This window comes from Triturus cristatus, chromosome 5_1 (genome assembly GCF_964204655.1).
Source record: "Triturus cristatus chromosome 5_1, aTriCri1.1, whole genome shotgun sequence".
NCBI lineage: Eukaryota > Metazoa > Chordata > Amphibia > Caudata > Salamandridae > Triturus > Triturus cristatus.
The window spans coordinates 725,500,610-725,644,788 of record NC_140587.1 but is presented as its reverse complement, the minus strand read 5'-3'; positions in this window follow the sequence as shown (position 1 = coordinate 725,644,788).

The window sequence follows — 144,179 nt, the reverse complement described above, 5'->3', positions numbered from 1 at the left end:
AGAGACTATAGCTGAACCTTAGTCCCAGCATTTGGTGAATGGCAAACTAGGAAGAAGCGCCAAAACTTAACCTGAGAGCCCTGCCACTAATATTAACCTGACATATTGCCTTTTTTATGTGTCCAAGCTGAGTAGTCACAAGAGGCCTCAGACTTGATCCTGTGGAGGTCACCTTTTTTCGATAGTCAGCATGTGAGGAAATATGAAGGTTGTTTCGTCGCTGGGACACAGATAGTATGCTTATCTCTGGGTGTGATACAGGGACCGCTTGGACTGCTGGGCATGACACAGATGGTCCACTTGATCCCTGGGTATGATACAGGTTTGGGGTCTGACTGCTTGGACCGCTGGGCATTACACTGATGGTATGCAGCGGTTCTGAGTATGATTTACATGCCAGCATCTCAATATGAATTTTTTTTCGAAAGGAGTTTTCTTAGTGCAATCAGTTTCTTAACACTGGTGGTGTCTGACAGAAGTAAGAGGTGTTATTCAATTGGACCGCTGGGCATGACACAGTTGGTACTATAAGCCCCTGGGTGTGAAACAGGGTGCAGTTCAGTCATTAGGGACAAATTTGAACCTTCAGATTAATGTGTAGCTTGTGCTTGGCAAAGGAGGGCCCGTAGTTGTTGACTTATTCCTTCTTGTTGCTATCTTTGTCCCAGAGCTGATATTGACAGATTATTGGGCTCACTTAGTACCATGTACTGCGCAGAGCCTTTAGTCGTCATCGTGCAGCATGCCCTAGGAGTGGGCTAGGGGATTTTTTACAAAGTTATCATTTTTTCTTTCTGTCACTTTTTCTCCTTTATTTCCATTGTGGTTTCTCAACTGATGCATACTTTTGCTGTTGTGGTGCTAATAAATTATTGGAACTTTGTTCTGTGTAGAATGTTATGTCGGTTAACGATTCTATGTGCGCATTAAAAAGTCATAATTTGTTCACATTTCACTGTTCTGCTGCTAAAAAACAATTCATAATGTTTTGAAGTAACCATTGCACTTTCTTCCAGGTAGTTATTTTTAATTTGTTGTTTTATGTACTACGTTCGGTGCATTTTTCTCCTCAGCTGAGTTCATAGTAAAAGTAATTATTACCAGCATAAAACCCATGTACATAGTCTTTCCCCACAAACAGAGTAAGATTTAAGTTCAGTTTTTAAAAAAACAGTCTAAAAATGCACTAAGGGGTATATTCACAATAACGTGTGCTAAATATCACCAAAAAATGCTAACGCAACTTTACAAATCGCAGCCCATCGCAGGAAAATAACCCTGTGTTAAATTGGAATTCACAACACGGCAGTACAATGCGATAGTGCGCCGAAAACATGGCCAATGTCTGCGATACAACCACCCCGATGGAGATAAAAACACAAACCACAACACCAGAAAACTTGCGATGAGCCCATCCGCGATGAGAAAAGCAGGGATAAGCACCGCCAGGACAGCGAAACACACAGCAGGCGTGAATAAGCACAACAAAAGCCTGAAAAAGTAAGACAGATCAAACAGAAAACAACAGCTAACCACAATGGAGGCAACCCGAGCCAGCAGACAACCCCACCAAACCCATTGGCAACAAAACATTGTACATGGCAGGCCAACTTGGACAAGATAAATGCAGCCTGAAAGCAGAGGAGGACAATGGCACAAAACCAGAACTCCAGCTATGATGCGAAAGGCACAAATAAGCAGAAACAGGCCAACAACAAGAAGGCAGCAATGCACACCGGAGGTGGGAGTCCAGCTCCACACCAGGAGCTGGATGACATAGAGGAAATGGTCTCCACCACATCAGTGTGGAGAAGGTGGCAGGACTCGGGGACCGGAAACTGCACCAAACAACAGACACAACAGCAACAGAGAGAGGAACCAGCAGGGACTGGGGGACAGGGGGAGATGGGCACAATTGCATACATGCACAACTAAGCACAGCACAACTGCAGACAAACCATGCCCAAGAGTAACAACACTTACCAGGTGCACAAGTTACACAACCTGGCAATGTCACACCACTGAACAGACACAGAAGTGAATCACAAAACCGCCTGAAAGGGAGAAGTGTGAGCCAAATCAGAGCTGAAGGGACATCTCGCACACAATGCAGCACACACACATAGGAAGCAGAGCACCCCAACATCCAACACAATGTGGTACAAACAACAACGTGTGCACAACCAAACACAGGACACAAGTGCACCCGCCTGTGGCCGGTAAACGGCCATACGCATTTGGCAAAGCAAGAAACAGGGACATGATAATGCACAAGTACAAACACACAGTCCTGATAGGGTAGCAATGCATGGATGGCAGGGAGCCAGAGAGTCCGTGACACACATTGGCATTCAAATCAAGACACAACACAGTTGGAGACAAGTGAAAGTGCGGAAACAAGTGCGAGTCAGTACGGCCAAGAGAAGTGCCACGATATGCAGACAAATGCAGCAGCATGTCTGAATGAGGAACGTAGGAAAGCACCCATGTCCACCTCGGGGGAGTCCCTCACCAACACAAGTCAGAGGCAACCCTCGTTGGTTGTCCGCGCCTGGAACATGAGTCCTGGCCAATGCAGCCATGTCCACGGTCGTCTCGGGCCTTGTGACCATATCCACAACATGCAACCATGTGTTGTGACAAGTGCAAGGCTCACATCCAGTTGTGGCTGCAGGTACCTCGTTACTCGACCATGAACGCGAGTGCAGCTGCGTAGGCCAACATCTCCAATGAGCGATCGTCGTCCACCATATCTGACATGTCGTCAACGTAATCCATCAGCTGACCAGGACAGATGTGCTGACTCCAACCAGTGGACCTATTGTGCACCAAAGCCCAATTGGGTAGCGGCTCAATGTGCTCAATGCACATGACGACTCGTACAATCTCCCAGGTCCAGTTTCCAGCCTACATGCCGAACATCCATGCATGCCATAAGCAGGCATCCTGGTGACACTCCTGGTCGTGGTCCAACAGGGGGCGCACACCGATGTAGAAATCCAGGTCAGCTACTGTTACGTTGGAGAGGCAGACATCCATGGACCACTCAAAAATGCATGAGCGACAATGCAACACAGGCTGCACGCAGGTGATGTGGGCATGGCGGAAACCCACCCGGTAACTGATCCGCAGCACAGCCAATGGCAGTGCCCCCAGTACATGCAGCAGACGTGCACGGTACAGCTCCACGTGACTGGAGAAGACCATGTGTCCAGGATGGTCTGCCATTGCGTCAGTGGCTCTGCTTGAAGTGGCACTGGCTGGCCTGAGACAGTCCTGTGGATGAAAAGGCACAGCTCGGTGCAATGAGCAGTGTCTGTGTGCAACGGGTGCAGGCCTTGGATGGGGTGAGAGTACGTGTGAAAGCCATATCACGCACGCCAACTACGACCAAGGAACACTGCGTGTGAGATGTGTACACTAAGGGTGGGCGCAGTGCTCCGCTCTGCCCACGGAGTGTGCGTAGTACTGCCCACTTCACGCTTCGCAAAGTAGGCGTAGCAGGGGCAGACTTCGCACACCCCGTGGCAGAGCACAGTTGCCCACCGCCCGCCTCCCTCCCGCCCTCATTTTACTATTACTTAGAAACATTACATAAAGAAAATTACTTACCTGAGCTGCCTTGTCCCGGAGCTCCATCTTGCTGCTTCATGGATAGCTTCTTCCTCACGAATGCGCATGCGTGGGCGCCGGCGTGGTGAGAGGCTCCGCCCTGGCAGAGACGTTGGGCTTTCCAGAAGTGGACCACACCCACGGCTACGTGCTTTTTATTCACACCCCTATGCTGGCCTGGCGTATGCCGGGCCAGCCCACTCCGCTCACGCTTACGTGGGGGACGTACCAGGCAACATTTGCACGAACTCCCCCACTGGCCGGGGTGACATGGTTCCATCCAGTGTCCACTACACTCCATACACCAGAGGTGTATGTCGCCATGGATATGGGTATATTCTGCAAACTGCGGTCTGTCCAGCACATCTCCGCTACTCTTGGCATTGTGTGCTTTCCCAGTCATGGTTCTCTTGCCTCCTTCACACATGCCACTGCTCCCCAAATTGGGCTAGTGGGTGGCTGAGGTGCCATGCCATTGATGGCTCATGTTCACGGCTTGCCCAGGTTACCATTATGAGTTGTTCTGTCGTGTCTGGTGGGTGGGCATGTTGTTTGGCATGTTGGTTTTGATTTTGTGACGTGTGCATTGCCAGAGTTGTGAGTTGCATGGTTGTGGAGTTGTGGTGAGTGGGGTTTTCATTTGGAACTTGCCAAGGGGCTGTGCATTTCCCTTGGTGCCATCCTGGGGATGCTGGTTGCTGATGGACTGTCGGAGGATCGAGGAATTGTGCACAGTGGCTGGGAATTTGCAGGCGAAATTGGTGGAGGTTCCACAGTTTTCGGTTGTTGCATGCACATTGATGTGAGACGTGTGCTTTCTGTTGCGGTGATTGTGTGCTGTGTGGGCAGGGCGCACAGGTAGGACATGTGTGCTGTGGATTGCCCCGACACGTGCGTGCATCCAGCTATGGCGTATGGTCCTTGCTTGGTGTCCAGCAGATCCTGTGCATTGTGTTGGACGTATAGGGACTGGGGTGACAGGCTGATGGTGTTGTCCAGGTCAGGTGTAAGGGACTTGGATTTGGCTGGCTGTTTGACTCCTCCGACTGTGGTGGGTGTTGGTTGGGGGTACCAGGGGCCAACAGGTGCAGCACAGCCAGCAGCTTTGTGTGGGGTGGGATGTTCATTGTCCGCTGTGTTGGTGCTGTCGACCTCTTGGGCGTTGTTGGTCAGGATGCGTTGGATTTTTGTCCTTTTGAGCCTGTAGTGGGCAATGACATTATCAGGTGTTGGGTCTGTGTGGCTTTTGCGTTTCCTGGGGGTCCGCTGTCTTTGTCTGCGCTGCCTCTGTGGTGGTCTGGAGGGGGGGTTCCAGGTGGGTGTTGGGGTCCTGGGGTAGTGGCGGTGGGTGTTGTAGCCCTCTTGGGTGTCCGGCCTGCATGACCGGTGGCTCCATGGCATCTGTTGCCCTTTTGATGTGGCTGTGGGCTGGTCTCCCTTTTGTGATGCAGGCTGTGGTCCGACTTTGCACCAGGTCGGAGCAGGTTTATTTACCTGCTGCTAATGCACCTTATCGCCTGTTTTGTGTTCTTATCCCAGTTCGGGCTGGTAGTTGTGAATGTTGTGGAGTGGTGTTGTCGCGGATTTGGGCACGGAGACGCCTACTCTGCATCTCATTAGTGATAGTTGCTGGGGTCTCCTGTGGCGATGTTTTTTGCGGCTGCTATCGCGGGTAAACTGGTGCTGTGGGCTGTTAACATCAGCTTGTGAATGGGGCAATCAATTTATCGCGACTTTGGCTGCAATAAAGTGCTGTTATCTCGGCAATAGCTCCTTGTGAATATCCCCCTAAATCCCTTAAATATGTTTCCTATAAACCACATACAAACTAGAATTCCCATGCAGGTTAAAAAAAGAGATCAAGTTAACTGTGAATGGCACACACACATTAAGGCAGACGTTTTTGCCAGGCCAGAGGGGGCGAACTTTCAACACCAACATAATCAAACACAAGAGAATGCAAATTCAGACCAAATACGTAGGACAAAAACGACTAAACGAGAGGCACTGTTAGAATCTTTGAGGTGGCCCCAACCTACAATTCTGTCCATGAATACAAAAGCAAGGCATCCACACCTCCCCCACCATACACCTGCATGTAGGTGCTCTCTCTGATGCCAGCCATCACAGCTATTCCTGCACTGGGCTACACCAATCTGTCAGTTATGGGGTTAAGGGCCCCCCCTCTGGGCAGTGAGCCACTAGATATAGGGCTGGGAAGTTGCCAGATTAGCAAACCCAGGTGATTCCAGCCTCATCCCAATTCTGTGCTAGAATTCCCCCAAAGGACAACTCCTCATCCACCGCATTTATCCCACAAACATACACTCCATGAGTAACCCGGAAACTAATGGCGGGTATACACAAAAACACGACTAGCGATAGCAAGGAAAAAGACACCAGTCCCCCAGGATCCAACAGTGAGGGTGAGGATGCAGGAATAGTCACGCCAGAGACTGACAGGACATCCAAAGATACACACCCACTACTGCCTGCCCCAGGCTGCCCTGAGGAAGACCTAGTGGTCACAATGCTGATAAACGGGAGACCTTAACACATTCTGCTAGACACAGCGGCGACTAGGTCAGGCCTACAGTAGAGGCCAGTCCCCCTATCAACGAGCGCTGCAACCATACAAGGGTAAAGTGGTAGGGATCCCCTTCACAGAACCCCTCGAGCTGGAGATAGGGGGAAAAGGGAAAGGGAACAGTTGTACTTTCCCTGTTTCCTGACTAATATCTTGGGACGGGACCTAATTACCAAACTGAAAATGTCCATCCAGTTTGCTGAGAATAGGGCTATAGCCTGCTCCTCACCTGGTGTCCCCCCTAGTGCACCAACCAACAATTTTCAATTTTGCACATGAATGCCAGCCAGGGGGCCCCAGCCAGATGGACCCCCTTCATGGGGGCGATCCTTGAGTATATGGGAAATCTCCTATAGCTATGCGAATTATCTTGGTGGTGGGCATACCGCATGCACCACCTCTTAGTGGAAACCGTTAAAAAGAGGAAAATATTGTTAGCCAGTATGGTACACAAGGGGCAAGAGATCTGGGGCCCCAACTTGCACAAGTTTACTCAGTCCCCTGAGGCTAGGTGGGGAGCCTGTGCAAGGCTCATAGGGGCAATGGCGGTGAAAAACAGACCACACTTACCCTGGTGATTTCTAAGCTCAGCCTCTGTCTACCCTCTGGTACCTCCCCAAGTGCCTCAGACAAGGGTGTCCAGCACTATGCGGTGTGTGTCCCATGCCTGAAGCCCCTTACCTGCTGCCAAATACAGTGCCCAAATGACGGACCATGGAAGCAAACTGGGAATACCCAGTAAATTATACACCACCCCAGGGAAGTGCCTCCACAGGCACATGGGGAAAGTCCCAAAGCCGGAGCGAGGCAGGCCACCACACGCACATCCCCACACAATGTCCCATCAGAGAGGCCAAAATCAGGAGCAAGCCCAGAAAAACTCCAGTAAGCTGGGCCCCCACAAACTGAGTAAATCACCCCCCAGCGGGCTGCATTGTCCACAAGTGTACAGATTATATCGGTCTCAAAAGGGACTCCACTGTGGAAACCAAGAGGGTTCCAGACCAGTTTTGGCAGCAGAGGTCAGGAAGGCTGGTGGCAGCCAGGCCATAGAGAATGTTTCAACTGCCTCAGAATGGGCCACCTGGCCAACCTATGCTGCCTAATGACGCACCATTTGCAAAAATCAATAAGCCTGGGCCAGGACCTGCAAAATCCACTTCTACAAAACCAAGCCCAGATAAACCAGAGTGCACAGCACATTCAGCCACAAGTAAATCGGTCAGCAAACACATTACTGCAACAAGGACTAGGTGGTTGGACAAACACATGGCAACAGAAGCAGGCAGGAAAACCAGCCCAGCAAGGACCGGGGCCACAGCCACGGCAGGGAGGGGTGACTGTCTGGGGAGGCAATGCCTTTACACAATCAACCAAACCAAATGCACAGTAAGCCTAAAACTGCCAACACAACAAATCCACGTCATACTAACTTCAGAAAACTCACCCCAATAGTTAAGACTAGTCACACAACAATTTGAAGAAAAAAATGGATCCTTTACTTGCACTCTGGAAAACCTTCGGGCTGCCATTTGATGCGTTGACCAGGAATCCACCCCAGAATTTGCCGTTCGGATGCCTGCAGGGTCCTGGGCCCCACTTTGCCACTTGTTCCATGGGCGAGGTTGTCTGGCACGCCCCAGGGGGAGGGCAGTCGGACAAGGGGCAGTGCAACCCCAACCAGTGCATAAAAACAGGCACCCAGGTTCCCTCAGCTAAGTCCAATCAGATCGGGGTCCAATTACCAAATCAAAGGGATCCCATTATTTAACAACAGGCCTCCAACTAATGGAGGACCTCTTTTAGTTCCAAAGCGAGTCGAGATTCCAAGTGCCGGCAGCCAGGTTCTTCTCACAGGCGGGATGTCGAGATGCCATAGACCTTTATAGTCCATGCACGAATAAGCAACAATTTGGCACCAGGCCAGCAGTGAAATGTACCAGGGCAATCAGCCGTCCCAGCTTGTTAGCCGCAGTACCTGACCTGACTCCCATCCTAAGCAGGATATCTCACCTCTGTTCTCCTCTAATGCTTCCAAATATCAAAGTCTGCTCATCTGATGATGTCCCTCAAAAATAGTTAGAATAGCATGTCACCGGGTACAAAGTCCCTAATCCCCACCGAGGGTGGCAGATCCAAAGCATCCTGGATCAGAGGGAGAGAGAGGAGACAGAAGGGAAAGGGGTTCTGTAGAGAACCATTGCAGCCCCCACACAAGGTGCACAGATATTCATCACCACACCCAGATTGTTGAAGCACATAACACAGGGCCTCATTAACCCCTTCCCTGCGGGGGTAATTCCCCCGCGGTGCGTGGAGGGCCACGGCGCCGCTGTGCTTGTGACGAGCTCAGCTCGTCATGACTCACAGTGGAGCTGTGCTCATGACGAGCTGAGCTCGTCACAACCCCGCCCACTCATTAATTCTCCCGCACAGGCAGGGAATTAATCACGCGTGGGCGGGCCACGGCCGTTATGACGAGCTCAGCTCGTCATGAGCACAGCTCCACTGTGACTCAAGACCAGCTGAGCTCGTCATGAGCACTCAACGGGTTAACATTGTCCAAGGGAGCAATATGCCCCATCCCATTTATACATCTGAACAACACGGGGGCCACGGAGCAGCTTCTCAACCCCCACCGGTATGCCACAATAAATCATACCCTATATGAGACCTTAGGAAGGTTCCCAATGACCTGCAGGAAGCAGCCCAAAATAGCCCAAAAATGAAGCTTCCGGGAAAATGGTGTTGTCAAAACACCCAACTCCATTAGGGAAAATCTTGCGACACACCATGTGCAGGGACAAGAGGGGCATGCACATGTTCTCAGGACATGTCGCAATTAACCACAACCCCCAAATGCAACACACCCCGTTCCTTTTATGGCACGTCGCACATGTGTAGGTCAAAAGGTACCATCCGCATAAAAAATACACACACACACGTTAGGAAAGGGAATATGTCTCTTTACAATGCGAGTCATTACAATGCGCGCTTTTACAACACGGTCGTTACAACGACCGCGTTGTTACAACATAGTACCATTCCAATGCAAGTTGTTACAACGACTTGCTCTAGATGGCATGCTGGACTTAAGAATTTTTTTAATTTACTATTCCAAATCCAGTGTGTGCAACAGTAGGGAAGGTGTTGGAATTGTAAATTATACTATTCCTTAGTTTAGAGCGCCATCTAGAGCAAGTCGCTGTAATGATTTGCGTTGTAATGGTACTGTGTTTTAACAACGCAGTTGTTGTAACAACCACGTTGTAAAAGTATCCCGGTGTAATGACCTCGTTGTAAAGGTTGTTTCCCTAGGAGAGGTAGGGTGTTATAGGGCCAACAATGTTCATTAAAATGATAGATTAAAGGAATCATTCATAAACCCATGAAGATCACCCCATAAAAATACTCCCTTCTTCCATGGTGATAGGAAGGAACAAATGACCCACAAAATAAAACTCATGTGATCCATGACTTAATACTCACCATTCACTAAATAGCTGCCCCAACTGGGGCCACCTTCCGGTACCCCACTAAAAAGATGCTCAAAATGAATGTACAGAATATGCCCCTAAAAGGAAAGGCACAGGATTTTCCTGAGACCGAATAGTGATGTATATTTTCTCAAAAAAGCTAACCTACAAACCACAGATTTTATCTAACAGGTCTGTGATCAAAACATAAGAGCACCTCATTTACTGCAGCCCGCTACCCCTACAGTAGTAACCGCCGAAATCCCAACGAGGCCCAATTGTTCAAGCCAAAGACCGTAGACTATTTTGTATGGATCGTTTTTACAACAGACTCTTTACACAGTGCCAAGCAAAGATACCTTGGGATGCCAGAAAGCTGCAGGTGACCCCTCCAGACACCATCCCAAGACCTGCAATTTTACAAAAGTTAGGTATTATTGCACCTTTGTACACCATCTGCTTAGCATGGGTGTGGCCACATCCATCCGTAGCGCAAAATCTGCCTAGTCATATGGAGCCTAACTCAACATTTCTTCAGTTCTTGCATAGGGACCCCTCCCACCTCACTTACACAAAATCAAACACTAGTATTCCACACCCACTACACAGTGAATTCTTGCACAACACATGGTACCAGCACATGATCGCCATGGGCACCCAGATGTCTGGTCGGTCGGGCTATGTCTGCTCGCTGATATCCCTGGCCATGGGCACATACAGACTTTACTTATCCCAAGAAATAGCCCCTGATAAAGCAAAATGTCTCATCCACCTATACCTATGTAGGATTAGGGCCAAGACAGAGTAGAATCCCATACAGTAGTGATAAACATCACCCAGTATGAAACCATCCCACAGCGCTACATCTTTTTTATGAGCCTAGCGACATTCAAACTGAGCTAGACAGGATGCGCAGTTGAGGCACTATTGGGGAGGGCACTGTTTGGCCCTGAGAGTTGCCAGAGAAGAGGCTCTTGGAGGTAGCAAGGCAACCACACGGGAAACAGCCTTTACTACAATGTTTTTACATCGTAAAGACTGTTGGCACACAAGTCTTTACAATGCAGGACAAAACCATGCATTTGAGGATAATTAAAAAAGGGTGCTTTGGGGGTCCCCACCCAAAAAATATAATATGTTCAGATACTACCAAATGTGTAAACGACAAATGGAATAAAAAAATGTAGTAAAAGTTAATGTATACATTTTGAACAATAGGTGGCAGTGTTAAACTGTGATTAGGGGTGGGCGGAATTTGCGAAATCCACTTTCGCAAATTATCGCGAAAATGTTTAAAATTATCGCAAACAAGCGGAAATATCGCGAAGATGCGGAAGTTTTTTTCCCGCATGTTCGCAAGATTTTCTGCATGGTTGCGGATCGCCAACTTACCCATCTGGTTGCTCGCGGGCGCGGCCATCTTGTTTTGAGTTGTCTCGCGGTGCATAATCGCGAGAAGAAAGACGTGATCGCACGACGCATGACGTCACTGCGGGCGCGAACTGTCGCGAGACAGCGCAAATGGCTAAAAACAATACAACATCTCATGGAGAACGCGACCGGATAAAGAAAACTTGTCGGCGAACGCAGGGATTCAGGTAAGGCGATCGCGCGCGCGCGAGAATGTATTATTTTACAGCGCGAGCAAGAAACAAATTATCGCCAAGCTGCGGAAAGTGGAAATTTTGACATTTTCGCGCTCTCCGCGGAACACGAAAATGTCAAATTATTGCAATTTCCGCGAACGGAACGAAATTTTAGCCCAGGCCTAACTGTGATAGTGTTGTGTGCAGATTTAGATTCCATGTATAGGTTTCCCGACTTATGCCCTTATATAGGTACAATTCACATTGGCCTTATTTGGACATAGAAATCCGGCCCTTATTTAGACATTGTCCGTACAAACCAAATACAGCATGGCCACCTACATCAATCCATCCACGTCACAACTAATTCTTGGAAAACCAGACCCTTAAGCCTTTAGGAATTTCCCTCAGCTTGAATATTGATTTCTCCAAGAACTCATTAAGTATGCATGAACATCGGTTGGGCGTGGCTTACCGGTCTGCGGAATGGCTGCTCCTTGAGCAAGCTCTGCCGGCTGAGACACCATCCTGCACAGATCCGCGCATTAATCAGGGACGAATTTCTGCTCCCGATGCCCTCTTGACGTCGGAACACCTGTGGCCACAAGCGGTGTTATTTTGAGCCAAATCTGCGGTCCTGGGATGCTATCGGGCCCCGTAGAGTTGTGAGTGGGACACAGGGGAGCTCGCTGTGGAGCCGAGTCGCGGCCGCCCCAAGCACCCGAGGCCGTGGTCGCGTTTTGGGCCTGTGGACGCCTTAGGCTTGATTTGGCGGAGATGCTGCCGGATTTGCTCAGAAGCACAACATGGCTGAGAACTGCTGCCGAGGCATACAAGAAGGTGTGGGAGTTCTCCCGAGTCATGGAGAGAGGGCTTGGAGGGGACCCTTGCAGTTGAGGACACCATCTTGTCAGCAGGCGAGGAACAACTGCATGTACTTTCGGAGTGGCGCTCCATGGACGGTGAGGAGTACTTTTGTAGGGTGAGCCTGGTGTGTGAAGCCGCTGGACATTTGGGGAAGGTGTGTTTATTGCCTGCTCGGGGACCTCATGGCAGGCACACAGCGAAGAAATCGGGTGCTGGCCGGTCGCCATTACAAATGCGGAAGCGTGAGGCCCTATTGAAGCGTGCGTTGGCTTTTCACCTAAAAGCGATTGTTTTGGCAGCTATACACCGGATTGCATATGCGGCCACCATAAGACACTGCGAGGCGCTATACAGGTGCAGTTGATTATACATTGGTGGCTGCCTGTCTGGGACTTAAGTTGCTGGTGACTCACAAAGATTAGCGGCCTGGTGGCTGTTGCCTGACCCCATGAGCATTTGTGGAGGCTAGCATTAGGGGTGTCATAAACACACACCTGGGACACATGTGCATCAGCTTCGCGTGGACACAGAAAGAAGACGCAGTTGAGTAAGCCCATACTGCGGCGTCTGTAGTGTACCAGAATTGCCGAAACACCATGGGCAAACAGGATGCCAAGCAGCCCAAGATCAGCTTTGAGCAGCGACGGTTGACCAGGCAAATGGAGCCGGACGCTGAGTCGGCTTCTGGAGGGTCTGTGGAGGGGCAGCAGGAAGACATGCGCATCCTTATGTTAGAAATGCGCTCCAGCTTACGCACTATTGACGCGAAACTAGACACTCTGACAACCCAGATGGATTCCGTGAAAACCCAGGTTGGTGTGCACGAACACAGATTGGATGTTCTTGAAAATAAACAATCTGACCTCCACGACTTCCAGGTAGAGACTAAGGACCAGTTGTCGCAGATGGATAGACTCTTGGGTGTGATCAGGGCAAAGAATGAGGATTTGAAGGCTAGATTGCATCGAAACAACCTACGCATCACAGGGGTCCCGGAGATGACGGCGATCACGAAGATGAAAGTTTACGTAACTGACCTTTTGTGAGACCTGTTTGCTGCGCACTTATCACCTATGTTTGCTGTGGAAAGAGCCCATCATACTTTGGGACCTTGACCATCGGTTGGGGCTCCGCCACGTCCTATATTGGCAAGAATCTTAAATTATCAGGACTGAGATATGGTGATGCGCCAAGCTCGTATGTTGGGGACAACAACACAGCAAGGAAATCAAGTTGCCTTCTATCCAGACTTCACTCCGGCGGTCCGGGCTGCCAGAAGGGAATTTTTGCCAGCGAAACGGATCCTATTACAATCACAAATCCCCTACTCCTTTCTCTACCCAGCCAAACTAAAAGTGTCCTATGATGGATCTGCTCATTTCTTCACGGACGCCAAATCCGCCCTGAAATTTGCCAAGCATGTGGGAGGCAAGCTGAAGAAATCTGGCCTCGATCTGGCGATGCTTCTGAAAACCAGCTAAGTGATAATGACTGATATGTATGCTATGGCATTCCGCTTGCTACTCTCTTCTTGCCTATGCCCGCGCTCGGGGGCCTTACTGTTGTTAAGGTTTGGTTGTTGAAAAAAGACTCTGGACTGATATGAACACTGGTCTTTATATATCACGGTATTGCCTTTGTCAGCTGAGTTCAGCCAAATGCACAGTATGTATGTTTGACTTCATATGTTTTTAAATTATCGTATATGCAGTTGGTTTGCCGTTCTGGCCAAAGGAGGGAGGTGTTTGATCGTAACCGGAAGTGAAGGTGGAATGTGTTAATTCTGCTCAAGCCACGTGTTTGTTCCTACTAAGACACACTGCAAATTCTATCCCTTGCAGTTTCTTGGCCACCCCACTTCGGTAGGGGGTGTCGTTCGGTACTCACACGTCCCCATGGGAAATTTCCCAGGTGTTTTCTATTTGTTGTTATGTACGGGGGGATATGCTTCAAACTAGTTGAGGGTTGCTGTGGGTGGGGGGTGGGGTTGGGGACAGTTTCATATGGGGTTGGTGGTGTGTGGCCATGCTATGGTTGGTATGATGCACGGAACAAGGAGACGTTCAAATTAAAGGTGGGACACGGTGATGAAACATATGTGAATGCCCTGACATACACGAGACAACAATAACTTGTTTGACCTGGAACATACGCGGACTCAACGATAGTAGGAAATCCCGAATGGTTCATACATAGCTTGCGAGACACAGTATTGATTTATGCATGTTGCAGGAGACTCATCTCCGCTCCCCGACCTCTGCGAAACTCAGACACAAAAGATGGAGATCATCATACACCTCGGTATATTCCAACTACTCTGGGGGGTGGTTGTGCTGATACGACGGGGTCTAGATTGGAGGGAGTGGGAGGTGTACACGGATCCTGACGGCCAATACATTATCCTATTGGGATATCTAGGTGGCCCTTTGCTGACATTGGTGGTGCTATATGGCCCCAACGTAGGTTCACCTGTTTTTTTTCAGGAAGTGTGGGCCAATGTTAAAGCTACTGGTCACAACACGACCCTTTGGGGTGGGGACATCAATGCCATTCTTCATTACGACCTAGTTAGACAAGGAACAGCGAAAACACAACACCCCAGGGCCAGTAAGGTCCTCAATGCTTTGCTGGATGATGAAGATATGGTGGACATCTGGTGCCTTCAGAATCCCTACTAAGGAGGGTACATGCTTCTCGGAACACCGCCACGCTTGGTCTCACCTAGACTATTGGCTGATGATAAGGGATATGGCCAGTTGGGTGGCTGGGGTGAAACATTTGTTGAAAGCCATTTCGGACCATTCCCCATGTCTATTGACTCTATCCTTACCTAACACTACACGCAGGGAACTCACCTGGAGGCTCCCCCCATAGGCACTTTTGGACGAGGCATTCAAGGAGGAAATACGCACTGATATATCAGAGTACTTTATATTAAACACTGGGTCCGTGGATATGGAGGACTCGCTGTGGGAAGCTTTCAAAGTGGTCAGCAGGGGAAAGTGCATCTGTAGGCAAGCTGGAGTCCTCAAGGCCATTAGAACCTCTCTGGGTAACGTTGAGTCTCAGATAAAAGACCTGGAGACTCACATACATAATGGGGTGAATCTGCCCTGCTTGCAGAATTGAAGAGCAAATTGTTGGAATACGAGGAGGAAGCACAAAGGGAAGTTAAACTCCTAGGAAAATATGCAGAAGCGCGAAGATATGGGGAGGGGGACAGACCGGGGCGTACACTTGCAGGTATGCTTAGAGCCCCGCGATCCACGGCCTTTGTTCCCGAAATTATTGACAAATGGGGTAACACAATTAGAGGATCCCCAGCTATTTTAGATGAGTTCTCATCGTTTTATGCACATTTATATACAGCCACGCAAACAGACTGCCCAGATGGTATGCAGCAGTTTCTAGACTCCGTGGCGCTGGCATGGTTCAACGATAGACACAGAGAGTATATGCACCTGCCCATTACAGTTGAAGACATAACTAATGTCATCATGAGTTTGCCATTAGACAAGGCCCCTGGGTCAGACGGGCTGACGACTACATTTTATGAATCGTACGTTGAGGAGCTTGCACCTAGACTCTTGGCAGTGTATGGGGAAGCACACAAAACGGGTATATTACCTCAATCCATGCGTGAAGCTATTATTATTACGTTACTGAAGCCGGGAAAACCTGAAAATGAGCTGGACTCATACAGGCCATTGTCACTTATAAATGTAGATGTCAACATTTTGGCTAAGTTGGTAGCTAACAGGCTGCAGCCTATGCTCCCCATGATTGCCTTACCGGACCAATCGGGCTTTTTACCCAGCAGATCCACCTCCCATAACCTCCGTACGTTTTTTCAGTATTGCACTACCTCCACCCTGACGTGCAGGCTGCGGTGGTGTTTCTGAACGCTACAAAGGCCTTCGATTCGCTTGAATGGCCTTATTTGTTTAGAATTTTGGAAAGGATGAGATTTGGCCCGCTTTTTCTCCGGTGGCGAGTTAATAATCTTATTTCAGACCCCTTTCCGATTACGCGAGGCACACGACAGGCGTGCCCGTTGTCCCCATTGTTATTCGCCATAGCGATGGAACCCCTGGCTGCGAGCATTAGACAACACCACACTGACAATGGGATAGGGTTTAGCGCTCATAGTCTTTTAATATCGCTATACGCCGATGACGTTACTCTGTATATATTGAACCCGGAACGCAACCTAGATGTAGTATTGAGGGAGTTAATCAAATTTGTCGGGTTGTCGGGAATATCTATAAATTGGAACCAGTCGGTGATATTTCCCCTCACAGACAATACTCGGGCGGTAACCTCGGAATTCCAGTTGGAGTGGGAAAATGATACAGTGAAATATTTAGGTATATGGATTAGCCGAGATGTACAAGAACTCTGGAACCTAAACTATGGTAGGGCGGTTAATTAGCTGGAAGACAAGGTAGCTCTGTGGGGCAGGCTCCCATTGTCGTTGGCTGGTAAAATTGCATTGGCCAAAATGATAATTCTGCCTAAATTTTTATATCTGTTCGTGAACTTGCCACTCATACTCACTCAGTCCTTTTTTAAGACTTTGAGGTCATTACTGATCTCGCTGGTATGGGCGGGAGGCCAGGCCAGGGTTTCATGGGAACTGTTGTTTTTACCAACAAAGCAGGGCGGGTTAGGTACCCCGGACATGAAATTATATGCATTATGTGCGCAGGTGCAATTCCTACAATAATGGGTTCATCAGATGCCATTTCAACCACATGTAGCTGTGGAAAGGGATGCGGTGGTGCTTGTTCCGCTGCGAGTGGCAGTATATCAGAGCTTTAAACAGCCCACGGATGGTGTTGATACTACCAAAACGCTCAGATGGGCGTGGGAGGGACTGCGGAGAAGAGCGAGAATACCAATATTGTATGCTCCCTCGATCCCACTTGCGCAAAATCCTCTTCTACCTAATGTCAGAGACGAGATAAATAGCAAAGTTGCACAGGCGATTAAATTCCATACTTTTGCGGACTTATACCCAGGTGGGGAGTTCAGGGACTATCCGAAAGCGGTGGAAGGAGAGAGGGTACCTTTCGGGGAGGTATTTCTATTTCACAAACTTTGAGCTGCCTGCCGGAAGCTGCATACAGATTTCCCATCCCAGCCACCTATTCTAAATGCCCTAGAAAACTTATTGACGACACCGTCGCCGTGCAAATTGATTACCAGACTATACACACACATGCAGACTGATGCTCCTGTGGAAACCTCAAGTGCTCGCTTTAAATGGGACACCGAGTTACCCCTCTCCCTGACAGATGACCAGTGGTCATATTGTTGTGCTCAAATGACTAAACTTTCACCTAACTACAAACTTAGACTAATCCACTTCAAATTCTTACACCGTTATTATAGAACGCCAATTGGCCTACATAGGATAGGACTAAGGGACGATGACTTTTGCTGGTGCTGCGGGACAACTGCCGCCTCGTTCCTTCATATGGCATGGGAGTGTCCGGTCATTACTGTATATTGGTCTCAAATTTTCGAATCCATCAACCAGATCCTGGGTCTCGAGGTGCCCCCTTCCCTTCTTTTGGGCCTACTAGGATATGTCAAAAACACGCACATCAAAAAATGCAAATTACACGCATTGCTTTTGTTATTTGCCAGGCGACAGATAGTGATTGTCTGGGGTAAAAGAAGGAAACCCACAATTAAAGATTGGCTAAGGGAAGTCACGTATGGCCAAACTCAGCTAGCGATGTACTGGGAGCTCATGCCACCTTCCTCCAGGCCTAAGGAGATATGGGAGCCATTTATTGACTGGGTTCGGGCACAATCTGATGATTCCGTTAATGCTGGAGGAACCGAGGTTGCAGCAGTGCCGGTGGGGTCTCCAGGATGCACTATGTAACTGTATGATCAAGCTGGGGTTAAAAGAAAATAATAATTGCATATATTAGCACACTCCAGGTGGGGTTCCCTCACTATCGGACTTTCAAGTTGAGTAACGGTTCATTAGAATATCTATACAAAGTTGGTTGTTGTCACTGCAAATCTATAAGTCATCACTGACCTCACCGCACAAATGATTTGGACAAATGTATATGTCTCATGCTCTCGCTATGTATATGGTCAATTACACACCCCTGTATTGTTAGGTCTATTGAATTGTACTGTACTATCCTTTTTTAGAAAATCAATAAATAAAAGTTTTAAAAAAAAGTATGCATGAACATCTATTCCTTAGGGGTTCATTCATGACGTTCCTCTGCCCGACTTTTACGTCAATACTGGCATTCCAAGACACCTTCAAGGTATAAATATACCAGCACTTGCCCTGGCAAATTGTGGTTCCCGGAGGATTCAATCCAACCCAGACTACGTGGTTCGCCACGGCAAGTTCGGAAGGAGATCGAGTTCCAGCCTGATGCACTGACCTGACACTGCCATCCTCCTTGCAGATAATCCAGCTCCAGTAATCTCTGACTTCCCTTGCGGGGGGTTAGACTATCGAGCCCAGAAAAGAGATTCCAACCTCTCTCATTCTAAGGTATCGAGCTGACTAGAACTTAGAGAAACTTTTGGCAACTCTTGGCTAAACTAAACTATAGCTAGCTATACTTTAGAAATGGCACCTACTTCAAACCTCGTACTGCACTTAGGTTAGGTAGACTGGGGTAGAACAACTTAGAAGCATCAGATGAGTATCACATTTTAGCTTATGTTATTTATGTATGTATTTTGATTAATATATGTCATAGCTTCAAACCATGCTATTGCAGTATTATTTTATCTTACTGCTAACCTCGTACATATTGTACTTCGCAGTCTGCCTTACGATTGTAGCAATTCATATCTCTTGCATGAGAAATAAGACTGTTCAATAAACCCTTTTATTGAAACGCCCGTCTCTCTATTTCTGTGCAACTCTGTAGAAACGAAGCATGCACGATTAACTGAGCGAAACTGTTATCTATTGTTTCCACGATTCTGAGACTGTTCCGATTCTAAAGGGAAACAAAGTTGTCATGTTTATGCGGTTGTCAGAGACTAATCCCTTCTTGTATATTCGAGAAGTTTCTAGTGACCTCTGAGTTAGCTGCACACACAAGTAATTAAGTTTAATATACTCGATGGAGACATGCTGACCTTAGTCCTATGTCAAATCTATAGTGTATGTTATTCCAATGCGCAGAGCCTATCTGGGATATAGGAACTACACTACAATAGAATTTGTCAGAGACACTAAGCACGGTAAAAGTATTCGTGGTAATGGAACGCGTGATGAAGGTGTTTCTAATGTGAATGAAGGTAAATGCGTGGTAGTAGTATGCGTTGTGAAATGTGCAATGTAAAGACGTGCGTGGTGAAGGAAGGCATGGTAATATCATATAACCCCACCACACCAGTGCACAAATGTGTCTGCTCCCCCCTCTGTCTGCATTCCCAAGGTGGCCCTTAGCATATCTGGGGCAGTATTCTTTAATAACAAATGGACCCCAGATATGGAGCTCCAGTGCAGGGCCATCCACCTCGATGATACATGGAGAACCGAGGACCCGATTCACAGAACTAACTTAAGACAAAATCCTAAACTTGCTACCATTATGGTATTCACAGAAGGCACTTACTCATTTTGGTATTCACAGAAGTTAGGACTCCTAACTTTAGGACTCCTAAATGCTTTCTGTGAATACCGAAAGTCTTAAAGTTTGGATTTTTCTCAGTTTAGGAGTAGTAAAGTTAGGACTCCTAACTTTATGACTCCCAAATGCCTTCTGTGAATACCAAAAGTCTTAAAGTTAGGATTTTTCTCAGTTTAGGAGTAGTAAAGTTAGGACTACTAACTTTAGGACTCCTAAATGCCTTCTGTGAATACCGAAAGTCTTAAAGTTAGGATTTCTCTCAGTTTAGGAGTAGTAAAGTTAGGAGTCCTAACAAAGGCAAAGGAATGATACTGCTTGGCACAAATGAGAATTGTGAAGCAATACAGCATGTACCAGATATGCAATTGGGCACCTTCGTTTTTGATGGATACCTACCGGCAAAGTTGGGAGTTTGCCTACATCCAGCTCATCCCTGGATAGCGGGGCCTCTGCACCCTCATCATCTTACACATCCCAACCCTGGTCATCATTAGAGAAAATTTGTCTGAGTTGTTCCAGCATCCACTACAGAAAAAAACAACTCTATTGCATCAGGCTTGAAAAAAAAGAACTGATTACTTTGGCTGGGTTCAGTACTAGGACATTACACAAGAATTCAGCCTGTTTTCTGACACTCATTTAAACGCAGAGGGTCCATACCCTTCTTCACCTTGCAAACAAAGGTGAACGCCAGCTGGTTACAAATAACCATCTGGGAAATACTGAAGATGATCAACGATACTGAGCTTCGCCTAAACGCTATTAAGGAAGAACTAAGGGCCACATCTATATACCTTTTTTAAGGTCACACAATCGGGCCATTTTGCGACCAGAAAAAAGGCATACCCAATTTACCAAACCCTATTTTGCAATTCAGTAACCTATTACCGAATCGCAAAATGGGTTAGCGATTCGCTATTAGGGAGGGGCGTGTTTAGAGCGTTCCTTCCTAATACCGATTTGTATCAGTATGTTGGAATATTTTGTCGCCAAAACAGTCGCATTTTACCACCTACTTCAAGTAGGGGGTAACCCATTTGCAAATAGGAAGGGGTCCCCAAGGGACCCCTTCCCCTTTGTGAATGTATGCAAAAACATTTTTAGGAGCAGGCAGTGATCCCACGGACCACTGCCTACTCTTAAAAAATTCAAAGAAAACTTTTCATTTTTTTTTCTAAATGCAACTAATTTTCATTCAAGGAAAACAGGCAGCATTGAAAAAAAAGCTTGCTTTATTTAAAAGCAATCAAGGACATGGTGGATTCCTAGGGGTTCGCAAATTGTGACCTATCTTATTAATAATAAAGAAGTAGGTCGATTTGTAACCCCCTATGAATCGCTATATGAAACTCTTGGAGTTTCATACATTTGTTATAGCAATTACCCATTTGGGATTCACAGAAAATTGCAATTAGGAATTCGGTATTACAAATGGTGATACATGTGGCCCCAAGAGCCATCCGCCTTATGGTGATGCAACATTGGTATGTGTTAGACTTTATGCCCGAAATAGAGGGAGGGTTGTATGTCAAAAACGGGTGCATCCTGCTGTACTTTCATTCCCAGAAATGGGACACTAAGGGGCAGATTTACAAGAAAGTGACGCATCTGTACAGATGCGTCACATTCCCTGTGCCACCATTAGAAACCCTTGCGCCACCATAGATGCGCTGTATTTACAATACGGCGCACTATGGCGCAAGGATTGACAGATGCGTCAGAAATTCTGACGCATCTGTTGGCGGAAAAGTCACGCATTGCTGGAGTTGTGTTGCGAGCACGACACAACTCCAGCAATGCGTGTTGAGGCCTATTCCCACTACACTGCGTCACACCTTACGCCTGCTTGAAGCAGGCATAAGGTTTTGACACAGTGGCGTTCTAAAAGTGGCGCAGTGAAATCTTGTAGATTTTACTGAGTCACTATTACGAGCCCTTCCGGCATGGGAACGCCAACTCTGCATACATTATACCTGGCGCAAGTATAATGTGACGCAGGGCTTTACAACGTGACGGATCTCCCTAGATGCGTCACGTTGTAAATAGGCAGCATTGTTTGCGCCACTGTTGCGTCGAAAAAGTGACGCAACTGCAGCGCAAAAGTCACGCAAGGGGCTTGTAAATCTGCCCCTAACTTTTGACATCCACTAACTGCATTGTCTACAAGCCGACACGAAGTAGGAGGGAGGTGCCACTGAGCACAATTGGCATATAGTCCTATTTTCCTGCTCCCCCCTATGAGTGACTAGACTGTGCCTGTCATTGCTTCCAATTGCTCTTCTTGTACTATTTTTTGTGTGGTTTCCTATAAATAGAAGTTCCCTGATGTAAAAACGCAGTCCACAAGTTGGTTAGAATGCAAGTATATAGAGAATTAGTAATGGTGATTGACACAACAGAAACACGGCAAACCTCAAACAATGTGACTGCCGTGAAGCATGGGGTAAATAATGCAGTTGAAAATTGAACTACGGGGGGAATGTTAATATTGGAAAATACAGTATCAATGCACGTCACAATATAGGTATGTATAATAACGAACTTGCATCACTGTTATTGAATTCACCTGACATGACCTCCCCCTCAACTCCGATTCAAAAGTACAAGATCAGGCAAGCCCTGCAACCTAGGCCTGAAACAACTGATGGACAATCACAGGTGGGGTGACATGTAACCATTAGACAAACGTGGAAACAGAAAACCCCAGATCGATCCCACAGCTAGGCAGCGACACCACAATGGCCTTAGGAGATTGGCTCCAACAAAACATGTTTGGCTGGAGGGACATATGTTCCCAAAACACCTTAATGTTAGATGCACACTAAGTTAGGAACACTCAGCCAATCAGAACACAGTATGCACATTACACTCAGTGATCAGGCAAGCCCATCCCAGACATCTGGACACGTACCCACTTGCCCCACATTGTGTCTAGCAAGGTCAAGACCCCCCTGCGCTTTTTATCAAATGACCAGATTTATATTCCTGTGATTAGGCCCCAATTTGGAATGTACAAATTACTTTATGACGCTTCATGTAATATATAAAATTATGGCTGAAACCAATGTGCTTTGAGACAGTCTTCAGACATCAACTCTGTTGCCTGCTCTTCTGGCCGTTGCAGTTAATTAAACCAATTGTTCCTGTTTTGCCAAGCGCCTCTTGTCTTTTATTTTTTTAAGGTAAATTCACATTCGATCACCATTAAAGATGACTCTACAATGAGTCTGTGGTATTTCTTCCTTGTATGATTTTTTTTTAGAAAATGTGTGTCAAATGGTGCTGCTAGGCAACATTAAAATAGGTCTATCCAGTGGATGATATCACAATACATTTCAAATCCCAGCTGATTTCATCAAACAAAGCAGTATTCTAGGTGTCTACTTTAGGGGACTATTAGAGATGCATGACTGGGTAAAGAGAACTTAATTTGCTCTCCTCTATTTTCTCTTTTCTGGGTGGCCCCTTTCAGCAAGTAGCCATTTACAGGATGTTTTGGAATTTAAATACCACTTTACATGGGTGATTAGGAAAAAGAGACTTGCATAGAGAACAGATTAGACATAATCACTGTCGCATAACCCGAATTACGCCATAGCTCATAATCAAAAGGTGTTTTACTAGGCCACCTACCAAAAGAACATATTTCCTGTCAGTATGACTGTTTCTGACTTTTCAGTTTCAAATGCTCTAAAAGAAAAATAGTCCACATTGTATGTTTTTAAACAAAAGCTAAAGTGATGTCAAAACTGGAACTGCAATGTTTAACTTAATACTGCTTGCCACTTTTTTTTTTACTGACACAATCCTTGCTTGGTCCTACTAAACCAATAATCGTAGCATGCACAATTTCAGGACCTGCTGCACTCAGTCAGCATCAAATGGGAAAATGTAGCAAGTTGCAGCTGATAAAGTTTGAGTAGGACAAACTTTGAAATTTAAAGGAAGACACTGTTTGATCTGTGTGTAGGTAAAGTTGTGCTCAAGCTCTCCCTTCTACTGAGTGGGTGGGAGGCTGATATTGATTACTGTGTGGAGTCACCATTGCTCATGACATATCAAAGAAAACTGATGCTTATAACTATATCAGAATATTAATGCTCAACATTGTCTAAGATCATGAAGAAATGCTGTGTATCTACGGGCAACTCACATTCAAGTCTATCTAAAATGAAAAGAGAAGGATAGTCAAGTAAATATATGTCACATATGTACACTTTTGTAAATGTTGAGGCGCATATTTACCATTATTTCATGAAGGTACACCTTCCTGCACAAAAACAATCCTCTGAGGCGTTTTCCGCTTTCTATGTTTTGCTGCTGAATGCAGCACACATGGAATGAGGACAAAATGAGTAGAAGTAAAGATATTACAACTCCTTATGCCTCACCTGGGAGGTGTATCATTTTGATTCATTCCAAGGTCTACTGGTAATGGAAAATCTGTGAATGTGCCAAAATCCATGGATGGATGCAGGGAGCACACACACTCCACCCATGGAATGCCTCCCTGCGGCAGAATAATGCAACACAGTGATTTGGCTGCGTTGCCCTGCACAGCGTTGCATTACTCCAGATTTATAAAGCCATGCAGGGCCACACAAGGTGGCCTTGTGTGGATTATTAAATCTGACTTGCGTTTTGTGTCACCCCTGTGCCCCTTTGTGTGGCCCAAGGGTCACGCGAAACCCTAGATAAATGTGCCACTCACAGTCCTTGCAGATACAGAGGGTATGCAGAGAAGGTTAATCAAAGTCAAATAAGTTGCATTTTCAAAGGCTTAATATATAATACTATGATGCACTGAATGGAGGCTGTAACCCATTATCTGTTAAGAACAACTGCCACCAGATCCTATAGAATGTACAAGTGCAAATCTGCCAAATATTTCTATGTTGCATACACTGGAGTGTGCTAAAGCAATTCTGCACCAGTGTTTCTAAACTGTGATGGAGCGGTTTTTCCTTGGTCATCGTACAGGATTCTCTACTGGTTGTATGAACCTGTTAATTGTCGACAAAGCGGAGCAATACATTTCAAAACCAGTGAAACCAATTTGACTCCATAATAGCGACAGACACTTCATTCTGCCTCATGCAGAAGGCCCTACTCGCTACATGTCCATGGCCAAAATGTAATTAGGCAAGCTAAATCTCATGGTTCTCTGCAATGAACTAACTTTATTCTTACTAACAACAGTCCTTGATAAGGCATCTGCAGAGGAGAGAAAAACATGAAATTAGCATTGCTTTCATTAAAGAAATAACTGGAGTGACTGAGGCCAAGGCAAAAGTCATGTTATCCACAAGGGAAAAAGATGGCAACCAACTAATATGGGGCCTCATTAGGATGGCGGTGGGACCGCCATGTCAGGTCGTCGGTGGCGGTCCCACCGCCATCGGACACCGCTTGAACACCTGCCACATTACAATGGCGGGCAGATGGTAGGCGGTCGGGGAGACCGACCGCCACGGATCCGACGGGCTCAATGAGCCTGTCGGTCAATTGGATGGAACTTGCATCCCTACAACAGTGGAGGTGCCTGTTCAGGCACTGCTGTAGAGACTACAGTGACCCTTTCCGCCGGCTGTTTCAAGGCGGTTAGCCCGCCATGAAAAGGCAGGTGGAAAGGTACTTTGGGAGCCCCTAGCAGGCCCCCCTTGCCCTCTTGCTCTTGGCCTTGGGTTCTGCCTCCCTACAGTGCAGGGATATGCAAATTGTGTATTTTTTGTACTGCGACATGTTCTTGCAGCCCGCTGTACATGCCGCTATACAAAACATACACAATAGGACCTCCTTGAAGGCGGTTGCATTGTAATTTCTATGGTAGGACTGCCAACAGCTAGTCGGGTGGTCCCATCACCGATAGGTTGACAGTCAGATGAATGTCCGTCGCCATCATGAACTGGCTTATAGTTTGCATGAGATAATGTAATCATTATAATTCAGTTATATTTGTAGCTCCTTCTATGTGTAAATGCAGCCATATACTGTCAATTGATTAATACAATGCACACAGATTAACATTCTTATCGTATAACAAGCAAATAAGATGCTCAAGTGCATGAAACTAAATTGCAGTGCACCAATCTCCCCCCGCTGATAGCTAGATTAGCCATCACACAAAACAATCAACATTTCTGAGAAGAGCTTAAACAATGAGTTGTCTTCTGCTGCTTACATCTAGAATCCTCCAACTCTTTCATCACATTATAGAATATGATCTGCTCATCTTTCAAATTACCTTCTTCTCTTCTTCTCGTACTACCCCTCTCTTTCTCCACAGAGCTTTCCTTGGTCCTAATATATTTAAATCCCTTCAACATAGCAAATAGGCAGATCACACAAAATCAATGATCAAAATAAGCCTCAATTTAGCACCTTCAAAGTCCCCTATCAAAATTACCAAGCCAACTACCTACCGCAGGAAATCGCTTCCCGATTATTTCTCAAGCACCTGTAGCTTCTAACTCCTTCAATACTGTAGACACTTCAGTAAAATATTAACAACCTTCCTAATCTCTTTGCTCTTGTCTGGCATGTAAATGCAGCTTTGCAGAGCTTTTAGCATCTGACATACTCCACCCTCTTTTGCCAGCAAGATGTCTAATGCACGGCGATTCTTCAAGACCATGGTACTAATAGTTATCAGCTCACTATTTTCTTTTAGGTATCCGGATTCGCGCTTCTCTGCTCCCCTCACTTGCACCATAATCGTGCCCCTCACCGCCGTTTGGCGGGCTGGTTCTGGGGAGGCGGACATCTTGGTTTGGGGTGGTGAGGATTGGTCCGACAGCGCTCATTGCGCATGCGCCAGCGGGGGAACGCATACTTAAAGCGAGTCCCCGCCTTTCCCTCCCCTTGACAAGGAGCGTACTGCTGGCAGGAGCGTTACGGCGCTTGCTGTGCAACTTTTAAACTCACCTGTTATTTTCTTTTAGGTATCCGGATTCGCGCTTCTCTGCTCCCCTCACTTGCACCATAATCGTGCCCCTCACCGCCGTTTGGCGGGCTGGTTCTGGGGAGGCGGACATCTTGGTTTGGTGTGGTGAGGATTGGTCCGACAGCGCTCATTGCGCATGCGCCAGCGGGGGAACGCATACTTAAAGCGAGTCCCCGCCTTTCCCTCCCCTTGACAAGGAGCGTACTGCTGGCAGGAGCGTTACGGCGCTTGCTGTGCAACTTTTAAACTCACCTGTTATTTTCTTTTAGGTATCCGGATTCGCGCTTCTCTGCTCCCCTCACTTGCACCATAATCGTGCCCCTCACCGCCGTTTGGCGGGCTGGTTCTGGGGAGGCGGACATCTTGGTTTGGGGTGGTGAGGATTGGTCCGACAGCGCTCATTGCGCATGCGCCAGCGGGGGAACGCATACTTAAAGCGAGTCCCCGCCTTTCCCTCCCCTTGACAAGGAGCGTACTGCTGGCAGGAGCGTTACGGCGCTTGCTGTGCAACTTTTAAACTCACCTGTTATTTTCTTTTAGGTATCCGGATTCGCGCTTCTCTGCTCCCCTCACTTGCACCATAATCGTGCCCCTCACCGCCGTTTGGCGGGCTGGTTCTGGGGAGGCGGACATCTTGGTTTGGGGTGGTGAGGATTGGTCCGACAGCGCTCATTGCGCATGCGCCAGCGGGGGAACGCATACTTAATGCTCCTCCCCTAGCGCAGCGGGATCGCGCAGCGGGCGTGTCTTCGCGTGGCCGGAGTCGTGCCAGAGTCCTGCCCGTCTGCGCCCGTCCGCGCTAAGGCCGTGCAGGACGTGGCGGGCTCTGGATCGTGATAGCCATAACTACTGGTTGGTACCATGCCGACATATTCTAGGGAGAGCCTGATGTCCATCAACCAGGTGAGCCGCTGCTGTGCACTCCCGCCTGTCCACCCTCTCTGTGGTCCGTATCGTTGTCCTTGCAATGGTCTGATACTTGACCCCCCATTGCCTCTCCCTCAGAAATTTCCCTCTGTTGTCCATCATAGCAGGGTTTCCTCTCCCTCTCTGCGGATAATGAACCTAAATGTGAGGTCGATCTTGAAACATCAGCAGAATCTGTACGATCTCATTGAGGATGAAGCTCCGGATATCCTTGCTATAACTGAAACATGGCTTCAGGAAGCTGACACTGCCATTTTCAATCTGGCATGCCCCTCTGACTATTCGATGCACACCTTGAATAGAGCATCTAGAGGGGGTGGAATAGCGCTGATAGTTAGGTCTTGTTTCCCCTGTGTGTGGAACAGCCTTAAGATCGCTGGTTGTGAAAGCGCCTCTTTTAAAGTCTCTGTCAACCCAGAGTTTACACTCTCTGGGATGGTGGTATATCGTCCGCCGGGCAGTGACGTGCTGTTTAGAAATGCTTTTTCGGATACTGTCGGCACTTTGATCACTGACTGCGCCAATTTTTCGATACTGGGCGATTTAAATCTGCATTTCGATACACTGTCCAGTTTGACAGCTCGTGCCATCTCTTTGGACTTAGTGGCTTTTCAATTGTTCCAGCTGGTTTCCCAACCTACGCACATTGGGGGACATACTTTGGACCCTTTCTTCACCAACTTGACTGAGGCCAAAGTCACTGCGATTACCCCAGTAGAATGGTCTGACCATTTCCTGGTGTCTATCCAGTGTCCCGTATCAGTGACTACTCCCACTTCTTCAGCTAGACGGGTACTCAGGAGATCTTGGAACAAACTCAGGCTGGAAGACTTTCACCATCTTTTGTTGGTGGAGCCCTTGGGCCCATTGAACAATTTTGATGAAGGGTATGACCTCTTCTGCTCCTGGCTTACTAGGGCTCTGGACGCTCTGATACCTATTGTATCGACTAAGATCAATCCTCGCGAATCGAGTCCCTGGTATGACGGGGCCTTACGCGCCTTGAAGGGAGCCAGTAGACGGGCGGAGAGGGCCTGGCGGAAGACATATGGGGCTGATTTAAAAGCCGCATATGCCGCGTCAGTTAAGCTCTATCATCGGGCCATATGTCGTGCTCGTGCGGCCTTCTATGCTGAAGAATTCCGGAACAGCACCAACCCGTCGAAGGCCATCTTCAAGGCGGTTAAAGATCTTATGGCCAAACGGACTGTCTCTTTAGCCGAGAGCTCTGTCGCCCACTGTGAATCCCTCGCTTCCTATTTTTTGGGAAAGGTCCAAGCCATTTATCGGACTTTCCCTAGCATTGGGGTTCCGCTGGGAAGTTCCAATGTGACACCACGTCAGATCACCCTGCCTTCATTTCCCCCTCTCACCCCGGACGGGTTTGACAAACTTGCTTTGCAAGTTAAATCTGGATCTCCATCTGATCCAGTAAGGCCTGCTCTCTTTCGAGACCAGACCTTTTTGGGGCGCCCTGTTGTGCGTTCCCTCGTCAACCTCTCCCTGGAGTCGGGGGTAGTTCCAACTAAATGGAAGCAGGCGGTAGTGTCTCCTATCATCAAAAAACCCTCCTTAGACCCGTCTAAGCCTGAAAGTTTTCGCCCCATCTCGCTGCTACCTTGGCCGGCAAAGTTGACAGAGGCCCATGTCAATCTGGCCCTGTCAGAACATCTAGCCCGGACCAACGCCCTTGATCCCACACAGAACGGTTTCCGTGCTGGTCACAGCACGGAGACCGCCCTCCTCGCAATGGTGGAATATCTGCGTGCAAGGTTGGATGCGGGCCAGACGGCGGCGCTGATATTGTTAGACCTCAGCGCCGCCTTCGACACTGTATCTCACGGCATCCTCCTGCATCGGCTTGAGGAGATCGGTGTCAGTGGTCTGGCGCTGCAGTGGTTACGCTCCTTCCTGGACAACCGTTCCTTCTGTGTGGCCATTCCTCCCTTTTCGTCCAGTTCCCAGCCTCTGGCCATGGGGGTTCCGCAAGGGTCCTCGCTAAGTCCCACGTTGTTCAATCTTTACGTGAGGCCGCTGGCTGATGTCGCAAGGCAGTGGGGCCTCACTTTGGTCTCATATGCCGATGACACTCAGCTGGCGGTTACCCTTAGCGGAGATGTTCAACAAGATGCCCCCAGGTTTCAGTCTGGACTGAAGGCGGTGGCATGCTGGCTGACAGAAAACTGTCTCCAGCTCAATGCCACAAAAACAGAGGTGATGGTTGTTGGGAAGGGAGTGGAGCTTTGGGGCGATCAGTGGTGGCCTTCTGAGCTGGGCCCCACTCCGACCCCAGTGTCGGAGGCGAAAAATCTTGGGGTCTGGTTGGACGCTGGCCTTACCTTTATAGGACACACCAAAAAAACGGCAGCCTGTTGTTTTGGTCTGTTAAGAGGACTTAGACCAGTTCTCAAATACTTCGATGCCCCAACCAGACAGCTTGTAGTCCAGGCTACTATCATCTCTCGCCTGGACTACGCTAGCTCTCTCCTGGCTGGGGCTAATCAGGCTGAGTTAACCCGCCTACAGCGGGTTCAAAATGCTGCGGCCAGAGCCATTGTTGGCCTACCCAGATTTTGCCCGGTGGCGAATGTCCTCCGCTCCTTGCATTGGCTCCCTGTAAGGAAGCGTATTGTTTTCAAGGTCCTTTGCTTGGCTTTTAAAATATTAAGAGGTATAGGCCCTGAAATCCTGTCCAAGTCTATTTCTTTCTATGTCCCCACCCGTAGCCTCCGATCTCAGGGCCAGGCCCTTGCTGTGGTCCCTAGATTCAGACTCAGTCGGATGGGGGGTCGTTCCTTCAGCGTGAAAGCTGCACTAATTTGGAACACCCTCCCAGTTGAAATCCGTCAGTTAGACGATCTGCTTTCTTTCCGGAGAGCCATTAAGACTTTTTTGTTTTAGTTGATCACTTTAGGTCTTCCCGTTTCTGTTGTGTTGTGTTTCTCCTTGTCTTTGCGCCGGGACGCTCCTTGGCTGGAGTAGCTGTGCGCATAATAAATCAATATAACATAACATAACAGTATCAATAGCTAGTAATGCTCTGGCTGTACTAGTAGCAAGTTTATCCACTAATGTTGAATGCTTTCTTATCTTCTCATCATTTAAAGCAACAACCACAGAGGGAATTATAAAACCAAAAATATGTTCCACAATTTTTTTGTCAAACATGTTTTTATTGAGTTTTACACAATAAGTATCATAGCACAGGGTAATACATATAATCGTTCCACCCATATACAGCTGTCAGAAATCTATTTCCGTGTACAGAAAGTTGCGGTTGATACGAGTTGTAGCTTTCTCAGGGCGTCATATGCATATTACCAATACATTACATTCAACAGCTTCCTCTTAAACTGACCTCTCCCATAGACCCTTAAACCTCCCCCCTCCCCAGAACCCAACATTTTAAAAAAGGGCCACGCTCCTGCTACCGCATGCGGGGAGCGGTCAGAGGAACCTGAGAGAAAACTCGAACTGTATGAAAACAAAACACAAAAGCAAAAACAAAAAATACAACAAGCTGGGCTCAACCAACCCAGTCTAATTGTGATCTTGGGTGACTAGGTGATGTGGAACAGAGCCTGTGATGTGCTCTGGTGTGGAGTGTTACTCTGTTTAGAATTGTAACAGGTGTAATGTTCTAACCCTCGGTGAACAGGTAGTCATCGGAAGGCCAGTGGACAAGTAATTAACCAAGGGACCCCAAGCGTATTCGAAATTTTTAAAAGCATCCCTATAAATGTCACTCATATGGTCCATGGTTAGTGCTCTCAATAAGCGCGCTTGCCATTGCGTCATGGCCAGAGCATCCTTCTTTTTCCAGGCTATGGTCAAAGCTGTTTTGGCCATGCCCAGACACAGCACCATGATGGCCTGATCCGCTGTAGTCTGATACTTCAGACCCAGGTCTCGAAGCCCCAGAAGCGAAAATTCAGGAGAGTCCGGGATGGGATACCCTAGTATTTCTTTGATGTGAGCAAGAATTTTGGACCAAAAAGGGCAAATGGTTGGGCAGTCCCACCATATGTGGCAAAAATCTCCTAGGAGGCCGCAAACCCTCCAGCATAAGTCTGTTGTGTTAGGGAATATCATCTTGAGTTTAGTGGGGTATAAGTACCAGTCGTAGAGTACCTTGTAATAGGCCTCACGCTGGGCCAGCGAATGGTTATGACGTCCTATGTCCATCGATAAAGCTCTCCATTGAGCGTCAGTAATATCGTGACCAAGCGTTCTTTCCAAGAAGTAAAGATAGCGTGGAGGGGGGGATGGTAAGGTGTGGAATAACAGTGCATAGAGGAAGAAGATAGTACCGTTCATTGTGCCCCCCCCTTTCGGAAAGCGCTCTAGTGGTGTGAGTTCCCTTGTCGCCCTTTCCCTGAACTTGGGTTGCAGGGCCCAGTGGTGTAATTGGAGATAGTGAAAATATTCTGACTTGGGCAAATTGAAGTCTCGCTAACAGTGTTCACATTTTAGGATATCCCAGTTATGCAATATACGCGGAAGGGTGAGGTAGCCCCCTTCCCTCCATGCGTCGAAAGGACCCGGTTGTAGTGCGGGAGGGAACGCCGGATTGTAGTGTATTGGTGTGAATGGGGATGGAAACATCGTCCAGTCAGTCTGTCTCAATATATCATCCTAGATTTGATAAGTCATTCTTTGGGGATGCTTATATATGCATTCGCCGATCGATCGGTTTTTGACTTCCTAAGGAGATTCCAGATCACCTGACCCACTATCGCCTGGTCTATATGTAGCCGTGTTTGTCTGACTCGTGTTGGGACCATTCGACTATGACCCAGAGTTGTGTTGCTTTATAATAAAGGGTCAGGTCAGGCATCGCTAGGCCTCCTTCGTCTAAGGGTTTGTGTAAAAGATGGAATAGCAGCCTCTGCCTTTTATTTTGCTAAACACATTTTTTAAGCAATATATGTGCTCTATATAGGAAGTGTTTCTCTAGGCTGATGAGGAAACTCTGAAATCAGTGCAGAAACTTCGGCATGATCACCATCTTGATGGCATGAATTCTGCCGATCCAAGACAGATAAAGTGGCGACCAGCGCTTAAGGTCGACTTGTAGCTGGGTGAGAAGCGGGAGATGATTAGCAGTAAACAGATTTGATATTTTGGGGGTTAGTTTAATCTATAGGTAGGTCAGTTCCTTCTTGGCTCATTGAAATGTTGTAGATGCCACCAGAGTTCTCATTTCAGGTTCCAGCATCGTTAGGTTAAGAATAAGCCTGGGCAGTGAACTTCGTTCCGCTCGTGGAGTTTGAGGAGTTTTCTGCACTCCGCACTCTGCGGTGCTCGAGGAGTGCAGAAAACTCCGCTTCACGATGTGCAGTGGATTTTTTTCCCTGCTTGCGAACGGTAAGTTTGCAATCCCGAATGGTAAATTTGCGAGCGCGAGCTGCCGCTCGGGTAGAATTTCTACCCAAGCGGCAGAAATACCAGCACAAACTGCAGTTCGCACTGCACTCCGCTACTCGCAGAACTTTGCAGAGTTTTTTTGTAACTTCGTGGAGTTCCGTGCAGCAAAACTCAGCAAACTATACCCAGGCCAGTTAAGAATGAAAGATTTAGGTAGATTAATTTTGAGTCCTGCTACCTGCTCGAAGTGGATGAAATTCCCCTTGTAATGATGTCAGAGATCGCAGGGGGTCCGCCAATGTCAGCAAGACATTGTCGGCAAACAGAGATATCCTATGTTCATCGGAACGGAAGGCACACCTCTAATCTCAGGTTACTCTCTAATAGTTGCAGCTAAGGGTTCCATGCTAAGCCCAATGAGGAGTGGGGACAGGGGGCAGCCCTGTCTCGTTCCCCACCCCAGAAAGAAAGGGTCCGAGGCCACCCCATTAACCATGATTCTAGCACTCAGAGTGATAAGTTAGCCCGTATCTTGTTGATGAATGTGTTTCAGAGTCTGAACCTATGGAGAACTTGAAAGAGAAAGGACCAGTCCGCCCGGTCAAATGCCTTCTTGGCATCCAGACCCAGGCGTACTGCAGGAATCTGTTTTTTGGTGTTTTTTTCTATTAAATGGATCACCCTACGCACATTATTGTGAGTTTGTCTGCCCTTAAAAAAATAGATTGGTCCAGGTGTATGAGTTCTGGCATCAAATATTCTAGCCGAGAAGCGAATATTTTGGAATGAAATTTAGCATCCAGATTAAGAAGTGCTATGGGGTGGTAGAATCCACAGAGTTGGGGGTCTTTCCCCGCCTTGGGATCACAGTGATTAATGCTTCGCTTATGGTGCATGTCACCCGTTTAGAGGATGCAATGTGATTAAAAAGAATGGTTAATTTGGGAATGAGTTCTCTGCTGAAGATTTTCTAGAATTGCGCTGTCAGCCCATCTGGTCCCGGGGCCTTGTGCAGCTTGAGGTTCTTGAGGGCCGTCTTGACCTCTTCCTCTGATACGGGCTGTCCAAGTTGTTCATTCTGGGTAATCGTAACCTGAGGGAGCGTCACTGTACCTAGGTAACTTGTTTGTGCTTGGGGGTTGGGTTGGTCGGTTGTGTATAGTGTGTCATAAAATTCTCAAAAGATACGAGCCTTCCAGGACTCCTCTCAAATCTGCACGCCCGTATGGTCTTTTAAGCTTTCAATGTAATCTCTTTCCCTTTTTACTCGCAGTTATCACACCGAATGTGCCTCTACTTTATTACCCTGAGCATAGGATTTCTGTTGAAGGCAAAGTAACGTCAGTTCTGCCCTATTTTAAGAAATTGCTTGCAACTTCCCTTTTAGGGCTGTGACTTTTCTCTGGAGTGTAAGTGTGGGATTGGCCTTGTGCACGTGTTCTGCAGTCTTCAACTACCCCTCTAAGAATAGTCGCTCTGTCGTCCTCTCTTTATTGAGAGAAAACACGGTGGACAAACATTGGCCTTGAATCACTGCTTTAAACGTGTCCCAGTTGTTCGCTATAGATGTGTCCTGGGAGTCGTTTGTTTGGAAGAATTCCCTGATGGAAGTTCGTAACGAGTCACACAATGTTTTATGGCGGACTAAGGCATTGGAAAAATACCATCTTTTGTATTTAGGTACAAGCAGGACCACTCCAAAGATACTGGTATTGGAGCGTGATCAGAGATAACTATGGGGCGGATAATGGCCTCGCGAAGTTGGCTGTTTAGTGTTTGACTTCGAAAAGTGTAGCTGAGCCTTGAATAGCTGCGGTGGACATGAGAGAAAAATGTGTAATCTATATTGTCTGGGTGGCTTCCCTCCATGCGTCCTTGAGGCCCATTTCCTGAACCGATTGTTTCAGAGATTTTGGAAAACTCCCTGTGTGAGATTTATGTGGGTTTGAACAATCTGTCCCCGAGTGCCAAGTGAGGTTAAAGTCCCCCATGAGTATTATGTCACCTGTAGCAAAGCCACCCAACAAAAACAGAGTGGTGTGAAGGAACTTCACCTGATTAGTGTTGGGTGCGTATATAGACGCAATGGTACATTGTCACCCCCAAAGGCGCCCCTTCACCATTAGAACCCTACCTCCTTGTCAGTTTTATAGTCTTCTGGCTGGAATTTAAGCAAAGAGTGGAAGAGGAGAGCTACACCGTTATGTTTTGTGGTGAAGGAGGCTTTGTAGATCAGTGGGTATGACTTATGCTTCAAACTGTGATCTTCTGACCATTTGAGGTGAGTCTCTTGAAGAGCCACCACATCATAGTGTTGGTCTCTGAGGTATTTCCAGAACTTCTGACGCTTAAAGCGAGCATTCATACCTGAAACGTTCCAAGACAGTGTAGTGATCACCATATTGGTAGTGGCGATTTTATTAATATCTCATGATCGAGTCTTGTCCTTTATCCCTCCACCCACTCCTCCCCCCGGCCTCCTTCCACCTCTCACCCCTTCAGGTTGCCGAGCCATGTTTCTCCTTAGCCTGTCCCTCACCTCAGAGCCCTCCTTGTCGTCCCCGTCACCCAGAGTCAAAAAGAAAAAAGAAAAAAAACGAAATTGAACAATGTCAACTTTGGGACTGTACATCCTCAGTCCAGCGTACCTCCATGGTGTCTGTCCGACACTGTGAGGCGATTTGGACCAAAGTCTGCTGCCAAGAGTTCTGTGATGCAGCTAATTGCAAAGACAACCACCGTTCTTCTGTGGCCAGTCTAGAGCATCTGTCTCTCCGGAGTGTTCTTGGAGGATAGGGGGAGATGGTGATGGTGCCAAATGTGTCTAACTCCCAAAAATAACAAGGGAGCTTGGTCGCCTCTTTCCGTTTCTTAGTGTTGATGAGTCACTGCTCATCCGTGCCATAGCAGCTTATGATTTGAGAGCAGGTAAGATGTCCCTCATGTCTGGCTCTCCATGTGGAGTCTTTCAGTTTATTTCAGGAGTGCCTTGTGTCTTCTTCGTTCTGGGAAGCCAGCAGGTGCGCCATGAATTCGTTGCTCCCTCTGTAGATTGTGGGCAGTCACCCCGGGGTCATTGGCTGGTAGTGGAATTCCCAGGACGGGGCATGCCTCTTGGACCTCGGTGATATGATGTGCTTTGGTTTTGTATTAAAAGCTGAGACCAAAGGGGTAGGTCCATCGGTATCTGATGTTGTCCTGATGTAGTTTGTCAGTTACAGGTCTGAGTTGCTGGCGGCATACCAGGGTCGCTGGGGTGATATCTTGGTACAGCTCACATGGGTATCCTTGAAACTTCACCACTTCTACTTTCCTGGCGGCTTGTAGTATAGCTTCTTTGGTCTTGAAAGAATGTATTTTAGAGAGGATATCCCTTGGTTGACATTTCTCGCCTTGCAAAGGTCTTCCTACTCTATAGACTCTCTCCAACTTCACCTTAAATGTCACCGCTCCAAAGGTTTCAGAGAACAGCCCCATGATATAGGCCTTGAGATCCGGGCCTTCTGGTCCTTCTACCAGATTGCGGCTTCTAAAGTTATCCCGCTGAGAGCGGTTCTCCAAATCCTCTTGTTTTAGTTGTGTTGCTGTGAATTGAGTCTGAAGTTCCCATGTCAGCACTGATATCTGATCAGTTCTTTGTTCGAGGTCCGCAGTTTTGGCCTTTGTGTTCAGCACCCTCGTGCCCACCGATTCGATGTCTTGCTGTAGTGAGGCAAGTCTGTCACTGAGATCTGCCTTCAGTGAGTCCAGAGATTGGGTCATCTCTGCCTTTAGTTCGTCCCGTAGTTCCTTTCTAAAATGCTCTCAAAGAGGCGAGTAGGTCCTCCTTAGACAGCGCCATTCCGGTCTCCTCCCAAATGCACAGTTGTGATTCTGTAGTGGTGGCTGGAGTGAAGTAGGTAGATACCCTGCTGCTCTGTTGTTGTTTTTTGGGCGGCATAGAGAGGTAGTCAATATTGCCTGCGGGAGGTGTCCAGGTCTTAACAAAATCTCAATGCCTGAAATGTCCGTGGCCCCCTCACCAGCGCTGTGATACTCTGCAATTAACAAGTTAATGGGCGCACTTCAAGCCCCAGGATGTCGCCTGAGCCCTGTTACAAGTCCTCTTCAATGTTGGGGCACCAGTTTACCTTCTGCTCTACCCACGATGTGTTGCTCTTCATTCACCGCACCTCTGCCCCCGCAGTCTCTCTAGCAAAAGGGGGCCTCTACGCACCTCTGTTAGGTGCCTCAGTCATGTTGCCGGTATGTGAATCTGCGAGGAGTATTGTATTGTATATCCTGCAAAATATCAGATCTGTGGGCAGCAGGGTGCTCCTAGGGGCCGCCCACAGAGGGTTAGGAGATGTGCCCCGCTGATAGTGCGGGAGACCAGCCTGCTCTGTAAAGACAGAGTCAACACGAGGCGTTCCGTCCTCTACAGGCCCATCTTAGGGTCAGGCACAGCCAATTCCCAAATCGTATCAGGATTTGGTGTTATATTTTAAACAGATCTCCGGCAGGAATCGCCCGTTGCTGCCACCAAGGCTGCTGCTAGGCAGCTGCTTCAGGTCTTTCCTGCAGGGTCTGCGCTTCTCCCCATGTTGTGGTGCGCCATAAGGAAATGGAGGCCGTTGCGTCCCCCGCTTTGAAGGATTTTCACTCACCTGACAGCTGGGGACAACCCGCGTCTCGGGATCCACCGGGAGAGGGGTGCTCTGGGTTGAATTCTCTCCTGGTGGGTGCTGGGAAATCCACTCTCCGACTCCCGGACTCCTCCGCTCTCGTCCGTGGACTAGACTTCGGCCGGGTAGACTGCCTCCCAGTCCTCCTTCAATCGAATGCCAACTGCCGACCTCCATACAGTTCAGATCGCCTTAAGACAGTCTGAATTTGTCTTTGTGATACTCCAGGTACTTTCCCATACTTTGGATGGCTATAGCGCGGTGTAGTCCTTGAAAAACTAACAGTTGGCAGTGGAGCCGTCGTGGATCACGTCAACACAGCCATCTTGGCTGGCCACGCCTCTATGCTCCACTATTTGAGAAGAACTGCTTCTAAACTAAGGCCCAACAGGAAATGCAATAGCTTAAATACCCAACTTATCTAGATGTTAGAGTTTATGAAACACTAAACCTAGGTAACAGCATCCCACCCGATTGACCAGTAAGCATTTGGTCTGCATGTGTAATAACCTCCTGGGATAATGGGATCATTATCTGCAAATATCTGACCTGTGTAACTAAGAACCTCAAAACTATGATGATACTCACTCCATCCAACTCATTGGATATTTGGAATATTTTGCTCTCTCTGAAGAACCAGAACCAATTGGGCCTGGCGGCGCAGGGTACGCCTTAATCTCCTGGGTTCTCCTGCTTCAGCTAACAGAGACACGGGGACACTCTGTCGGCGTAAAAGATCAGATTTTATTAGCTGCAGCTAGTACAGTTGTCCTAGAAGTACACACGGTATGTTCTCAGGAGACTGCCACTTCACTCCGTGGCGCACAATCTTTTATAGTACATAGGTGACATATACATTAACAAAGAACACACCTAAAACATACATGAAAAACCAGTAGGAATAGTCCGAAAGAAAGTCAGAGCCAATAGAAAAAGTCGGAAAACAAAAGTATCGAGTAACTCGAAGAAGCCTCTCCTCCAACTGTGTTTGCCACCCCTTCCACAGGTTAAGGTATTAACATGTCTGTAACTGGCTTGCAGGTGGCGAGATACGTTTGTGTGTTTTGGAGGACAGTTGTGAAACGAGAGAATACGAGCGGAGGACAGCGAAGGCCAGAAGATGAGATAAAGTCAGAAGAGAATAGTGTGAACCAACAGATAGTTAAGACAGGGATTAGGAAAACCAGACAGGGATTAGTGTACTCGGCCAGTCTCTAACACCAGCTTTATAAACAGAGGCACAAGGCTATTTTGACACAATATTGCAGGAAAAGCAGAAAAGACTTCGTTCGTCGTGCTGCCTGAGTGAGGGCAACACAAAATGGCGGCGGAGCACAAAATGGCGGCTCAATGCGATCGTGATCGAAAATCAAATTTTCTCATCTCTTCATAAAGCACAATGTCCCCTTCTGTTTCAAATCTAAAGTAAACTCAGCTTTGGTTTTGTTCCCAAATCTCTATGTCTTTACTATTCCTTTCCCCATTTATCTTTCCCAATATCACTACTTATCTCAGTCCTTAGTCCCAATAACTGCTCGCCTATCCTCTAAATCTTCAATAAATGTATTTTCAAATGGGCTCATCAAACAAATCAGGTTCTGTCTATACTCAGAATGCTTTTTAAAATAGATTAAGCTAAGGATTATAATACATGAGATAACATAAGTAAGGGGAATGCAATGGTACGCCATTCCCTGTTCTATTGATGCTTGTAAATGAGTACAGACATGAGTGTTTAGCCCGCATTCAGTTCTAACACTCATGGAACAATTTAAAATACACAGTTGAAGAAAAATCTCCCTCCGAATTACCCTTATGTGAAACTCTAAAATCAAAAGTAGTATTAATAGCAGTCTAGCTTGCCTTTGCCAGAATATTACCTGTAGGGAACTCAGTGCTATAAGTAAAGCGGCCATGGAAATGATAATGATAATCAGTACTGCAACTACAATGACTCTATGATGGTTCTTTAAAAGAATGAACAATATTTCTCTAGAATCAGACCTTAAGAGGAGACCAACTGAAAACAAAATATTGATTATGACTTGTAAAGCTACTTATGCAAAACTGCAAAAATATATTATTTTCAAACAAGTAAATTATGTGGAGTTATCTTAATGAGCCATTGATAGCTGTACTACATCTTCTTCTAAAGTGACAGCCCCATGCTTCTACAGGAACTTGACTCTAGAGAATCTTCAGAATTCAACAAATTTCACTTCATCAAAGTTCAGGTCATAAGTACAGCCTTTTATCAATCATGAATATTGGTTGAAATCAGCAACCTAAAGGAAAGACCAATTCTTCACAGTGGTGTTGTAGGTACTGTTCTGTGCTGACCCAGATCATAAAAAATTGAATCAAGTTTGCTGTCTGTGTAATATATCCACTCAGGTGCTAAATATCTTTGACTCAGTACTCTGGGTCACTTAAATCTCTGGGTTTATGGTTGTTCATCTTCACTGTTACTCAGTCCACTCAACTCAGTCCCCTCTGTGACAGTTTAGGAGATTTCTTCCACAGATAAACTTGGTGACAGTCTTGACCACCATGCTTTTCTGTGGTTCACCCTGGATACATTGTTCAGTTCTTCTCCCGGATTAGAGTTGTTATTTACTTGTGCATTAAGCTGGTTCTCTGTGAATATTCTTGCCTTATTTATCAAAGGCTCAGAACTTGCCTCAGTTTGACTCTGTGTTAACCCTTCGGGTAAATGGGTGCTTTATTCACCCCCATTTGGTCCTTTCAAGTGCTCAAGAAGTAGGCTCAATGACTCAGTGGTTGATGTCTACACTTCTTCATCCGGACCTCTCACTCATTGGGCATGGGAGGCATGTACTAAGTTAGGCAGTCTACCACTTTTTACTGCTGTTTTGGTGACCAGGATCACCTGGAAGGGGCCACACCAATTGGGCTCCAAACATGACTTTCTGAAATGTTTCTTCACTAGGACGCAATCATCTGTACTGATGTACTGATGTGGTGACTGCTCCTGATTCGGGAGCTCAGTAACAGCTTCAACCAGAGACTGTCATTCCTTCTAGTGGGTATAGCCTGTACCCAAAGGGAGAAGATACACACCACAACTAGGACATATCACAACCTGTTCAACATGGCATTTTGATACAATCCAACAGCATTCTATTAAACGTACCTCTTGATCTTCCTACGAGACTTAACATTTCTGGTGTTCTTCTCCATATGTTCAGTTGTTGGCAGACCTTGGAGAGGGACTGGTTTGGAGGTTCAGTCTGGACTGTTCCTATTGAGGCAGGGTTAAGACTGATTTGCATATAGCTGGGTCTAATCTGAGGTAGCAATGTGGGCAAAAGAGTGATGGGGGAGGTGTGGCCAAGATGGCAGCCGCGAGTAGGACGTGCCTGCTTGCCACTCCTGTCTTCACCTGAGGCCCAGCTCTACAGCTTTGTATAGCGGACCTAGGCAGGTGCATAAAACAATGCTAACAATCCCGGTGACCGACCCTGCGATGCTACGGGCTCGGAGGAGAGAGGGAGCGTAGCGCGGGCTCCGGAGGTCTGCGCCTGCCGCTCCTGCATCACTGAGCCGGGGGCGGGAGGGTAGGCGCGGCCTGTCCGGAGCCGGTGCATGCTTGATTACGCTGCCCAGGAGTGGAAGACCGCGGCGTTCCAAACAGCTACGCACCCAGGTCCTGGAGTGGCGAGCGCCCATACAAGCCAGATCGGCAGGCAGAAGCTGTCCTCATCGGGGCACGCTGAGCCGTCAAGGATTGGAGGACCTCTGGTGGGGCAGGACTGGGCCTTGGGCCTCTGAGCTAATCTGGAGGCCTGTGGACATGTGCAGCCTAAAGCAGGTGAGCCCAGCCGCGGGGGAGAACAAGGCCCTCTCTTCCCCCAACGACCCAAACCCTGTTCTGCACAACCTCAACTACCAGCCGAGGAGCCCGAGAAGGCTGCAAACAGCAGAGGGAGCTGGTACATAGGGCGGGTGCCCCGTACTGCGGGCACGGAGTGATTTGGAGGTCCATGCCCGGGAGTGCAGGTTTGGGACAGACTGAGCAGCAGCGACGTGACTCTACCCCGGGCTTTGCGACGCAGGGAGGCCCGGAAGACACGGGACATTGGCCCCTGGGGTGTGCACTATTTTGAGCCCCCAGTACGACTGAAGGAGCCGTGGAAGATGGCCTTGAGGGTCGTGAATTGGTCACTCGGGATGGAGACAGCACATGACCGAGAGTAGAATCAGGGAGCAGCTAGAGCGGTGTAGCAGGCCAAGGGACAGCCCGAGGTAGGCCTCGTGGGCTCACCGGTGCTGATTGTTGGACGAGGCCGGGAGGCCAGAATGAGTGGAAGGGCAGACTTGCAGAACTCACCCCACCCTCTGCGGGAGTGGCAAAACCAAATGGTAAGAAGGGAGCCTCTTTGGATAGGCCTAGAAACACAGCAGCCGGGTTTGGGAAAGAGCAATAGTCACACGGTGCAATGACGGACTCCTCGAGGTACTTTGGAGAGAGCGGGCCTTTCATGCCCCACCTATCTATTAAGCGGCTGTTTATCACCTGGTCTAGATCACAGGCAGAAACTTGGACATAAGGCCGGAAGCAGAGGCTCTCAGCTATGGCGGCCAAGAAAGACAAGAAAGAATGATCAGTTAAAGATATCCTCCTTAAACCCAGCACGGGAGGGGCTGAAGCGGCTCCGTCCTCGAGTGGGCACCCAGCAGAACAGGAACAGGGCGACGCTGAGGGTCCAGTCACACGTGGTTTCCTTGAATCCCTATTTGCCTCACTGAAAGGGGAATTCCACGCCATAAAGAAGGAAATATTCCTGGAACTTCGGGAACTGCAAAGGAACATAGACTCATTTGGCGAGAGAGTGGACACACTGGAGACACTGGCCTCAACGAGGGGCAAGGAGATTGAACAGCTTCAGCAGGAGGTCCTCCGCCTTCAAGATCAGCAATTGGACCCTCAAGCCCATGCAGAGGAACTCGAGAATCACTGTCGATGGAACAACATAAGAATCCGGGCAGTTCCTCTGGGAGTGAAAGGGCAGGACATAGAAGCCTTTGTAGAGGAACTCTTCCATTTTATCTTGGGTGCCCCTCCCAAACAACAGATGAAACTGGACCGGACTCATCGGGTTGTACCTAAGCAACCAGCGACAGCTCCCCCCCAGGACATTTAAACATGTGTACATGATTTTCAGCTAAAAGAACGGATTCTTCGGGAAGCATGAGATAAGCACCACATAGACTTTCGTTTGTCCAGGCCTCTCTTGTTTCAGGACTTAGCTGCTTCCACTTTGCAAGAAAGAAGGGAGTTTAGGCCAGTCACAGGATTCCCACGCTTGAAGGACATTTGATATTCCTGGGGCCACCCCTTCAGGATAATTTTTAAGTGGGATGGCAAGCTCCATCAAGTTCGATCCTTGCAGAAAGCCAAATCACTTATCAACATGCCTGAAGACGACGAGGGGGCCGAGGGAGGACTGGGAGTCCCCAACTTGCAAGCCTATTGGTGGGCAGCTCAGATGAGGTCACTGTTTGAGTGGTCTCGTCCAGAGTCTGAGAAACACTGGCTGTTTATGGAAAGGTCCCTTGCCAGACAGCCCCTCTGGGGATTCCCCTTTCTTGCGAAGGCTGCCAGACCTCGGAATTTATACCTCTCTAAGGTGACTCACCTCACCCTCTTAGCCTGTGATATGGTAGCTGGTTCTCCAGGACTTACAACCTTCCCATCCCCACTCATACCTATAGTGAACAACCCTGACTTTGCGCCAGGGCTTGACATGTTTTGGTCCACACATTGGACTAAAGAAGGCCTGCCCTCCATTGGTCACCTCTTCGACACGACAGGCCTTCTGTCAATTTCTGACTTCCGTAGGAATCACGACCTCCTGGAGACGGAACGCTACCATTACTTACAGATCCGACACTGGGTGATGCACCCAGAGGTGTGGGAAGGTGCTGAAAGACGCCTCACACCTTTTGAAAAATGGCTACTCACGAGGCATACAGATGCCCGCCTGACTTCAGACTTATATAATCCCTGATATTGGGAAATGTCCTGTTCAATTACGTTGGGAGGTGGAACTTGGCAGAACACTGAAACAGAAAGAATGGTCAGATATATACTACAGAGCTCGGCACAGAGCGATAAACATGGCAAGCATTGAATTGGCCACGAAAATCACCATCTATTGGTACGTAACTCCCCCCCTGGCTCCCCAAGGGCAACCCATCACGAAGCCCTCAATGTTGGAGAACATGTAGTTCTCTGGGTACTCTGACTCATCTGTTGTGGGACTGCCCTCATTTGGTGGAATACTGAAAGCAGATAATAGATGACATCGATTCCCATTTTGATACCCAAATCCCTCGTTTCCCTGCCCTCACTCTTTTGAGTCTCCCTAACCCAATCACCTTCCCACTTAGGGTGCGAAGAGGCAGACATATGGCATTAGTACTGGGGGCAGCGCTACAAAACATCCTCTCCCACTGGGGCACTACAAGAACCCCAACTTGTCTGGGAAGGCACCACAGGATATGGGGAATACTTGGGAAGGAGAACATCTCATTACCACTTACGAACCCAGTTGCCTCCTTCCATGACCTGTGGGAACCCCTCTTTAAACTGTTGACTCCGGAGTTTCCAGAACTTACCTGCCCCAAATACTTGAGACTTCTGCGATTGGCAGGTCCACATCTTGAGGCAAAGTTGGACCAACATGCAAAACACTAAGCTCAACCCGCTTGGGATATTTGACCATTGGAGAGTCTGGTAGAATATCGAACTGGCTTAAGCCTTAGATAGGAGGAGAGGGGGTGGGGGGGTTATCTTGCCTCTCATTTTTGCTGATTCTTTTTTTTGGCCTTAGGACTCTGAGCACTTTACCACTGTTAACCAGTGCAAAAGTGCATGTGCTTCTCCCCTAAACTTGGTGAAATTAGTGCATACCTGATTGGCATATTTGTTGTACTGGTAAGTCCTATGTAAAGTGATATATCATATTCACCTGGGCTTGGATTTCAAATGCTACTAGTAGGCTGCAGCACTAATTGTGCCACCTACAGAAGTAGCCTTTTATACCAGCCCCAGGCCATTCATTGCACTGCTTGTGTGTGCAGTTTACTGCCACTTCGACTTGCCATTTTAAACTACTTGCCTAGCCTTAAACTCCCCTTTTATTACATATGTAATTCCTAAGGTAGGACGTAAGTATCCCTAAGGGCAGTGTACTTTATAAGTAAAGGGCAGGACATGTACCTTTATGTTTTGCATGTCTGGGTAGTGACAAACAATCTATTTCGTTTTTCATCACTGTGAGGCCTATTCCTCTCTTAGGCTAGCATTAGGAATTTCTTAATACACTTTCAAGCTGTGAATCCTCATCAGAGAGGATTAGCTTTTTCATGTTTTATACATTTGGAATGGTAATGAGAAATGCTCCTTACTGCTGAAGTTGGATTTAACACTACTGTTGTAGAAAAGATACTTATAGTAAGTGGGCAGCGTGTCTCCAATACATGTCTGGGGTGGGTGTCAGCTACACTTTGTGCATTTCTTCTAGACAGCCACAACACAGGAAGGATAGATGCGCCGGGTACCCATATGCATACATGGAGGCTAGGGCTAGGGTTTTTAGTGAAGTCAGGAAAATTGGCAGTCAGACTAATGCGCGTGGTGTTTTGAAACGAAAAGGCCCTGTATGGGTGCGGTGCTGCCAGGTCAGGGGAATCACCCAATTACCCCCAGGATTTGTGTGAATCGAAAGATCCACACTGCAAATTGAGAACAGTCCTGGGCACACGTGGTGGAAATATCACAATGTTGTGGAAGTCTTTGTACAAATAACAATTGCTGTGGTCGACACCAGTATGAAGTATGCAAGGTTATTTAATGAGGCAACTACTCAAACTGCAATATGTAACTATATTAATGCCCAATCTCAGTGTGACACCTTCTATGCAAGCCTTTTACAGGACAGCACTAGATGATGTCATAACCAGTACCAGCGCTGCACTCACATTAACTAACCAATATCAGCACAGCACTTGATGATATCGGTTGTAGAACCTCGCAACTGCCCTCCCTCCTTTTCAATTTTTTGCACAACTTTTACAGAAATGCCAAAGCAGGTAAAATTGACAAATAACTCTTTTCAGCTCCGCTAAAGAAATTCTAGGGTATTACTAACTCAAGAATGTTAAACAGGGAATAACATTTTCCAAAGCTATCACACACAAATTAAATCTCGACCAGCTGGAATTCACCTTGACTAGTGCAGCTTCTCCTCTGCATAGCCAGATCCACTTCCACCAATCTCTATTAGTACGCTCACAACATGAAATTACAATTCCCTATCTCAATTATGTGGCTGGTGGTACCTCATGGACCACCGCTACAAACTTTAGCAGACATGTTGACCCACAAATTACTTTTATATATTCTGGGATCTTAGACTACGATGAGTATGATAATAACTTTAACTGCTCAACACCAAATATATGCATTTACGAAAACAAGCAATATACATAGAACAGCACGTCAGCTTTTCTGTCCAGCTTTGAAGCCTTCTTGGATGTTCAATAGACACTACACTGCAAGACGCACAATTTCAGCACAAACTCCGCAAGGTTGACATACACAATTCACAGCATGCAACTCTATTTTTACTCTCTTATCGGTCATCTCAACCACCTTCTAAACCTCTGAAAGACCTCTGATGCTTCAAACTTGGACATGGACTTTAGGGCTATGGGCTGAACTGCGGCACATTCTAGATCTGGACTATTCTATCTCCCTACACCTCAGTGAGAAAATATCCTCATTCTGCTACCTCTTGATGAAGCATCTTTTCCTATACCTAAATATCCTTGTATGGTTTTCGTACATGATCCTCTATTAGACGTATGGATCTTTGGTTGTTGACTGAAATCATATGATAGGAGCTCGCATCAGCAATACATTTCCATGGCAGTGAAACCAATTTGGCTCCATGATAACAACAGAGAAGATGGTGTCTAAACCATAAAGGTTTATTGGCAAACGTAGTCAGGTTACAAATAACCATTAGTTAGTAAAATCAATGTATCCAAAAGCAATACATATCCACATATAATTATGCAGGCTGAATCTGTATGTTATAAAGAAGAATATGCAAAATGTATCAAAGTACAAAGCACAGAATATAACGTAGATTGGTTCCATAAAAGTACTTTCCTAATCTAAATAAAGCTTCAAATGTGGCAAGAGGAATTTCAAAGATGATAGTGTCAGCATCAGAAGAGCCAAATTAAGATCCAGTGAAAAGAAACGGGCATTAAAGCACGAAGCTCAACACTCTGGGCAGGGGGAATCTGCAGAGTTAGGAAAGGTCTTCTTTCAGTGATGTCAGGACAGGATTTGCCAAACTACTCTAAGAAACACACAAATAATACACAGTCGAAGGTTCTGGATGCTCTAGCCCACCGACTCCTTTGAGACAGTCCAATCAGAAGGCAAGGTTCTCCGGGAGCTGGCAGAAGGTTCTTAATATCGAATGAGAAATGTATTGACACGCAGCCTTGAATTTAGCAACAGGTAGTTCTGCCTGGTACAGGAGTTTCTGTCCTATACCTACTCGCCACATGTTCACAGGTAAAATGTAATTAGACAAGCTAAATCTCACAGTTCTCTACAACAACAAAAATTATCTTTGTCTTGCTATCCAGCACTTTTCAATAATAGGCACTTGGAGAGGTGAGAAAATCATGAAACATACTTCATGTTTATTTATTAAACAAATACTTCGAGTGACTGGGGCCTAGCTAGCTACAAGTCATGCTAACCAAGAGAGAAAAAGATGACAACCCATGAATACAGTTAGCGTGATAGAATACAATTATTATAGTATGGTTATATGTGGTTCTCACGATATGGAAAGGCATCCAGCTACTGTTAATTGATTAATTTAATGCACACAGATTATAATTATTTTCAAATAACGTGCAAATATGATGTAAAATTGCATAAAATGCTAAAGTGCACTGCACCAACTGCATACATGATATTGATACTAGTGCAATTATACACTGGTATTTTCTGCACCTAATGAATAATAAAAAAAAAAATTGCACCTAATGGATATTACAATAAGGAATAACTCACAGAGGAGATATAAAATGCTGGATTGCAATCTCGGGCAGGCTAAGCCTCAGCACAATGTTTCCATCCTTATGAAAAAAATATTAATACAGTAAAAAAGTATTCAAGATACTGCTCGAATATGACAATTCTTTTATTATGTGGCACTTGTGTAATTCTTGTTGTCAGCGTTGTGCTAATTTTGCTTAGTGCTTTCCTCAGTTAGTTAGACTTTTTCAAATGAAAGAGACTGGTTTGAGCAGTAGTAAGTGCCAGGGCCTTAATCAGGAGGCCATTGCAGTTTGAACCACCAATTGCCACAGACAGGGCTACCAATGACGGTACTTACACAACTACTAACTATCTCACTGCTACAAATAAGACAATTCATACTGTTCAATGCCCCCAAAGCAATAAAAATGGCTTTGGTGACAGCTATTAGTAGCTATTAGTAGCTTTTGATGTCTATTGAAATAATAAACAACTGTTGATCTGATCATCTCTAAGTTATACAAAGAGCGACGCCATGGGGCAGTTTTCATAAGTGCTGGTGTTGACAATTAAGTGCCGGTGCCAACCACCGGACACCACCGGCTCAAATTATGCACTGGGTTTGAGGAGAATATATTTCTGTAGCCATAAAAGGGATATGTCCTGCAGCTAAGCAACATAGTTTATTCAACATTGCATTCCTTCACTATCTTGTTCGAATTTTTTATGTGAAGAATGCCCTAATGTGGAGTTGTCACTCAGTCTATCGATTTAATGCTTTCCATATCACACAGGGTGTTGTCCTGAAATGTATGCATATTACATTAGAAAAGAACTTTGCAATGTCAGTGGCGGCTCCTCTGCTATGATGGAGTAGCATCACCCCCTGCCCACCGACTAGCTGAGGGAAAGGAATAATAAAATGATAATAAAACAGAATTATTATCTTTTTGTTTTTCCTTTGGACGGAGCTGAGTCTTTGGAGGCGGGGCCATGCCATGACAGGCACTGAAGGGCAGTGGTGGGAAGCACTGCTGTCAGTGTGAATGACAGTTTGGCCGGCCATCTTAAGATGGCCAAACCATCATGTGCCTTGACATATCCCCTACCCGCGGTGCATTACCAGGTGGAGAGAACGGCAGGCGTAGGCTCCCAGTCCCCTTTGGCGTGGAAAACAAGCCCGTTCAGGCCAATCCCAGTGCTTCTCTCATGCTGGCCAGCATGAGAGAAGGGCTAGGATTGGCCGTGGGGAGTCTGGGAGCCTCAGCACATACACAGCAGGAAGGAGAAGAGAAGAGCGGCAGAGCGGATATCGGCTAGGAACAGCTAAGATATTTCCTTTTTTTGTGTTCATTTTGTCATCCTTCCATCCCCCCATTGCATGCCCCTCCTGCACCACGCCACTCTGCTGTGAGACCAGCGGCTGCTGAATATCATCCGCCCCTACTCTATACCTCATGTGGCACTATATTTGCAAAAATGTTTGATTCACGAAATTACAATTTCAGAATTCAGGCACTTAGAAACAGTTCAATTTCTTACTATACTTACACATAAACTGAGGGCCCGATTCTCAAAAGTTATCTGAGATAAAATCCTAACTTTACGACTTTCGGTATTCACAAAGGGCATTTAGGAGTATTAAAGTTAGGATTCCTAACTTTACTACCCCCAAATGCCCTTTGTGAATACTGTGAATACTGAAAGTCGTAAAGTTAGGATTTTGTCTCAGATAAACTTCAGATAAACTTCAGTTTTGGTCTTAAAATCCTAACTTTATGACTTTCGGTATTCACAAAAGAATCTCAATATATTGTCAGGTGAAGTTCAGCAGCAGGTTTTACTCTAAGAGGCTGTAGCTTGCGAAAAACGGAGACACTGCATAGCACACTTGTTGTGATACAAGAAACTCAAAGCTCAGTCATACACATTAAGTCTCTGATTAATATGCAGTTAATTACAGATAAGCACAAAAGAGGAGGCACATTTCTGATATAAACTAAAATGAGTACCTGGAATAAAGTGCTTATGTATCTTGGGGTAAAAATGTTCTGCAGTTACTTAAAATTGAGGTCTTCTCTGATGCAATGCTACGGTGTGACACGTTAGGGGCTCCTGCCTGCCTTCAGAAGTCCTCTAGTTTACGGTGACTTGTTTGGTTGACATATTTTATCCAGACAGTGGTAAGGCGATGACACATAGAAAAATATTGTGTTAGGTTTTTTTTTGTAGCTAGGGGCGAAAGATTGGAGAACTCAGTTAAGTCGACCCCTTCTAACTGTTTTTTCCCACGAAAGAGTTGTAAACAGTTAATCTCAAAAGCCAAACACGCAAACATGGATCCCAGCCAATCCCAGACAGGAGGCACAAGGGAAGTGCATAAAACTACTCTGGTATTCATTTAGGAACTGGCAGACCCTCGGTCTAGGTCCACTCTCTCCCCGCAGCTCCGTTGTGTCGTCTCTTGCCTCCAGACCCGGACCCCCTCCTTGGGAAGTTCGAGGCTGCTGCCCGCTCCTGCACCTGCTGCCCGCTCCAACTGAGACCAGACTGCTTGCAACCACCGTAACCTTTCTCAGCCATTTTTTTCTACTTAATTTTTCCCTGTTGTGCCACTGTTATTGTGCCCATCTGTGTCTTGCTCTAATTCCACCACTGTTTTTCTTTTCCTGTGCTTGATGTTCCTTTTGCCTTTCGCCTCTACTGCCCTTGGGGCCCCTCCCCCCAGAATTCCCCCGGGAATCCCCTCCCGGATTTCCCCTGCTCCCGCCTAACAGCCTCTCCTCCCTCCCACCTCCCCTACTTAATGGCGGCCGCGTGCGGCGGGCGTGCTGCGGGAGTGCCGCTCGCTCGCCAATGTCGTGCCAAAGGCAAGCCCATCTGCGCCAATCCACCACCTGACCGCGGCCAGCTCCAGGAACCCTGGACCTCCCACTGCCCATCGCTACAACACCACCCCCCTCCTCGCACTCATCCCTGGAAGACTTCGAGAATGCCAACAGGCCTCGTCGAACACGACCCATGACCAGTTCTCCTGCCTCTACTGCCGGCAGACCCTCACAGCCTCCAACTCTGCCGATGCCAGCACTGGCGACACCCTAAAATGCATCTTCCTCAATGTACGCTTCGTACACAGACAAGCCATGGAAATCTGGAACCTACTTGACTCTCTCTCACCCGATATCACCTTATTCACAGAGACCTGGACCAACGCATCCACCGCCCCCGATATCAGCACAGCCATCCCAGAGGGATACAAGATCCAGAGGAAAGACTGCCAAAACCACCCAGGAGGGGGCCTCACTATCGCCCACAAGAGCACCCTCCGCCTTACCACCTCCAGCGAAACCTTCCCCTCCGTCGAACACCTGCACTTCCAGATCCAGACCACCCCCAAAGACACACTCCAGGGAACCCTCGTCTACAGACCCCCCCCCGGCCCCTAAACCTCCTTGGCTACCACCATCACCGACTTCATCGCACCTCACGCCATCACCTAAACAAACTACATACTCATTGGAGACCTGAACTTCCACCTCGATAACCCCAGCGACCCCAACTCCACTATCCTTTGTGACAACCTCGCCAGCATCAGACATAAACAACTCGTCAACACACCGACCCACAGAGCAGGACACACCCTCCACCCCAGCTTTGTGACAGGAAACAGCGTCCAATTCAGCCACACGCTGCAGCTGCCATGGACTGACCACCACTGCGTACACTTCGCCTTCAACAAACCCAAGGCACCCAAACCAGCCCCACGCCCACCACGAAGGAACTGGAGCAAGGTTACCGACGAGCAACTTAACTCCACCCTCATGCAAGACAACCACACCTGGGCACCCGACACAAATGATGCAGCCAGGGAAATCTACACCTGGATCATCAACTGTGCAGATGAGCTCCCCTGCTATGCAACCCCGACAGACAATGCCCCAGGAAAACCGCCTGGTTCACAACTGCTCTTCAAGAAGCCAGACGCACCTGCAGACGCCTGGAGAAGAACTGGTGAAAAACCAAGACAACTGAAAACCACACCACCTACAAGGACGCCATGATGGACTGCCCCAACCAGATCAGAGCCACCAAGAGGAACTTCATCCACAACAAAATCCTGGCCAACTCCACCAACTCCAAGGAAAATTTCAGTGTCATTCAAGAATTCACCAACCCACGCATCCCAAGACCTCTGCGACAAGCTTGGAACCTATTTGCACCTCACGATCAAAAACCTCTACAACAACTTCATTGGCCATCCACCAGGAGCCACAGACAGCCCTCCCACCCCCAGAAACACCAGCCAACCCAGCATCTCCAACTGGACACCAATCACGGCCAAAGATACCGCCTTGACCATGAAAAGCATCCAATCGGGAGCCCCCACCGACACCTGCCCACCTCACATCTACCACATCGCACCCGAACTACAATGCACCATCAACACCACCTTCAAAACAGGCACCTTCCCAGATGACTAGAAGCGCGCAGAAATCAGACCCCTGCTCAAGAAGCCTACAGCCAACCCCACCAACCTCAAGAACTATCGTCCCATCTCGCTTCTCCCCTTCGCTGCGAAAGTGCAGAAAAAACAGTCAACAGGAAACTGACACGATTCATTGAAGAGAACGCCGTTCTCGACCTGTCCCAATCCAGATTCCGAAGCAACCACAGCACAGAGACCACCCTACTCGGCACCACAGATGACATCCGCACCCTCGTGGACCAAGGCCACTCCACAGCCCTCATCCTACTCGACCTATCAGTGGCCTCCGACACCGTCTCCAACTGCACACTAGTCACCAGACTACACGACGCAGGCATACAAGGAACAGCCCTGGATTAGATCCGATCATTCCTCACTGGAAGAAGCCAAAGGATCAGACTCCCACTCTTCATCTCCGACCCCACAAAAATGACCTGCGGAGTTCCACAGGGTTCATCCCTGAGCCCCACCCTCTTCAACATCTATATGGCTCCCCTCACAGCCATCGTCCGACAATACGGCCTCAACATCGTATCCTACGCCGACAACACCCAGCTCATCCTCTCCCTCACCAAAGATGCCAGCGCTGTCAAACTCAACTTCCAGAAAGGAATGCAAGATGTTGCAGTCTGGATGACCAACAGGTGCCTGAAGCTCAACACCGAGAAGACAGAAGTCCTCATCCTTGGTACCACCCCATTTGCATGGGACAGCACCTGGTGGCCGACCGCCCTCGGCAGCCCACCTACCCCCTCAGACTATGCCAAGAACCTCGGCATCGTACTCGACTCATCACTCACCATGAACCGGCATGTCAACGCCGTCACCTCCAGCTGCTTCAACAACCTCCGCATCCTCCGCAAGACCTTCAAGTGGATTCCCCTGAGTCAAGGAAGACAGTCACCCATGCACTCATCACCAGCAGACTGGACTATGGAAATGCACTGTACGCCGGCATCAACAAGTCCCTACTCCGCAAACTCCAGACAATACAGAACACCGCCGCCAGACTTGTCATCGGCATCCCCCTACATGAACACATCAGCCAACACCTACGAAGTCTTCACTGGCTCCCCGTGGAGAAAAGAGTCACTTTCAAAATCCTCACTCACATCTACAAATGCCTACACAACAACGGACCCAAATAGCTCAACGACAGAATAAACTTCCACGTACCCAAAAGAAACCTACGATCTTCCAACCTCGCACTGACCGAAACCCCTCGCATCCACAGTGCCAGAGCAGGCGGAAGATCCTTCTCTCACATTGCAGCCAAGACCTGGAACTCGCTACCGGCAGACATCAGATTCGTCCCCTCCCTGAATACCTTCAGGAAGACCCTCAAGACCTGGCTCTTTGACTAAACAGATCTGCGGACCCCCCTCAGCGCCTCGAGACCCTCGCGGGTGAGTAGCGCACTTACAGGTCCCTGATTGATTGATTGAGTGATTGATTGATTGATTGATTGATTGATGGATTGATTGATTGATCGGAGCATGCCAATCTGCTAACCTTAATTTTCACCACCTCATTTGGGGATGAGGTAACTGCCTGGTTACTGTCAGTGAAATGTTGGTTTGCTTCACCAATGCTCCCTGATAAAGGTGTCTCACGCTTTGGATGATATTCTTGTCATGTTCTTCCCTGTTTTCAATTTCCAGGGCTGAACTGGAGTTTGACATCCGAATCACCGCCTTCTCCACTGCAAGGCCTTCTCCAAACCCCGTGCCAAATCACATTTTGCTAATTAGGACCATCATTTCACCCTAGGAGAAAAGGTAAGTGCTTTGGTCATTTGTTGAACCCTGACGACGGTTCTTCGTGACCATTTGAGATGTCACAGCAGACAGCTGTCTGTAGTATGCTTCAACAAAACAATCCTTTAACACTGTGGTTTATTTAATGTAAGTGCGACCAAAAGCTCATTGGATTAGTTGATGTGGAGTTAATAATGTGAGTGACCAAACTGCTGTAAATTGGTGCTGGACACAGTTCTATGCACAATCCAGGGATATCCACAGCATACAGTGAGATTTTTCCAATGTACTTTGGCCTATTCTACTTCTTATACTACTCTTGGAAAATGAGAAGAATGGTCTAATGTCACGTTTATATTCTTACCAATGTATGTGTTTTGCTCACCACAGACACGGCAACCTGGCAAAAACATTTTGTGTTCTACATTCAGTGCATTAAAAGTATGCAAAATATCTCCCTTAACCTGTCGATCAATGGTGTGCCATATCTGGTAGATATCATATGTTCTTGAAATAAGTCATTTCAGTTAGTCCACGCAAGTTGACCTGTGCTCTATTTAAATTTCTCAACAAATCTCTGGGCTGCTTCTCCAAATTTGGCTTGCTTATTGAAAACTGAAATATGTTAGTGTTCCCAAGGTGCTTGTCTCTAGATCTGTACTCCCTCAAACAACTGTAGCGTACCTTTGATTTGAAAAAAATATTTTCAGGTACTTCTTCATTTGAATATGAGGCCCTAACAATTGCTTGATTTATGTTTCCCAAACAACCCTATCCAGCAAGTCTGGTAAAACATTTCATTAATCCAGATTTTTTGTGCAAAGGTTGGTCGCACACTGCTCGTCACACCAGCAAGTTGCCCCAAAGGACTGTGGTAAATGTAGTGGCGACGGCGGGTACGCCTATGCCACGATGTATAAAGAACAGTATGTGTTGCGTTAGCCATCCCTGGACACGTGTTTCGAGGTAGTTGCCTCTCGTCAGCAGATTTTTGTTAACTTCTCCATATATCTCTGTAAATGTGTTTCCTTCTGAAAAAATGATCACTTGCAAGTTCCAAAAATGTCATAACATTTATCAAAATGCCTTTTACACTGCTGAATAGCGCCTTACTGTGCAACATCTTCCATATAAACATGATCCCGTAGCCCACCTTATATCTACTTTCTCAGACTACATAGAAGCTGTTGCAGCTTTTGTCTTGTATACTTCATCAAGCTGTTCATCCTTACAAATGAAAATGTAGATGAGTTGGCTTATCCCAAATCACACATACAGTTGGGTGGTTCACATGTTCTGGGAAAGTATAAAGGTTCTCTTATTAATCTATGGTGTTTACAAAAGCATACTTCTTGCATATATTATGCCCTCACTCACTATACACACACCCATCCAGAGCATCAGACATTCAATTTCTATTAACTCACAATTCTAGTCAGTTGCCTTCTTTAACAGAAATTAATGATGGCTCCGACACTAAAAATGATGTCAAATTTGGCTACCTACATTGTTGGTCATTCAGCATGCTCACACTTCCCAGTTCCCAAAAAGCCACTAAGATACAGATCCAAACAGCAATAACACAGAAGGTTTAAGTGACACTGTAATTATCTCTATCATAAGGTTAGAATGATCAGTTATGATTGTCTATTTTTTACGCAATATGGATTTTAAAATATTATACTCAGTCAGAATCAGCAAACATAGGACGCTCAATTTATGCATAGATGTGTGATATGAGTAATCTTTAATTATGAGGTTAACTACTTAACTTCTACCAGAACAAGAATTTTGCAAAATTTGGGGAATATGAATCTGTCCTTAGCATACCTATCATTTAGTAGTGAGTGCCTACATAAAATAGAGTTAGGGTTACATTATAATATCTACCAATAAATATCTTTTCAGTACTGACATTTATTAAAACATCTCCCAGTCCCTACCCATGTCAGAGAAATGATGAGAAGTATTCCCCAAACTATAATATAGTAACACAAACTTTAACGTTGACAAGTGCCAAACTATTCTCATTATAATGTTTTATACAAAGAGGACAAAATATTAAACTTTTTTTTTAAATAGAATGCATACTGCACCAGATTTACAAGAATAGCAGCAAAGGCCTCACAATCAAATACATTTAATTCCTGTCAGCATTTATTTATTCATAAAGTTTTATATAGTGCAAACTTGGCAAACTTGACCCCTATGGATATCAGAGTGCTTTACAGGTATTCTAGTTATAGATAAAATAAACAGGGACATCATCAAGGACGGCACATGTGTAGAAAAATCCTCAAATACATCTCGTCAGGGACCACATTATAAGATTCACTGCTACAAACTTAATATGCAAGACATAAACATGAGTAAATATTATGGGATATATCATGTCTGGGAGTAGAGTTCATTGAAGAGTGATATTGTTCATCAATATCACTTTAACTTATTTTTTAAATGAGGCAGGTGAGGGATTCATTCTAACTTCAGGGGGGGAGTTCAAGATTCTCAGGGCAATACATGTGAAGGCACAGCTATATGTTTTCTTTTTACAGAATTTTGAAGGTTTTAGCAGTAAGGTCCTACAGCTTTGTTGAAGGCATCTTGTTGTGTTGAAGTGTAGGGTTTTAATGTGTCATGTAGGCAATTTTTAAGTGAATCCTTGCCTCAAATCGGAGCCAGTTAAGATATTTCGTATCCTGAGGGATGTGACTGTTCTTTTACATCCTGTAATGAGCCTAGCAGCAGAGTAAATAGAAGCCCTAAGTGGCACCAGCTTAGATCTGGGTAGATTAAAAGGGGTTGCATTTCCATAGTCCAACCTGGAATTTACTAGGGCTTGAACAGCTGATTTGAAGTCATCAGGAGGTAGGAATGTTCTTATTTTTCTTTTGGAAGTTCAAGTGGAAATCGCTCCTTTGGCAGCAGAGCTGATGTGGTCCTGCATGTTCAAGTTCTTGTCAAGAATTATTCCCAAAGGTCTCTACGAATTTATAATATATGGTACGTAGTTAAGGGCTGTTAATTGTTCGAACGATTCTGAGATGTCCTGAGAGTGTTTGGGAAGGGCAATTGAGAGGAATTCCCTTTTGAGAGTGCTTAGTGGTTACAAGTCAGCCAGTTTTGTGTTTTTGTAAGGTTGTGTTGAGCAACCATCATATCTTCAGGGAAAAAGATTTTCAAGTACAGTTGGGTGTCATTGGCTTACATGTGATAGTGGAAGTTGGATAGCTTCAGCACTTCGGTTAGAGGTTCCATGAACAAGAGAATGGGTGAGATCGTGGATCCCTGAGTGACTCCTAGTGTGTCATTTGTTGGATTGGATAGGGGCATCTTGACCTTGATTCTTTGTGTTCTATTGTGGAGAAAAGAAGTAAATCAATTAAGAACAGATCACAATATCCCAATTCTACATTCAAGGAGATCAAGGAGGCTCTCATGTTTGTGCGTGTCAAATGTTGGCAAGAGATCGAGGAGGATGAGAAGGCAGGACTCATTCTGATCCAACTTTCTCAGCACATCATCAACACTGTGTGTGAGCGCAGATTCAGTGCTGTGAACCTGACGGAAACTGGATTGGAATAGGTCTAAGAGACTGAATTGTTCTATGTGGTTGCATAATTGTACATGGACACATTTCTCAAGTAGCTTCACTAGGGTCGGAATATTAAAGATTGGGTGGAAGTTATTTATGTCTGCGTGATCAGCCATGGGTGTTTCCAAAATAGGGGTAACCTACCTAGCTTTAAGAAATTCTGGGATCGATCCATGAAGCAGTGAGGCATTGACAATCTTGGTCCAGAGGGGGGAGTAAATATATTTTGATCTTACTGAAGAGATTTGCTGGAAGCGGGTTACTAAAGTGGCTGGAGGGCTTTAGTGCTGATAAGATTTTGAGAATGGTGCTTTAATCAAAAGTTTTGAATATGCTTCAAGAAGCATTATTCTTGGGAGTGTGGAGTGAGAGACATGGTGACTCCACCTTCCAGGACGGGGGTATGGTAACAAGAGGTGGGAAAGACAGGTGTTCCTTAGCTGTCCGCAAATAGATTTCAATCTGTTTTGTTTTTTTCTTGAAGAAGGAGGCAAAATCCTCACGGTTTGGCAGTAAATTAGACCCAGTAGGGGAATGGTTGTGTTGCCTTTTGGATTGTAGTTTGACAAGTTAAAACTTTTTTGGGGATAATTTTTTGCATCATCCCACTGGTTTCTAAAGAAATTCACTTTTGGGCTTCAAGTTCTGATGCATTTGTTGTAAATATTTCTGAGTGATCTCAAGTGTTGGAGATGTTTGAGGGATGGTGACAGTCTCCACGATCATTCAGCTAATCCAAGCTTTAGTGTTTCTGCATTAAGGCACTCATTAAACCATGGTTTTGAGTCTTTGGTGGACATGATTTTTATCTGTAAAGGAGTTATTGAATCTATTATATTCAGCATGGAGCTAATGTAGCGATTTGTGAGGTCATGGACATCAGCCATGTCGAAGGGATTTGACAAGATGTTATTGCTGAGGTATGACTGATCATTCAGGTTGATATTTTTCATGTTCCTTTTCCATTGTTTAGGCTTCTTTAGCTGCGACTTAATAGTCTTCACAAATTCTGTGATGATGAAAGTGATACAATGATGATCCGACCAGTTGTAAGGGATGATTTATTCTAAATGGATGGTGTTACTCTTGGTGATATTAAGGTCCAGGATCACACCCATGTTGTGGGTAGGACTGTCACAGAATTGAGTCACTTTGAGGTAATCTAGGAAGGTTTTCAGGCTCTTGACTGCTGGGTCATTAAGGCCATTCCAGTGGAGGTTGAAATCACAGAGGAAGATCTGGGAGCAGTGTTGTCCTGCGTTGGTTGAAATGGTTTCCGTGATTTGTTTTATAAATATGATGCTGCCTCCAGGTGGATGGTAGATCATGTGCAATTTGCACAGCAGATTGTTGTTATTCAAAATATCAATGCATAAGTATTCGCATGAGGATAGGTCAATGGAATGTGACTGTTTCACTGAGATTGTTATGGTGTATGCAAGCAATACCCCCACCTGGTCTGTTGGGTCTTTCTATTCTTATGATATTGTGGTTAGGTCTGAATAGTAAGTTAAGGTTGGGAGTTGAGGTGTCATTTACCCAGGTTTCCATCAGGATTAGTAGGTCCAGCTCATGTGCAAGGTAAGGTCTGCGATGTCCACTGCTTTTCTCGCTGCTGTATTTCTCGCAAACCACATCCATTTCAAGTGTGGTTTGATGTTAGAATATCTAAACTGAGTGATGGGAGCTTGCTTAAGTTAAGATTCTGTGATTGGGTCTTGGTTCTCTGTATGAGTTTGCAAGAATTGTTTGGATTTGGTCCAAATCAACTTTGTTAACAGGGTAAGTATAATGATGTGATAGGAGGAGGGAATGATTGCCACTATCAGAAAGAGGATCATTTATTCTGATGGGTGAAGTGTGGGCGTTAAGGTAGGGACTCATTCTCCATCTAAGGTGGGGAGATGCCAAACTTGTTGAGCTCATGTTAACTGTGGTGTGTGACTGTGGTGTAGTGCAGTAATTAGAATGTAGGTTGTGCTTTTGTCTATTTATCATTGGAGTTATAGTGAGACGTCAATTATGCACCAACTCTGACGTGATGCTTATCAGGCTTTGTAGATTTGCCTTAAGAAGTTTTAATTCATGCGCAATCTCAACAAGTCCTTATTCTAGAGAGGTGTGAGAACAGGCAGTCAAAGTTTGGGTCACAAGTTCATGATGGGGGGTGGTTAAGCCAGTGGTGTTAAAGTTTTGCTGGCCTGGTAGAATCAGCGGGAAGGGGGTCAGGTTATAAAGAGCCAGAAGGCATGGGGAGGGGAGTTGGAGAGTTTCTGAGTTGGGTGGGTAAGATTTGGAATTATGGTGTATAGTACAGGGCAAGTTTGGGTTATTGAGCATCAAGGGAGACATTGTTTGGTCCAAGGTAAGTGTCATGATGAGCATTACTATTTTGTGAAAACGATATCACTTTTTCAATTTAGGTTAAACTGCTCCATTGTTTACAAGAAACTTAACAATTGTTTTCATACCTTTGGCATACTTATGTGAAGAAACTTAAAAGTGGAACAGCACATGAAAAATGTACAGGGGTTGTTAAGTGATTTAAGGTATGGCTAAAGGGTAGGGTATATCTATTTTCGAAAAGAAAATTCTAAGCCTTTCCAGCCTCAAATGAGGTAGCTTTTGGAATCTGTAAACCTGAAGTTGAAAATAGTGTAAATGCTTGAAAGACAAATGTGAATATTGTTTGATGGAAGATTGTTCGATGTACATGGATTGAAATGGACTGCAATATAAACCATACAATTATCCTTCAAAATAATTTCCATGAAGCATGGAAGTGTATATGGAGGTGTGTTGGAAAACAACTGTAAACAATGCATAAACTATCTGAGTACATTAAAATGAGAGCTCTTAGAGGAGACAGGGGCTGGACAGTACTGGTGCTGAAAATATCTGAAACCTGTTGAGAAAATCCAGAAACAAGGAGATCTCTTTCAATATCTTCAGGTGAAAGAAACCTTTATTTTCCACAACAAAATTAAAATAAACTTTCATCCAATATCAAAAGGCAATGTGACTTAAAGAGCTCCAAAAATCTGTATTATTTCCTGATAATTTAGGTCCTGATTATGAGTTTGGCGTCCTTCATTTTACGGGTTTGAAGGTTTGCTGAAGAAAAGGCCGCTGGAGCACTGCTGACACTGCCAGCCATTTGCCGACTGCCTCAACGGCGGTCAGGGCAAAGCAACTGTCATACGGTTGTACAGAGAAGTTCACTGCCATTTCAATTATGAGTTGGCTTTGCAACTAGCTGGCCATGGTGGTAAGACCACCTGCTTTGAGTTGGCAGATTCAAAGCATTTGGGGTGCATACTCACCCATTTCCGTTTCCTCCCTTCAGCCACCAAAGTGGATATCTTCCTCCAGGGCTCCCCTTTCCAGCAGCATCTTGACACCAACTACAATGAACTTGTTGGTGCTAAAATCCAGGTAAGTCCATTGTGTACTATTTACCCATTGACTAGACTGGGCACATATAGTCCAGATTCCAGCAATGTGAAAGTACTCGTAGTAGGTATTTTGTTCACAGGTGTCATGCATATGTGTACACTACAGTAAACAAATGCACACATGCATCAACACATGTGAAAAAATAAACACCACCATCAGAAACACTGCAATCAGCCCATCAGGAGTGGGCGGTCTTCTTCAGACCACCACCGTGGGGGTCAGGCAGTCAAACTCGTAATCATGCCCTTAGCCATATTTGGTGGACATGGTGAGATTATGTGTGAGTATCTAGCTGAAAATGTCGGTCCCAAACAGGAAGACCAACATTTTTGATAAGGAACATTAACTATTCCATATATTTTGTGAGCTAAGATAAATTCAATGCACAATTACATCTCATGGGCTGCAGTTGGGAAATAGACTTTACAATGCAGGCATTATCACATAACCACACATCATTTACCACACACTGCCTTACAGAACACTGCCTGTAAGACACATGCTTTTATTATGCATACATCTATACCACACAATCCTTTACAATGCAGGGTAAGTGTATTTAAGGTAAGTAAGTGTGTATGTATGTATGTGTATGTATGTATATGTGTGTATATAGATAGATACATAGAAATATATATAAATTAGGTAAAGTTGTTTTAAAGGTTTAGGGGTGGGTGGAAGTATAGGGCAGTAAGGGTATTCTTAGGAATTCGGGGTGGGTATAGGGTGGTAAGGGTGTTTTTAGTGATAAGGGGTGGGTAGGGGTATTGGGTGGTAAGTGTTTTTTTGAGGATTTAGGGTGGATAGGGGTATAGGGTGGTAAAGGATTTTTAGGGTTTAGAAATAAAGAGAAATGTAAAATAATTTTAAAAAGAAGGGGTTGCAATTACTAACTATGCGAGAATCCAGTCCTGGGTTTTCGCCTTCCCAGTGCTTTGGTCACCCGTGTTGCCCTGTCCAATCGCAGCGAGGCAACCGGCTTCAAAAGGAGGGTGGGAGAACTATTGGTGTTGAATCCCGGCAGCATTTGAGAAAGCTTTAATTAACTAAACGCGTTATGCATTCTGCCGAAATAAATTGGATTTTGAGCAGCTTTTCTGGAGTCTTCTGGTGTTCCTCTCCTTGAAACGTCGAGGAGGTTGGTGTTTATATGTTGGGGGTGCTGCCACGAACACCCCCTGGGAACCCCCACTCCACAAGGAGTCCTGCGTGTGTTGGTGGCAACCTTTGGACAGACTCACGCTGTCCTGTGAATATTTGTTATTCTACTGCCACTTGTTTTCATGGTCTTGAAACAATGCCAGTCCTCCGGCATGATCAGAGTAAGGAATCATCCCTCTCTGAATCCCTTCCTGCATCGTCACAACTTTGCTGGTTTAGCAATTCCTCTCTTAGGCTTGTAACGGTGAGTGAGTCATGCTCCAGATTAACATCAAAAGAACAGCCTCCGAGCAAAGGAGCCCCCGACCCTACAGGGTGGCCCCACAACAATGGGCACGGAGCAGCCCATCCATTGCCTTTCCAACAAGAACCACATTGAGGCCCATTACCGGAGTAAAAAGCATTTTATTTGCAGGCACAACAGCTCAATGAATTCTCCTTCTCCTTATGCGTTTCGACAGCATTTGTCTTGTTCACAGGTGGAGATAAAGTGCTAAGTGCATTTGTGCGCGCCTTTATGTAAAAAGTCACATGACAAGCTTAAAGACTTCACTTCCCTTGATGCATTTCACTGGTAATTGCGGTGTCATGCATGGAATCATGTTACATCCATATGCCTTTTCATTCAAAAGTTCATTCTTTTTCGTGCATGCATCAAAAGTCATAGTGGGTTGAATTACTCACGCTGTCCTGTGAATATTTGTTATTCCACTGACACTTGTTTTCATGGCCTTGAAACAATGCCAGTCCTCCGGCATGATCAGAGTAAGGAATCATCCCTCTCTGAATCCCTTCCTGCATCGTCACAACTTTGCTGGTTTAGCAATTCCTCTCTTAGGCTTGTAACGGTGAGTGAGTCATGCTCCAGATTAACATCAAAAGAACAGCCTCCGAGCAAAGGAGCCCCCGACCCTACAGGGTGGCCCCACAACAATGGGCACGGAGCAGCCCATCCATTGCCTTTCCAACAAGAACCACATTGAGGCCCATTACCGGAGTAAAAAGCATTTTATTTGCAGGCACAACAGCTCAATGAATTCTCCTTCTCCTTATGCGTTTCGACAGCATTTGTCTTGTTCACAGGTGGAGATAAAGTGCTAAGTGCATTTGTGCGCGCCTTTATGTAAAAAGTCACATGACAAGCTTAAAGACTTCACTTCCCTTGATGCATTTCACTGGTAATTGTGGTGTCATGCATGGAATCATGTTACATCCATATGCCTTTTCATTCAAAAGTTCATTCTTTTTCGTGCATGCATCAAAAGTCATAGTGGGTTGAATTACTCACGCTGTCCTGTGAATATTTGTTATTCTACTGACACTTGTTTTCATGGCCTTGAAACAATGCCAGTCCTCCGGCATGATCAGAGTAAGGAATCATCCCTCTCTGAATCCCTTCCTGCATCGTCACAACTTTGCTGGTTTACTGAAAACACTATAGGTTTTAGGGACATTATGGTTAGAAATGAGCATTTAAAAAACCTTTGACATTCACTGAAACAACCCATACATTTTTAGGGACGTTATAGTTAGAAATGAGCATTTATAAACCTTGGATATTCACTGAAAAAAACATAGGTTTCAGGGACGTTATAGTTAGTTGGCCATTTCACTCGTACAAAAACAGAGAAATTTGGCAGTTATACTTAGTTGAGGTAACTATGACTCGTGCCCCCGCAATCGCCTGCTGATGACATCACATATTACATCACTCATGACATGGTCAGTGACATCACTGATGACATCTCAAATGACATTACTGATGACAGCACTAACAACATCATCCAGTGACTGTGTGTTTCTGTAAAGAATAAATATGTTTTATATTTATATATATATGCCAAGGTGTATTGAAGAATGAGTGGGTGTATAAGTGTCTGTATGGATGATTTAGTCGGTGCATGACTGACCGCATAAGTGAGTGATTAAACTTATCTTACTGAATGCATGAGTTAGTGCCTAAACTGTGTGAATGTCTGTATCAGTCTGTCAGTTGGTATGCAAGCATCAGCATGGGTTGGTGAGTAGCTACATGAGTGTCTATATGGTTATTGATTGGTTGTCTGAGTATCTGTATGGGTGCCTGAGTATCTGTGTGGGTGTGTGGGGGTGGGTGACTTTGGGCATAGATGTGTGAGTTGGGGATTCACTGGGTGTATGAGTTCAAGAGTGCGACTCAGAAGGGCTGTATGGGTGGGTGACTGTGTGTATGGGTATGTTGGTGAGTGTTTAGATGTCTCAGTGGTACATGTGTGAGTAACTACATATGTGAAAGGCAGTATATGTGAGTGCTGGACTATATAAATGACTATATGTGAGAGTGAGTGATAGTCAGACTGGCTGTATGGATGAATGTGTGTTTGTGTCAGTGATTGTATGTGTTAGTATTTTTATTAATAAGGGAGGTGGTGTGTGTATAATTGTGTATCTGAATAAATGGGAGTGTGATTGATTCTTTGCTTGACTGACTATGTGTGAGTAACTCTATGGGTGAGTGGTGGGGGTGTCTGAGTGTCTGCATAGGTGTATGAGTGCATATGATAGTGATGTATTGATGAGTGACTGCATATATGAGTGACTGTGTGGGTGAATGAGTAGATGTGTGGGTAGACCTAGGAATCAGTGTGTGGGTATGTTATAACTGGTATTGGTGCGTCTTTGGTTTTGAAAATGGTAGTCAGCATTTTAGATTGGGTGTATCAAAGGTAATATTAGGGTGTGAGGAGGTGCATCAGATTATCACATGGATGATATCATCAGTGAGGTCATTAGTGATGTCATTTGAGATGTCATCAGTGATGTCATGAGTGATGTCACTGACCATGTCATGAGTGATGTAATATGTGATGTCAGCAGCAGTGCATTGCGGGGGCACGTGTTATAGTTACCTCAACCAACTATAACGGCCAAATTTCTCTTGTTTTGTGCAAGTGAACTGTCCAACTAACTATAACGCCCCTGAAACCTATGTTTTTTTCAGTGAATTTCTATGTTTTTTTAAATGCTGATTTCTAACTATAAAGTCTCTGAAACCTATGTTTTTTCAGTGAATTTCAAAGGTTTTTTAAAAGCTAGTTTCTAACTATAGCAACCCTGAAACCTATGTTTTTCCAGTGAATTTCAAAGGTTTTTTAAATGCTAATTTCTAACTATAACATCCCTGAAACCTATGTGTTTTTCAGTGAATTTCAAATGTTTTTTAAATGCTAGTTTCTAACTATAGCGACCCGGAAACCTATGTTTTTCCAGTGACTTTCAAAGGTGTCTTAAATGCTAATTTCTAACTATAACAACCCTGAAACCTATGGGTTTTTTTCTCTGTGAATATCTAAGGTTTTTTAAATGCTCATTTCTAACTATGCCTACATAGGTAGGACATATGCAGAAAAAGGAAGAAAGGTGCAGAAAGAAGGAAGAGATATGCAGAAAGAACCAACAGAGGTACAGAAAGAGGCCTTGTTGCAAAGTCATCCTGTGCCCCTAACTTTCTGCTGACGGGTGCTGGTGGTAAATGACTCTGACTAACCAGGCCGAGAGCCAGTGATATGCTGAAAGACACTTAGAATACAGTGAAAACACCTACATACACTAGGGTACACTATGTGTTGGGATACCCCTGTGATTGGCATGACCAATCCTGTAAGGCACTAGTACATAATAGGGCAGGGGGATTAATACTACCTCTATCTCAGAGGTGCAGAAAGAAGCAAGAGAAGTGCAGAAAGAAGCAACAGAGGGGCTTAAAGAGGCAAGAAGGGTGCAGAAGTAGGCAAGAGAAGTGCAGAAAGACGCAACAGAGGTGCTGAAAGAGGCAAGAGAGGTGCAGAAACAGGCAAGAAAGGTAGAGAAAGAGGGAACATGGGTGCAGAAAGAGGAAAGAGGGATGCATAGATTTGCAAGAGAGGTGCACAGAGAAACAAGAGCAGTGCACAAAGAATCAAGAGAGGTGGAGAAATAGGGAAGACAGGTACAGAAAGAGGCATGAGGGATGCAGAACTTTTGCAAAAGAAGTGCAGAAAGAAGCAAGAACAGTGCAGAACTAACAGAGGAGCAAAAAGAGGCAAGGGGGTGCATAAAGAGGTAGGAGAGTTGCACAGATTGGCAAGAGAGGTACAGAAAGAGGCAGGAGGGGGCAGAACAAAGGAAGAGAAGTGCAGAAAGAAGCAAAAGAGTTGCTGAAAGAGGCCGAAGGGTGTCGAAAGAGGCAAATGAAGTGCAGAAAGAAGCAACAGAGGTACAGAAAGAAGCAAGAGAGGTGCCAAAACAGGCAGGAAAGTTGCAGTAAGAGGGAACAAGTGTGTAAAACGAGGCAAGAGAGTTGCAGAAAGAGGGCAGAGGGGTGCAGAAAGAGTCCTTGTTGCAAAGTCATCCTGTGCCCCCAACATTTTGCTGATGGGTATTGGTGGTAACTGACTCTGACTAACCAGGCCTAGAGCCAGTGCTATGCTGAAAGACACTTAGAATACAGTGAAAACACATACATACACTAGGATACAATATGGGTTGGTGTACCCCTGTGATTGGCATGACCTCCCTTTAAAGGCCCTAGTACATAATATGGCAGGGGGATTAAAACTAACTCTAAGTCAGAGGTACAGAAAGAAGCAAGAGAAGCGCAGAAAGAAGCAACAGAGGTGCTTAAAGAGGCAAGAAGGGTGCATAAATAGGCAAGAGAAGTACAGGAAGAAGCAACAGAGGTTTCGAAAGAGGCAAGAGAGGTGCAGAAACAGGCAAGAAAGGTACAGAAAGAGGGAACAGGAGTGCAGAAATGGTAAGAGGGATACAGAAATTTGCAAGAGAGGTGCAGAAAGAAGCAAGAGCAGTGCAGAAAGAAGCAAGAGAGGTAGAGAAATAGGGAAGACAGGTACAGAAAGAGGCATGAGGGATGCAGAAATTTGCAAAAGAGGTGCAGAAAGAAGCAAGAACAGTGTAGAAAGAAGCAACAGAGGTGCTGAAAGAGGAAGAAGGGTGTAGAAAGAGGCAAGAGAAGCGTAGAAAGAAGCAACAGAGGTACAGAAAGAAGCAAGAGAGGTGCTGAAACAGGCAGGAAAGTTGCAGTAAGAGGGAACAAGTGTGCAAAACGAGGCAAGAGAGGTGCAGAAAGAGGGAAGAGGGGTGCAGAAAGAGAAAAGAGGGGTTCAGAAAAAAGCAAGTGAGGTGCAGAAAGAGGCAAGAGAATTGCTAAAAGAAGCAACAGAGGTGTAGAAAGAAGCAAGATAAGTGCAGGAAGAGGCAAGTGAGGTGTAGGAAGAGGCAAGAGCAGTACAGAAAGAACCAACAGAGGGGCAACACTAGGCAAGAGAAAAGAGGGGTTCAAAAAGAAGCAAGTGAGGTGCAGAAAGAGGCAACAGAGTTGCAGAAAGATGCAAGAGAAGTACAGAAACAAGCGAAAGAAGTGCAGAAAGAGGCAAGAGAATTGCTAAACGAAGCAACAGAGGTGTAGAAAGAAGCAAGGAAAGTGCAGAAAGAACCAACAGAGGGGCAAAAAGAGGCAAGAGGGATGCAGAAAGAGGTGGGAGAGGTACACAAAGAGGCAAGAAAGGTACAGAAAGAGGCAGGAGGGATGCAAAAAGAAGGAAGAGAAGTGGAGAAAGAAGCAACAGGTGCTGAAAGAGGCGCGAAGGGTGCAGACAGAACAAGAGAAGTGCAGAAAGAAGCAACATAGGTACAGAAAGAGGCAAGAGAGGTGCAGAAAGAGGGGAGAGGGATGCAGAAAGAGACAAGAGGGGTTTATAAAGAAGCAAGTGAGGTGCAGAAAGAGGCAACATAGTTGCAGAAAGATGCAAGAGAAGTACAGAAACAAGCAAGAGAAGTGCAGAAAGAGGCAAGAGCATTGCTAAACGAAGCAACAGAGGTGTAGAAAGAAGCAAGAGCAGTGCAGAAAGAACCAACAGAGGGGCAAAAAGAGGCAAGAGGGGTGCATAAAGAGGTAGGAGAGGTACACAAAGAAGCAAGAAAGGTACAGAATAAGGAGGAGGGGTGCAGAAAGAAGGACAAGAAGTGCTGAAAGAAGCAACAGGTGCTGAAAGAGGCACGAAGGGTGCAGAAAGAACAAGAGAAGTTCAGAAAGAAGCAACAGAGGTACAGAAAGAGGCAAGAGAGGTGGCGAAAGATGGAAGAGGGGTGCAGAAAGAGACAAGAGTGGTTCATAAAGAAGCAAGTGAGGTGCAGAAAGAGGCAACAGAGGTGCAGAAAGATGCAAGAGAAGTGCAGAAACAAGCAAGAGAAGTGCAGAAAGAGGCAAGAGAATTGCTAAAAGAAGCAGCATAGGTGTAGAAAGAAGCAAGAGAAGTGCAGAAAGAGGCAAGTGAGGTGCAGAATAAGCAAGAGCAGTGCAGAAAAAACCAACAGAGCGGCAAAAAGAGGCAAGAGGGGTGCAGAAAGAAGTAGGAGAGGTACACAAAGAGGCAACAAAGGTACAGAAAGAGGCAGGAGGGGTGCAGAAAGAAGGAAGAGAAGTGCTGAAAGAAGCAACAGAGGTACAGAAAGAGGCAAGAGAGGTGCAGAAACAGGCAGGAAAGGTACAGAAAGAGGGAACAGGGATGCATAAAGATGCAAGAGAGGTTAAGAAAGAGAAAAAAGGGGTGCAGAATTAGGCAAGAGAGGTGTGGAAAGAAGCAAGTGAGGTGCGGTAAGAGGCATCAGAGGTACAGAAAGATGCAAGAGAGGTGCAGAAACAAGCAAGAGAAGTGCAGAAAGAGGAAAGAGAATTGCTGAAAGAAGCAACAGAGGTGTGGAAAGAAGCAGGAGAAGTGCAGAAAGAGGAAAGTGATGTGCAGAAAGAGACAAGAGAGGTGCAGTAAGAAGCAAGTGATACTACCACGTTGTAACACGTGAAGCTGCATTTTTAGGAACATTTGAGCGGTTTGAGCTAGAAACAAGGCTTTTTTTGTTCAACTCTGAAGGTTAGGCAGCAGATGATGGCATATTTGGCAAATGCGGAAAATGTTTAATCACGAGAAAATTGGTCCAGCCGAGCCGTCACATCATTCTAGTGGCCCTGCTCATACCTCCGACTAGGTCCAGAAGTGCCTCTCAGTGGTACCTTCTTTTTTTGTGTCTCATTGAGTTAATAGTTTAGCTCCTATGGAAACGAGGAAGACTAAACCTGAGGTTATGACTCCACAACACAGAGTACAATACCACATAATTACTCTCCAAAACACATAATCCCACTCCATAGAATTCCTATACACTAAATACCCCATACTTTATATTCACACAATTTCACTGCACAACATAGCACATAATTCCACTACACACAATGTACATCCAGTTTTACAGTAATAACGTCAATGGCGCTAACTCTCGCAAATGTAAAACCAATTACATTGCAAATGATTCTTTAAGTAGTAGTTGTGTTTGCAGAGTGGTAGAGAAAGGGTGCTGGGCCCCCAACCAGCGCCTAGGAATTCTGCTGTGTAGGACTTACAAGCGGTACCAGGAGGGCTTCTTGGCCCCCAAAGTCCCTCAGTAGTAAAGTGGACTTCATCCCCCATCCTGTAGTCTGCCAGGAGGCATGACTGCAGAGTGGTGGAGAAAGGAGGAGTGGCCTCCGTAGACGTCTTAGCAATCCTACTGTGTGGGACTTACTGGAAGTAACAAGAGGGGTAGTTGGCCCCCAAGGATATCCTTAGGGGCCAACTACCCCTCATATTACCTCCAGTAAGTACCACATAGCAGGAATGCTGATTTCTTATAACAGGCCACGCCCCCTTTGCCCACTACTTTGCAAACACAATCCCTGGGGAGCTCTTGGATGGGGATTGAAGTCCCCTTTACTGCTGGGGGTCCTTATGGGCCAACTATCCTAACTCTTAACTCCAGTAAGCCCCATACAGTGGGATTGCTAAGAGGTGGACAGGTCCTCAGGACACAAGAGTACCTCATTGCCCCACCAGCAGTGCGCCAAGAGGCACGTTTGCACAGTGGCTTAAAAAGGGGTGTGGCCTCGGACTACCTCTCAGCAATCCCACTGAGTGGGGCTTACTGGAGTTACCTGGTGGGCTAGTTGGTCCCCATGGCTTCTCAGGAATGAAGGGGACTTAATCCCCCAACTTAGAATGTGCCAGGGGGCATGTTTGCAGAGTGGTGCAGGCAGGAGGTGGGGCCTCCTGCAATATGCTGGCTTTTTTTAAATTTGTTTTTTGGAAGAGAGGCTGTGTGGCCCTCCATCCCTTTCATATTTTTGGGCCCTAGAGACCCCATTCTCCAGGACTTAAGCATTTTTTTGGTTGTTTTTAAAATGGGAGTAGGGCACGCGTCCCCCCATGGTGGATTTTGGCCCTGGGGCCCCATCCCCGGGGGCATGGCCGCATATTTAATCTGTTTTTTATTTATACATTTTTAAGGAGGGGGCTACGCGGCCCCCCCCTCCTGAGGCCATTATTGTGCCTCGTTCTTTTTTCTTTTTCTTTATTAGGGGGTGCATGGCCCACTTCCCTGGGCCACTTCTGGCCCGGGGACCCATCCACCGGGCCGGCCTTCAAGTTGGGGGCCGTGGGTGAGCCCCAATGCCCCCAGGGTCCCAGCCAGCTCCCTGCCTCCTGCAGGAGCCGGCATTGCTTTAGGGAAAGGGAGCTGCTAACATGCAGCTCCCTTTGCCTGAAAGCAATTCTGTTTTGCTTCTTGGAAGCGAGAGCAGGTTTCCTGCTCTCGCTTCCAAGAAGCAAAGCAGTGTTTGCTATGGCAGGGCGGGAGTCGCGCTCCCGCCCTGCCATAGCAAATGGCAATGTCCCGGGGTGGGCACCCTGGGACATTGATGGAGCCAGCCCTGGGTAGTTTCGGTCCCCAGGGTCATCGAGGGCTCCAGGAGGGGGGCCCACTCCCATCATTTGCACAGCCCCGGGGAGGAGGAGGTGGTCCCCAGGGCGGGGGGTCCGCAACAGACCCCATATGTAAATGAAGTGTAGTGGTCCATGGGGCCATGTGGGGGGGACTCAAGCACCCCCCCATTTGTGGGGGAGATCAGATCCCTGGGGAGGTGGCGGTCCCCGGGGTTATGGGGGGCCACGTGCCATCCACGTTTAATTATTAAAGCCCCGGGGAGGTGGTGGGCCCCAGGGCTGCATGGGGTTTCATAAGCCCCCATGCCTTTTAATTATAGTAAAGCCCCAAGGAGGTGGTGGTCCCCGGGGCTGCGGGGGGCTGGGTGCCCTCCACAAATAATTTGCATTGTCCAGGGAAGGGGGGATCCCCGGAGCTGTGGGGGCCCCTGCAGGCCCCCGCTATATAATTGCACATTGCCCCATGGACCTGGCACATCCAAGTCTTAAGGAAAACAAAGCGCGGGAGACCACGCTTCTATTTTGAAAAAAATTCTCATCCTGGTTTGCACACCCAGCGCAAATTCAGCCAATATTAAAGAGGCCCTGGGGGTCCTTGTGGGACCCCCTGAGCAGGCCTAGGGGGTCATCTCTGTTTTCTTGTGACTCAGTTACCAAGTCACAAGATGGCTGCCACCACAGCCAATCAGAATGAAGCTCATGCTCGGGAGGGATCGCAAATCCTCCTCGGTGCTGAGATATATGCATTTTTATTTTTTTAATTTCTCAGCAACTACTGAATGGATTTACACCATTTAAAAAAAGGCACGCTTTCTGGACCAAGACCTACCTTTTAGCCAAATTTGGTGCAATTCCGTTCGGCAGTTCGGGCTGTAGCTTTTTCTACAGTTCCTAAGGAAATTAACATGGGGAAAACGCATTTTGGGACCCCCTTTTTTCTTTCCCCCCGCTTGACGAATCACCACAAAACTTTTAGGACAGGAGATGACCTGAGTGAACCATTAATTTTGAAAAATGTGTGGAGATTCGTCAAATGGCGCCAAAGATATTGGCAAAAGAAAAAAGCACTTTTTGAATAGAAACAAGGTCCTAACTATAACTACCTAATGGCGACCGCTAGTGCTGGAGAGGGTAGTACAAAATTGTGTATACCCCCCCATCCTGCATGTTTATATTAATCTGAATAATCAATTAATAGTAATCTTATTAATTTGTTTGAAGTGGAAGACTTACCAATTAGATTAACAAAAGAATTACACGTGGGATTTGCACTTTGCATGGCTAAACTAACTGTATACTAACTTATGTACGCATACTAATAGTAGAAAATTAGAATATTGCATAATATATGTTGCTTTTGTGTAATTGTAAGTTGCGCATCATTGAGTGAGTATAAACGCTTTGAATGTTGCTATTCTGCTAGATAATTACTTACACATAAGGGAATTAGTGAGGGTTTAACATTTTATTAGCCATTTCCATGTTTTAATTACGTTTTTGTGTTTATTTTGCTTAAGTTGACCATTTCTGCCTACTTCAAAATGGCTGACCGAGATGTACAACGTGACTGCTGCTGACACACAAGGTTCTTGGTGAAGTGCGCATGCGTCACTGCTAGCAACAATGGCCTTGTCCTGACCCCAGGAGATGATGTTCTTACCAAGGACACTCTGGGAGCTTCGTCAAGGATAATACAATGGACTGTCTTTAAAACTGGAACCAGCAAGTGCGATGACTTAATCTCGCGGACAATGTGATAACTTTACCGATTGACCCCACATCCACCAATGAGGACAGTCTAAAACCCCAATCTTGATACTGTTTGACATTAGTTTCATTATAAAAGTAGGTAGAAAAGTGAAGTAAAAAACTCTCTTCTTTGACGAACTTGATTTCCTGACGTTATGCTGACGGAGAGGACGGTGACACTGCTGGACAGCTGTTATCCTGAAACTATGAGAGACTGAATTGCGGCCTGACTTTGATGAATTTAAAGATTTTTCCACGACTTGACTGACTTAGAGGACAAATAATAGCCAGATTAGGTAAATATGATGTTCTGCGATTTGGATGATGATTTCTAACAATTTGCAATTTTATTAGATAAACGATATTTGATTAATTGATAAATGTGTTGTGTCGATTATTTGAAGAAGAAAACTAGGATAAGAGAAGAGTATAGATAGATGAATTGGATCACTAAATCATAAAAACATCTAATTGAGTCATCACCCAATGAGGGGAATATCACAAGGTTGGAGTTAATAAAGTATTCAATGCATTTAGGGTTTAGGTAAAGATATTCCTTTCATGTCAGCGTTTGGAAACGTATTCCTCTAGGGAAGCAGATCAATGAAGTATGAGTGTTGGTGTTATGGGCCCCACCAATGAATGGTTTTGAGTGAATTTGCTATTGCGGTATTTGGTCTGTGACGAAGGGGGAATTTGAGGTTCTACGCTGCAACACTAGTAGGTAATATATATCACCTACTGTAGTTATAGTTAGGACCATGTTTCCATAGGATAAGCATTTTTTGACTTGCCTATATCTTTGATGCCGTTTGACTAATCTTACTGAAATTTTCCCAGCAAGTTCACCAGTTAATCTTGATGCTCATGGCAAGTTTTGGGACGATGTGTCAAGCGGGGTGTGAAAAAGGGGGAGGTCAAAAAAAGGGGTTTTCTTCTAGTGTCAACTTCCATGGGGATTTTAGAAACTACAGCCTGAACCACTGCACAGAATTACACCAAATTTAGCAGAAAGGTAGCTCCTGGTCCAGAAAGAAACATTTTTGTTATTTGGTATAAATCCACTTAGTAGTTTTTGACTTATTAGAAGAAATCCAAATTTGTATCTATAGGGACGCTGATCCTCAGAGGATCCAACAGTCCCTATGCTCAAATCTGATTGGCTGCCAACACTACAATCAGTAAGTGCTGGCAACCATCTACCACTAAAAAATGTTTCAAAAAAGAAAAGGGGGTGGGTAGGAACTCCCTGAACCCTTAGCTCTGGCTGTGCGGTCCCAGAGGGACTCTGCCAGGGCAAACCATTTAAAAAAAAAATATTTTGCCATGGAAATGTGACGGAGCCGTGAATCTATGTCAAAAATAAAAAAAGAAAACAAGTGCGGGCTCCCATGCTTGTTTTTAATTGAGGCCCCAGGTGGGCCAGGTACTGGGGCATTGTTTTTCAAAAGTAGGTGGGTGCATATGGCCCCCTCCTAAGGCTTTTTTTGCCCCAGGGACCACCACCAACCTGGGGCTTTATTTAAAGTAAAAAAAGGGGGTGCACAGGCCCCCCTCCTGAGACTCTATAAGCCCTGGGTCAATCAACCATTGTTTGGTGGGGCTAGGTGGACTCCTGAGATCCAGGAACCACCACCTTCCTGGGGCTAAATAACACAAAATGGGGGGGGCCAAAAACCCTCCCGGGGACGAACACCTCTTTGGGGCCGGCCCTGAAAAGTAAAAGAGGGGGGCCGCACAACACCCCTCCTGGATCCATTAATAGCCAAGGGGACTGGAACCCCTCAGGGCCGACTCCTGCCATGTCCCCGGGGTACCCATCCCGGGACATGGCGTTTTGCTTTTGCTTGGCGGGAGCTTTGACAGCTTCCACCAAGCAAAAGGGAACACTCCAGTTCCAGTTCCAGTTTCACCTCTTTCCCTGTCCACAGACATGCGGGCAGGGAAAGTGATGAAACAATTGCTCATGCACGGAGGGAGTTGCCTTTCCAGCAAATTAGTGCCGTTGCGTGGAGGGTGGGCTAGGCTTGAGCTGCACTTCCGCTTCCTGGGGGGCTTGGCTAGCGACCAATTGGAGAGACATATATTGCGAATGCCTGGGTGGACGCGTACCAGACGCACACAGCGGGCGCGCCGCTGGCGCGCCGAAGGTGTGCCCAAGGCAAGCCTGTCTGTGCCTGTCCGCGATCGGTCGGGAGCCGGGGCCAGAACCCCTGCCCAACTGAAAGCCATCTGTAGGTATACCTCCGAGCAACTTATGGCCTTACGCCCCCCTATCCTGGAGCAGTGTAAACATAGCATCCTGGCAGGGAACAAATGGCATAAGTGCAGCTATTGCCCCTTTATGTCTGTGACTAGCCTCAGAACCAGAGATAGCAACCATGCCCTGAACTGCTCTTTGACTAATTGTAGGTCCCTACGGAAACATAAATACGAAATTTGTGATTATTTGAGAGACGCCCAACCAGACGTATTATTCCTTACGGAGACCTGGTTAAACGAGGACTCGGCTCCTGATATTTTGGAAGCCCTCCCTCAGGACTAGAATTGATTGCATGCCTAACGGAGGTGGAGGAATTGCCATTGTTTATAGGCTAGCTATCCAATGCACCCTGGAACGCATAGAGATTGAGGAATGTGAAGCGGGGCACTTTTCCATCATGGTGCCCTTAAAATGTTGTGTTAAGGGTTTCCTGATATATCGCCCCCCGGGGCCTCACACACGCTTCGCGCCCAGCCTGATAGAGCAAATAATACAGCCTGCTCTACGATATGCCAAGTTACTGTTGGTGGGGGATTTGAATCTGCATTTTGATGACCAATCTAACACAGGTGCGCAGGAGGTCTGCCAGGCATTGGCTGACCTCCATTTGACACTCAAATCGAATGTTCCTACTCACCAACTTGGCCACTTATTGGATCAGATCTTTGCTAATTGGGATGCTCTGCAAATTCAAGACCCAATCCCAGTTACATGGTCTGACCACTTTTGGGATCATGTTGCCACAGTCCGCAGTGTTGTATAATAAGGGTACTCCCAAATTGGCGAGGAATTGGGCCAAGTTTCCTACATCCAGCTTCAATATGGCCCTACTAAGGGGTGGGCCGCCTGGGGGTACTGATATCGAGTCTGCATGTGAGGCACTTGATAAACGCATCTGGGCGGCACTGGGGAGTACGGCTCCTTGGTCACTGAAAGCACCTGGTAGGCTGCGTAAAACCACCCCCTGGTTTAGCAATGAACTTAGAACTGCTAAAACAGCTTGTAAGCGCCTCGAGAGAGACTGGAGAAAAAACTATGATGGATCTGCTAAAACTGAATATAAATGTAGCTTACAAAAATATCGTGCCATGATTAGAAAAGTGCGGGCCACCTATTATAGTACGAGGATTGCGACAGCTGAGAACTCCTTGAAAGAACTATCCACTATTTTTAAAGAGATTACATCATTGGCAAAAGTAACAGCTCCTGATGTCAGTTCTGCTGACTTCTGTGATGGGATAGCGGATTTCTTTGCAGAGAAGGTGGGAAAGATTTACGCCACTTTCCCAGATTCTGCTCAACAGGGTGGTATAAACAGTAATGGGGCACGCCGGGTTGCAGAGGCGGATTGCCTCTCTGACCTTGTAGTCCCCAGTAGGGATATGCTTAACAAAATATACCATGGTATAAAGTCCGGCTCACCTAGTGATTCGGCCTCCCACAAGATTCTTAGTGAGACTTTAGATGTTATAGAGCCCTACATTAGACATCTTCTTGAGCTCTCTTTCTCATCAGGAGTTGTCCCTAAAAGATGGAAAGCGGCCACTGTCATTCCTCTAAAAAAGAAACTTAAGATCTGTATAAATCAATTGGATAATCTCCGTCTTACCTCTCTCTTGCCCTACTTCGTGAAAGTAGCAAAGAAGGTGGTTAACATCCAACTGACTGCTCACATTAATTATCATGACCTTCTCCATCCTACCCAATCTGGCTTCTGTGCCACCTATTCTACTGAATCGGCTCTGCTTTTATCTACAGAAGCGATCCGTAGGCAGGTTGATGCAGGACAGACAGCTGCTCTAGTCCTTCTAGATCTCAGTGCCGCTTTTGACACTGTTGCCCATCACACACTGTTACAACGTCTGAGAGAAGGTGGCGTAGGGGGCAGGGCGCTGGAGTGGTTCTGTTCCTTTCTATGTGATCACAGTTTTCAGGTGGCACTGAAACCTTGCCTTTCTAAAAGCGTCAAGTTGGACCAAGGGGTGCCTCAGGGCTCTATGCTGAGCCCAACAATTTTCAATCTCTTCATTGCCCCTTTGGCTGACATTGTGGGGAAGTTTGGAGTCAGTATGGTGTCATATGCTGATGACACTCAGCTTGTGGTGACTCTTACTCAAGATTCAGATGTGGCAGCACTGAATTTCTCAATGTGTCTTCAGAAATTGCCGTCCTGGATGGCCTTAAATTGCCTTAAATTGAATGGCAACAAAACTGAGGTTTTAGTGGTTGGTAGGGCCCCCTCGATCTGGTCCTCAGCCTGGTGGCCCCAAACCTTGGGTCCGACCCCATCTCACAAGGATCAGGTAAAGAACCTGGGGATGCGGTTGGATACTACCTTGTCTTTTGAGACTCACACCAGGCGAGTGGCAGGAAATTGTGTGGGGATCCTGCACACCCTTCGGAAGACATTAGATATACTCCCCGTGTCAGCTAGAAAAACGATGGTTCACGCCCTTGTGACGTCCTGTCTTGACTACGGTAATGTTCTGTACTTGGGTGCTAAAATTAAATGTGTTCAGAGACTCCAGCGCATTCAGAATACGGCAGCATGCCTCGTACTTATGCTCCCTAGGAGAGCGTTTTCTAGTAGGGCCCTGACCTCCCTGCATTGGCTCCCGGTGAGGGAACGGGTCTTGTTTAAAGCCATGTGTATCAGCCATCGTATCACACAGAAGAAGGGACCTTCTTATCTGCATGACCTCCTTACTCTGTATGTTCCCACTCGGGACCTAAGATCCAGTGGGTCAGGTCTGGTCAGTATCCCAAGGATTAGAAGAGCTAGGATGGGTGGGCGGACCCTCTTTTAGCTTTCTAGCAGCCACCCACTGGAATATACTCCCTACAAAGCTCCGGTTGGAATCATCAGAGATTGCTTTTCGGAAAAAGCTCAAAACGTGCCTTTTCCCACCCGTCCACTCCGGCTGACCTCTCCCTCTATGTGCTGTTCGCCTCGCTGTCTTCAATCAGGTTTCATTGTCCTTGCCGTAGCGCTGGGACGCACTAGCTAGTGCAGCCATGCGCTTTATAAATTTTGATTGATTGATTGATGTTTGACCTCAGACACAAGCTCTTCAGTTCACCTCTGAACATGTAGATACTTGGCCAGGAAGAAGGACTGCTGGGCTGCTGAAAGTACTGTCACTCTACTGGGAAGCTCCCCTGCTGGACTACTGCCTTGCTGGACTGCTGGCTTGCTGTGGTGACCTGGTGCATGCTGCCCTTTTGCCTGGGTGAGAAGGACTGGACCAGTGTCTGTTGAACCCAGGTCCCGAGAGTGACTCCAAGGGCTAGATGACTGGGCTCCTGTCTACAGCCTCAGGGACAGAAGGCTCCACTAACCTTGTACCTAGAACCTGGAATCTACCATCCGTGAGTCCCATCCTGCCAAATGGTGCCAACCCAGTCCTTATTGGCTGCAGCCTTGATGATGAAGAAAGTTCTTGCATTGCAGCCTCTTAGTTCCTTGAAACCGACGCATCGCCTTAGCTGCACAATGCATCTTAGATGCCGGAGTTCCATCGCTAACCATTGTCAATGGTATCCTATATGATCCTGCAGTACCTCGCATCACAGCTCCTCGGAACCAACTCAGCATCTCAGCTGCGTCATGCATCCTCGATACAGGACCTCGCAATACTCCAAAACCAGGATTTAAAGTACTCCTATTCAGTGAGCCTAACTGAGTCCCAGTAGCGGGCCGCGCTCCTTTACAGTTGGCCTGAACTTGCGACTTTGTCTGGGTCTGGTGCGACCAGCTATCCCCAGTTGCTGCTTTGTGCTTTTTGGCCTTGTTTTCAGTGAAATCTTTAAACCTGCATATCTCTGGTTCTACAGATTGGATTTTTGTTGTCTTGGTCTTATTTATTTATTAGAAATTACTCTTTTTTTCTAATCTGAAGTGGGATCAATTTTGTGGTATGTTTTAATTTTATTACATTTTGAAGTGTTGCACAAAACTTTACACATTGCTTCTAAGTTAGGCCTGACTGCTCTGTGCCAAGCTACCAGAGGGTTGTGCACAGGTTATCTTGGGGTCTGCTTGTGACTTAACCCTGACAAGTATTTTGGTTGCAGCTTGAGTAGGGGTTCACTCCCCTCAACCAGTAACTGAATTACTTACACTGGTGATCACCTTTGAGGTTTTGGACTTGTATATGTGCAGTACCATACAGTAATGTGTGTTACACTGCCATCCCACATAACTAATTCACGATCAATCCAAGCCTTTTTTAAGTCTCCCTAGTTTTCAGATTGGAATATTTCCTTTTTTTCTGAATTTAAGTTTCCTACTTCTTTTTCTCATACCATGGAAGTGGAGCGGCTCAATGTGGATATCCTCAGCAGAGCTGAGCTGCAGAAACTTTGCAAAGAGAAATGGCTATGTGCAGAAAAGAAGGCCTCAAAGATAGCCCTCTGTACCTGTGATGAATTCACTAGGATGCAATCCCAGCCTAAAGATTCTGAGGATGAGGATCCTAATGTGGAGCATCCTTATGAGGGGGTGCCTTTTTTGGGAATGGAGGAAGACCTGGCTCTATGCCAAGCAGGAGCTCCCAGAGCAAGGAGATCCTCTATATCTTTAGAGTAGCAATGTGTTTTCTAGAAACTTGTCCGAGAGGGGTGTGGGTGTACAGAAAAGCAGAAATTTACTTCAGACTCCAAATGGTCAAACTTAAAACAGAGGTAAAGGAGGCTGAGAGGGCCTTGGTAGAAAATAAGCTAGTGCTAGAGCATGAGAGGACCCTGAAGGAACTGGAGATTAAAGCTGGACAAACCACAGAATCTAGCAGCAATAGTGGCTGAAGGAGACAAGAAGGTGCGTATACCCAAGGACCTGGTGCCCAACTATGTGGTGGGAGATGATGTTGACAAATGGCTCACAGCATATGAGCTAGCCCTAGGAGTGCAGAAGATCCCATAGAAGCACTGGGGGGGGGGGGGGGGTTGGAAGCATATGCCTACAGTGGGGAGGGACACGCTACTCACGCTAGCGGTAGATGACCAGACCAGGTATGCCTCCATGAAAGCCATTCTTGTTGCCAACTTTGGGCCTAAGAAGTACCGTCAGAAGTTCAGGGAAAGCCACAAGATCTCAACCCAGTCTTGGGTATGCCTGCTACATTTCTCTAGTAAGGCATTGAATGGTTGGGTGAGGGACAGGAAAGTTAATGATTATGGTGGGCTGTACAAGCTGATTCTGAGGGAGCACATGCTCAATATCTGTTTTACAGAGCTGTGCCAGCACCTGGTGGATAGCAAACTGACTGATCCTAACAAGCTTGCAGTGGAGGCGGATATCTGTGTCAGTCCCATGGTGTCAAGAAGGCATCTTGGGGGGAATCCCAAAAAGGTGGTCAGAGTTCCCACTAAAAAAAAGAGTGTAGCAATAAAAACAATAAGGACTCACCAGAAGGCCCTCAAAATAGTTCACAAGGGAAAGCACCCCATTATCAATCTGGCCACCAAAAGAAAGGCTTTGTGGACAAAAATACTGGTAAATATGACCTTAATTGCCATGAGTGCTACCAGTATTGGCACCTCAAGGGAGATGCTAAGTGCTCTAAGAAGGCACAACCTCCCAGTGGTGGAGAGTCCCAGGGTTTGGATAGTGAAGCACTTAGGAATGAGATGGTCCCATTTGTGTGGGTGGGCAGCTGAGATAAAGGAGATGGTCCCAGCCAGTGTGGGGGGGCTGCTGAGGTTACCTTAGTGTCCCTGGGTATTAGGGAGATGGTATCTGAGGCCCACATGTCTGCCAATATGTACAGTATAGGCAGTGGACCACCATTAATGGGTAGAGAGTAAAGGCTCTAAGCGACATAGGAGCCAATATGACTACTGTCAAGTGTCATCTGGTGTCCTCAGAGCAAGAGACACTAAATATATATATAGCCAGGCTGGGTTAACCACTACCCAATGGCTCTGATTCCCTTTGAGTGGGTGGCAGGTCCGAGGTTCTCTTAAGGTAGCTGTGAGCCCTGCCATGCCTTTGCATTGCTTGCTAGGGAATGACTTGGGGCACACTGTCTGGAAGGTGGTGGAACTCAGGTCACATGAGTAAATGTTAGGGTTGCCTGAGTAGTTGTGCATGACCACTTGGTCCATGGCTGCCCAGGAGAAGACTCAAGCTGCTTTCTGATTACTATCTTCCTTCAAACTGCTTAGAAAATATTTCTGGGGTATGGTTGTGTGGGTGGTGGTGTGTCTGCTTGGAATTGAGATGTTGGGCTGTGGAGTTGTTTGTGAAAGACAGGCTTGTTTTGTGATAGACAAGGGGAGGAGGGCTTTAAAGAGTGTTATGGATGTTATTTCTTTTGCCTATGTTGAAGTTAGAAGGTGTTTGGGTGAGGGGTGGTAGTGGCACATGAGGGTCATGTAGAGTGGCTCTTAATTTGAAAAATGAATGATATATGTGTAAATGAGTGTTGTGTGTTTGTGGATTCAGTGATTGGTGTATTTGTTGCATGGAGCGTGTGAGGTGCGGATTTAAATGTGTGTTATTTATTCTGGTATTTAGAGAAATGTGGATGCTTGTAGGTATTTTGGAATGGTGGAGAGTTTTTGAATGAATATGTGAGATTTTGTTTAGAAATATTTTGTATGTATGTTTGTTTTTGAATTCATGGGGTACTATTATCTGTTTTTTGGTAGTGACGAGTTTTATGATTTGAGTGTGAGGGACTGGTGAGTTGTTACACCCAAGGCAAGTCATCTGACCAAGGAGAACAGGTGGGAGGCATTTACTTTTACCCTGGTGCACTTAAGTAGGGATGTTGATGGATGCTCAGGCTTTGCTTGGCTCTGTCATACAGGGTGTGGGCTCTCCAGTTGCTGTTTATGCACCAACTGAAGTAAGTGCGCAAGGGAAAACTGACACAACACTTTCTTGATATATATGTTCTTTAGAGACTTTTTCCATCGGTGCTTCTCCCCAACCCCCCTCTCTTTCTCTCTCCTCCTTTTAAAAAAAACCCAGAAAAAATGCAATAGATCTCGCCTTTCATTAAGTTAAAGCCATTTGCTTTGCTAAACAATACCATTAGCAAAGGCGAGACCTATTGCATTTTCAATGCTTGTTTAGAAATCTCCCTGATTCCTCAGAAAACACATATTTGATCTGCCCTTGTGATTATCAATCTGCACAATCACTTTTCCACTTTATGTTCTTTTGCAAACTGTACAGTCTAGCACGCAAGCACTTTATGCAGCCTTTGCTACGCAAACTAGGTTTTCGACAGTGTAGAGTAGCCTTGCACCACTTACAGTTTTTAAGCTCATACGAAATTTCTTTTTCCGTGTGTGCTTTCCTAAAAAGTAGCCATTTGGGCCAAAAAAACTATGGATGGATAACTTGTTTGCATTGCATCCCCCTTTTGTCATATTATATTAGATTGAGGTGTCTTTGTTTTGTTCTTTTAGCATTAGGTAGGAGCACATGGCGGAACCTATTTGAGGCTTTTTTCCTCCTATCTTGCCTGATAATTGTGAATCTGCGTCTATGTTTCTGTTTGTGTCTGTGCTTGCTTTTTTTTTTTTACATGGTCATACAATGAACTCGGAGACATAAAATGCACTGACGTAATTATACTTTAAATATTTTTTATTAAATTAACGTAAATTTGGATTCTTACTATTGTCATATTGTTTATTCGTATTTTTGATATCATGTACTCTTATGGCCTATTCTATTCAGCTGAATAAAGAATTTGAATTGAATTGAGTCTGATGTTCAGTCTGGTAGTGAGGACATGGTGTAAGTCAATGTGCGAGCATGGGCCGTGTTTTTGTAAAGGCAAGAGTTACTGTTGGTTTCAGGGGCAAGATGTCAGAGTGAAAGATCATTGACCAATGAGCAATTTAGAAGGAGGGTATAGTTGAAGCATTGCGAGTCAATGACATAAAAACGCAAAACGCAGGGTCACCAAAGTGTGAGGGCATCGGCAATGGCTAAGGTGTGTGAGCTTCTTAAGAGTGGGGGTTAATGGCTGATGGTCTGAGGGATTGAGAGCTGTTTAAGAGTGTGCAATGATGGATTGAGGGCTGAGTGTGAGAACATGGTTGAGGGCATGTGAGGTAATAGGATGAGATTTCAGGGAGCGGCTGATAATGGGTCGAGTTCTTGCAACTCAAAGCCTCCGAAGAGGCACTTGCAAAGACAGCCTGCACCAGGGGAGGGATGACACCGATAGGTGTCAACAGGTCTTCAAACGACGGAAATTCTAAGATCTCACCCTGCAGAAAGGGCTCCAAAGTACACGAGATGGGCGCAGATTCCTGAGACATCTGGACAGTGTCTGTCAATCTAGCCCCGGTCCCGCATCACGCTCCTCCTCAGGCGGTCCCGAAGTCTGCTGGAACTAAAGGCCTCCTCCTTCTCTTGGGGTACACCTTCCACATAGACGCATCACACCTAGGCACCCCGAACCCATGCTATTTGCTCTGCCGTCCTACACAGCGCTCCGTCACCGCACACACTGACCAGCGACAGGACGCACAAAAGCCCTCAGTCGCTGAAGCTTTGACATTTGTCTCAAGTGGAGCGAGGGAGGATGGGCGGGTCAGGTCGGATGGCACAGACTGCTGGGCCGGAGATGAGGCTTGAAGTGTGTTGTGGATCAATTTTCGTAATCTCATTTCCCTGGCTGAAAAGTTAACCTGATGGCTCCCAGACTGGCTGGCACCAGTGTACGGCTCTGTAGCCTATAGGGCTGTCAGGCGAGGCTGCAGGACAGGTGTAAATCTGCCCTCACATTCCTCCCCCCACCCCTCTGCCTCTTCACCTGAAGGCCAGCCCTGTTTATGACAGGGCAAAGCAAACACAAGTGCTCTCTACGTCCACAGAGCAGTTAAAACATCATTTGCCCATGCTTTTAGTGCACCTTTAAGTAAACCCCATCAGCTGTTTGTTGAAGCAAAGCAAACAAAGGCAATTCCACTTGACACAAGAAATATCAATGTATTTCATGTCTTTAAAAACATCTTTTTGCAGCGCCGTTTTCTCCCTTGGAGACCGACTACATTCTGGTGATAGGTGCTATAAAAGCTCAAAATCACACACAACTCAAATTAAGGAGGCATCCTCTTTTTAGCAAAATTATACTAGCGCCCAACTTCTTGATACTTGTGTTCAAAAGAAATCCACGCTCAATGCAACCCAAAGGGCAACACAGCGCTTTCTCCTTCTTGACTTTTATATGTTGGCATGTACAATAATTTATGAGGTATTAGAGCGTTGCAGGCTCATTGCAGTTGAAACAGGTTTAAGCGCATGGCGCACCCCAGTCCACATCGCTGACTGGTCTTTCGTGCATTGAATACAGTTCAGAACTGGAAGACCAGCCCAGTCAACCATTAAAAAACACAATATTGCAGCACCCCAGTAAAGCATTACCGCCAGTCCAGATCCACCCCTGGATGCTCCTGTGTGTGATCCTCTGTGTGTGTGTGCCAACTTCTATTTCATATGGGTTGCAAATGTGCTCCTACTTTACCCTTTGTCTGAGATGGACATCAGCCTGGCGTATTTCCAATGCCAGTGTCTCCTTTTCCACACAGTGTGAGTCACCCGTCCTACCTGGGCTGTCAGGCAATGGATCACATGCTGTGACAAATAAAACCAGGGTAATATTGGGGCAGAAAGTGAGCGCAGGAACCAAAATAAAAGCGGCCTCCAAAAGTGAATTGGAAAGGAAAACGAGTGGTGCGCGTGCGAGCCACAGCGAGACATGTGGTTTCAATTATCCTGCCCGTGTCTGGGCACGATAATTGAAACCACATGACGGCTGGTGCACGTACAAGACACCAATAGGCCGTGGGCGGAGCAATGCACCCGCCTTTGGCCTATTGTGTGCTCTCTTTGTAAAAAACACGCATGCAAAGCCCAATAGCCTGCCCCAAAAGGAAAAGCACACGCTCGTGCGTGTGCGATTCCTAGACCCGTTTTCAAACCCCCCTACAAAATGTCTCACGCTGCGCGAGCAGTGCTGCACACTGCAATGCTAGGTGTGAGACCTAAAAACTACTATGGTTGCATGTGGAATTCTTGAAATTACGCCCTATAGTCTTCCGACACTGCTGCTATCTCGGCGCACATGGGAGAGAATCAAAGAGACCCTTTATCCACCCGAGTTATGCGTTATCAGGTGCCTCACACCATCGGTTATTCATCTTTAGATACGAAGGCTTCACAGAGTTCACACACGTTCCCTGCGCAGCTCGCCCCTCACCCTGTCCTGTATTCATGTTTTACGGATTGCATGGTCCTGGAGTACTTGTTATCAGGGGCCTGATGCAGGTGGTTATGTTTTGACACAAGGGCGTCACAGGGGACTATATACAGTCACTGCACTGCTCACCCTGTACAAGGACCTGCATCCATCTCTTTTTGGGTTGCGTGGTCACTCCTCCACTTTTCTAACACGCACCGTCCTGGCCATTGAAGGAGATTCTAGAAGAGTAAGCACCTCCTTGAATGCTGTCAGGAGGTAGCATGAGTCCTGGTTTTTTTAATTTTATCGATGTCACTTACTATTTGACGTTCTCAATTTTATGAGCACTTACTGCAATCACAATTACTGCTTTTTTTGTGTCATCTCCCTGATGGATTGGTTCTTGGCCCTTTGATATTAGCGCTAATTGACTCTGCACATTTTTGATTAAGGAATGGACAATAAGGGGAGGGCCTGCCACCTAGAAAGGGTGTTCGTCCTGTGGTTGTTGAGATGATGCCTCCTTCTTTATTTATAGGTGCCAAAACAGGGTGGATGGACCCCTTGGATTTATGCATACCAAATGGGATACGTTTTTTGTCCGAATATTGACTGGACAGTGATAGGTGGATGCGAGTGTACGATTTGCACACTGCAATTCTTTTGGGTGAGACATCCCATAGTTTGAAATATTTTTGTTCTCTTATGAGAGCGATGAAATGTTGTTGTTCACATCTCATTAGAGTATATGGATTTGTCTGCTTTTACAATGACTATTATATGCTTCTTGTTGCCAAATGGAATGCATGATTTGCTTATTCATGAATTTATATGAAGCTGTTATTTTTTTGACCTATGGATGGTTTTGCTTTTTTGAACCATAATGGTCAACATGAACATGGAAATTTACCTTGGTAGGTATTAATTGATTATATGAGACGTGATTTTCTAGCACGTATTTTTTTATTTTGATTATAACAAGTATTCAGTCTGTGTGTTCCTCTGGCGTGGAAACATTGATGTTCCTTATCTTAATCCATCTGGACACAGTCGCCCATATCTTCCTGGCTGCTTAACATATGGCATACAAGTGTCGCTGTTACACTTCCCTCGAGTTCCTCCCGGTCTCTCTCCTGTGACACATGCGATGTGTAGGCGATACAACATGTTGCAGTTCAATTCTCTTCCCTTGCAGCACCTCCTTATGCGATGATGTAATTGCTCACGAATAGGATGATGTTTTCATATATGCAATGACAACATTGTTTGTAAAAAGGATAATGTTATGATCAATATAGGGATAACATTGGATTGGCTTTGCAGTTCATAAATGTAAACCAAAACATTTGTGTAGTATGTTTTTAACTATATATGTTGGATGGTATGTTTTTATCATATGTAATTTGTCTCCTATGCGTAGGAAAAGCCTTTTCCTTTTTAAACGTTTCTTTTTAGAACTATTAAGGTGTGGCAATTGATTTGAATTGTCTGTCCTTGAGTTGTCTACATTGCTTTTGTTAATATGTCTTATGTTGTTTCTTAGGTGTTTTTATGTGTGCTTTTTTGAATATGCAATTATGTATTTCTTGTATAATTGTTCTTACAGTCCTGAAGAAGTCTATTGCTATGAATGAAATCTGTGGTTGTGTTTGCTGTAAACTGGTGAATTGAAAATATTCTGGAAATAGTTCTTAAAATGTTTTGTAAATTATATTATTTGAGGTGCAGCCCCATGTTCTGAAGCCTGTTGAGTTGTGTATGTTAAAGGGGAAGGGAAATGGTATTGTGTTTGAGAATAGAGTCTCTGTGCAGTGTGAGAGTGAGTAAAGAGTTATTTTGAGAGAAGATTGCATGCTGTGTTGTGGGATGAATGTGCTTAACCAGTGGAGGAGAGTGTTGAAAGAGTGTTGCCATTGGTTGTGTGTGAGAAGAAGAGGATGGTTATGTGGTAATGTGGTGTTCGGATGGTTGAATAAAGGGTTCAGAGTGGTGGCAATGGCAATGGTAGGAGAAGGCAGGGAGTAGTGAAAGGGTTTTGTTTAGACACGGTGGGAATTTGTGAGATTGTGTGGGTTTTTTGTTTTATTGATATGTTAGAAAAATGTGTACTTGGTTGTGTAGTAGTACATAGTTGTAGTTTGTGTAGGTGTGTGAGTTTAGGGATAGAAGGGCATATTGGGATATGTATATATCTGGGTAGAGTTTGGAGAGTAAGTGAGTAAAGGGTGGATTAACCTTGTTTATTGGTAGAGAGTAGTGTGTGTTTGGTGTGAGCTAGTGTGCATGGCTTTGTCTTGGAGTCTGGTTGTAGATAGTGAAATGTGCAGCATCTCTGTCCCTCAGTCCTATCCAGCCTGTACAGATCCAGCCAATGCCCTTATACTCTGTGCCCTTATACTTAGCCTTGACTCATTGCTTGAGACGCGCTGAAGGGAGGGTTTGTAAAGGTTGCTGAGGAGGTCATCTGACTCTTTCTCAGCCTCTTAGTCTCAGCTGCAGGGCAAGGCAAGTGGTTGCCCAGGAACAGTCCAATGAGTGCACCTGGATGAGAGGTGTTGTCAGCAATCCAATCCACAAGCTGGTATGAAGAGGGAAATGGAGATGAAGGAGGCGTAAAAAATGGTTTCCTAGCAGTAAAGGTTTACTAATAGTGGGTGGAATTGTACAAAAATCACAAACTTTTAACATGTCACTTTTAGAAATAAACAAAAGCACAGTTTAACACCAAAAATGCTTGCCCATAGCTCTAAACAAGCACTTTGATTTCAGTCAAGGAGCACACAGCTGTTGGGTTAAAAGGCAGACAAAGGGAGTCAGTAGGGCTCTGTGAGTTAGGAGTCCAGGGGCCGGTGAGGACAGGCTGGAAAAATGGAAAACACAGAGGCTGCAAATAGGGAAATCAGAGCAAACAAACAAGAGCAGAACCCATAAAATGGAGGGGGTGTCAGAGAAGCAAAGTGGGCTCAGAGAGGAAAATTGGGTGCAAAGCGAAGCGAAGTATAAAGAGAGAGATAGAGGCAGCTAAGAGGGAAAACAGAGCAAACAAAGGGTTGCAGAATCCATAAAATGGATGGGGGCCAGGGGTAGAGTGGGATCAGAGAGGAGAAAGTGGTGAAAAGCGTAGGATAGAGAGAGGAAAACAGGCTGAAAAGAAGGACATTAATGCCATTTTACAGACTTTCATGCACACACAAATTTATGTGTTTGTTATGCATGAAGGCCATGCAAAGTTAACCAGTTCAAAGCCTAAACAGACCACTGAGTGTACTAGAAATCATAGATTATTAAGCATTATGCTGGGTTACATTTGTAAACAGTCATACCTGGATTAGGGGCAGGTTAAGAGAAGGAGTAAAGTAGCTCCTTTTGCCTAGAGGTGTTTCTGTCTTAAAAAGGAAGAAAAGTAGAAACAAGTGCAAGTCTGTTACCATTCATTTGGAGGGATCACATTGTTTCTGTAGTAGTTTATTCAAGTTGATGTAGCTCTATTCAGGAATGTGGCCACATACCATTGTATTTTCCTGGAAGTTATAAAGTTTAAAGTGGGATTCAAGAAACCTGAAAGTAGACCCTATATGGATTTACCTACTGATTTGTGCGAACAATGGTGCAGTGTTTGTGAAAGTTCTTACTAGATGACATATTTGAATCTTTCCTTAAAAATGTAGCGGAACCACTTTTCAGTTGATCAAGATTTCAAATGGGAAAAATAGATGAAGGAGTTACATCTAAAGAACCACCATTTCAGTTCTCCAATGAACAGGATATGCACCATTCTATAACGAGTGAGCCTTCTGAATTTTACCCTCAGCAATACTAAGGCCTGGATTCTTGATGAAAGGTTTAGAAATGCACAAGTATGCCTTCCACATAATAAACATCTTTATTTTTATTTACTCGCTTGGTTGACAGACCACTCTGCTATCACATCTTAAACTCTGCCATTGTACAACTACCATGTAATGCACAGTCTGTTAAAACTACAGATGTTTATTGGAAAATTAATTAAAACAGAAACCTTTCCCCATGTCATCTAGCATTGCCAAGCATTCATTGACCTGTATCAGGCTTAAATCAATTCCAATAGCAACAGTAATGAACAATCAACCTCTAGAGTACAGGCACAAATAAAATGATACAATTAGCCTTGAGTTTATAAAGCAAATGAGACAAAATAGTACTTGCATTTTAAAATACCAAGTGCAGACACAGTAAGACTTTGATGCATATATAATAATCTAGTGGGGAATTTAAGCCTTGTTCATCTCATATTCAATGAAAATAAACAACATTGTATATCTCCCCTGCAATTAATAGTAACCCAATACCTATTATATCTGTTAAAGAGTTCTCAGTGTAAAACCTCTTCCTAAAACATTTGTTACAGAATTACCTGATGCAAATCCCCTCTCTACTGTATTTGATACAAGGTCTGGATTAACAATATCTCTATCAGCTATGAGCAATGGAACTACTTCATGGGTGGCTAACACAATTTATCAATCAAATGATGTATAGAAGAAACTCAACAAAGGGAGGCGCCAATGCTCCTCTTTCTGTGCCGTTCTTAATTATTTTTGTGATTACAGTACAGATTGCAGACATTCTAGTCATATCTTGTCAGGAATCACAGGAGATTTCCTCCTCCTACTTCCTCCGCAGCTACTATTCTCTCATTACCAACTCGAAGAGCAGCTAATCCCTTTAATTGGAGTTCTAGTTGGCACCGTAGAAACTCCAACATGGCTGCCAACATACTGCAACAGCATATCGCTGTTTATCAGTCTAGTCTTTCAACAAATGACAGTTTGGTGAGGTGTGCTCCAACATTCTACTGCGCACTTCACTGAAGATTCTACTGGAGCAGCACCTGTTTTCCTAGCGTTGCGAAAGCTAGTCAGGGTAGTGTCGGAATTACCGGGGTTAGTTTCGGCGGTTAATAATGTTCAAAGACTAAAGGTTAGTGACAGCTTTTAAATACATTACTAAAGATTTAGCCAAGAGCCAACGAGTAAAACCAGTTAGAATGTAAATTAGGCTAAGGTTGAATACCAATTAACCTTAGCGATATAAAGGGTCAGGAAGAATGAGGCAAATGTAAATATTGAGGCAAGTTTAAGACTAATTATTTCTGAAACAATACGATAATACAGAAAACGTGAGTGAGTTCTATTTACTCATAGCTTTGAGGAAATCTTTCATTGAAAGTGGTAATTCACCTCATTTTAACAAGAAAAGACTAACGCGGGCTCCGTTCTTCTTGTGCCGTGTAGTCCGTAAGGAAAATAAATCATAATAGACGCGCGCACGTCTCAAGTCGTGTGTGCTAGAAAAACGGGAGGCAGGAAAACATTGCCCGAATTGTCTAACGCGACTCAACTGCTAGAGTCGCGTTAGTCCTTGACTGGGCGTGTGCAAACGCGAGAAAGAATCGTTTGTTCGCATTTAAAATATATTGCAGCCCGAGAGATTATTAAGCGATTCTTGCGAACCGCCTCAAAACAAGCGGCTGATACTTATTTGAGGCACTAATAAACCTGTAAGCACCCTCCTCAGTTGGCTGAGTACCCATAACATTCAACAACCATTTTAAATAGGAAGAAGGCTTATTAAGGCTGGTGCATTCCGGGTGTTGAAGAGCAACATTTAAGAAGCAGCTAGTTTTTGAGAACCCTATATACAAAACATCTCTTTCACTTGCTTAGTGAGTATTCAGTCGGGGTAGAATACAGAGAAATTACATTTACAACATCACAGAAAGGAATATTACTTACCTTGTTTATTCTTTCATTAAGACAGGGCAGAGTTTGAAGTAATTTGACCTGTGAAGAAAAGAACAAGTGATTAGAGTGAAGGCTTCTCTAGGATAACGTACACAACACATAGAGAAGTAAGAAGAGTGGCAAGCCCAAAACAAACCTCTGGTGAGACAAGTTATCTTATGTAAATACAAACATATATATATGAAGTTAAAGGAAATAAATCTTATCTGACTATGTGAATGTTTTAGCTTCAACTGCAAGAAGAAGAAGGACTATGCAGAACCAGCAGAGTTTTGGAGCTGTCTCTTCTCTGTCCCAACCCCTTTCCCCCCTCAGTACTTACATGTGACAGAATAATATAAGAAACCTAGCAGGAGGGGTTCTGAGAAGGGCATTGGGATCTAGCGTCGTTCTGCTCCTGTGTTGTAAAACTAATCCTAGTACGTCCTTGACATATCTTTAAAGGCAGTGGTGTCATATCAGAGACTGCATATATTAGAAAATCAGGAAATCTGAACGAAGGGACAGATGTACAAAGCCATTTTGCAATGTTTAACCTTCCAATTTGGAAAATGACCGGGTTTGCAACCACAAGACCAATTTTGTGAGTCAGGAAAGGCCTGCCAGGTTACAAAATGGGTTATACATTCCATTCAGAATGATAATTTGGAAGAAGCGTGAAAGGTCATACCCACCCAATTTTGAATTATAGTGATATCTATCAATAGTATGCAACCACAATAGCAGTCAAATGCAATTGCTTAGTTAGCAACACCTCAAAGAAGGTGGTAACTGGTTTGCAAAGAGGAAGGGGTCCTTAATCCAGTCTGTCAGTCTTGGGGCAAGTAGGTGGTGGTCTAGGGGACTATACTCCCAGTGTATTCCCAATCGGGACATTTTATTTATCAAAGCTGCATCAGTTCCAATATTTATGTCAGAAAATATTTTCGTTATCGATATTCTGACATACATCCAATGGTGGCAGATTTTCTGCCTGTGGAGAGACCTCCGGCTCCTCCCTCAGTCCTAAAAAGGTCGGAGATGCTGAGGTGACTCAATCGTACATTGTTGCCGCACTGTTGTTGAATCAAGAGTGATTCTTTCACAACCATGTAGAATAGAGTTAACACCATGAAGACGTGCTATGAAAATGACAACACAAAACAACAATTACCTCGGACACCATGAACTAATTTTTCCTTTTACCTCAGATGGCTTTTTTAATTAGTCCTGAACTGTAAATATATACATATTTCATTACACATTTAATTTAGCAAAAACAGATATTCCTATCATGGAACAAGATAGAAATAAACCTTCTAGTGTAGCTTCTATATATCAAACTTATGAAGAATACAGGTGTGTACAGCATTAACAGGACATATAAATATATACATCAGACAAAAAGTTATATCCAACAAATTACAACAAATACACAAAATTGTAGTGGTCCTACTGTTTTTTCATATATAAAAAGTGCAGGGAATTTTATATGGTTTGTCCTCAATGTACAATAGTCTTTTTTGGCCTCAGGGAGGTCAAATCAAGTTATAGAACTCGATAACCAAACCCAACTAATTGGGCTTTATTTTTTGTCCATATTGTAGGATCGAACGTGTATTCAGTTCTATATAGAGCCTCCCCAAAAAATTAAAACCAACACGTTTCGACCTTCTAAGGGGCACATTTTCATACGAAGGTCTTCATCAGGGTGTGTCTTTTTTTTTTTACGGGTAGGACTTGTAATGCCTGTATAGATTACAAAAGTAGGAGCTAGTGAAAGTCTGAATAAGAGTGCTCTATTTACATGATTTTGATAAATATTTATATCTGACGTAAACCATACCGTATTATCATTTGCATGTAGCAAGGAGATGTAATCTCTTGATGTAGCGAGCAGAGGCCTTGTGTGGATGTTCTGTGAGCTGGGATGGCTGGAAAAGATATACAAAGTACTACATTTATGTTGGCTTCAAGAGCGACTTAGTTATATTAATATAGACAAGTATATTTATCTTTTTAGTCACTTTTGGGAGCCATGGGAAAATTATCAGTGTAGAGGACCATTTCTTAATTGGTGCGTACCCCTCAATTGTGATATTAATCGAGTATCCGTTAATAAATCAGCTTGCTTCTTTGGTTTACTAATGTAACCTTCTTTCTTTTTTATCTTTGTTGGCCGTCGAGCGCTACACTCCCAAAACGTTTCCATCTTTCTTGGTGATTTCTCCCAGTTGCGGTTGATTCAGTACACGCATCGATATTGCTTCTAGATAGAGTCTCACCGCTTCCGTCTATTTGAAAATGCCGGTCATGTCCATGGCATCTGATTGCACTTCAGCCATTCGGGACTAAGCATATCATTTCATACTATATATTCTGGCATGAATGTTGCTAGGTAGTGTGCTTACGTTGCAGGACTTCAGTTTTCTAAACGGGAATGGATTATGCCTGACCTTGTCTTGCTTCCGGTCTGGTCAGTAGTCATGGCAACCTGCCTGGCCATGTAAATCTTTCTCACCATTCTTTTTGCGGTTCGAGACTCTGGAATGCTGCCTGTTTTTTTGATGGTTTGGAATTTTGAAGAACGGGGGATTTGATTTAAAAGTAATTTATCATGGGCAACTACTCAGAGATATAACGGTCCTCCAGTCTCCACAAAATTTGCAGTGTTTTTCATTTATAGCGTCGCATCTTCGCCAGACCACCCTCAGGAAAAAATGGGGGAAGGAAAGAAGATCCGTTATTTGTTGCTTCATTTAATGTCATACCCAATGATTGATCTCGCTCATTTAATTGAGCCCATTGTCAATAGTATTTTGGTACATAATGGTTTTAGCCTCGAATCTCGATAGAAGAGTGTCAATATTGTTACCAGATACGTGTTTTAAGATGGTCCATTTAATATAGTTGGGGCCGTGTTTTTTTTCAATGCAGTGTGGTACTAGTGGTGCACTTATAATTCTACACCGTATTCTGGAGCGGTGTGTGTTAATCGCTTCTTAACCGCTTGAGTAGTCTTGCCAATGTAAGCTTTTGGACATGGGCACATGACACAATATATCACGTTGTGAGTATTACAATTCGTAAACACCTCATGTTTCACAAACTTGTTACCATTTGTGAATATGAATCCCTCTATTGTGCTAGCGCACAGCGAGCAGTTACCACATCTCCTGTGCCCTTTTATTGGAGGGAGTGAGAGCAAGGTGCAAATTGTCTGAGCGTTCTTCTTTTTGGCATTGTTGGCACATACTAGCCTATCTTTTAGGCTCCTGTTTTTCTTGAGGGCAAAAATGGGGACCTCCGCTAGTGGTTCCAACGCTTTTACTGTGTTCCAGTTCTTCCGTACAATTTTCTTAACTTCATTCATACAACCAGAAAAGGTCGTTACGCAGACCAAAGGTGGATTTTTTCTCTTTTCTTTTGGGTCTAGGAGTGACTGCCTGGGAGTGTACCAGGCTCACTTCATTGCCCTCTTCAGTAGTTTCCTTGGATAGTTGTGTTCTACTAGTTTTTCCAGCAGTGTTTTTGCATTGTTGAAGTAATCCTCCTTCTTAGTACAGTTACGTCTTGTTCTCAAGAACTGACTGAATGGCAAATTTTCTCAGAGATTACATTGATGAAAGCTTGAGAAATGCAGTAGTGCGTTCCTATCTGTTGTTTTAATGTACAGTGTTGTGTACAACATGCCATCTTCATGTTTTATTAGGAGGTCTAAGAAATTCATCTCTGTTTTATCAAAGTTAGCAGTACACTGGATATCTCTATTCCTGTTGTTGGCCCAGTTTACAAAATCCATCAGTTGTTATTTTGATCCCCTCCATAGCATGAAGACATCGTCAATATATTGATGCCACATTTTTATATGTCCATCATAAGGATTATTGTTGTAAATCCATCTGTCTTCAAACAATGCCATAAACATAACTGGCAATTCCGGAGCAAATGAACAGCCCATAGCAGCTCCCTTGATCTGTACAAACTGTGTCTCATTGAAGCTGAAAAAATGACAACAGGCACTTTTGGCCAGCAGACTGGGGAAAGGGGGACTCCAATTCCCAGGAGCTGCTGCGGCAGGAAGGGCCACCAACGCCGTTATCGCACCTGGAGGCGCTTAAAATCACCTGCATACTCTCGCAGCACGGGATGCTTTTGGCCAGCAGACCGGGGCAAGGAGGACTCCAATTCCCAGGAGACTCTGCGGCAGGAAGGGCCGCCAATGCCTTTATCGCGCCTGGAGGCACATAAAATCACCCACACACTCCCACAGCATGGGACGCGTCCGGGAAAAGCCCGGGCCAAGGGCGGACCCATCTGCGCCCGTCAGAGGTCGGAGGAGGCCGGACTGGGCCAGGCTATCCACAGTAAAGGACTGGTTGCAGCCAATGGACACTTACTGAATTTGACTTGAACTGAGCGTTTAAGGTACGGGGTCCGAAACAATGACTGATACATCTTTTTATTTTTAACTTGTTTCCCTATTATTCCCTACTATTATGAAGACTGTATCAGATTATACTGTATTAATCGACTGGTGGGGAGGAAAGTATGAGTAAGCGCACAGGAAAGGGCATGGTGGGGACACTAGACGCATTCCTATTAAGGGCAGAGTCAGCTTAAATTCATGAAATTGCCCTAACTGAGTGTAGACTTTCATTAGATTCAAGTTGTCCCTGCTGCCATGTGAGTGTAAATGCCCCCTCTGAAAACCTCAATCCCACGTGTAATTCCCCCTTATCGAGATACCATCACATATCGGTTTCTGACTCAGAGACCGTTGACTGCATTAAAGTATGTGATAGTACTACGGGACCGAATGTAGTCACTAGGGGCAAGAAAGTTAAAATCAGTCAAGGGACAAACTCAGCACCCCATTCTAAGAAAAAAAGGCCCTGTCTGCTACTAAGAAAAATGTTCCACCTTCTAAGATGACAGGACATAAACATAATGCTGTTGAGAAGGAAGTTTGTACAGGACACTCCACGGCACCTAAGGGCAGTGCTCATATAGCCCCTAATTTAAATCAGGAGGATGATAATATGGATTTCTGGAAGAAGTTAGAAACAGTAGTATCAGCCGTCTTGAATCCACTCATGCTTAAATGATCTGCCCTGGGGGCGAGTGTAGCTAAATTCGAAAACCGGGTGGGTAGTCTCCCCCAAGCCCCCAAGTGATTTGTCAATGTATTGCAATGGGCACCTCAACAAGCAGATCTGTGGGTCTAAACCAAAAGGAGATTAGTAATCCGGGGGATGGGGCCGTGTTTGGGCAGTACCAACAAGATTCCTCCCATATAACCAAGGCTCCGGCTGGGTCTGGGCCACTCCACCCAAGAAAACCACTACCCATCAATAACCAACCACAGCCTGTACAGGGCACGAATGGAAGCAGCGAGTGGTCGCTAAACACACAAAAAGAAACTCTCCCCGCTAGGGATTTTTATAAACAGGGTGCCCAGACTTTAAGTGACTCAAGATATCGGAACCCAACTAGGGGTAACCTGGCTGACCGCAGTAATTTGCACCTTCCTTCTGAAGTAAACCCATACACGGTCATACTGGCCAATGTCCCCCCCCTGTCATTGGGGGATCTGGAGCACTGGTCAACACTTAGGAATAAGTCCTTACACCTACTAACTGCTAGAATAGGTATTACAAACCCGCTATTCACAGAGTTCAAGATGGCTCAGCGAATTGGCTGGGTTGGTAATTCTAAAAAGACCCTAGATGGAGATTGTGTAGTCCTAACTTTCAGGACTCCAGCTCTGGTCAGAACCATACTAGGTAAGGGGGGCGATTGGCAAGTCAGTACAACAGGGATAAACATCTTACCCCTGGGCTTTTTTTACCAACCATACAGATCCCCGCACACAGATCAATCGGGTTAAGGAAAATTAGGTATGCTATCCCAGTCAACAATCGCTATGATATCTTTAACACTCTAGAGGATTTCGATTGACTGGCATCACAAAGCAGTAACTCGAATCAGGACGAGGGCCTATCTAGATCTTGTGGTGATGTTACCCCTTTCAAAGGTAGCTCCCTCGTGTTAGAGGAACTAGTGCCTAAGCCACCGCCCAATATATTAGAGCTGGAACTGTACGAGAGAGCACTTAGTTAGTACCAGCAGCATAGCTGAAGTATGTGTGACTGTAGAGCAGATATGTGAAGGTAACTACTGTACCCCCTCAAAAGGTATAGAAGCAGATACAATGGAAGCGCCGCAACAAAATATTTATGGTGATCCCATCTTTCAGAGCAGCCTTTTTGGGGTTGCTTCAACGGGCTGTCCATTGGTTGGGTCACTACAAATTATGTCATGGAATGTTGCAGGGGCCAAAAATAAATTGCATAATCCAGTATGGCTTAAATGTATTCAGCACTGCACTTTAATTCTTTTACAAGAAACATTTTATTAATGGTTTTAAAACGATTTTTTCTAAAGCGATACCGTCTGAAGCTGGGAGAGCAAGTGGAGGCCTAGCAGTATTAATTTCTGTGTCTGCACTCCTGACCCTAAAGAAAACCTATACAAATTCACAGCAGTTCTTAGTTTTTACTGTCAAACGAAAGCAGAATATTGTATTTATTAATTTCTACAACAATATTTTAGATAACACAAGACAAGAGATAATTATAAAACTGGAGGAAGAGTTGGACACATTTCTGAGTGACTGGGGGGTGAAAATATATTAATCTGGGCAGGGGATTTTAATAGTGAATTATGTGAACATTTTACAGGGGACCAATGTGGCTATGAAGACGCACTTGGAGATCATGTTCCCCATTTCCCTCACAATCTCTGTGGTGAAACAATCAATCATGTTATGCAACTTAACTTAGAAATGATGGAGCCAGGTCCTTATGAGGGAGCTCATGTTAAACATACATATGAGGGGGCCAGGTCATCTTCATGTATTTACCACTTTATAATATCTAGGAACTGTAGGTCCCTGGTTGATAAATGTTATATACAACCTAGTCTGCTTAGTGACCATCACCTCCTTTTGAAGACAACTGCCCTTGCAACTAACATCAAAACGCAAGGTGAAAATGGGATATCGATAAAGTGGACAGGTGTCGACCCCATAGTTTTTGTGGATAATGTAATCCAAAAAAATAACCATCACATAAAAACATGCACGGACAAATCATCTAGTAACATTGGAATTGTTTCGGCTTTCCAAAATATCTCTGATGAAATTTCGAAGGATTTGAAAGTTAAAAATAAGGAAAGCAGCGATGATTGTCCACGTTAGTTTAACCATCACTGCTCTAGATTAAATAGGGACTTGAAGGAAGAACTAAAAAGCAAACCTAGGACTAGAGAAAAAATCTGTAGTCTTCGGAAGAGCTATAAGCAAGCTTTAAAGCTGAGAAAAATTGAAATTATGGAGAATGCTTGGGATTACCTGATCCAAGCAGCTGAGACTAAGAACTCTATCCTCTTCTGGTAAACTGTAGACCAACCTCTGTTTAAAGATGTATTATCTGCAAAGGTTGATACATTAGTTATACCAGAAGATTGGTTAACCCATTTTGAGAACATCTTCAATCCCTCACAACATTCTGTAGAAATAGACGAAAAACGCTCCATCACCATAATATATACTCCAAAGTTAGAAACAATCACCATAGAAGAGATAAATATAGCTTTAAAAATAGAGCAAGTGGAAAGGCTGCAGGACCAGATGGGGTCCCTATTGATGTTTTTAAGCATAATGTAGATCCCTGGTCCCCTATTCTAGTTAACCTGTTTAATGCTATCATTAATGGGGTGTTACCAGTAACTTGGGCTGAAAGTGTGATTGTCCCCATTTTTAAAAAAGGCAACAGAGGTAGCGCAAAATGCTATCGACCAATATCCCTTCTTGATTCCACCTCTAAACTAAAGGGCAGAGTTTTACTAGCCAGGTTGGAATGTTGGGCAAAAGACAAAAAACATCTTAACCGATGCCCAGTACAGCTTTAGAAGGGGTATTGAAACGGTTGAGCAGTGCACCAACCTCGAGCTGCTTATAGGGAAATACACACTTGCCAAAGACGGTATACTAGAACTCTGTTTTTTCGACCTCTCCAGTGCGTTCGACCTGGTAAACCACTCTAAGTTATGGCAAACATTAGCAGAGATGGGCGCCCCTTGTTATATTATACATTTCCTATCCCAGATATATGCCCACTTAACCTCAAAAATACGCTATGGCCAGAAGGGGGAATGCACAAAGCACTTTAGAGTAACTAGAGGAATTAGACAAGGCTGTGTCCTTGCCCCCCTTTTATTTTCTCTTTGTATTAACGGTATTGACATTTTATTACAGAGTTTGAAAGCTGATGCTCCTATTGTTGGTAAACGTGTCACCCCAATTTTATTATATGCAGATGATGCAGTCCTAATATCTAGAACTGCTAATGGCCTCCAACTCTTGATGGATAATTTTACAGACTTCATAACCAAAAAAGACCTAAAAATAAATGTGAGTAAAACACTTGTCATGACATGTGGGAAAATGAAAACTAAGAGTAGAACCCACAATGTTGGGGGAACACCCATCGAAAGGACACCTACCGTTTCCTATTTGGGGTTACTTTTTAATAGCAAAGGACCATGGTCTGTACATGTAAATTCTTGTAAATTAAAGTTTGTGAGATCCAGCGAGGCTATTTTTAGATTCTCCCAGAAAATAGGCAATAAGCCGATACGTGAGATCTTAAAGTTATGTGGGAGCAAGTGCATCAAAGGGGTTTGCTATGGTGGAGCAATATGGGGCATGGCAGATATCTCCCCATTACAAACCCTTGAGAATAAATTCCTAAGAAGGGTATTATCGGTCCCAAACTCAACAGCTATTTATATAGCCCACAAGGAGTTAGATGCACCATATATGAGTGATTTGATCAATGTGGCTGCCCTCACACTGTGGCATCGAATTTGGACAAAAGACGAAGCACACTTTACTAAAGATATAATTCTGGATTGTCTTAAATTAGATTACTACAAGAATATACCATGGGTACATTATATCGATAGATTATTAACTGAGTGTAACATGAGAGGGGAGAGGAGGTGGCCTAATGGCTAGGGCGCTCGACCTCGGACCTGGGGAACTGGGTTTGAGACTCTGTAATGATGCTGAACATCCTGTGATTCTGGGCAAATCACTTGATCTCCCCGTGCCTAACAAAAAATGAATGTGTGTCCTCATGTAATGTAACTGGTGCTATGTAAAGCACTCTGATACCTGATTGGATTCGGGTCAAGTTTGTGCTATATAAAACTCTGCAAAAAAAAAACATGGAAACTAATTTTAAAGATCCCGAGAGCATCCAGATTTTTAGCAAAGCGGAGCTCAAGAGGAGATTCCTGAAATCTAGACCAAAAACAAGGGTAGGCGAACTTAGCACAAAAATAGGTGTCAGATCTTGCTGTTAAGGACCGATCTCTTTGGGTACACAACCATATCTTATTTTTACAAGAAAAGTTCAACAAAGATTTTAGCTAACAAGATAAAGGTTGAGTACGCTCCACTTTCAAGTAGCTTTCCCAGAGATGGGTAAGTGGAGCCCTAACTTACCCAGGTGTCCGTGTGATGGTAAAACCCTGCAGAGCACTTTGCATTTTATACTTTTCTGCAATTTTTACAGGGACATTAGAAAACAAATTTTACGACCACTTTTTATTACTAATAAGTTGTATTCTTATAAATCTGCCTTCTATCATGTTTGTAATCTGGAAAATGCATCAATATGTAATGCGGTTATCTTTTTTTATTCAGATGGCTATTAAATGGAGAAAGGATCTTACATATCTGGAAATGCTGAATTATGAAATCGAATAGATTGCATTTTAATACATACATTTTAATAAGACACATCATGCTTCAAAGTATTTTAATGATGTCAAGCTGCTATCTAAGGTTTTTTTTATTTGTATGAATCAATGTATGACTTCCCTGTTGTTCTTTAGTTCATACTGTAAAGACTTGTATACATATAACGATGCTCTTCACTTATGTCTGTGAGGAAATGTCCTTTTGTGAAAATGTATTATACCAAAATGTATTTTTTTGAAATTTACGATGAAATGTTTTTATTGTAGAATGCTTTTATGGGTTTATTTCTATATACCGAATAAAGCTTGTTTGAAATTGACAACAGATTTCAGAAAAATGTGTCAATTGTATTCCTAATGTGCTGGGATTGGTAATACAGCACATTAGGGGGTACCGAATGTGTACTCTCACTCAGGGGGGCCTTCACCCAGATGTGCAGGTAGGATTTCTGCCAGCACTGAAGAACATGGTGTACTTTTTTTTTTCTTTTTATAATTTTGAGGTACAGTGTCATAATAAACAAATACAACCATGTATGCATATCATAAATAAATGATAATCCAGTCATCAAAAATATTTTAGAAATGAAAGCATGCTAAATTAAATCTCTGACAGGCCTAGTTGCCCTACAGACTGTCCTCCCTTCCCCTACGAGCTTCCGTACCTTATCCAAGGTTTCCAGATATTGCCAAATACATTGCCTGGCTTCTCCTCAAACATGGTCTACTTTGTCTAATTACTATTTCACCAAAGTATATCCAGCTTCTTTGAAAACTGATGCCACCTTTGGGGACAACCAAGTAAAGCAGATTTTAAGTCCGCGAACATGGCAAACAGACACCCCTATAATGAAACTATAAATACTATTATTGTTCTCTATCACAACTATATTTTTATATCTCAAATGTAAGTGCCAAAAGTCAACAGTGTCTGCAGTCAATATCACACCATAAGATTCAAATCCCGCTGTGATGTTTGTGGGGAAAGGAATCAGCAGAGACTTTCCGACTGCTAAAAAAGAAATTCTCTCGTAGACATTAATATTACAAGTGCAGCCAGAAGATAACATGCAAATCAAAGTGCTATGCTTCACATTTTTTAACACGTCTTAGATGGTGGACGGCCAGAATTAAATATATGTAGGAAACTTATCTGAAATAATAATCATTTCAAAGTAATAACCTGGCGAAGAATGACTCGCTTTGTGTTGCTGTGTTTAGTATGCAGCGGCGGCGCGTGCTGTCAGAACTGTCAATGCTGACTGATAAATGTTCAAAGGAGTTTGAGGAATATCGACAAACCCTCAACCTGTGTGTATTATGGAGATAAGACGCGCATAAATTAGAGGTGGGTGAACCTTCAACCGACCACGCAGACCTTTGCTAGCGCGCGCTGCTCGTCTCGCCTTCTTTAAATGCTTTGCACAAAGATTTGAAGCTAATTTATCAGGCGGACACTAAACAAAGCATAGATGCATTTTTAAATGTCCTTATCTTGTTCAAGATAGAGGATTTAATGTAAATTGGTAATTGTCTTCATTGTGTGGCTTTTGAAAAAGGCAAGCATGAAATGAACAATTATATAGCGCGGTTTTGTACAATAAGCCCTGTGAATTTCAAAGCTATAAATGTCAGTCAGCATTACCACTGTAATGGCGCACCTTGTCAGAAAAGGATTTTCAAAACATTTCAGTAGGTGTAAGGAACGCTAGAGTCGCGTTCCCATTCTTTCTTTTGCAGCATTTAGAAATAAGCTGGCCTTACAAAGGTCAGGAAAATATAATTTTGAAAATGGGAACTCAATCAATAGAATATTGGATAAGTGCGGCAGGACTCCTTTTAGAAGAAGATGGAAAGGAAGAACAGAAGGAGAAAATAAAAATGAGGCGTATTTAGGATGAAAAGAAGTGGCAGTCGCAGCCCAAAGGCAATAGAAAAATACTACCACAGAGGGCCAGACTCCACTGGTGTGGTGCACATTCATTCTTTGCACTTTAATGTGTGCATTGTCTAAATATGTTACCAAGAAGAACCACTCGAGCGTAGTGACCGGCTAGTCACGGGCTAGTGTTTCGAAAATAATGTGTTTCCACCAGCCACTCCTTGAGGCCTGGGTTCCCACTGACCTCGAACCCATCCACCACAGGTGACACTGCTAATAAAAGGGGCCGAGCCTAAGTGTCCTGGGCCATTTCCAGACTGTAATTGCAAGTGTCTGCATCATGATTAGCTGTGCATGACGGCCTAGGGCATAAAGGGGCATATTAACAAGGAACAGGGAAAATTAACGCTAAGGGTGCTTAGCGTTAATTTTTTTAACGCCCGCTATTGCTGGATAATATCGCCTGGTTATCGCGTTATTAACAACGCTAACCGCCTAGGCGATAAAAAATCCAGCGATAGCGGCATTTTGGGAGGTTATCGCTGGTAATGCAGCGATAAAACTACAAGGATAGGGATATCCTTGTTGATAGCCCATGGTGGATTTAGCCATGTAATCCACCTTCCATTGGATTACATGGCTAAGTCTGAAAATTAGCAGACGTAAAAAAGCAGCGTTAGCCGTGGTTAGCGCTGCTTTTTTTTCTGTTTCTAACAGGGTTAGCGTGAAGCTTGATAACAGGAGAAATGTCACTTAGCGACATTTCTCCTATTATTTTGCTCTGGAACGCCCACTTTGCATCTCATTAGAGATGCAAAGGGAAGCGTAGTGAAAAAGGGTGCTAACATACGATTTTGCATGTTAGCACCCTGTTGTTGATAGGGCGTTATTTTTATCTCCGCTTCTTTGGCTTTTAAAGCTAAAGCCCTTTTTAATATGCCCCTACATACCTTACATCAGGGAATACCTCAAGCAATACACACAGTAGGAGCATGCACATAGACATATTGTAGACGTTTAACCGTGGGTGAAAGGGAGTAGGGCAAATTATGAGCACTGGAACAGACACCCTCATATAGATGGGATAAATGTTAAGCCCCTCATTCTGCAGTGACCAGATCACACAATGGATAAAAACATCTCTCGAAAATACCTTTATCACATGCTGCTGGATCACCCACAGGTAGTCTTACTGGGTACTTCTACATTTTAAGAGTCAGCTTTACAAACACTTTGCATTGAATTTGTGTAACTTTTTAAGGCAGACCCAAAGAAAAGTATTGGAGCTAGTATTTACAATCCAATACAAATCACGATTTTCGTTGAATGGTAACCAAAAGTAATGCAGGGCAATACACTACCTTGCATTCATTTGCGCTATGGAGGACTTCTTTGGGTCTTGCATTTGATACAAATCCTTATATGCAAAGTCTTGTAGACATGAATCTGTGCCAAAAATACACCTCCCTAGGACTGGCGTAAAAAGGTCAAATATTTTCATTTTGTCCTAGTTTTTTCCTCTTTGCATGTCTCTAGAATCCTGCAGCAACACAGGTAATTGCCTTTCAGCATAGTACTTTGTGCAGAAAGAGCACATTATTACACAAAAACCATGCTGACAGCAACGCAGACACCCTTGAACCATGAAAGCATAAGTTGTGCCAGCACAGGCAGGGAGCAGAACAGTGCCCCATTTTTGTAAAGATTGGGCTGTTCTGCTCTCTCCCATTCACGCGATGCATCACAAGCACTTCACTTGCTGTGCTGCCTTTGCTGATTTATTTGTAAATCTAGGCCCAAACGTCTTATTGAGGGTAATCTGCAGTTTTGAGCAGTGACTCACCTTGCCCTTTTCAACATGCACTTTCTCTTCAAATTCCTCCAGATAAGAGTTGGAGAGATTTGTATGAGGAAAACACTGGTCCATATGCAATTTTTACCTAATTGGGAACCAAAAACACTATTTGTGCCTGATTCTAAATGTAGTGTTTAAATCTTTTTAATGGCATATCCAAAGAAAATATAGCAAACACCAACTATCATTGGTACCCAGGCCTCTGTACCAATGATGGTTTATTTACTTTTTCTTTGTTATTGCTTGTTCACTGCTTCTCATATTCTGATCTACAGTCCACATTCCATAACAGTCCTCTTCATGGAATCCCTGTTTGCCGCTTCAGCAGTTGACTCTGGACATCCTTGAGCAAGGGCTCCAGTTGGTCTTGGGCTCCTCATTTCTAGTATAAATCTTCAGAGAAGTTTACCTAATGGTCACTGCCTCATCTCTTCACATTTGACCACAAGCGGACATGCAGGAGCCCACTGACGCATTTTACTTTCACCTCAGTACAGCTGCTTGACTATGTTAATTCATGTGGCGGTATCTATGTGGCAGCGCCCTACTTGAAGCTGAAGAACCCCCCTCATATGGGCTGTGCACTATCTCCACTGCACGTTTCCAGGCAAGATCACATCTGGTCATTTGCATTGCGCACAGCTGTGTGTTGTTATGGTGCATGAATGAACTGATTACTCTTTGGGTGGATTTGGGCTATTTGGGATATGCTCAGGCTACATTTGAGTTAAGAAATCAGTGTTTGGATGGGTTTGTGCTATATGATCTACATCCACACTACTATTTTGGCTACCCACAGGCTAGTTTACTTTCAGTCATCTTGGATTGGGATGAGTTCAAGATAGTAGACATCATCATGCTGGTGTAATATCAGCCATCTTGGATTGGGCTAACGTTAAATACACAGGCTATCTTCATCAACGATCACTTTGCATTGGCCTGCTTACTACAAGTATCCTTGATTTGGATATCTATATGTACATTTACAGCTTTGCTCTGCTTGCTTTGTTTATTGCTTCGTCCTTTATCACTTCTACGACTCACTTTTGAAGATGGCTTCCGCTGATTCCAAAGCACAACATTCCTCCAGCATCTGGGGAAACCACGCATGAAATTGAAGCCATGGATATGTACCTTCGAAAATAATATGCTTGTCATACATAATGAATCTATTGAATCTAAATACAAAGCAAAATTACTTTTCAGCCACCTTGGTCAAGAGGGGAAACAATTTTTTAACAATCTCTTTCTTGTGAATGCTCCACCTGAATTTTCTGGCGATAGGGACAAGTATGTTGAAGCCTTTGCTAGACTTCAAAGAATATTTTCTGAAGAACCCAATGTTCTTATGGAGTGTTTCATTTTATTCAGAAGGAAGCAGAGCTCAGAAGAAACTGTAGAGGAGTACACTTCAGCACTTCCGCATTCAGCGTCTACTTGCAATTTTGAAATTGCTTTTGATGTGTACATTAGAAACCACTTTGTCTGTAGTTGATTTTCACAACAATGAAGGGAGAATACTGTCTTGTAGAGATCCCACTCTTACAGAAGTCATAAACATTGTAAAGAACATTGAACTTTCCACTATTTTCAATAGGCCTGTCACTCAAGAACGTAATGCAATGTCTTCTGCAACAGTGGTCAATGCTGTCAAAACTACTGACACCATTTCTGTGAAACATAGAGGTGGTAAAAATGTTTTACCAGCATCAAATACAATACGTTTTAGGGGTGATTCTTGGTATCACATTGGTAAAAATCCTATTTGCCTAGCTCAAGACAAACACTGTGTTGATTGCAAAAAAAACAGTCACTTTCACACTATCTGCAGAAGATCCAAAGCATCTGTGATGGTTAATAGATTGGATGCCGCTTTAGAGGCTTCTACTTTGGATTTGTCTGATTAAGTGTTCACCTCAGATGTTGTCACTGATGTCGGCAAAGTTAAAAATCCTTTATGTGAAGTCACCCTTGGCTTTATGCTCATTCCAAACATGCTAGCTGATTCAGGTTCTCCCATTGCCATCATTTCTGATTCTTCATTCTTTCAACAGTGAAGGGCAGACCACTCCCTTACAGCTCCTGATATTTACCCCTAAGCATATGGGGATCAGGATATTGATATGCTTGGCTATTTTACAGAGAGCCTAATGCGTCTTGGTCACAACATTACCACTAAAATATATGTAGCCTGGAAGAGTGGGCGCATATTTGGCTGGAAGGACCTTGCTAAGTTAGATCTCATGCTTGTACCTGGCGCTGACCTACCAGCCTGGGTTGTGATGCATATGTTGTACTTGTTGATCACTTCAGATTGGACACAAGTACTTGACAAAGCTTCAATGCGACAATTGCGATTATCAACAAATTCTTGCAGAAAATCAGATTACGTTTAGGCCACTTTCAAGAGTGTTAGGGAAGAACTCAAGCAATGGCTTGATGATCAGGTTGCCAATGGTATCATCCAACCCACTAACTCAGCGGAATGGGTCAGCTCAGTTGTTATTGTGAGCAAGAAAATCAGGCGAGATTTACCTCTAAGTTGACCTTTGCACACATAACAAAAATATTTTCACTGATTGTCGCCCACTACCCAAAATACTTGTGTTTCTAGCCAACTTAGCACAAGCAACATTTTTCACCTTGCTCAACCTGAGGTCTGTCTACCTTCAAAATGCATTTAGTTCCAGAATCTCAAGAACTTGCTACATTCATCACACCATTTGCTGCCTGCAAGTACTGCAGATTGACTTTTGGCTTGGCATTAGCTGCTAGTATTTCTCAGTAGGTAATGGACACCATTTTATTGAACTTAACAGGAGCACAAGCTTTTCAGGATGATGTGCTGAATTTTTAAAACAGCATACACAAACATTACACAACTCTTGGCAAAGTACTTACTGTTTTCAGCAATAAGGTATCACTTTACAATGTGACAAATGTCAATTTTGACAACCTATAAGTGATAAATGTATATGACCTAAATTTTAATTAGTCAAAGCTATTCAGAATTTAGATGCACAAGGACACTCTTCGCTCCATTTTGGGTCTCAGTGAATAATATTTGGGATTTGTGCCAGGCTATGCATTTTTGAACAACCTCTGCTGTGTGTTTGCTCAGACCATATTCATGAGGCTTTTACGGAAATAGGGTAACTCATTATCTCTGCCCTGGCCTTGACACCTTTTATGGACACTAAAAAAGTTTTTGACTGTTACAATTTGTAGACAACAAATCGTGTACCATTGCTTTTGCTTCACGTTCCCTCAAACAACCCAATTCTACTTACAGCACTATTGAGAGTGAAGCAGTTGCATGCTTCTGAGGGGTAGAGAGATTTGAAACCTTCCTGTGGGGCACACGCTTTGATCTCTACATCAATCACAAACCACTGTTACATCTACTTAATTGCAATGGCACAGGCAAATTGTCTGCAAGACTGGTAAGACTGCTCTCATGGTAGCAAGAGTTTTGAATCAAATACATACCTGGTGGAAAAAATGTCAGGGCTGATTGCCGATCTAAGATGCCTGTTTGGTGAATGTTCTAATATCACTGCTGATGATGTAGAATGTATTGTGGCTTCTGTGATTAATATTGCTAAAGACAAAGGGATTGTCATTTATTACCAGCAGCCTGAAACAACTGAAAATGATGTCATTATCCACTGAATTTATAAATATATGAAGCATGGTTGGTCCAAAGAGATAAATGTGGAATGCCCATTAAGGCCTTTTTTCAGGTAGCCACCACATTTTCAGTTCAAAAGCGTGTTTTATTACTCCATGATATATGTGTGCACCCTGTCTCCATCAGAAAAGCCCTTATCAAAGAAGCTTCTTCTGGGCCTTTGGGCATTAGTTCTACGTGCAAAGTATTAAAACTGTTTTATTGGTGGCCATCCGTGGAGACCCAAGTTTCCAAATATATTGACATCTGTAACACCTTTTGGGAAAGCATAGGAAAACTAAAACTGCTATTCAGAATGGTCTTTCCCTTTCAATGTTTGGACACTAGTCTTTTCTGGCTCCTTTGAACTGATTCCCATGCACAAGAGGTACATGCTGGTGTTAGTAGATTACTTATCCAAATGGGTGTACTTTGAATTCACACCAGTACCCAACGCTAATGCTGTTTTTGAATTTCTGATAAGTATTCTTACAAATAGATGTACATCCATAGAACTTGTCACCGATAATGCTACCCATTTTCCCTCCATTCAAATGAAAGGTTTCCTTAACTCGTATCACATCAAACACTTGGAAGTTGCTCTATACTCTCACTTTGAATGGCCTAGTTGAGAGGACTAACAGATTTCTCAAGGAAGGAATCCAGAGGGCTCTTGTAACTGGACAGGTTGTTCAATTGTTTTTGAGGCAAAATATTTGGTCTTATCTTATTACACCATACAGTGCTACTGGTGTGTCACCATTTAAGCTGCTGTACAACAGAGACCCAAATACCAGGGTGCATCCGGACTGTATCTTAGAGTTAAAAAGGGAATCCACCACACCCACTCTGTGTCAACAAGATTCTATAGATGCCACCACCAACAGAGTGATTGTGTTTTAGTCTCGTGCTAAGGAAAAATTTGATGAAAAACATTATGTGAGAGGTCTACCTTAGCATTGGAGCTGTTTATTTTTTTTATATCCCACTAAATCCAGAAAGGGAACATTTCAAATTCACAGGACCTGCTCAGGTGTCAAATTGTCAGGAGGTGTGTGGTCAAACTTGTCCCTTTGCAGGCAAAAACAAAATCTGAATGCCAGAAAGAGGAATATGAGGAATGTTATTAATGTTGGCAATGCTCTCGATGGCTCATTGTGGCTTCAGTCATAGGATACCATTTCGTCAAGTTCTAATACAGTTTAGGCTCAGATCACCATCAAATTACACTTCTTCCTGTTCCATGGCACATTCACAGGTAAGTGTTGTTAACAATGCAGAATCTAATCACTTCAACTTTAGTAAGACCTTTGAAGTGTCACTGAGTCCCATCAATAAAACTCCCAGCACAACACAATTATGTTCTGCTGGGAGTACACATAATGTGTCCATGCCAAGCCACTTTAAAGATTTCTATGTAAGTTAATTTATTGTTTATTATGTCTGTTTCCTTGTATCCATTTTGTTAGAAGGGAAAGATCATATACCAATGAGCAATGGTTAATTTCTTTCTCCTTTGTTATTGTTTGTTCATTTCTTGTTTTGCAGAGTTCTCTGGCTAGAATCCTTGTCAACAGCTATAGAAATGGACTCTGGCCATCAATGATGAAAGACTCTAGCTAGTTGTGGGCTCCTCATTTCTAGAATAAACCATCCGAGAATTCCACCTGCGGGTCTCCACTTCATCTCTTCACAGGCTCCCAGTGATTCCCCATGCAGACAGGAAAATTACATCAGGGGTCGGCATTAAGAAGTTAGTCAAGCTCTTTACTGTTGTGCCATAAACAGGAGGAGTAACAAGCAGGTAAAGTCATGAAAAATGCACTGCGAATAGAAAGGCAAGAAAGACGGCAACGGAACTGATTCCAGATTTAGAAGGCAGGACTGTAAAGAGCAACTAGCATGTTCCTTGCACTCTACCTAAGGTGGGGACCATCGTGGTCTCTGCTAAAGCTCACCCCTCATGGTAAAATCTACTCTTTATTTGCTCATTTGAAATCTATGCAACACTGCTCATGCACTCTCTTGGATTTCAATTATACTTGTTCACCGATCCCACTCAGTGCTCTGGTTGTCCTTCAGTTCTTGGAACATGGGTACCCCATGCTAAGAATGTCCTCCAGTTTGCAAGTGCCAATATTTTTCTCCAGGGGCCCCTTTGCCAAGAACTACTTCCAAAATGTCAGGGCCTGCCATTTGCCGTGGGTGCCCTTCATAATGCCAAGAATTATTTCCACTTCCCCAGCCGCAGCATATTACCTTTTCAGGTGCTATAAACCCAGAATTATATTGACTATGACATTGCCAGTGGCAGACTCACAGTTATGAAACACACAAACACGCTTTTTCTCACTCACATGCTCTCCCTCTCATTCATACTCACACTCTCTCGTACTTATTCTCTTCCTTTTCACTCACAGTAACTCGCACTCTCTCACTTACTCATTCTCTTGCATAATATCTGAGAAGGTAAAGCGTAGTGGGGCAAGGCTCTAGACAGTGTCTAAGGAGGAGGCATCACCAGGGAGCTGCTGTACGAAGGTGCAGTGAAGATTTTTACATTCGAAGGACAAGCTTCTGAGGGTTCAAGGCAGGCTTCAGGCAGCAAAGCAGTCCTTGCAGGCTACAGCAGCAGTCAGTGCTCAGAGAGTCCTTCTGCAGGTCAATAAAGTGAACTGAAGAGTGGGTGTGAGGGTCCTATTTTTATTATTGGTGCCTCCCTTGAAGTAGGAGTAGTTTCTAGATATTTTCGTTAGTAGTCCCTGGAGTTTCCTGCCTCCCCTTTCCTGGCCGCATACTGACTATAGGAACAATGAGGTAGTGTGAAGCACTTTGTGTGAAGACTGGGCACAGCCTATCGATTTGCAAGTGGAGCTGTGTCTAGCTCCGCCCCCCCCACCGTCAGTGATGGCCCATCCATGCACACCTACTCACCGGTAAGTCTGTAGCTGAATCTTTTGTTGACGGACGTGCGGAAAGCAAGTGGCTAGCCATCAGTGTTATGTACAATTAAAAAGTGTCATACATCTACAATATATACTTGTGTAATAGTCAAAAAATCACAGTGCCGTCTTACCACTCTCTCTGATTACACTAGTTTGTGCATATCTGTCTCCTTTAAAAGATACATTTTCGCCATTGTTACAAGTGAAACCATCATCAAAACACAAGACAACAATGAAGCCGTGCTGCATTTAACAACACCGTGAGTACGTAAGTTTGCAATTCAAAATCTAATGAGCAATAGTGTGAAGAGAGAGCAGCAACACCAAAGCGCTTACAAAAATTACATTTGAACGTGTCACATCGAAACTGAGGACATTTTCCTCACAGGAGGCTTACATTTGTCTTCCTTCCTTTAAAGATACATTGGCAACATTTTCACAAGGGAAAACCTTCAATGGAAAACAATAAAGCCGTGCTAGGCCTAAAAACACCAGGTGCACTGGCAGAATAAGCCTGCATTGTACATTTAACAGGAGGAATGCCGAAATGCAAAGAGAAAGCATGAAGTAATTAACTGTTTCTTCACCAGCCAGGAATTCATAAACCTGCAAAAACACACTGTGAGTGATTGCATGTGTTGAATATACCCCAACTTCAGTCAGGAAACACCCCCAAATAGAGTAGTTGTGCGTAAAACGTCTGTAAGTTGGACTATTAACTTATGCCTTTTTAAAAAAAAACACATGGAAAAATAAGACTGGCTCTAACCATGAGCTTATGTTTTTTTTTTTCCCATTGTTTTTTACAATTCTTCTTTCAACTATACTGAGGGAACATACACCAAAAACAGAGGTAACTTTATCCAATAAGGAGAGGCATTGACTGATCTGTCTGTCTATGTACAGAATGATTCGTACAAAGAATTTTTCCATTCAATTTTCTTTAAGTCAGACCCAGTCGTTGTTCTTAGGAGAACCCAAAATCATGGGGTTTAAAACGCGTTGGCCTCTATGCATTAGGCAGTTGCTGGACTTAGCAACTCTACAAAGGCAACCCTGAAAGTCAAATTGGGTGCCTGGTCTTGGTTGAAATAACTAGTTGTTACATCCCCTTTACATGCTATAATTACAGGAGTCTAGACAACTGAGACACAACAGCAGACTCCTGCTGTTGAAAATTGAAGACTGGTATATCGTATTTTATGTGTAATGTAAAATGTTTAGGTGTGTAAAAGTATTGCTTTTTTGATTTCGATTTTTTGTGGGCCAAATAGCTCATACAACGTTTGCCAATGTTATCCAATGTCTATGATTTGTTAATACTAAATGAATTCACACAAATGAATGTTTTAGCTATTATGTTCATATAAATCTAGCTCAAGCTAATTACATTTCTTGATCTGCAAAGAATCAATAACAATGTATGCTAATTAATTATCTGTCAAGGTTCTTTGTTGTCAATATATTAGTTTTCTAAAAGCGTCATTTTCTAAATTGTGACCTAAAAGTGAAACGCAACGTAGCATATCTCTTCTTGCACAATAGACTGTAGTCCCCTACACCATCTCATGGCTAGGAGGGTACAGTGGTGAACAATCACAGGAACGTTCCTTACACAACCCAGCAGGGCGGACAGGTAGTCCAATGGCACTGCAACATTGATTATTGGGCTAATTTCTGTGAAAACCGCATTCAAATAATGTTGGAGAGAAGAGCAGCTTCAAAATAAATGGGAAAATTCAGCTGCCCCCAATTTCACACAAAAACAACAGTTTGCACATCTCTAGACGGATAGGTTCCACAAGAAACACCCCAAGTGAGCACCAGAATCAACATACAGTGTTGAGGGTAGTAGTTATACAAGGCATTTTGATCTTTACTTGGAGAGATGGAAGGAATGACATGGATTTGCGGGGTTGTTCTTTCGTTTTATTCCAACAGGTATTTCCCTGGTAGGCTGCAACCACTGAAGTCTGTTTTTTAATACCCAGGGCTGTTGCTGGTGCATCTGACACTCTCTCCAGCACCCTAAGATTAATTGCAGCAGGTACAGTGGTTTTCAAGAAAGACAGAGAAAGAGTTGGCGAAAGGGACGGAGAACCAGCAATGAAGGAGAAGGGAGAAAGAGAGAGAGAGAGAATGGATGGATGGATGGATGGAAAGAGATGGATAATGCAAGGTTCTCCATTGTTTCCCATGATGATCCACATGCTCAACATATTTCTGTTCATGCTTTCTGTCCCTGCAGGGTCCAAAGTAGCTAATTTCCCCTACCTTACTACCCTACCCCCTCTCCCCCAAATATGGACAGATCATAGCCTGATCCCATTCCATATTATAAATGTACGCCCACTCTCCTTTAGTAAAACAAAACCTCATTGTGACAATCCTGTCAACTGGAAAAAAGTCCAAGAAAACCTTACTCTTAACCCTATTCTTCAATCTCAGTCCCCTACTTTATCTGGTAACATCGAACTTGATGCAAACCTTTTCCATAACTGGATCTCACTAGAAATTAAAATACGGAACCCTACCAATCATCTCTGTAGATCTCATAAAAATACCAAAACCAACGCCCCTTGGTTCACCTCTGACCTAGCTACCGCTCACCTACTGTGTAGGAAAGCTGAGCGAAAATGGCGCAGAACATATGACAATGACGACCGTCTTTCTTACATCCATCTAAGGAAAATTTACTTTTCCAACATTAAATCCGCAAAAAAAATCTTCTACGTCAACGCCATTAAGGAAGCTAGTCAGAAACAAAAAACATTATTCTCAATAGTAAAATCGTTTACCCAGCCTAAAGCACTTCAACCCGAAATCCCCCCATCCCAAGACTTCTGTGACAAAATATCAGACTACTTTGACGAAAAGATCGCCTCCATCCAAAGTAATTTCCCCCCTTCACAAACGTCTCAAGGGGTTCCTATTTCCGATCAACTAGAATTCCTAGCTGGTAGCCTTAAGAAGTTCACCCCTGTCACCTTGGCTCAAACCAGAGAAGTTATTCTAGCGTGCAAGTCTGGCTCTCCCTCCGACCCCTGTCCTCCCAAAATCCTCCACCAACTCATAGATGTGGTGAACCCAATCATCAACGACATAGTTAATTCGTCGCTTCGTTCCGGATCGGTCCCTCGCCTATGGAAAAAGGGTATAGTCAAACCTCTCATGAAGAAGGCGAACAAATCCCCGTCGGACCTGACCAATCTCCGCCCGATCACACTCCTCCCGGCTCTGGGAAAAATAACCGAACAGATGGTTTACAGAGAACTCAAACGTTATCTGGAAGCTCATAATATACTCCACCCACAACAATCTGTTTTCTGTCCCAAACACTCGACCGAAACAGCTCTGATTGAACTGTCAGATACAATAAAGACGCTGCAAGACCAGAGGAAGAAAGCTATTCTCATACTTCTCGACCTCACTGCGGCGTTCGATACCATATCCCACCCCATCTTGATCAGCAGATTGACAGACATAGGGATTTCGGACATAGCCCTATCCTGGATAAAATCATTCCTTACCGACAGGTCCCAAACTGTCGCTCTTGGCCTTTTCCATTCCAATGAGAAGAAGGTCTCCTCTGGAGTACCTCAGGGGTCCATTCTGAGTCCCCTTCTTTTTAATATTTACCTCATCCCACTCCTATCCCTGATTGAATCATTCGGCATACCGGTAACATCGTATGCCGATGATACGCAGCTCATCGTACCTCTAGAGGATAACTCAACCAAAGCCGAGTTCAACCTCAAAAACTGTTTGACAGCGGTCTTCAACTGGATGGACACTAACCATCTCAGATGCAACTCGAGCAAAACAGAGATACTCCCTATCGGAAAGAACACCTCCTTCTGCCCAGGCCTCTGGTGGCCGGATGACTCAGTTGCCCCTCTCCAGACCGTAACCACAGCTAGGAACCTTGGTGTCCTATTCGACTCTGATTTATCATTCGACCAGCACACCAGGAATGTTGCAGGCAGATGCTTTGGAATAATAAAATCGCTAAGAAAGTTCTTTGACTTTCTTCCACTTGACGCCAGGAAAACAGTAACAGTAGCCCTCATAATCTCACGCCTAGATTACTGTAACGGCCTCTTGGCGGGGACAAAAAAGTCCACACTGACCAAACTTCAAAGTGTTCTTCACACGGCTGCCCGACTGGTCCTAAAACTGCCCCGAAAATCATCTATCTCCGCAGCTCTAAGATCCCTGCATTGGCTCCCCCTCCACAAAAGACTACTTTTTAAAATACTGATTATCGCCTTTCGGGCATTTAACAATACTGGTCCAAAATATCTCACCAGACGCTTCCCCCACTACAATCCGAGCCGATCTCTCCGATCTGCCCAGGACAACCTCATGCTCCCCGCTAGGTACAACCTGAAGACGAAAGGTGGAAAAACTTTAAGCTTCCTGGCCATTAAAGCCTGGAACAACATGCCCAAAAATCTTAGACAACAAACTCTTGAAAAACCTTTCAGAAAACTTCTAAAGACCTGGATTTTTAACCTTCCCGACGATTTCACCAAAGCTGCCATCTAACCTCTTACCGCTACCACGACTGGGCCTTCAGGAATTCCAGCGCCATGATGCTCCCTCCGGAGCGAACGCTGCGCTTTAGAAATACCCCCTCAAATATCAAATATCAAATATTTCACATTTGACAAAAATATTTCCCACACTATATTGACCTAACCACTACTTGTGAAATGAAGTAGAAGTTGACTTAAGAATAGTAAACATAGACTTAACCATCAATTTAGTTGCAGGCAATGTATTGTATGCAATATTTTGTAGGTCAAATTTGCCAATCTGATATAGTGACAATCATCATAACCCTAGTACATGGTCTTTGTGAACAGTTTGAATTGGCTTTCCTCTTTCTCATAACTCACATTGAATGGCACAAATCCCTGGTCTTCCTCCCACCCTTTATCATCCAGATGGCTTTGACTGACCACAATACCCCCAGTCTCTCTATCCATGCATACATTACATTTAGGCAAACACACACTATTATGAGTAAGAAAGTGCCACCAAAGAACCAGATTGGAAAACCCAAAACGTGGCAGGTTATCAACCATTGCCAAAGTGATGGTACTCACCATGGTATGTCACACATTGATGGAGATAAACTCAGGTGGAAAACTAAGCAATTTATTTCAATGCTACTATGAATTTTACTAGCAAACATTCACAATGGGAATATCTCCCAAAGTGGTAGGAAAAACATTTGGTAGTCACATAACTTTTACTTAACATGTGGGAAATACATCTCTGCATGTCATGGATGTTACATTGTCTTTCTTGGAAGCCTGACTCCCTTTCACATCTGTCTTTCATGAAGCTAATTTTGCCAGACATGGTAGTCAATCAGTCGCAATAGAATTGAACACCCAGAATTTGGGGTCTGTAAATGATGCATTAGTGCACAAGGATCGGGCTGGGATCCTACTAAATACATTTTTAAACACGTACAGCTTGAGGCCAATACAAGACCCTTTACTTACCAACCACGCCACGAACAATGCTCCACAGGGGAAAATTAAACCTCCAATTGATTACATCTTCATGTGCAATCGCCTGCATGATCAAGCAGCAGCACTTCAAAACCCATTGCTACAGACTAGTGATCATCAACCATTAGCCACAGCCTTCACGTTGCAAACAGATAGTCTCCCGTATATTACCCTCTTAGGCCAATCCAATGGAGAGGGAATTCACATACTTCTGAGAAGGCTAAAATGGAATAAAATAGACACAACTAGCCTGTCAAACTGGAAAAGTAATTGGCCCGCATTTGCGAAAGACTTTGCAGCTGGCAACATGGCTGAGAATTGGACTAATCTGGCGCCGGAGCTGTATCGCCTTTAGTAAGGTAAAAGAGCACACCATCAGCAAGATTGTGGAGAAAGGGAGTGCTGCGAAATCCAACCGAGATGTGAAAAAAATCGCACAAAGCAAGAGGGCCCTGAGACAAGCCAACCGTGAACATACGAGAGAGGGTAACAACAAAACACTACAAAATCGGTTGCTAGCAAGAAAAGCTCACAGGAAAAACCTATGGGACCTCAAAAGGCAAGTGCAAGATTCACAATGGTCTAACATTTTCAGCCTGCTGACGTCCAATAGACAGGCTGAATTTTGGGCATATATCAATAGACTGTTCGGCCACGGCCACGACCGGCGCAATGGGGTCGCCAGCCATACATGGGTCTCCCATGTGACTACACTGTACTGTAGTGCTTCAGACCATAGATCAGTACACCATCAAACAGTTTCCACTAATTCCAGCTCGATCAATTCTCATATAAGTAGCACGGAAGAACCATCTGAAACTTTTGAAGTAGGAAATCGGGTAAAGCCAATAAAAAAAAACATCAGAAAGGATGGGGCCCCTGGACCAAATGGCCTGCCTGGAAGCCTCTTCAAAGAAGACAGTGATTTCTGGGGAACCTTATTTACTCCACTTTATCAGTTCTGCCTGGATAACTCAATGGTGCCTGAAGCCTGGAAAGGCTCCTTGCTAAAACCGATTCATAAAAAGGGTGACACTGGAGATCCAACCAATTACAGGCTGATAGCCCTTTTGGATATTGAGGCAAAAGGATATGCAAATCTCCTTCTGCAAGATCTGCAAAATTGGGCTAATGATAATGAAAGTCTTCAAGTATACCAGTCCGGCTTTAGGCCAGGAGTTTCGACACTAGACAACATTCTAGCCCTTGCCTACCTGGTAGCACAGTCTATTAAGGAAAAACAGCCCCCACTCTTCTCATGCTTCGTGGATTATTCTGCAGCATTCGATGGTTTCAATAGGAATTTGCTGTGGAGGAAATTACAAGACTGGGGGATCCCGACTACACTGTTGAAAGCAATTACTGCTTTCTACACCGGAACCTGGGTACGAGTGAAAGTAATGACGAACTCGGCGACCAAAAGAATTTACACAGACCGTGGTCTAAAACAAGGTTGCGTACTGGCACCCTTGATTTTCAATCTCTACACTGCAGACCTTGGCAAAACAATTTCCAAAGCCAATCTGTTATCCCCGAAAAATTTGGCCTACCAGACTGTTTTTACTGCAGTATGCAGACGACATGGTGCTCATGGACCATACCAAAATGGGTATGCAACGAATACTGGATGCATTAAACATCTATAATAATGAAAATGATCTAAGAGTAAATGTAGGGAGAACAAACAAAAAAAACAATGGCAAATGGGTAACCTGAAAGTAGCAACAGCAACTAAATACAATTACTTAGGGGTTTGGATTATGTGCAGTGGGAAGTCTGCAGCACACACTGCATCTATTGAATCAAAAGCTAAGGCAGTGACGCACGCCCTGTGCAAACTAAACTCAAAACTAAGCAGTCCAACAACTGGACCCATTAGAAAGTTATAAGAGCCAAGCTACTCCCGACAATTACATACGGCCAACTAGCATGTTCCGCGGCATCAATCAACATCATGGAACGCGCCAATTGCCGGGCATTTAAACAGATCCCCGCCCATGCTCGGAACACCTTGGTACGTCTTGAATTTGGGCTAAATGAACAGCGCTACGAACATTGGGCATCATTTGTTCGTTATTATGGAGGGGTTTGTGCTGCCCCCCCAAACAATCTTAAAGGAAATTTTCATGAAAAATGACAACCCGTGGGCAAATGGCCTTCTAACTAATTGCACTGAATTGCACCTTGACTTGTCCAATTGGCAGGATTTTATTTATCAACCCGGAATTTTAAAAAACATTTTAAAGAAACAAGTTAGATTGCTATCAAAGGAAGAGGACTTGAAGGAACTAGAGTCCTCCAGCAGCAACATTAGGCTATTAGCCAGTTCCTTCCACGATAAACTGAGCCAGCCATACCCTGACTCCGCCTTGAAGAAGTCAATTTGAAAGCAAATTCTGTCTGTGAGATTGAGGGTACTACAGATAAAAGACATCAACAGCCGTTGGAAAACATTAGAGGTAGTCGCTACTTGCAGATTGTGCCACCAGCATGAGGAATCCATGGCCCACATGGTCTGCACATGTCACCGTTTGAATCATGCACATCGCACTTTAGTGAAACCCTTGTTTTTAAAATATTGGATACGTACCTGCACAGACGCCATGAAACTTCTCTTCAAGCTGGAGATCCCAATGGAACTAGCAAGATTAGCGAATTTTGCCCACAAGGTGAAAGTTCTGTTACATAACGACTCAGTTAAAGACTAGAGACAAAGTGTAGTCTTGATCTTGCGGTCCCACCTTTTCTTAAAGTAGCAACTACCAGAATATTTTAAAGAAATGATTATGTTTAATATATGATTAATAGTTTTGTTAAATGAAATGACCATGTTTTATCTAAACTTAAAAAAGTGTCTGGACGGAGTGCGCTCCAACCAGCCTTTTTCTTTTGTTAACTATTTTAGTTAATTGAAACAATAAACAAAATACAAATACAGTCGTAATAGATCACAAAGGGTTTTTATCATCATGGACGCTGGAGTAAACTCTGGATCTCCCTAAAGGCAAAACACGCTATCTAACTAACTCTTCCACATACAGTGTAGATGGGTAATCTGCCATTTTTGGAAGTTCCCCTGTTTCCTCTCTCCTCAAAAGTAGACACAGAGCCTGGTAACTATTTCATTCTGGAAAGGTGTTAGGAGGTCATTTGGACAATAATGAGGGGGGCATCACCTATATAACAACTGCATCTACTTGCATAATTAGACTTCACATACATTCAGAGTTGCTGAGTAAGTTCATTAAGAAATCTACAAGGAGAATTTACAATGCAATTCTTTCAGCCAAGGTGCTGTATCCTAATTGCGTACTTCCATGATAGAAATGCAAATTTCCTGCAGAGAATCACAAAATCAGAGAAATGTTACACTTTACTACTGTCTATCTAAGAGGCACTCATCACGGTAAGTAAGATGTGTCATCAATTACTTGGATGGCAAAAGTCGCACACTGACAGAGCACGCAGATTTTAATTTCAGAATGTATTCATCATTTTAAAACAAGCAAATATAAACATTGCCCCGAACAGTGGAAACTATATGAAGTGCGCACATTCAGTACATTTCATCAACCTTAAATCTACCTAGACTAAACTAAATAAATTGAAAGATGAATGAAAGTAGTATAACTAGTATAAGTGTCTTCTGTGTATAGAGGTCATATTTCTGTACTATTGGTGTTAATTCAATGCACAGACTAATGGGGTCTTCAATGTATGCAGTTTGGAATAGGTGGTTTGAGACAGTGAATGCATACAGTGGCAGGTAGTTGGCTACACAAACGAGTGTGGACATATAGCTGGGTGGATATAAATGTGGGTGAACAGATGAATGATTAGTCATGGGCTAATAAATGAAAATGTTTAGTAAAGGTAGATAGATATGTGCGTAGGTAAATATGGGTGACGGACACAAGAGCACGGTTGGATGGCGTAAAGTTGTGGGTAGATATTTAGGGAGGGTGGATGAACGTCTGTGGATGAAAAGATACATAGATTAGTGCATGGGTGGATAAGTGAGAAAGTAAGGCTAGATGGACAGATGACAGTGGGTGGATAGACAAGTAAATATGTGTTGGTAGACGGATATGTAGATTGGACTTCACGGAATACATTGAATTATCAAGTGGTTAAACTTGAATACAGTGTGCACAATACAGTCTAATGAATCACAAAATTGAACAAATTGCATCAATATCATCAACTAGAATGATAATAATTCAACTGATTCTTGCCTTTATATGTTTGGCAGCATATGTTTCAGTGTAGCACCAAAAGATAAAAATCATATAAGTAGTTGAAGAGTTAATAGTCAGGAGTGCACCTCACACCTACACCAAGCTGCGCAGAATAAGTCATTTTCATTTACAATAACCTACTACTGAACACTAAGGACCTTATTACGATGTCGGTGGGAGTTACCTCTGACCGGCACCGTCGCAGATTGGGAACCGACTGACCTCAGGTCAGCGGTTCTGACCGCATTATTTTTATGCGACCTGCACATGGTGGTGTTGCAAACTCTCATTTCTCAATTGGAGCTTGTGTGGCAGGCAGAAACCGCCCACAGCACAAGCTCCCATTGAGAAATGTGAGTTTGTGAATATCCCTGCACAGTGTGGCAGGCACCAATGCCTGCCACACGGTGCAGTGATGTCACCAAGCACCGATGTGGAGGGCCAGGGGAAAGGGGGCCCTGCTAGAGGCTTTCTGAGAGCCTTTTAATTTCGGTAAGGCCTGCATGGAAAGGCTGTCAGAAACAGACATCATAATCCTGACAGCAGAAACGCCATCCTTAAAGGATTATAAGGCATCTTCTGACCGACCCACGGGCTCTATGAGTCCATCAGATTGTGTTGGTTGGTACCTCTGACTGCTGCCTCCGACCACATGCATCCTAACGCGTCGGTCAGACCCCAGCAGTAAGTGCTGTTCGGACCACACCTGAAAAGCCGTTGGTTGCAGTCCGAATTGCATTGTAATAAGGCCTGCAGTATTTTGAAGTCTGCTTCAGCACTCAGTTTAACATACATAAACATACTATGTTATTTCCTGAGCACTGCCTGGAATTCCAGACCTTATTGGCTATTAAATGACCATTTGGATTTTGGGCCATGGCCTGTTTATTTTGCACCATTCCCACTGTCAGGTAGTAACATGTAGCATATAAAAAAGTGCTAGCAATTACAATTAAGGTGAAGAGAGTTCACTGTATAGGTTTGCAAAGGATGATCATTGAGGTGTTGTTCTTCCAGCATCTAGTGCCCCTTTGTAAATTCAAAACGTATCTACTTCAGGGGCAAATGGGCTAAACCTCCAACAGGAGATGGTGCTCAAATCTAACCCAGGTTGGGTATTATGATCTAGGAAATGTTGAAGGTGTGTCAGACAAAAGTAGTTGAAGAACAATGAGAACATAGGGAGATCAACAGTGCAAAAAGATTAAATATTTACTGATAAACCAAACAAACATCCACATATTTGAGACAAAATTAAATGAAAACCATTTAGAAAAACCTTTAACCAGGACATCTGATTAAACACCACCCTCTTTATATTCATTAACTACTGAGCCTACTGAACTCGCACAGTATGGACAAACAGGACCAGAAGAGTCAGCCCTAGTACTCTGGCACTGCATGTCATCAAAACTGACTGGCACTCAATAAATCTGATTCCACGTACCCCGTGAAACAACCGAGCACACAGTGGGGGGTTAATTAAAAAAAAATGTAAACACTTACCTGGTGCTACCGTCTGCCTTGCGCTCCTCTGCGTCCTGGTCCTGTCCCAGCAGTCCTTGGGACATCTTCAAGGACTCCCCCTCCAATTCCCACACTTCTCTCAAGTATGAGAGCAGTGTGGGGATTGACCTGAGCGGGCTGGATTTACGCTTTCTCAGGCACAGAGGGCCATATTATCAAGAATGGCGATAACATTATCGCCGTTTTAGCGGCAGGAAACTGCTGCTAGAGCGGCGATAAGGGGCTTGAAAATATGCCCTTGTGAATTCCAATAGAAGACCAGGTTCTGGTGTGAAGGACATAAAACCTAGGCTTCTATTGGAATTCACAAGGGCCTATTATCAAGCCCCTTATCGCTGCTTTAGCGGTAGTTTCCTGCCGCTAAAGCGGCGATAACGTTATTGCCATTCTTGATAATATGGCCCAGAGAGTCTGTGCTGTTTCTCCAACTCGGCTGTGCAAGAAGGCCGAGAAACCTAGGTGCGCATGTCAGTTTGGCCAGCTAAGACGGTCGGCCAAATCGACGTGCACACTTAAAAGTGCACATCTACCTCTCCTCCTCTCCCTCCAATGGCCCGATAGTAAAATATTGTTTTATTTTTCAGCTGCTGACTCTGAGCCAGTGGGCGACACGCCTCCACCATTGCAGAGTAGCCACCGTTGGATACCAAATAAGTTACTTACACAATAACACCCATATTAGAAAGAGTCTGAAGTTCAAAGTGTTACCTTTAGTCAGTATTGTGGGCATGTCACATTAATAACAGGCTTGGGTCAATCACAATACACTACTGCTCCATCACAGACAGGAGGCAAAAGGGATGTTAGGATGTGCTGCTGCACTTTGCTGAGTGAGCTTATTGACAACTATGAAGGACAAATATTCCTTACTGAGTAGTATGGTTTGCATACAAGAATGCTTTGGTTAATGTCTGTGAAGGAAGGTGAAAATTAATTCTGAGGGCAGCTTTCACTTTCCATTCCTCGACCATGGGCAAACTGACATTAAGCATGCCTTCATGTTAGAGTAAGGATTGCCAAGAAATATCTGTATTGGTGTCAGTAAAGTGTGTATCATCATTCATCAATGGACGTTTTGCTCCATTCTTTTCATGCAGAACCGTTGGATTGCGAGTAGTTGAATTTACATGAATCATGCTAACAAAATATTTCTTCTATTTTGGGTAAAAATGGATCACATTGCAAGATGTCACTCTTTATTTCAGCAAAAAGTCAAAGCGCTTCTCTTTAGATAATACACATCACAATTTATGTTCTTAGTGAAGGGTTTCGGAAAAAATATTGAATGAAAGCAATCATTCAAGTTTACATTACTGCATATGAAATGACAAAGCAAGCACATCAGTTGAATGCAAATCCCCTTGATGACAGCTGTCCAGCTGTCAACTTGTAACTTGTAAATAAAATCAGCTTTTACTTTAGAAAGATATTTTTCAATAACTCTGGACGCAGTATGCACCTTCGCAGCAAACTGGTGTATCTAAGAAGGTACATGTAGGCAGCGATGTTTTCGTTTTTTGATTGGCTAGATCAAAATGTAGACATTGTGGAACTTTGGGGCAGCATTCACAAAATTCAACCACTGCAGGAAAGAAACATTTAAAAAAACTAAGTTCCAAACACTTCATCAAATTATATAACTATAGTTAGAATAGGACATATTGGCTCCAGTTCGCAAAATAATTTATGGCAGCAGGAAGTAAGTATTATAGATGTACTTTTTTACATACTCTTAGATGCCTTTGTGATTCATCCCGAAGCATACAACTCTCTACTAGTAAAAGTCCAAAGAAGGAGCAATCCTTAATATTTCTGCTAATTATATATGAATATTCCATGCATAGTCCCTTTTTAATCCCATTTTAGATTCTTTGGGCCCGATTCACAGAACTAACTTAAGACAAAATCCTAAACTTACTACTTTTGGTATTCACAGAAGTTAGGATTTTGTCTTAAGTTTGTTTTAAGACAAACTTAAGACAGACTTAAGACAGACTTAAGACAGACTTAAGACAAACTTAAGACAGTCTTAAAACAGACTTAAGTTAGGATTTTGTCTTAAGTCTGTCTTAAATCTGTCTTAAGTCTGTCTTAAGTTTGTCTTAAGTTTGTCTTAAGTCTGTCTTAAGTCTGTCTTAAGTTTGTCTTACGACAAAATCCTAACTTCTGTGAATACCAAAAGTAGTACATTTGTGAATACTAAAAGTAGTAAGTTTAGGATTTTGTCTTAAGCTAGTTCTGTGAATCGGCCCCAATAGGGCCAGTGCACAGAGGCGTGTAAGAGTACCTTAAAGATAACTATGGCAGTACTTCTTTACATTCTCCAAAATGCATTTGATGAAAGCCACCAAGATTTCTTACCCATTCAGACCCCCCTCAGTGCTTTATAAACTTACTACTGGGGTCTGTGTGAAATCTGCAGCGCAAACTTGTAATTGTCGCAAACCTCTCCCAGTACAATGGTTCCTATACATAAAGGCAAACTTACACAAGAGTAGATATGGATCTTTGCGTTGAGGGGTGATGCCCGCAAAACCGGTCCCAGGATGCTTGTTTCCGGACCAGGGAGGACCTGGCTCAGCAGTTCAGTCTGGACTGCTCCCATGAGGCTCTGGGTCAAGACTGATTTGCATATGGTTGGGTCTAAACTGGGGTGGCATGGTGAGCAAAAGAACAATGGATTTAACCCAGATCTCTTGACTGGGGGAGAATGTTTGATTTGCTCTGGTTTCAGTCCATCATCTGTGTGTCTTTTAATTTCTCGGCATAAGTGTGCCGGGCATGCCCAGACGTGGGTCCCGGGCTCACTGTGCCACTGGATTCAAGCTAGCCTAGCTGATGAGGGGTGAAGCCCCAAAAGTGGTCCCATGATACTTGTTTCCAGTCCAGGGAATACTTGCCTTGGCAGTTTGGTCTGAACTGTTCCCATGGGGCACAGGGTCACAACTGATTTGCATATGGCTGGGTCTTAACTAGGGTGGCATGGTGAGCAAAAGAACAATGGATTTTACCCAGATCTATTGACTGGGGAGAATGTTTGATTTGTGCTGCATTCAATCCATCATCTGTGTGTCTTTTGATTTCTCGCCCTAAATACACCGGCTATGCCGAGAAGTGGGTCCCGGGCTCACTGTGCCACTGGATTCAAGCTAGCCTGGCTGATGAGGGGTAATTCCCCCAAAACCGGTCCCAGGATGCTTGTTTCCAGTCCAGGGTGGACCTGGTTTTGCAGTTCGGTCTGGACGGTTCCCATGAGACGCAGGGTCACGACTGAAATGCATATGGCTGGGCCTAAACTGGGGTGGCATGTTGAGCAAAATAACGATGGATTAAACCCAGATCCATTGACTGGGGGAGAATGTTTGATTTGCTCTGCATTCTGTCCATCATCTATATGTCTTTTGATTTCTCACCCTAAGTGCGCCGGATATGCCCAGACGTGGGTCCCGGGCTCACTGTGCCATTGGATTCAAGCTAGCCTGGCTGATGAGGGGTGATGCTCCAAAACCAGTCCCAGGATGCTTATTTCCAGTCCAGGGAGGAACTGGCTTGGCAGTTCGGTCAGTACTGATCCCATGAGGCACGGGGTCAAGACTGATTTACATATGGTTGGGTCAAAATTGGGGTGGCATTGTGAGCAAAAGAACAATGGATTTAACCAAGATCTATTGACTGGAGGAGAATGCTTGGTTTGCTCTGCATTCTGTCCATTATCTGTGTGTTAACATTAAATTGACATTTAAAAAAAGTATGCAAATATTTTAAGTTACCTGAATAAATATGCTTTCTTTCAACATTATTACATATGACGTTTTATTTTACCTCCATTACCCATGAGTGGTCATGAGTGGTGTCAGATTTACTTGCTTACAACTGTTTTGGGTCCAGTTTGCTGTAGTAACTGTAGAAAAGACGTTTGTGACTAGCAACAGGCTTACTCTATTATGGGTGGGTGCATTTCACTCACCAAACCATTTCCTAAGCCTCCGTTAACCTGTTCTTACTCCTCCGTTAACCCCTCCCCTTTAATAGTATTCCCCATTTTCCGCCAACAACCCTCTGTCCCTTCCATACTTACAACTGAAACGAATACTTACATGAGCAGAGTGTTAGGGCGTAGATCTCTGCACAGAAAAAGATAGGACAGGCAGAGATGAACCCTCTGCATGTAGGCTTGTGAAAAGCATTTTTCGCTCGAGTACTACTATTGTAGTACCACTAAATATTCTCAAAAAATGCAGTTTGTGAATTGGCCTCTTAATTTTTATTATTTGATGGTTTCCCTGTCACTTTATTGCTCTTAATAAGTCTTCTGTCCATTGGGAGACTTCTATGGTTATTATCTTTATACACTACTGGTGTCAGAAGTGAGGGCAGGAGAGATGGGAGTGCAGATGTCAGTAACTAGAGGAGGAACTGTGATTCTATCATATTCGTATTTGAAACTTGAAAAGAACAGTTACACAAGGCTATATCAAAGGCAGAATATATTTCATGAAAATAAGTCCAACCTAATTTAGCGTAATATAGCATACCTTATTTTCATATTTACATCATCCCAATACTAACTTTCAATATGACACGATGGGAACCCTTAAACATAAAGGTGATAACTGTACTCAAGTATAAACCACATTCTTCCAAGTGATGGGAATCCGTGCCAGTTTGGGGAGCTCAGTCCTTAAACCTAAATAATTTCTTGCAGTCATTAAAGCTGGATTTATTCCCCTGGAAGCCGCCTGCCAGCCCAGTAAATGTAATTTGAATATACAGCAGAGGAGTAAGCGCTAACTCATTAAGGGGCATATCAGCAAGCAGGCGTTAAAACTTTATTGCCGCTTTTGCGTTTATTTTCGGACGAAAAGCGGCGAGAATTTTATCACCTTATCTGCAAGGTCACGCTATCGCGTGAAACCTTGCCTTATCTCCATTTCCCTTAACGCCCATCTTTGCATCTCTAATGAGATGCAAAGTGGGCGTTCCTCCCCCGGATAACGGGAGAAATGTCGCTAAGCGACATTTCTCCTATTATCATGCCTCACGCAAAGCAGCATAGCGACAAGAAAAGTAGCGATAACCTCTGTTATCTCTACTTTCCTTACGCCTGCTTTGAAACTGACTTAGCCATGATATCCTATGGAAGGTGGATATCATGGCTAAGTATGTGAGGCCCTATCAGCAAGCTATTGCCAAACTTCATGGGATTATCGCTGGGTTTCCAGCGGTAATCACACATTTGGCAGTTAGCGCTAGGATTTTTATCGCTTTTGAGATAAGCATTGCTAATAGCACGCTATCTCAACAATAAAAATCCACGCTAGCCGGTGATAATCATCCCAGCGCTAAGTGCGCTTAGCGATAATTACCGCCGGTTGTTGCTGATATGCCCCTAAATGTTTTTACTTTATTTAATGTCCTAATGTCACCTACGTGTTTCCATGTTTCGAAAGATAAACTGACTTGAGAGTATTATCAGTTTCTTTTTTGTTTTAGATTTTTTTTACATTTCAAGCAAAGTTTGCATCCACTTTTTATTCATTTCGAAAAGCCATTTATTCAAAAACTTAATTGGAATTATAGCAGCCATTTTCGGCTTGCGGTGCTTACAAACAGTGGGGCATATCAGCAACGAGGCGATATACAATTATCGTCGCTTTTGCGTCCGTTTTCGGGCTAATCAGCAAGGTCATTCTATCGCGTGAAACCTTGCATTAGCGCCCACATTCTTAACGCCCAGCTTTGCATCTCTAATGAGATGCAAAGTGGGCGCTCCTGACCTGACTGGAGAAATGTTGCTAAGCGACATTTCTTCTATCATCAAGCCCCACGCTATGAAGCATAGCGGCAAGAAAAGTAGCGATAACCCCTGTTATCACTACTTTCCTTATGCCTGCTTCAGGACTGACTTAGCCATGATATCCTATGGAAGGTGGATATCATGGCTAAGAATGTGAGGCCCTATCATCAAGCTAACGCCAATCTTCGTGAGATTATCGCTGGGTTTCCAGTCATAATCTCACGTTTGGTAGTTAGCGCTAGGATTTTTATCGCTTTTGAGATAAGCGTTGCTAATAGCATGCTATCTCAGCGATAAAAATCCACGTTAGCCGGTGTTAATTATGCTAGCGCTAAGTGCGCTTAGCGATAATCATCGCCGGTTGTTGCTGATAGGCCCTAGTGAAATTAACGGGCACGGTTTTATGGCGCTGGAAAAAAAAAATAGGACGTTACCGACTGCACTGTTATGAAAGAGCTATGCTTTCGAAATAATGTCTGAACTTATACAAGCAAACAGAAGAACCGTGTAACTTCTGATACTCCCACAAAAGAGGCCTGGCCCTTAAATAGATTGCAATTAAACAATTTTTCGAAGTATGCATGTGCAGCAGTTTATCAAAGTCATTTACAAAGTATAACGGATATTTACTGCTTTACATGCAGGTTTTTATATAAATGTTGCCTTGGACGGTGAGCCCACTTATTTGTACGTGAAAATGCATTTAATGCTGTTGTCCCTTGCTAGATATGTGACGTCAATCATACAAGGACAGCTACCCAATATAATCTATTCGCAACTGACATTTAAATGTCCACATTCCCTTTTGAAGTGTAAGGCTCAAAAATGAAAAGGTCATGGAAATAAGTAAGTGGTGCTCTTTTTGGTCTCCCGCTTAGCGTAGTCCACAAGGTGTATAATCACATGTCACGGCTTGTCATTTACCAATAATTGATAGCTTGATTATTCTAAATGTCCTAAAAAATAATGCTGCAAAAAATGTTGCCCACGACTAGAACATTTTATGTGCACAGTATTCTTACCGCAAATTGCTGATACACTCTAGCAATACACCTATTGAAATCTCGTGTGGCTTCAAGAAGGAAGGAGAGAATGTTGTTTTTTTTTTTACTAGCAAACTGTGAGCCATATTTACAAGCCCCTATTGCCACCACAACGTCACTTTTCATGACGTTGTGGTGGCGATAGAGGCTTTTCCTTGTTTACAAGGGGGCCTTGTAAATAAAGCCCCCTTTCACGCTGTGCTTAGCATGAAAGGTGTGGGCAATGGGTGTTGAAATGGGCGTTCCACCGCAACACCCATTGATTTTGACGCTGTCCCATATTTACAAGGGTGGCGTAAATATGGGGCAGTGCCAAAATTAAGACAACAGAAAACCTGGTTTTACCCTGGTGCAACAAGGAGGAATTATCAATTTCTCCTCGTTTTTGCTGTTTCCATGTGTGCTGCGTTGTGCATGTTAATCTGAGGCCCACTTGAGGGCTGACATTGGTCCTCAAAATCGTTTCAATTCACACAAACCTACTGGAAGGTAAAAATTAAATGGAAACTAACTGCAAGTCCCAGCGTGCACCTCATTGAAATCAATGGTGAAAAGGCACACCGGAGGCCAGGTAACTAATTTGAATGGCGCAGGGGACTGTGGGAATCCTGAAAAAGCGTGCGCATTGAAACTGCCTCTGAGGAAAGAGCATAAAAGCTCTGAAACGCGTCAGGCAGGAGGACAGAAATCATCAGAATGGCAATGCTTGCTCCTACTTAAATAAATGATTTTGGTTGAAATCACTGGCTGGAGGAGTGCGTCTCTTAATGCAGGGGCACCTTGAAAGTAGATTTACACACGGGGAGTCCCGCCGCGAAGAGTTCGCACCGCCCTTCTAAGATGTAAAGGAATCGTCTTTCTCTTTCCTGAACTCTTCAGGGATCGTGTGACGGCGCAGCCAGTATGTAATTGCGGAACAGGACTTGTTAATCTGAGGCCCACTGGAGGGCTGACATTGGTCCTCAAAATCGTTTCAATGCACACAAACCTACTGGAAGGTAAAAATTAAATGGAAACTAACTGCAAGTCCCAGCGTGCACCTCAATGAAATCAATGGTGAAAAGGCACACCGGAGGCCAGGTAACTAATTTGAATGGTGCAGGGACTGAGGGAATCCTGAAAAAGCGTGCGTATTGAAACTGCCTCTGAGGAAAGAGCATAAAAGCTCTGAAACGCGTCAGGCAGGAGGACAGAAATCATCGGAATGGCAATGCTTGCTCCTACTTAAATAAATGATTTTGGTTGAAATCACTGGCTGGAGGAGTGCGTCGCTTAATGCAGGGGCACCTTGAAAGGATATCTATCTATCTATCTATCTATCTATCTATCTATCTATCTATCTATCTATCTATCTATCTATCTATCTATCTATCTATCTATCTATCTATCTATCTATCTATCTATCTATCTATCTATCTATCTATCTATCTATCTATCTATCTATCTATCTATCTATCTATATATATATATATATATATTATCTACTGGCGGTCGCCAGTAGATAGTTATAGTTAGGACCGTGTTTCCATAGGAAATCCGCAACATTCTATTTGGAATAACTTTGGCGCCGGTTGACGAATCCTCGCAAAATTTTCAAAATAGGTGGGGCGCTCCGCTCCGCTCCTACCCTGAAAGTCTCGGGGGGATTCGTCAAGCGGGGGCTGAGAAAAAAGGGGGGTCCCAAAACACGTTTTCCCCATGCAATTTTCCATAGGGACCTTTAGTCCAAGGTACAGCCCGAACGGCTGAACAGAATTACTTGAAATTTGGCAGAGAGGTAGTCCTCAGCTCAGGAAAGTGCCTTTTGCAGGTCTGGTGTCAATCTGTTCAGTAGTTCCTGAGAAAATCAAAAGTAAAATCATATATATATGTGGGCGGAGCCTAACCACACATCTCATCCTGAGATCTGATTGGCTGTCAGCACTTCATCCAAGAAGTGTTGGCAGCCATCTTATAAGCTAAACTGAGAGCTTATTTTCTGTAAATTCACATTATCTTTCTCAGTCATGTGAGAATGAAGTCTGACATTCTCAGTAAAACATGTACATCCAACAAGGGCAGAGACTGTCAGTTGATTCCTTTGTGTTCTACTGCAGCTTCCCAGAGTGTTCCAAAGAACAACTAGAGCGCTAACAGTCCTACTTATGATAAACGTATGGCACACCTGAAGCCATCTTGCTTGGATTAAAGTGGTAACTCTTAAAACATTTAATTTAAAAAGGAACAAAATGAGGGGGTTCATTTTTCCATAACAAGTATGATTAGTGCTGCAGAAAGAAAAACTAGGGCACATTTTGACTTCTGAAATCCTCTTTTATTTCATTAAAAAATTCTGACATGCAGACTGAAACATGCACTTTCAATACCAGCAGCAGTTTTCCCTGGTGAGCAGTAGCTTTACTACAGTGATCTAATGAGCAAAAAGAGTGCTAACATTCTGAATGTATGGCAAATGTGTGACACATCTGAATGCCTTTTTGATGGAATCAAAGTAAAAAACTGAAAGTATTTCCTACTGAGGAGACTGCAGTAAATGAGGAAATTAGGAAACTTCATAACAAAGAAGTCTCCCAAGTTGGCCACTAGAGACAAAAGAGTCCAAATGTAGCCCAAATATCACCCAGATGTAGCACAAGTATAGCCCAATGACAGAATGTCCCAGAGTGTTCTTAAAAACAACTAGAGTGCTTACTGTCTTCATTATGACAAAAGTATGGCACACCTGAAGCCATCTTGATTGGAATAAACTGGTAACACTTAAAACATTTAATTTAAAAAGGAACACAATGAGGGGGTTCATTTTGCCATAGAAATTATGATTAATGCTGAAAAAAGAAAATGAGGGCACAGTTTGAGTGACTTCTCAAATCCTCTTCTATTTCATTAAAAAATTCTGACATGCAGACTGAAACATGCACTTTTATTACCAGGAGCAGACTTCCATGGTGAACAGTAGTTTTACTACAGTGATCTAATGAGCAACTAGAGTGCTAACTTTCAGAATTTATGGCAAATGTGTGACATATCTGAATACCTTCATGATGGAATCAAAGTAAAAAACTGAAAGCATTTCCTACTGAGGAGACTGCAGTACATGAGGAAATTAGGAAACTTCATAACAAATAAATCTCCCAAGATGGCCACCGGAGACAAAAGAGCCCAAATGTAGCCCAAAATCACCCAGATGTAGCCCAAATATAGCCCAATGACAGAAGTGTAGAAACCGCTTATTATTTTGTGTTTTTGCAGTGTTATATAGTGCAGACTTGTCAGGTATTGGAGTGCTTTACATGAGCATTGGTTACATCACACAAAAACAAATTCATTTTGGTTGTAGACATGGGGAGACGAAGTGATTTGACCAGAATCACAGAATGTCGAGCTGAAGCAGAAACTCCAACCTGGTTCCCCAGTTGCAAAGTCTGCAGTTCTGGAAGTAACACCACATCCTCTCCCCTAAGTGCAACATTTAATCAAGTGGTCAACTGGATAAAAAAACATAAAGATAACAAATAATTTAAAAGTGCTTTGTCGCTATTTGAAAACTCAGAAAATATGTCCTTATTTTAGTCTTTTAGAGCACTAACCATAATTTTGATGCCAATAAGACCCTCTCATATATGTAATTTCTAAAGGAAATGCTCTAGGTATTACAGTTTTGATTACATCAAGATGACGTCAGGCGTTCCACACTTTTGTAATAAATATAGAATGTTAGCAATCTAGTTGTTCATTAGGATACTGTTGAGAGGCAGAGGCCAGGGGCACGGACTCTGAAAATTGAAGGCAGGTAGGAGGGTGCAAAGGCAACAATTTAACCACACTGAGCAGGCAGGAAGGGCCGTGGCAGCACAACAGACTATGGAGGGCAGTGGAAAGGGGGGCAGGGGCAACAAACCAACAATACAGGACTTGCAAGAGAGGCTGTGGCAATGTAATAGACCATTGTGGGCAGAAGGAAGAGGCAATGGTAGTACAACCATACATGCCAACAGACCCGATTCAGCCAGGAAACGTCCAATGTTTTTAAGCTCAAATGGGCTTTATTTAATCTGTCTCCTGTCTACAATCTCCTCTTTTTCAATGTAACTCAAAGGGGAAAATCAATGCCCCAGTTTTTTTTCAAAATCTCCCTCTTACCAAGTTCAAAATGTTCGCAAGTATGGTACATTGGATCATGGAAGGAAATGGGGTAGGGACATGGACGTGGATAAAAGAGGACAGGAGGGACATGGAGAGGTGCACCAAACTGACCCTGCAGGGCAGGCATCAGGGTTTGCAGCAGCACAATACACCACACAGGGCATGCGGGACAGGAGTGCAGCACAACAATCCATAGAAAGCAAGAGGGAGGGGACAGGACCATGCACATGGACAACAGAGAACAGAGGGGCAAGAGGCAATGGTTGCTAGCTGACCATAATGGACAGACAGGAGAGAAAGCTGCAGCATAACAGACCATAAAGAGCAGGAGGGACGGAACAGGGGCATTACAATGGAACAGACAAGCCAGGAGGGAGGGAGCAGGGGTCTGCACATGTAAACAGAGGGCTGGGGGCAATGGGGGCAGGGCAGGAGCAGCAAGATAGCCATGGAGGTCAGGCAGGATGGGCACTAGAAGCAAGACACACCATGAAGAGCAACAGTGAGACTGTGATGGCATACACACAGACCATGAAGGGAAGGTGGGAGGGGGTCAGGGGCAGCTAACTGACCACACAGAGAAGGTGGGAGAGGCCATGGCAGCACAGAAGACCATGCATGGCAAGTGGGAGGGTTAGTGGCAGCACAATGGCTATGATGGGCAAGAAGGAGGGTGCAGGGGCATGCACAAAGGACGATGGAGGATAGAAGGGAGGGTCAGGACCTGTGCACAGACAAGAAAGTTCAGGGGAAGGGGCCTCACAACAGACCGCACGGGGCAGGCAGGAGGAGCAGTTGCAGCACAACAGACCAGGGAGGGCAGAAGGGTGTGGCAGTACAATGGACCATGTAGGACAGGAGGAAGAGGATAGGGGCATGGCATGTGGACAGGCAGGGTGGAGGTGGTACAGGTTACAGTCATCTGACAATGCTAGGCAGGTGGGAGGGAGTGGCAGCTCAACAGAACACTCAGAGTAGATAGGAGTGGCAGGTCCATGGAACATGGTGGGCAAAAAGGATGGAGCAGGGGCATGTACAAAGACATCGGAGGGCAGGGGGAAGGAGAATAGGGGCAGCAAGCTAAGCACAGAGTTTAAGCAGGAGGTCAATGATGGGGCATAGAATTGGGCAATGGAGGGCAGGAGGAGGGGACTGGTACATCATACTAAATTGAGGGCAGTGGCAGCACATCAGACCATGCATGACAGGAGGGAGGAGGCTAGTCCATGGATTCACACAACAGAGGATAGGGAGGAGGGGGATGGGGCAGCAAGCTAACTGTTCAGAGAAGGCGGGTATTAGGAACTTTATTGTTTTTAAAACGTGTGTCTGTGCGAACTACTTAAAATATGAACAAGTATGCAGCATAATCTCACTTTTATTCAGGAAGAAGAGGACGTTTGTGACTGTGACTCCGGGCTCACTTGGCAGAAACACCCCCTGACCCTCCACCCCCTATCGCAAAATGTAATGCCCGTGAAAAGGGTAGGTGAACACAGTGTTATATAGAACATAGTTCTGAGAGCACGATTGAAAATGAAAACTAGATATAGTGTATGGTATAAACTATGTACCAAAAAGTGTGATATAAGATGAACCGGGCGTGAAATATAATATGCAATACATTGTGTGCAATGACAGATTCATTGGAGAGCGCGAGATATCACAGGCACTAGCGCGTGCTATGCGATGTGCGCCTTGGAGTGTAATATGCACAGGGCAGTGTTGTGTAACCTAACTAGTCTCTAAAGTTGTAATATAAAATATGTGCTGGGGAGTGTAATTTTGCATATGCACTGTGATAAAGATATGGATCCCAGATTGTAATATGTATGGCATAGCACTGTGCGTTATAACATAGGCATCGAGGAAGGCACGTTAGATGGGGCAATAAAACCCGTGCGAAGACAAGTGTGGCATGACATATTCACGGGGTGGTGTTACAGTGCACATGGGCTAGAGAGTGTCATAGCATATGCACTAGCTGGTGGAATACAACACAGAGGTGTGTGGCACTCGGCAGGCAATGGTGGGTGTAACACAGCATTGGGCTCTGCCAGGAGCGCGCTGTGACTCTCAAGTGATGTTCGTCCCCTTTCCAGAGAGTAAAATAAAAAGTATTACACATCCGGCAGTGGATGTGTTTTTTATTAACCGTGAGGGGGGTTTCTTACATAGTTTTGGTCGAATTTTTGTCGAATCCCCTTTGAATGGCTTGGTGTGCATGTGTATTATATGTGCCCGTCAATAGCTACCCATGTTTGTATAAATAAACGACAAGGGTGTCTACCGGGATTAGGCACGGTAGGGCATCAGACGTGTCAGAGCTTCACTAGTGGTGTAAATACATTCCACGTGGATTCCTTGTATGCATAGTCGCCTTTTAATGAATATCACTCAAATCGTCATGGTGATAGGTACGTACGGTTTGTCCAGCATGTCCTAGGTGTGTCTATAAATATATATTTTTTAAAAATAATAAAAAACAGTGGCCGGCCCTGGGGATTGGGGTCAAAAAAATATAATTAGGAGACAGGCCCTGGGGGATGGGGACATCAGGGCCAATAAATTAGAATAAGAAGGGGAACCACACAGTCCCCCTTCTTAAAAAATTTAAATAAATAAAAGACTGGCATCTTGCCGGAGGCCACACCCCCTCCTTGCAGCAATCTGCAAACGCGCCCCCTGGCGAGTTGTAAGTTGGGGAATTAATTCCTCTTCACTACTGAGGGTCCCTGAGGACTAACTAGCCCAACAGGCATCTCCAGTATGCGCCAGGTAGCTGCGCTGCAGACAGGTGTTCTGAGGCCAAGCCCCTTTTTACACCTCTCTGCAACGCAGCTCTGTGGCGCTTACTGGAGGTACCTAGTGGTCTAGTTTGACCCTAGGGACCCTTAGGATTCAAGGGGACTTAATCTCTCAACTTAGAACAGCCACAGGGCGCGTTTACACAGTGGTGAAGGGAGGGGACGGGGCCTGAGGTGACGTGTGCAAACACGCACTATGGCACGTTTTAAATTGGGGATATAATTTCCCTTCAATACTGAGGGCCCCTGGGGGCTAACTAGCCCACCAAGTGCTTCCAGTAAGCGCCACTGAGCTGCATTGCAGAGAGGTGGTCCAGGCTGTGCCACTTTTTACACCTCTCTGCAACGCAGCTCTGTGGCACTTACTGGAGGTACCTAGTGGGCTAGTTGGACCCTAGGGACCCTCAGGATTCAAATGAACTTAATCTCCCAACTAAAAACGGACACAGGGCTTGTTTACACAGTGGTGAAGGGAGGGGACGGGGCCTGAGTTAACGTGTGCAAAAACGCCCTGTGGCCTGTTTTAAGAGGTAGTTTTAACCCCCCTGCCCTATTATATACTAGGGGCTTACAGAGGAGGTCATGCTAATCACAGGGGGACCCCAACGCATAATGTTCCCTAGTGTATGTAGGTGTTTTCACTGTATTCTAAGTGTCTTTTAACATAGCACTGGCTCTAGGACTGGTTAGTCAGACTCAGTTACCACCAGTATCCGTCTGAAAAAGTTGAGGGTACAGGATGATTTTGCAACAAGGATTCTTTCTGCTCTTCTTTTTGTTCTTTCTGCACGTTATCCTTCTTCCTGCACTTTTCTTCGTCTTTGAGGACTTCTGTTGCTTCTTTTTGCACTTCTTTTTTTTCTCTCTGTGCATTTTTTCTTCTTTCTTCACATGTCCTATCTCTGTAGGCATAGTTAGAAATTAGAATTTAAAAAACCTTTGAAATTCACAGAAAAAAACATAGGTTTCAGGCACGTTATAGTTAGGAATTAGCATTTAAAAAACCTCAGAAATTCACTGAAAAAACCATAGGTTTCAGGGGTGTTATAGTTAGCTGGACTTTTCACTTGTACAAAACCATTGAAATTCCCCTGTTATAGTTAGTTCAGCTAACTATAACTCGCGCGCCCGCAATGCACTGCTGATGACGTCACATATTACATCACTCATGACATGGTCAGTGACATCACTCATGACATCACTGATGACATCTCAAATGACATCACTGATGATGTCCGCAAAGCAATGAAGACGCGCTCTCAGGACTTCAAGGAGGATATTTATTGACTCCTTGGAGTCCTGAGAGCGCGTCTTCATTGCTTTGCGGACCTTATCTGAAATTGCCAGCTGTGCCTTACTGGCTTCACGCGCCACCGATCTACGGGCGGAGCTTCCAGGAAAGGCGAAACTCATTATATTATATATATATATATGTATATATATATATGTATATATATATGACTACATATGTATGACATCATAATATGAATGTTTTCCCACACTGGACTGCAACTAATGCAATGTTGTCACACATTTATTCAAAAGAGGTAGTTATTTTGTTACTTTCTTCTTGTTTACAATAAATAGATGTTCCAGATACCAATGCTACAGGCAAATTAGGTAACGTCATATAAGGTTTTTATTTCATTTGTTAGAAAAATGTATCTCTTCAGACAACAATATTTGATATTGCTCTATAATATATGATACCATGCATGACTATAACCATGCTCATGTTCTTAAAGGTTTATCATGGATATCAATAGCGGGGATGCCCACACTATTATTTATATAGATACATTCCTTAAGCAGTGCCCACTACTTTATTAATATATGAACCTGACTGTGAACTTTGGATTTAGGGGGCACCTCAACTCACCACAGTAAGGCAGTTGCTTACTTCAGTCAAGAAGATCATGAAACCTGTTTGGTCTTCACTCATCTGATAGGTAAGCATGTACGGAACACCTACATTTATCAGCAGTCAAGGTCACAGAGGTGAGAGATCAGCGCTAGGATCATTATCGCCGGCTATCGTGGAATTTTAACGCTGAGATAGAGTGCTATCAGCAACGCTTATCTCAAAATAAAATTCCTCGCGCTAACAGCCAAAAGTGAGATTATCGCTGGAAATCTAGTGATAAGCTCACACATTTTGGCCTTAGCTTGCTGATAAGGCAGGGCATACTTAGCCATTATATCCACCTTACATTGGATATAATGGCTAAGTCAGGGTGAAAGCAGGCGTAAGGAAAGCAGCGTTAACTGTGGTTAGGGCTACTTTTCTTCTCGCTATGCCTGTTAGCGATTCCCTTGATAATTGGAGAAATGTTGGTTAGCGACATTTCTCCAGTTATTTTGGGACGGAACGCCCACTTTGCATCTCATTAGAGATGCAAAGGTGGGCGTTATGGGAAAGGGAGCTAAAGCAAGGAATAATGCTGACTAAGCGATAAAATTATCGCCGCTTTTAATCCGAAAAGGAACGCTAAACATCGCCAGCTTGCTGATATGCCCCTTAGTCTCTCAACAGAAAATGTTTGCATCTGTAGATTTTAGGGCTCTCTTGATATTTTCTTGAATGAGGCAATACAAGTCAACGATTATTTCAGCAGATTCTGTACCATAAATTGCCCTGTAAATGTCAACATATTGTAAAGAAAATTCATCAATAAAAGATAATGAATATTAAGTCGATGACAAAGAAAACAATACTGAGAAGCAATGTTGTGAAGCAAGCCAATAACATATGCACCTATGTATATGAAACCAAATAAACTGTCTATCCATATCATATGTTTTGTTTTTACACCAAGCTGTCCCATGAACATGTTTTGGTTAGAGGCGAGCAGACATGACTCCCATCACAACATATGGGATTTTGAGGTAACCCATTGTAGGAGAGCCTCTGTACTCACTAGTTGGATTGGAAGTCTTGCTGGTGAAGATCTAGAACCTGAATAATCTAATGGACTAGGTAAATGTATAACAGCACTGTTAAATGGAACAGCAGTAAAACAGAACGGGCGCAATATAATGTCTACAGAAACTTAACCAACTTTAGTGGGATCATTTGAAAATTTGCAAGGTACCTCAGAATATAGAGATGACTTTTTCTGTCAAGGCTTAACAGCAGTGCCTTCCATTTAAACAAGAGTCTTCCATTCTCAATGTTATGAAAAGTCATGTTCTGTGTGTTCTCATAGTAAATCATAGATGTTTCTATTACTCAAGTGAACCCACCATCAACAAACAAAACTTAGTAATAATTTCAGAAAGTGCATTGCCGCATTTTTATTCCTACGTAGTGATAGTATCAAGCGTCTATTCATTTTAGCTCAAGAATAGTTGGATTATGGTGTTTTTATTCATGTTTTGTATTAATATAAATTTTAGGAATATAAACCACCCATCCACTGACAGGTCAGTCTGATAATGGCTCATACTTAGCCAACACCATTCTCACACTGTAGAGAGGGTTACTGGTCTATTGTCGCCCTCCTTACTCTTTCTTTAGCTATCATAAGCTTCTCCAGTTTATTCATAGCTTTATGGCACCCATTCATTTTGAGATACTCAGAACCTGATAATCTTTCAAATTCCCATTTTCACTACGTGTACCATGTAAGGGAGTAAATTAAAAATATTTGCCGCAAGTTTTCTAAATGCATTGGGAGATGGAAAAAACCCGTAATCACGTTTCTCTAGCTACTTCTTCATGAGACTTTAGTGATGATGATGCTCGAAGTTTGGAAGTAAATCTAGAAGGCAAGACAGAGGTTATGGTGATAAACATCATCTCCATAGATTGCTAAACGTTTAGATAAAAAGCAAGTAATCAAGAGTGGAATTTGTACCATTGACAAGGAGAAACATCCAACTAACAAATTAGTAAATATTGGAGCATTTTCAGTGATGCTGTCATGGCTGGTTTTTTAAGCACCACAATTTCCTATTACATTACAGAGACAATTTTGTAACTACACCATGATCCTCAAAATATACAGCCTACTATTACTTGGCATAGAGAGGATTTCATGTTTGTACCTCAGAAAATGTTGTTATCTAACCCTATAGAGTATCTGAACTTTCCAAAACTAAAAGAACTTCTGATGTTGATGTATTTGGAAAATATTGAATGCATACTTGGTAGTGATTGGACTTTTAAAAAATAATGTATTTTTCCACAATAAATAAAGGCCCATACATAACACATTCCATCATCATTAAGTCCTTCCTCCCATTGATTGCATAACACCCCAGGATCTAAAGGTTATTTGGTTGTTGTAAATACATTCTATACATATTTCCCTACTTAAATTATGGATTAACACAGAGGCTTAAGTTTTACTTTACTTTTTTAAATGTCCCAAAGGTATTTGCAGATCCATTCCTATTGTGTAGGTGTAATTCCTACATACAATATTGATATTTATTGCAAATATTTTAGACAATGAGATAATGTATCATCTTGAACTAAATAGCCACACAATCGAGTCACACATATGGGATTACTTAAATAATTTTTAAAAATATCCTTTGCCTGGTTCCAAGTCATGTTGGTGCTTTAGTGACCCCAGAAAAAGTTAATGATTGCTCTTTGACATTCGGAGAATATGTCCTTGTCACTATTTTTTGTAGGATTTTATAAAGAAAGATAATTTATTGGCTTAATTAAAGAAATTGTTAATTTGTTTTAACTGTTAATGTCGAGTTCATTACCTTTGTGTTTTTACACGTATGGATACATCCTGCAGTTCTTCAAATTGATATTATGATTCTTATGTCAAGTCAAGTAAAACGTTATTCGATTGCTATATCAGACAATCATAAAAGCACATAAAACACACAGTTCATTACACAACAAAAATAAAAAATTATCAAATGTGCAATTGATGATGATATTCATTCTATTAAATCAGTATCCCTTAAGTCATTGTAAACTACATGATTATAATACAATGCATTTCCTATGTCTAAGTACTTTCTTTAAAAACATGGCTAGCCTCCAGACTATGCGTTCATTTTCCAAAAACTGTAATACAGTAAACGCAGGGCGACATTGTTTGATCCCCAAAGATTTTAAAATTGTAACAATCCACGTTTTTCTTAATTCATTATAAAAACTGCAAAATAAAACAACATGTATGGTGGATTGTTCTGAGTGGGTATCACAGGGACACAGTTGCAATTCTCGTGCCCAGTCATTCATTTTTGGGAAACTTACAAATTTATGGAAGATCCCAAGTCTGAATCTGGTCAATAAAAACCTGTCATAGCCACCATGTACCATTATCAAATAAGGTTGTATACTAAAAGCTGGTAAAATGATTTGATTGTACCGCACACTGGGCTTTATGATCTCTGCCTTTTTTTTAGCTCTTCTATCATGATCAGAAACATAGTACTAGGGTCGATAAAATATTCTAAATGGCCTAGATCACACATAAATTCTCGGACATACCTTAGCCAAGGGATAGTTATAGCCCCTTTCAGTTTTAAACAGCCCAGTAAAATGTCCTGGTTAAGAATAGTTTTTGTCAATGTCCAGATCCTATGCCATGAAAGAATAGGCTCAATTTTTATGAGGTCAGCAATGTATGGTAAACCCAACTCAGAATGGCAGACATAGATTGCTAAGATATAACGTAAAAACAAGTTTTCCACTATTTGTAAGGGGTACACATTAACAAAATCCCAGGTCCCTGCCCCCTACATGGCCGTGGGAGTGCATTTTGCCTTATAGATCTGAATGAGCTCTACCGGCGGCCTCCTACACAATTTTCTTAAGAAATTGGCAAGAGCGCCGGTGGTCTTTAAAAACGACAACTTTTTTGCTAGCACTGCTCGGGCCCATCGGTCATTCTGATAAAAAGTATACTGAGAAATGAAACTCTCTTAGTGAACGCTATCTTCTGCTCATCTATATACATAGCTTTCTGACTGCCATGACCACACCTCATTATAAAGGTTTTCGAGGTGTTTACCCTAAGACCAAGATAACACATAAAGGCTGCAAATCTGTTTAAAACCTTTTGCAGTCCTACTTGAGTGCGTGACATCAGAACTGCATCATCCGCATATAAAAGAGGAGGTATTGGGCTCCAGCTATTTGAGGGACGTCTTGGCAGTCTTTAGCCAGTGCTTCGCCCAGGCAGTTAATGTAAAGGTTAGTCAGAAAGCCTTGCTTAACCCCCCTCCTGATTGGAAACGGGGCAGAGCACTCACCGTTAATACCATACTGCACTCTCACCTTTGCATCACTGTATATCCTTTATAAGAAAGTGTATAATTTGCTTTTCCACCACCATGCCCTCGAGGATCTCCCAGAGCTTGCTGTGCCTGACACGGTCAAAAGCTGCGATGAGATCTACAAAAGCTAAAAACAGCCTACCCTTCTTCACCTATGTATACTTCCCTATAATATTAGTTAAATTTAAGCTGTGTTCGACGGTCCCTAGGCCCTCACGGAAATTGTATTGGATGTCAGACAAAACATTGTTGTCCTAGGCCCAGTCTTGTAGACGTTATAGGATAATTTGACTAACCACTTTTATCAAAGAGTCCAACAATGAAATTGGCCTATAACAACCAGGATCCTGGCGATCCCCCTTCTTAAATATTGGCATTATGGTCCATTCCGCCCAAGTTTTTAACCCGTTCTGTGCCCATGATGAGCTGGACTCATCATGGAGCACAGTCGCGATGTGCCCATGACGAGTCCAGCTCATCATGACACCCACCCACGGGGGAAGCGCTGGCGCTCCCCCCGTGTTTGGTCGATCCTTTTTTTTTTTACTGGGAATGCAGGGGAAGACCTTCCCTTGCCTTCCCCCACCCCCGCATCATCAATGACGTCAGCGCGCGAGCCGCGCTGACATCATTGGAGGTTTCCCCTTTGTTCTCCGTTGCGCAGGAAGCCATTTGCTTCCTGTGCGACGGAGAAGAAAGGTGAGTTTTGGGGCTGGGGAAATGTCCTTTTCTTTTTTGTGCTGGCAGCTGTCCCCCCCTCTCTTCCTATTATTCCCTCTCTTTCTCTCTTGCTCCTCATTCACTGAAAACCGTAACTTGAAACGGTTCACAGCCTCTTTCATTTAGTTGCTTCCCTGTGAAATGGATCCAAAAAAGAAAAACACTTGCGGGAAATGCCCTTTTTCTGACATTTTCCTATTCCAAAGTGCAGCAGGATGGAGAGAAATAGAAGGTTTTAAATATGAAAAATAAATACATAACTAAATAAAGCAAGACAGAGGGGTTGCAAAGTGGCCAGATTGGTTTTATTTACATCCAAATACATCAGCCTCACTTTACAGACTTTGCCAGTGAAGCACTACTTTCGTTTTCTCGTCTTTCTTTGAACAGCATTGTTGTTGCCAGGTGGGAAAGTGTACCACTCCTGGAGGTACTGCAATACCTGGTTGATGGGTGGATTGGAAAACACAATGTGTATCATGGCTCTGTGTTTATGGATGTGGTCTTTTTATACCATACAGCTTACGTTTTGTAACGATATAAGCAATGGACATTGAAACGGTTCCCTTCAGGGCTCTCTAGTCATGTCCATAACTTTTCAGGTAAAACCACTCGCTGATTTCTGAATAGTAAGTGGGAGATCGTTAAGGTAACCATGTTGTTTCTGCTTACATTTCACATGCTTTGCATTCCATATGAGTGGTTGCTTTTATTTTATTTTTAGGCAGCATATTACTCTTATCAAGTGCATAATTTGAATTGAGCCACATCCAAGTGTTTATAGCGGGCACAATTAGGTTATAGCTGAAGGCAGTGCGAGTTTCTCTCAGTGGGCAAGTATGGTGTTCAGTAGGGGAGAGGATGTGGCACTAAGGCCAGAGCTGTCGAATTTGGAACTGGGGAACCGGGTTCAGCCTTCATGACCAGTCCACCAGACCACTGTACTGAGGGAGCACATTCCCATG